The 116,057-nt window shown below is 53.7% G+C and overlaps 6 protein-coding genes and 1 pseudogene across 11 annotated transcripts in view; all 7 read left to right on the forward strand.

Annotated features, from left to right (window-relative positions):
• BCL3 (BCL3 transcription coactivator) overlaps window positions 1-7,881 on the forward strand; it is a 9,356-nt gene extending 1,475 nt beyond the window's left edge. Inside the window, exons 2-9 of the mRNA XM_043899436.1 lie at window positions 611-764; window positions 5,002-5,110; window positions 5,289-5,493; window positions 5,602-5,690; window positions 5,851-5,928; window positions 6,511-6,678; window positions 7,014-7,131; window positions 7,247-7,881. Coding sequence (XP_043755371.1) covers window positions 611-764; window positions 5,002-5,110; window positions 5,289-5,493; window positions 5,602-5,690; window positions 5,851-5,928; window positions 6,511-6,678; window positions 7,014-7,131; window positions 7,247-7,434 — 1,109 coding nt within the window. The 3' untranslated portion in view covers window positions 7,435-7,881. The remainder of the gene's footprint in view (window positions 1-610; window positions 765-5,001; window positions 5,111-5,288; window positions 5,494-5,601; window positions 5,691-5,850; window positions 5,929-6,510; window positions 6,679-7,013; window positions 7,132-7,246) is intronic.
• Window positions 7,882-19,523: 11,642 nt separating this feature from the next.
• On the forward strand, window positions 19,524-34,657 carry CBLC (Cbl proto-oncogene C). 2 transcript variants are annotated; one of them, XM_043899437.1, is made up of 12 exons: window positions 19,524-19,934; window positions 22,613-22,759; window positions 22,953-23,109; window positions 23,382-23,503; window positions 24,573-24,710; window positions 27,758-27,845; window positions 28,654-28,785; window positions 30,518-30,652; window positions 30,977-31,057; window positions 34,167-34,282; window positions 34,403-34,469; window positions 34,575-34,657. In XM_043899437.1, exons 1-11 carry the CDS (start codon window positions 19,585-19,587, stop codon window positions 34,410-34,412), a joined length of 1,476 nt encoding a protein of 491 aa, XP_043755372.1. In that variant the 5' UTR covers window positions 19,524-19,584; the 3' UTR covers window positions 34,413-34,469; window positions 34,575-34,657. The 2 variants fall into 2 exon arrangements, with proteins under 2 accessions (XP_043755372.1, XP_043755373.1); XM_043899438.1 differs by lacking the exon at window positions 30,977-31,057.
• Window positions 34,658-40,691: 6,034 nt separating this feature from the next.
• Window positions 40,692-51,859, forward strand: BCAM (basal cell adhesion molecule (Lutheran blood group)). Its single transcript, XM_043899439.1, has 15 exons — window positions 40,692-40,873; window positions 42,709-42,830; window positions 43,385-43,613; window positions 43,734-43,804; window positions 44,078-44,174; window positions 44,278-44,460; window positions 45,328-45,464; window positions 45,709-45,865; window positions 48,321-48,436; window positions 48,542-48,683; window positions 48,848-48,984; window positions 49,147-49,291; window positions 49,382-49,526; window positions 50,497-50,614; window positions 50,707-51,859. The coding sequence occupies exons 1-15, from the start codon at window positions 40,792-40,794 to the stop codon at window positions 50,710-50,712; spliced, it is 1,887 nt and encodes a 628-aa protein (XP_043755374.1). The 5' UTR covers window positions 40,692-40,791; the 3' UTR covers window positions 50,713-51,859.
• A 7,203-nt stretch (window positions 51,860-59,062) lies between these two features.
• NECTIN2 (nectin cell adhesion molecule 2) lies at window positions 59,063-92,649 on the forward strand. Of its 2 annotated transcripts, XM_043899440.1 has the most exons (9): window positions 59,063-59,372; window positions 73,379-73,774; window positions 77,078-77,374; window positions 78,572-78,689; window positions 79,853-80,001; window positions 87,089-87,242; window positions 90,385-90,448; window positions 90,598-90,684; window positions 91,574-92,649. In XM_043899440.1, exons 1-9 carry the CDS (start codon window positions 59,282-59,284, stop codon window positions 91,835-91,837), a joined length of 1,620 nt encoding a protein of 539 aa, XP_043755375.1. In that variant the 5' UTR covers window positions 59,063-59,281; the 3' UTR covers window positions 91,838-92,649. The 2 variants fall into 2 exon arrangements, with proteins under 2 accessions (XP_043755375.1, XP_043755376.1); XM_043899441.1 differs by lacking the exons at window positions 87,089-87,242; window positions 90,385-90,448; window positions 90,598-90,684; window positions 91,574-92,649 and adding an exon at window positions 83,734-84,483 and having other exon boundaries at window positions 59,073-59,372.
• LOC122692160 lies at window positions 67,650-69,811 on the forward strand (annotated as a pseudogene).
• Window positions 92,650-94,137: 1,488 nt separating the features above from the next.
• Window positions 94,138-105,581, forward strand: TOMM40 (translocase of outer mitochondrial membrane 40). The gene is made up of 10 exons (XM_043899443.1): window positions 94,138-94,321; window positions 94,428-94,707; window positions 95,436-95,503; window positions 95,939-96,031; window positions 96,898-96,999; window positions 98,073-98,178; window positions 103,523-103,645; window positions 103,783-103,859; window positions 103,967-104,069; window positions 105,105-105,581. Exons 2-10 carry the CDS (start codon window positions 94,434-94,436, stop codon window positions 105,242-105,244), a joined length of 1,086 nt encoding a protein of 361 aa, XP_043755378.1. The 5' UTR covers window positions 94,138-94,321; window positions 94,428-94,433; the 3' UTR covers window positions 105,245-105,581.
• Window positions 105,582-110,854: 5,273 nt separating this feature from the next.
• On the forward strand, window positions 110,855-115,805 carry APOE (apolipoprotein E). 4 transcript variants are annotated; one of them, XM_043899447.1, is made up of 4 exons: window positions 110,855-110,992; window positions 113,947-114,012; window positions 114,472-114,661; window positions 114,946-115,805. In XM_043899447.1, the coding sequence occupies exons 2-4, from the start codon at window positions 113,970-113,972 to the stop codon at window positions 115,661-115,663; spliced, it is 951 nt and encodes a 316-aa protein (XP_043755382.1). In that variant the 5' UTR covers window positions 110,855-110,992; window positions 113,947-113,969; the 3' UTR covers window positions 115,664-115,805. The 4 variants fall into 4 exon arrangements, with proteins under 4 accessions (XP_043755382.1, XP_043755380.1, XP_043755379.1 ...); XM_043899445.1 differs by lacking the exon at window positions 110,855-110,992 and adding an exon at window positions 113,060-113,152; XM_043899444.1 differs by lacking the exon at window positions 110,855-110,992 and adding an exon at window positions 113,077-113,171.
• Window positions 115,806-116,057: the final 252 nt, after the last annotated feature.

Consider the following 116,057-nt stretch of genomic DNA (forward strand, 5'->3'; position numbering starts at 1 on the left):
CCCCCAGAGCTGCAGGGACCCCAGGCCTTGGGCCTCCAGAATTTTGCCCAGTTTCTGCACCTTTCATCCCCTCAGGGTACAGCTTCAAGCCCTCCATCAGGAGGCCTGTCACTGCCGGCTCCCCTTTCACATTCCCACATGAAAACCTGAGCCTCAGCTTTCCCCATCTGAGTGATGGGTAGATGTGGATTTGCCAACTACCTTGGTGCCTTCCAGCAGTTTGATCTGTGCCGGATTCTGGCACTACTCCCTCTCCCCAAACTCTGTACACATTCATCCCACCCCCTACACCTGGTGCTTCATCCACCCTTACCTTCCTCAGCCACAAATTCACTCAGCAAACTGGCCCTGAGGTCCCCATGCTGGGCGATAGTGCAGAATCTTCGCCTAGTAGAAGATGAGGGTTCAGACAGAAGTAAAGATAAGTGACAATGTCCAGGGCTGGGGAGGGGAGAGAGGAGGGACGTGGTAGAGGAGTTTGTCTTGGGTCTTGAAGGCTCAGGAGGAGATGCAAAAGGGACCAAGGGAAAAGGGAGCGAAGGCCTGGAGCTGGGGGGCAGGTTGATGATCTGTGGGGTCTTGGCCTCATGCATGTCCTTTCTCTTCCCAGGACCTTTACTCTCCCTGTACCCCACCCCGACCATGGGCTCCCCCTTTCCTCTGCTGAACTTGCCTACACCTCTGTACCCCATGGTGTGCTCCATGGAACACCCCCTGTCAGCTGACATCGCCATGGCCACGCGAGCTGATGAGGATGGAGACACGTGAGTGACAGTCCCCCATTCATGGAGGGGAGTAGAGGGTGGGGAGGCCAACCCTCCACCCACCTCACCTACCCATTGCAACACAGGGGCACTCAGCCAGCATGAGCTTTCAAGTTACCTGCACTGAGTTAGAATCCTGTCTCCCCTGTCTGTGTGACTTTGAGGAAGCCCCTTTCCCTCTCTGAGCCTCAGTTTCCCCTTCTGAAAAATGGGCACCCTGAGAATCCTTACCTCCCAGGACTGTTTTTGAAGCAGTGGGCTTTAAAGTTTTTACCAAAAGCCAAAAATGAGAAAGACATTTTACGGATTGACTTATTATATGAATTATACATGGTAAGCTCCTTGCACAGAGCCTTGTAGATTGAAAGTGCTCAATCTGTATTAATTAATGTTATTATTATCATTATAACCTTTTGCTAAGCACACACACATATATAAACTTGAAATAAAAATTGCACAGAACAAAACAGCACTCAGGCTTACAACATGGGAGCTACTTTGGGGTTTTCTATTCTAGTCATGTTGCTGTTTCCTGGTCATAGCCCACTAAATTAATTTGACAATTCTTTAAGTTGATTTCACACATCTCATGGTTTTATCATCTACTGTTTGAAGGACAGGCTTCTGAGCTTCATGAAGCCACCGAGAAATCCTGCATGGGAGCATTTAGCCCAGGCCTAGCACTCAAAAAAACACTTGACCACCGTGGTTATGGTAATTCTACCAACCTCGGATGGAATCTCAGCTGGTCCCTTTCTCATACCTCTCTACCTCAGTTTCCCCTGTACAAACAAGAACCACAAGATGAAGGTCTCTATGAGGCAGAAAAGAAATGATTTCAATAAAGCAATTATCTAGGAATGGGCTTGGGGACTCTGGAAACCACAGGGGGAGATGCAAGGAAAGTGGGGGGTCTCCACCACTGGCCCCTGGGTGACTTCACATCCCCAAGCCTGTTTCCCTGTCTGGAAATCAAGCCTCATGATCACAGTGGGGATTCAATGCAGTGAGGTACAGGACTTACAGTGCATAGGGCCAGGGACACAGTTGGTGCTCAGTACATGGGAGCGGATTTTGTTGGAACAGAGCTCCCAGGGTGGTTGTGGACTATCCTTGCGAACCCAAGCAGGACAAAGTGTCTGAGATATAAATGTATCTTTATATATATGTATATATAAAGATATATATATTTATACACAAAGGCCTTGGTAAAACTAGTTCCTGCTGCCTCTGGGTACCTGTGGGGTCATCTGTGAAATAGATTCAATTTGTCTCTGTCCCCAGGGGTGATTTGTTTGCAGCCTCTGAAAGCCGGGTGCAGAAGACCTGGCACACCAGTCTCCAGCCCCACGCCCCAGCCTCCCTCCCCGCCCTCCCCCCTCTCCCCCAAAGCAAACACTTCTGCCTCAGCTGCCTGGTGGGGGAAATCCCTTCCCGCAGAACTTGACCGCAGCCCAGCTGCTCTGCCTTCCCCACGTCAGCACCCGTCACTCACTCGCAGCCTCCCCCTCCTGGCGCTCCCTCTAACCTTAACCCCTTCCGCTGGGGCCGAGGCTTTACCGGAATGGGCAGCGGGCCGGGCGGGGGCGGGGGCGGGGGGACACGCTAGGTCCGGGTCCCCAAAGGGGCAATGCTACGGTTGGGAGGCTGGACTTCGAGGTATTCAGGGCAGTAAGATCTCAGGGCATTTGCAATCACCACCCCCACTCCCACCCCCGCCAAAGGTCTGGCAGTGGGGAGCTGGAAGTCTGAGTTTCCACGGGGGGTGGGGGGTGGACGCGTTCTGAGTCCCGGAGGGCAGAGGTTGGGGTACTAGATGCCTTGACCGCTGAGCGGGTGAGGCGCCGGGCGGCAGGGCAGCCTGGGGAGCCTAGCACTTGGCGCGATGGGGGCAGTCCGTACCCGCCGAGAGTTAGGGCATCGTATGCCAGAGTCGCAGGATGCAGCATGCCAGGGTGTGGGGGACAGGGAGGCAGCTGGAGTCTGAACCCTGCGAGATGGAGTTCTAGCGGGGTCCCCTGGCTGGAGCAATTGGGGTCCTTCCTTACCCCCAAGGTAACTAGAGCTCTTTGGGTCGGGCTCCCCTCTCCGCCTCATTCGAGGATGGAAGTTGGGGTGCCGGGGTGGCCGGGGTAGATCCCCGAAGGGCCAGGCTTCCCTCCCCCGGGAGCAGGAAGCGGAGCCCCGCCCAGCAGACCTGTTACTGGAAGTCCGAGGGCTGGGCCGCCCCTCCCGTCCCCACTTCCTCCAGCCCCGCCCCACCCCCTGCGGCCCGCGCGTTTATGGGAACTCAGGCCTGGACGGTTTCTCTGAAATCATTTTCTCCCTCTGCCCTCGCTTAACCCCGCCCTCCCCGAAGGGGACCCAGGCGGGGCGTCCTGAGAGAGGCGGGGAGGGGACGGAGCCCTTTCCCGGGGGCCCCTGGCCCAGGTCCGACCCCTTCCCCGAGATTTCTTTTTTAAATGTGGCTCTCCCGGTTCAAGATCCGGGTTCAGCGTTTCACCTGTAGAATCTCTTCCTGAGGGCTGGGAGCTATTGCGGGCGATACTTTACCGAGGAGAAACCTGAGGCTGGAAAGGCCCACGTGACTTTGCCCACGCCTCAGGGCAAGAGAGATTTGCAACCCAATTTGCAACCCTGGCTCAGGCCCCGCAAAGCCCTCCGGGGCGGCAGAACTTCTCTGCCTCCAGCACCTAGGAGGTGGATTCAATTCCGCCGTGGGGAGGACCGCCGTTCACCTCTCTTAGCCTGGCCCAGGTTCGTCAGCAGGCAGCGGCGGGTGAGGTTGTGGGGCCTGTGTAACTTCAGCCAGCCTTATGGACTCAGCGCCAGCGCCCCCAACCCCCTACAGTCATCTCAGATTGTCCTCAGCTCTGAATGGCTCTTCCAGCTTTGGGGGCCCTGAGAAGCTGGCAGGAAGGAGGTTTATTGGAAAGGGTTCTTCAGCTCAGTGCCCGCGGGGAGGGAGAAAGCAGGACTGGGCAGAGGGAGAATTCAAGCTGCTCTGTAGTTTCAGCCGGGCCTCAGGGATCCCACAGGGAATATGGCAGCTTTAGGGGCCTTTCAGAGTTGGGGCCAGAAGGCTGGACCTTCTATGCCCACACGAACCAGTCAGCGGATGCCATTGGGTGGCGTCTACCCACCCCCATGACCTGGGCAAGCAGCCCTTTCCAGCGGAGGGTAATTCCCAGAGAGAGCCGAGATTTGACAACCTTCCCAGAAGCTGAGGAAATGGAGTCCTTCAGTCCTAAAGAGGGGATCTGGGTTGCGCAGTCCGGCTTCCCAAGCAATGACTCCCATCCCAGTTTGTCCCACCTGTGCCATCATTTCCCTTCTGGGCAAAAATTGCCCCATGTCCCTACTCTTGGGCTGGAGGCTGAACATGATCTCCAGTCACCACAGATGGAGACCATCCAGTTCATCCCCACCCATTTTACAGATGAGAAAACTGTGGCCTGGAACGGGGTGAGCACATGGTCCCCAGCTTCAAGGAGGGTCAGGGATCCTTGAGAGGGCCTCGTCTATTCAGGGCGTTTGTGGAGCACTTTCTCAGCACCAACCACTGTCGTAGGCACTGGGAAAATGCTTTACCTGGTAGAGTTGACATTCTATCGAGGGAGATTCAGACAGGAAACAAAGTGTACGATGTTAGGTGATGATGTGGAGGGAAATAAAGCGTGGGGGTGGGGGTGGGGGGGAGCCGCAGCCGTACCATTTTAGCAGAGGCCCCAGTGAGGGGAGTTAGCCCCGAAGATATGGGGGCGGGGGAGATACTGTTCCTGGCAGAGGGAACAGCCAGTGCAAATGCCTAGGAGGCAAGCATGCTTGGTATGTTTGAGGAAGAGCAAAGAGGCTAGTGGCCAGAGTGAACTGAGATGACATCAAAAGGAATCAAAGAGGGAAAGACAAGATCACCTGAGGCCTGTGAGCCATGGTGGGGACCTTGAGAATTCTGTGCAGAAAAGGGGCATGATTTGACTCAGGTTCTAAAGGGTCTCTCTAGCTGCTATGTGGGGGGCAGACAGCAGGGCAGTGTGCAGGTAGAGAGGCCAGTGTAGAGGGGACACTCCAAGAGGGAGACGATGGTGCCTGAACCAGGATGGAGGGAATGGGGGTGGGGAGCAGTGGTTGGATACCCGAGTGACTTCTAAAGCATCCTGTGCATTTTGGAGTTAGCACTGCTAAGAGTTCAGGGGTGAGAGGTGACCACTCTCTCATGCCTGATTCTCACCCCCAGGCCACTCCACATTGCTGTGGTACAGGGCAATCTGCCAGCCGTGCATCGCCTTGTCAACCTCTTCCAGCACGGCGGCCGGGAACTGGATATCTACAACAACCTCCGGCAGGTGAGGCTGGGGACCTGAGTCCTAGGTGAAGAAGAGCTAGGGGCCCTGACGCTTGAATCTGAGGGAGTACGTGCTCAGATTTCTGGTTCAGACTACTGCTGGGGGTCAGGACTCTGAGAGAGGCAGGACTGGGTCACAGGGCAGGAAACAGGAGTCCTTCACAGTCTCTGTTCCCCAGACACCACTACACCTGGCTGTGATCACCACCTTGCCGTCTGTGGTCCGGCTCCTGGTGATGGCCGGTGCCAGCCCCATGGCACTGGACCGCCACGGTCAGACGGCAGCCCACCTGGCGTGCGAGCACCGCAGCCCCGCCTGCCTGCGGGCCCTGCTGGACAGCGCGGCCGGGGGTACCATGGACCTAGAGGCCCGCAATTATGATGGTGAGCACCTACCCGGGCGCTGGGTGGGGGCTGTCTGGTAGGACCTGGAGTCCTTCTGAGGCTGCAAAGCCCCAGGCCTACGTTTAACTGAGTCTCCTGCTCTTTCAGGGCTCACCGCCCTGCACGTGGCCGTGAACACCGAGTGCCAAGAAGCGGTGCTGCTCTTGTTGGAGCACGGCGCGGACATCGACGCGGTGGTGAGCGAGCTTGGGCCGGGGTGGGGTGGGATGGGGGCGCCTGGAGGCGGGGCTCGAAGTACCTAAGGAAACTGAGATGCTGGACCCAGCGGTTGGGATGCGGGCCTCCGGCTGCTTGGGCAGAGCAAGGGGATGCTCAAAACCTTCCTTCCTTGCGCAGGACATTAAGAGCGGCCGCTCCCCACTCATCCACGCCGTGGAAAACAACAGCCTGAGCATGGTCCAGCTGCTGCTGCAGGTGGGTACGGCCCCTTCCCGTGGCCTCTCGCCCACCCGCTCCTCTGGCCCTGACCGCCTGTCGCTCCATCCCTGCCACCGACCCCTCCTCCTTCCAGTTCTGGCACTGCGCTTGCTATGCTTCCAACCCCGACCCTTCCTCCTAGGCCTCCTTCCGCCAACCCTAGGACTTCATTCCTTCAGACTATGAACCAGTCCCCGGTCATCTCGGATTCCTTCCTCTAAACCCCCAAAACGTTCCAGGCCCCGCCCAGCTAGAGTCTCACTGACCCTTGTCTTCCGGCTTTGGCCCAGTCCCGGCGCTGTCTTTCCGCCCTGACTCCGTCTGCAATCGGGCCCAGACCCCTGAACCCTTCCCTTCTCTGACCCCGCCCCCTCTGCTTTGGCCGGGGCTGCTGAGTCCGTCGCCAACTGATTCTATGTCGTTCCCCCACCCCTGTTTCCAGTTTCCACCCTTCTCTGACGGTCCCTGGGTCTGTCCCCGCCCCAGCTTGTGACCCCGCCCCTCATGCTGGCCCCGCCCCCTGGGTCCCGCCCCCATCCTCTCAGGCGGGGGTCCTGACCCGCGCCTCCCCGCCCGCAGCACGGCGCCAACGTGAACGCGCAGATGTACTCTGGCAGCTCGGCGCTGCACTCGGCGTCCGGCCGCGGGCTCCTCCCGCTCGTGCGCACGCTGGTCCGCAGCGGCGCAGACAGCGGCCTCAAGAACTGCCACAACGACACGCCGCTCATGGTGGCGCGTAGCCGCCGGGTGAGTGCGCTCGCAGGTGGCGGCAGGGGGTTACAGGAGTTGCGGGAGTTGGGGGTGGGGGTGGGGGCTGGATGGAGAGGGGTCTGTGCCCCAGTGCCGGTCTGCAGGGCTGGGACAGATGAGTGACACGTGTGTGCAAGGGATGCGGCAGTGTGTGTGTGCGCCTAAGTGCCAGGGTGTGAGCCGGTGCAGCCTGACGCGTGGGTGTGAGTTCTAGGCAGAGGAGAGACTAAGGCCTAAAGAAAGGGAGTGAGACTCGGGAACCGGGAGAAATGGAGAGAGGCAGGGCTGTGTGGGCAGGGCTGGCCCGGAGGTGATCATGCAGTGTCTCACAGGTCATCGACATCCTGAGAGGCAAGGCCACACGGCCTGCTCCGGCATCCCAGCCGGAGCCTTCCCCTGACCGGAGCGCCACCACCTCCCCTGAGAGCAGCAGCCGCCTCAGCTCCAATGGTGAGAAGCCAGCCCCCCAGCTCCCGGAACCCAGGAGTTGGGACCCCCAACCTCCTCCTCCCTGGATCTAGCCTCTGGCCACCCTCACCCCCTCCTGTCTCTTCTCTTCACGCAGGTCTTCTGTCAGCATCACCACCCTCCTCGCCCTCCCAGTCTCCCCCCAAGGACCCTTCTGGATTCCCCATGGCTCCCCCCAGTTTCTTCCTTCCTCCCTCATCTCCACCGACCTTCCTGCCCTATGCCGGGGTCCTCCGAGCCCCTGGCCGGCCAGTGCCCCCCTCCCCAGCTCCAGGAGGTAGCTGAGAGGAATGGGGGGGCAGATCTTGGACTCATGAGGAGGGACCTCACTGCCCTGTGGGGTCAGCCCTCCTGGAAACTGTGAAGATCTCACTCTGCCCCCCCCCCAATCTTCTGGATCAGGATTTGCACAGAGGCGCATATATTTACCTATAACCCCCCCTCTTCTCAGCACGGATATTCCTCCATCTCAGCCCCGCCCCCAATCCAGGACTCTTACCCCCATTTTTCTCAGGCATCCTGGTCTCTCAGTCTTTCGTCTGGAACTGACCCCAAACGTTCATTTCCTTCTCCTCTCCCAGAGCTGGTGGAACCAAGGAACAGCTCTCTCTTCTGCACTCCACCCACTTCAGTGAGGAGGGAGAGATGGGCTGACACCAGGCACTGATATCCATGTAAATTATTAGGCGTTTTGGTTGGATTTCTTTTGTAATAAACTATTTTTGTACCATATCCCTGGCTTTGCTGGGTCTCTCACATGAGGAGGTTGGGAGAAGTGTGTGTGTGTGTATGCGCACGCGCACACACCTGGATACCATAGCCAGCTGACTCAATGTGAGTCTCAGACTGACAGTGACAGGTGTGGGCGATGCTGGGACTTCCGGGGTGTTGTAGACATTGCATTGTTGTGTCACTGTGTCATTGTTTCTGGAGGGTGATGTGAAGTGTGATATCTTTCCAGAGGACCCTATTGGATTCCATAGTAACCTTGGGTGTGTGTGTGTGTGTGTGTGTGTCTGAAGGACTCTGAGGTTTGTGTGGCCCTGTGGTACCACAGCTGACTGTGTTGACCTGTTGTGAACTGTTAATTCCAGTTGTCTCTGGGTCTCCATGCATGAGTGTTCTTAATACTGAGACCTACAGTTATTGTGTGATTGTTTCTGTGTGACCACTTTGCTTCATATATCACATTTATTCAGTGGCTACAGGGCCCCCCCTGTAGCCCCCCCAACATACATATATATATGTATATATATATATACATACATATGTGTATATATATACATATATGGGCTTCCCAGGTGACACTAGTGATTAAAGAATCTGCCCTGCCAGTGCAGGGGCCATAAGAGATACAGGTTGGATCAGGAAGATCTGGAGGCAAGCGTGGCAATCCACTCCAGTATTCTTGCTAGAGAATCCCATAGACAGGAGCCTGGCGGGTTACAATCCATAGGGTCACAGAGTTGGACACTACTGAAGCAACTTAGCACATGTACATACACACACATATACATATATACATGTGTGTGTATCATTATACACACACACACACACACATAAATAGGCCTCACTGTGGGGCATGTGGGATCCTAATTCCCCGACCAGGGATTGAAACTTCGCCCACTGCAATGGAAGGCAGATTCTTAACCACTGGCTCCCCCACCCCGGGAAGTCCCCAGATATATTTTTGACTCTGTGGACACCTTTCTTATGTATCAGTCACGGTTTGCATTCATTCCCTGTTGCCACTGTAACAAAGCACCACAAATTCAGTACCTTAAAACAGCACGACTTCATCCTCCTACAGTTCTGGAGGTCAGCAGTCCAAAATCAGTCTCACCAAGTCAAAGTGCCAGGAGAGCTGCTTCCCTCTGGAAGCCAGAGAGGAGACTCTGTCCCCTTGCATTATCCAGCCCGCAGAGGCTGCCTGCATTCCTTGGCTCATGGCCTCTTCCTTGTATCAGAGCAATTTCTGTCTTCCATCTGCACATCTACTCTGATCTCCTGTCTCCCTCTTATGAGGTCCCTCTGGTTCCCCTGGGTTCACACAGATAATCCAGGATAATCTCCCTTCTCGAGACCATTAACTTCCTCACATCTGCCAAATCCTTTTTGCCATATAAAGGAACAGTCACAGATTTCCAGGGGTAAGGATGTAGATATCATTGGGAGTCTGTATTCAGCCAACTCCTTGGCTTCAGTCAGAGAAACAACATTACTAGCAAAAGGTATATAGATAAGAGATTCATTAAAGGGATTTGCTTGGGGACTTCCTTGGTGGTCCAGTGGTTATGACTCTGCACTCCCAATGCAGGTGGCCTGGGTTCAATCCTTGGTCAGGGAACTAGATCCCACATGCCACAACTAAGAGTTTGCATGCTGCAGCTAAAGATCCCACAGGCTGCAGCCAAATAAGCTAACATATAAATAATAAATAAATTTATTCTCTAACAGTTCTGGAGGCCAGAAGTTCAAAATCAAGGTGTCAACAGGCCACACTCCCTCCAAAGCCTCTTGGAGAGAATCCATCCTTATCTCTTCCAGCTTCCAGTGGCAGCTGGCATTCCTTGGCTTGTGGCCGCATCACTCCCATCTCTACCTCCCTCTTCATGTGGCCACCTTCTCTGTGTATCTGTGTCTTCTCTTCTGTCTCTTATAAAGGCCATTTTCATTGGGCTTAGGACCCACCCAGACCCCATTCAGCATGATCTAATTCTTGACATCCTAACCTGAAGTGCATCTGCAAAGACCCTTTTTCCAAATAAGGTCACATTCACAATTTCTGGGGCATTTGGAATGTTTCCTTGTGGGAGGCCACCATTCAACCCAGGACTTCTCAGGTGGTGCTAGTGGTAAAGAATCTGCCTGCCAATGCGGGAGATACAGAACATTCCTCTGGAGAAGGAAATGGCAACCCACCCCAGTATTCTTGCCTGGAGAATCCCATGGATAGAGGAGCCTGGTGGGCTGCAGTCCGTGGGGTTGCAAAGAGATGCAGCTGAGTGCACACACACACACACACACACACACACATGCATGGCTCAACCCACTGCATAGGGTGACTTTTGGGCGCTGTAAGCAGCTGCATGTGAGAACTTCCCTTGTGATAATCCCACCACATGAGCAAGGTCATGTGCAACGACTGGTCTCTCCAGCAGACAGTGAGCTCTGGGAGGGCAGTGGACACTCTTGCTGCCTGACCCACGGCAGCCAGCACACTCCCTGGCATGGAGCAGACCCCTGAGAAATGACGGTAGAATGCACTACGGCGTCTGTGATTCTTCATGGCAGTGTCTGATCCCTTGTCCCACTGTGTGGCCAACGTGGGGGCAAATATTAGCAGCAACGTATTGACCATGTGTGCTAAGTCGCTTCAGTCACGTCTGACTCTTTGCGATCCAGTGGACTGTAGCCTGCCAGGCTTCTCTGCCCATGGGATTCTCCAGGCATGAACACTGGAGAGGGTTGCCATTCCCTCCTCCAGGGGATCCTCCTAACCCAGGGATTGAACCCCTGTCTCTTATGTCTCCTGCACTGGCAGGGGGGGTTCTTTACCGTGAGCACCACCTGGGAAGTCCCGCATTGACCATAATGGTGCCCGTATTCCAGATGGGAAAACTGAGACTCAGAGAGAGCAAGCTGCCTGTCCAACGTCAGGGTTGCTGCCTCCTAAACCCACGTCCATAGTCCCTGGGCCCTCGTGACTCACAAGAAGGTGGTGTGTGGTTGTGTCTATTATTTGAAGTGTGTGCATAGGCACCTGTGTGTGTGGAAAGGGCGTAGGAGAGCAGGTGTGTGTGATTGAGAGCACAGGCCCTGGAGTCAGAACCGGGTTTGAGTGCTGCCCTTCTGCTCCCTAGCTGTGTGATCTGGACTGGGTGACTTTCACAGCCCTGAGCCTCCACGTCCTCAACTGTAAAATAGGAACAATGCCGACCTCTCAGGGTCAATGGGTTGATGAGTGTTTGATGCGAGTTAGAGGTACCAGCCCTATCATTGGCCTGGAATGTGTGTGTCAGCATCTCCTTGTATCTGTGGGTCCAGACGGTGGGTGATGTGCCTCTTTGTGTGTGAGAAACTATCTCCGGGTTCAAAAGCTGAACTCGGCCCCTGACCTTGGCAAGCTACTTCTCTAAAACAAAGGATCTGGCTTCTCCACGGATGGAAATCCCCACTCGGCCTCCTGACCTTGGGACTGGGCACGTGTCCTTCCACACCCAGCCCCCTTCCCCTGAAGAAAGGCAGACTCCTAGGAGGTGGAGAGGAGGGTCATAGAGAGGGTCTCCAGCCCCCCTACACCAGCCCTCCCAGAATTAAGCATGCCCCCCTCCACCAGTGCCACCAAGACCATTCTCATCTGTGAAAGTCCTTGCATCCTTGAGCCAGAAGTCATACTTCCGAAGCATTTCTCCACGAGTCCCAGTCCTGTTGCAAAGTTTCACTTGTAATCACCACCCTGGGTAAACCCACACGCTCAGTCAGAGAATATCACTTCCAAGTGCATGCATTGTTGTTTCTGTGTGCTTTTGCTCACTCACTCGGCTGTGTCTGACTTTTTGCAGCCCCATGGACTGTAACTGCCAGGCTCCTCTGTCCATGGGATTTCCCAGGCAAGAATACTGGAGTGGGTTGCCATTTCCTTCTCCAGCGGATCTTCTGGACCCAGCAATCGAACCCTCGTCTCCTGCATTGGCAGGTGGATTCTGTACCACCAGCGCCACCTGGGAAGCTCCAAGCGCATGCAAGAAATCTTCCAAATCTTAAATATGGGTGCTGTTCCCCCCAAACGCTTTTAAGAGCATTAGAACTAAACAGAGTGCATCAGCTGGTTGATAAGGATTTGATGAGTGTGTAGGTGTGAGCTCCAGGCATGTGCACAGACCCTCAGGTCAGCCACACCCCCATTTTACAGAAAGGGAGACTGAGGCCCAGAAAGGGGAGACTCTGACTTGGTGCAGCAATGAGTCTGGGATTCCATGATTTACCTTCACCAAGCGACGGAATTCATCAAGACTGCAGCCACCAATACCGTGTACCTTCTGATATGATGCACAGAGGACACAGCATGATTTTTATAATAGTCCTGCCATCAGAATCTGATCACAAGGAAATGTCAGACAAGTCCAATCCTAGACAGTGTTACAAGAGAACTAACAAGTGGCCTGCAACTGATCAAAAACGTCAACTTCATGAAACACAAAGATAGGCTGAATGATTGTACCAGACTGAAGGACGCTAAAAAAGACATCAAAACTAAGTGCATGAACTTCCCTGCCGGTCCAGTGGCTAAGATTTCACCTTCCAGTGCAGCAGGTGTGGGCTCCATCCCTGCGGGTGGAGCTGGGATCCCACATGGCATGTGGCCAAAAACTCAAAACATAAAATAGAAGCAATATTGTAACAAATTCAATAAAGACTTTAAAAATAGTCCACATTAAAAAAAAAAACTAAATGCAACTTGTGATCTCAGATTGAATACTGGACTGAAAAAAATAGCTTGCTATGAAGGATAGTTTGGCAACAACTGGCGATTTGAATATAAACTGTGTTGTTAGGTGTCAGTATTGGATCACTGTTAAATGTCCTGCTTTTGATAACCGTACAGTGACTGTGTAAGAGAATGACCTTAGATTCGAAGCAGAGATATAAAATCTGAAATTTACTCTCAAACTGTTCGAGGAAGGGGGGAGAGCAAATAATAAAGCAAACTGGCAAATCGACAACTGGTGAATCTGGGTGAAGGGTATACAAGACGTCTTTGTCCTATTGTTGCGACTTTTCTGTAAGTTTTAAATCATTTCAAAACAGAGAAGAAAGTCTGCAAATTAAAAGTCATGGTTTTAAGGTTCCACGTTTCTAAGAGGATAAGTCTGTGCACGCATCTGTGCTAAGACCTCGGGGAGTCGGAAAAGTGAACTTGCTGCTTCAGACTGCTTTGGGGTGTGACCTGGGCTTTAGGGTGTGTTTAAGGTCTAGGGATGTGGTCAAGGCCCTGGGGGCGTGGCCAAAGTTTCAGGCGTGGCCAGAATGAGGGGCCGGCCATATCCTTGGGTGTGGACGATTCTCAGAGGTGTGGCCAGAGTCTACCAATAGGGCTTGAGAAACTCAGTTCCCAAGGGAGGAGGTAAATCTGTGCATAGAGCGCTCTCTTGTGGCTACCCTGGGGTGTGGCCTCCACTTTTAAAAACTGTTCAGTCGCTCAGTTGTGTCCGACTCCGTGAGACCCCATGGTCTGCAGCACGCCAAGGCCTCCCTGTCCATCACCATCTCCCGGAGCTTACTCAAACTCGTGTCCATCGAGTCGGTGATGCCATAGAACCATCTCGTCCTCTGTCGTCCCCTTCTCCTGCCTTCAATCTTTCCCAGCATCAGGGTCTTTTCAAGTAAGTCAGTTCTTCACATCAGGTGGCCAAAGTATTGGAGCTTCAGCTTCAGCATTAGTCCTTCCAATGAATATTCAGGACTGATTTCCTTTGGGATGAACTGGCTGGATCTCCCTGCAGTCGAAGGGACTCTCAAAGAGTCTTCTCAAAACCACAGTTCAAAAGCATCAATTCTTCAGTGCTCAGCTTTCTTTATGGTGCAACTCTCACATCCATACATGACTACTGGAAAAACCATAGCCTTGACTAGACGGACCTTTGTTGGCAAAGTAATGTCCATGCTTTTTAATATGCTGCCTAGGTTGGTCGTAACTTTTCTTTCAAAGAGCAAGTGTCTTTTAATTTCATGGATGCACTCACCATCTGCAGTGATTTTGGAGCTCAAGAAAATAAAGTCTGTCACTGTTTCCACTGTTTCCCCATCTATTTGCCATGAAGTGATGGGACTGGATGCCATGATCTTAGTTTTCTGAATGTTGAGTTTTAAGCCAACTTTCCCACTCTCTTCTTTCACTTTCATCAAGAGATTCTTTAGTTCTTCTTCGCTTTCTGCCATAAGGGTGGTATGATCTGCATATCTGAGGTTATCAGTATTTCTCCTGGCAATCTTGATTCCAGCTTGTGCTTCATCCATCCCAGCGTTTCTTATGATGTACTCTGCATATAATTTAAATAAGCAGGGTGAAAATATACAGCCTTGATGTACTCCTTTCCCTATTTGGAACCAGTCTGTTGTTCCATGTCAAGTTCTAACTGTTGCTGCCTGACCTGCATACAGATTTCTCAAGAGGCAGGTCAGGTGGTCTGGTATTCCCATCTCTTTCAGAATTTTCCACAGTTTGTTGTGGTCCACCCAATCTAAGGCTTTAGCGTAGTCAATAAAGCAGAAATAGATGTTTTTCTGGAAGTCTCTTGCTTTTTCGATGATCCAGCAGATGTTGGCAATTTGATCTGTGGTTCCTCTGCCTTTTCTAAATCCAGCTTGAACATCTGGAAGTTCACAGTTCACAAACTGTTGAAGCCTGGCTTGGGGAATTTTGAGCATTACTTTGCTAGCGTGTGAGATGAGTGCAATTGTGCGGTAGTTTGAGCATGCTTTGGAATTGCCTTTCTTTGGGATTGGAATGAAAACTGACCTTTTTCAGTCCTGTGGCCACTGCTAAGTTTTCCAAATTTGCTGGTGTATTAAATGCAGCACTTTCACAGCATCATCTTTTAGGATTTGAAATAGCTCAACTGGAATTCCATCATCTCCACTAGCTTTGTCCGTAGTGATGCTTCCTAAGGCCCACTTGACTTTGCATTCCAGAATGTCTGGCTCTAGGTTGGTGATCACACCATCGTGATTATCTGGGTCGTGAAGATCTTTTTTGTATAGTTCTTCTGTGTATTCTTGCCACCTCTTTTTAATATCTTCTGCTTCCGTTAGGTCCATACCATTTCTGTCCTTTATTGTGCCCATCTTTGCATGAAATCACTCCCTATTTCCCTCTAACTCCCTTCCTTCAGCCCCAGGCAATCCATAATATACTTTCTGTCTCTATAGATTTGCCTATTCAGGACATTTTATATAAATCAAATCATATAATATGTGGTCTTTTATGACTGGCTTCTTTTACTTTAGCATAATGTTTCTGAGGTTCACCCATTCCTTTTAATGGTCAAATAATATTCCATTGTATAGGAGGATTGTACTTAATTTACCCATTTATCCATTTTCATCTGACAGACATTTAAGTTGTTTCCACAAATCTTTGCATGGATACATTTTTTATAATTTTATTTCTTTATTTTTGGCTACTTTGGGTCTTCATTGCTATGTGGGCCTTCTCTAGTTGTGGCAAGTGAGGGAGTGGGTAGTCTCTCGTTGCAGTGGACAGGCTTCTCCTTGCAGTGACTTCTCACGTTGTGGAACAGGGGCTCTAAGCTGTGCGGACTTCAGTAGTTGCAGCTTGAGAGCTCAGTAGTTGTGGCTCCCAGGTTCTGGAGCACAGGCTCAATAGCTGTGGTGGATGGGCTTTCTTGCTCCAGGGCATGTGGGATCTTCCCAGATCAAGGATCGAACCTGTGTCCCCTGCATTGGCAGGCAGATTCTTTACCACTGAGCCACCAGGGAAGCTCCTGGATGTATGTTTTTAATTCTCTACGATAGGTTGAGATAGGCATGGAACTCCTGGATCATATGATGACACTGTTGAACATTTTGAAGAGTGACCAAACTATTTTCTGCAGCAGCTACAACATTGTTCATCCTCACTAGCAGTACCTGAGGCTTCCGGTTTCTTCACAGCCTCTCCAATACTTGTTTTTGTCTGTCTTTGGAGGAGGGAGAGCGTCACAGCTTGTGGGATCTTAGTCCCCAGACCAACGATGGAACCTATGCCCCCTGCATTGGAAGCAGAGTCTTAATCCCTGGACCACCAGGGAAATCCTAGTGTCTGTATTTTTTATTACAGCCTTCCTGGCAGGTGTGAAGTAGGATCTCCTTGTGGTTTCGATTTTCCTTTCCCTAACTGATCATGTCTTTTCAGTATCTTTTCTTATCATCACTTCGTTTGTATCCGCTTTGCAGCTACATGAACTCTTAACCAGTTTGCCGTATGTGATCCAGATATTTTAAAAGCATTAACGGTATCCTCAGAGTCCATCTTTTCCCTTTGCTGTGTCTTACATTTAATGTTCAATGTTACCACTCATGGTTTCATACTATTATCACAAACAATGCATTCCCCAGGTAATATAGTGTACTGGCTTTGCAATTTTTCTTACTTGGCATAAAAAAGGGGGGAATGGCCACCCACTCCAGTATTCTTGCCTGAAAAATCCCACAGAGGCACCTGGAGGGCTAGTCCATGGGGTCACAAAAAGAGTGGGACATGACTGAGCACACACACGTAAATAATATTGTGTTATACTAACTCCTCTGCACTGGCTTTTTTTTTTTTTTTTTCTAAAGTCATTGTATTAGTTTCCTGTTGCTGCTGTAACAAAGGACGACAAACTAAGTGGCTTAAAACAACACATTTCTCTCACCATCTGGGGACCAGAAGTCCCAAATCAATGTGCTGGCAGAGCCCTGCTCTCTCTGAAGGCTCTAGGGGAGTGTCCTTCCTTGCCTTTTCCTAGCTTCTGGCTTCTGCCAGCAATCCTCGGTTTATATATGCATCACTCCAACCTCTGCCTCCATCGTCACTTGGCTTTCTCCCAGTCAGTATACCTGTTTTTGCATCCCAGTTTCCAGTCATACTGGATGTAGTGTGTGTATATTCAGTTGCTCAGTCATTCTCAACTTTAGTGACCCCGTGGACTAGAGCCCACCAGGCTCCTCTGTCTATTCTTGCCCAGGCAAGAATACTGGAGTGGGTTGCCATTTCCTCCTCCAAGGAATCTTCCCAACCCAGGGATGGAACTCGATTCTCTTGCATCTCCTGCCTGGGCAGGTGGATTCTTTACCACTTGGCCACCTGGGAAGACTGGATGTATGGCACACCTCGTCTAAACTTGGTTAAAGCCTACAAAACCTCATTTTCTAGACAACGTCCATTCACAGGTTCCAGTGGACACAAATGGGGGAGGGGGACTATTCAACCCAGTGACACTCATCATTACATGTTTACGATTCACACTATTGGACGGTGTGTCCATTTCATTCATTCGGACTGCTGCATGGAAGTCCTTTGTGGAAGGATACCACAATGTATTCATTCCTCCTCCTGATAATGAAACTCGCCTTGTCTTCAGTTTTCTCCATTTCCAACAAGGCTGCAATTAACATCCCTGAACCTGTCTCCTGGAGTTTTTTAGGGCAGTATTTTTCAACCTGCCCTACAAGATCCATTAGTGGGTTGTGAAATCAATTTAGTGGGTTGCAAACACAATTTTCCCTTTAATGAAATGAAATTAACTAGAAGATACAAGAGCACATGCGCATAGAAGGGGTAAGGCTTGCTCTGTGGAACTGTTTCAGGTGTATAACATCTCAATGTGAGCAGAAGTGTTTACAAGCCATGGCTCTGAAGGACATAGCTGGCAATGGATTTGCCCTGCCAAGGCTTTGTTGGATTCTGTCAAATTACTCTCAAACCTAATTTGTCCATTTACACTTCCATCAATTCCTTGGCATGGTCAAAATTTTGAATTTTTGCCAGGGCAGTGGGTTGTCATCCTGCTTCTTGGAGGTGGAAACTGAGGCTCAGAGAGAGCGGGAACGCAAGGAGCTGGGAGGTGGACCCTTCCATCCTGACTACAAGGACCCAGTCTTCGTTTAGTTTGAGGCGCAAATTCAAAGATTCCACAAATTAAGGACTCTTGGGTTCTAAGAGATAAAGGATGGGGACTGAGGAGGGAAGTAGGGTGCAGTGGGGGCCTCAGATCGCACCCCAAACCTTCTCCCTCTCCTTCTACCTCAGTTTTTGAGAATTCAGTGAGAAAATGTAAAGTCTGACACACAGGGCGCGACAGTGTTTAATAAATGCTTTGTTGTTGTTGTTCAGTGGATTCTGACTCTTTGCAATCCCATGGATTGCAGCACGCCAGGCTTCCCTGTCCTTCACCATCTTCCAGAGCTTACCCAAACTCGTGTCCATCGAGTCAGTGATGCCATCCAACCATCTCGTCCTCTGTCGTCCCCTTCTCCTCCTGCCTTCAATCTTTCCCACCATCAGGGTCTTTTCTAATGAGTCGGCTCTTTGCATCAGGTGGCCAAAGTATTGGAGCTTCAGCTTCAGCATCAGTTCTGCCAATGAATTTTCAGGGTTGATTTCCTTTAGGATTGACTGGTTTCATCTATTATTATTATTATTATTACTGTTCTCTGATTAAAAATTCTCTGTGCTGTGTGCTTAGTCGCTCAGCCGCATCTGACTCTTTGCGACCCCCATGGACTGTAGCCCCCCCAGGCTCCTCTGTCCATGGGGATTCTCCAGGCAAGAATACCGGAATCGGTTTCCATGCCCGCCTCCAGGGGATCTTCCCAACTCAGGGATCGAACCCAGGTCTCCAGCACTGCAGGCAGATTCTTTACTGTCTGAGCCACCAGCAAAGAAATTCTCTAGGTGTGGACATATTTGTAATCAGAACCAGGCCAGTCTCCTGACCGGGGCGTGGCCAGGAAGCCAGGGGGCGTGGCCTGGATCCCTTGAGTGACGGACGGACCGTCAGACCCACCAGGGCCCCGCGTGGCCGCCCAGCGCGCAGCCTGGGTAGAGGCTATAGGCGAAGCAGGTTGGGGAGAAAACCGCGTCTCTCCAGCCCTGCTCTGGGCAGCTGCTGCAGTCCTGAGCCCCATCTTCCCGCCTCATCCCGTGGGGACCCAGAAGCCCCCACCACCTCCTTTGGAAATCTGAGTGTCTCAATTGCAGCCTGATTTCTCTCAGGGCCCTGCTTATGGGGACCCAGGAATTATGTCACCAGATTCCTGCTCCCTCAGACACCCTCCTCCCAACTCCTGCTCTTAGGGGACTCACGGGTCTGGGCACGCTGTGTTCCTTCTCCGGGACGGAAGGGTCGCACTATTTCCCTAACGTTTCTTCCTAGAAGGTTCAGCTCTAACCTTTAATTCCATGCCACGACCAATGACCTAAACTTTGACCCACGACCCAGGAAAGCTACCTCCCAACACCACTCCCCTTCACGGTCTGGGTAGCTAAACTCCCAGCCCCACCCTCGCCCCCAACAAAAGTCCTAGATTTTCCCCAACCCCTCCTCCACTGCTAACTTGGAACCCAGCTCCCCACCCCTCCCCAGAAAGGGCCCAGGCATCGGACCTGCGATTCCCACCGTCCCAGGAAGTCCTATCGCCACCCACCAAAGCCACACCATCCGGCTTTCCTTTGGTGATCGGACGTGAGAAACCCCATCTCTAAGGAAGCCAGGTGCCAGAGCCCCCAGCCACCACCCCCCTGGGGCACACAGTTACGGGCAGTCACCTCCCCCGGTTCTCCAGGGCCAGCCCTCACCTCTGCCGCCCCGTCCCGCCCCTACCTGGGGCTGGGCGGTGCCCGGCCTTTCTCCGCGGTCCCTCGTCCCTCCTCCGGCATCAGAGCGACCCATGGCTGCGGCGGCCCTGCGGGGACGACAGTGGAGAGAATCCCGCGCGTTCGGCCGCGCGGTGAGGCTGCTGCAGCGCCTGGAAGAACAATGCGGGGACCCCCGGCTCTCCTCGAGTCCCCCCTCCCTTCGGGACCTGCTGCCCCGCACGGCGCAGCTGCTGCGCCAGGTGGCGCAAGCCCGGCGGGAGGCCGGCGGAGGTGTTCCCGAGGGTCCCGGGGGGGCGTGGGAATTTCTGGTGGTCTATCTGGCTAACCTGGAGGCCAAGAGCAGGCAGGTGGCGGCGCTGCTGTCGCCCCAGAGCCGAAAGATTGCCAACGACGAGCTCTTCCGGGAGGGCTCCAGACTCAGGTGAGCCCTTGCGCCCGGGCAAAGGTTGAGATCGTCGGTGGGGCTCCCTCAGGCTGCGAGCATCCTCCTCCCTCCAACCGGGGGGGTCACGATCGCAAGCCCTTCTCCGTGAAAGAACCCGGGAAACTCAGCCTCCCAGGTTTTTTTCCTTCTTTGGGCATGGAGTCCCTGAACTCACCATGTCCCCTTCGTTCTTGGCTCAGAAGTGGGCTGTTAGCCTCGAGGATTTAGACACATTCCGGAACGTGGGGACCCCCAGGAAGCTTCCTGCATGCGCAGCTCTGGAGAAAGAGCTCTGAAGCCCCCATCACCAGCCCTGCCTGGGACACTTTCAGAGCCTGTCTTTAGTTCCTTAGCCTGTCTTAAGTTCCTTGGGTGCCTAGCTCAGGACCTAGGGGGTTTTTTGTTTTTTTGTTTTTTTTCTTTTTTCTTTTTGTCTGCAGGCTGCCTGCTCTGGTTCTGAATTTCCAAGAAAAGGCTGTTGAGTGACAGGGGCAGAGTTTTGAGGTCTAGAGCCAGAACAAGGCTTGGAACAGTAGCTCTCAACCCCAACAGGCCCCCAAGCCCTTTCTTTAGAACAAATATTTTGTGGTATCTCTTTAAATCTATCCTGAAATGACATATATCGGGTGAATAACCTGCCTACTCATAATTCTTTAAAAAGAAATCACTATAATGCCCAAATTGTAGTATAAGGGAATGATCAAAGGAATGTTCTTTATAATACAATTATTTATATTTGGAATGAAAATGCCAAGGCACTGTTTTAGTTACTCAGGAAGGCAGAATTGACTAGTTCTTGTACACTTGTACCTGGGAGGAAAAATCATCCATTGCTGAACGAAACAGACTTCCCTTGACACCTAGGATAGTGAATTTCTGTAAAATTCAGAATCGATTTTCAATGTGCAAAAAATGCTTATGTAGGGTTAGGACTCTGCTTTCACTGCAGAGCCAGGATCTGATCTCTGGTCTTGCGACCTAAGAGCTCACAAGCCAAAGGGTGTGGCAAAAACAGAAAAGTTTATGTAAAATGGAATTGGACTCTAAGCTCAGATCACTGTAACTGGATTTTCCATCTTCACAAATGTATGATGGGACATTGGAAAGTTGAGTAAGGGGTGGGTAAATCTTACTGGAGGATATGGTCCCCCACAATCTAGCCTCCAGCAAATTTCTAGAAGCTCCTTAGAAGGGTAGTATAACTCCACTGAGCACCACTGTTCTAGATTCAGTAGGTTCTAGAAACTAGGAAGCCTAGGGACTCAGTGAGTGGCTCAGTGGATTTTCTAGAGTTGTGGGGTCCTAGCAACTCTGATGGAGATTCTAGACCAGGACTTTCCACAAAACTCTAATGGAAGCCACATATGTAGTTTTTCATTTTCCAGTAGACATATTACAAAAAGTTTTTTTAAGCAGGTGAAATGAATTTCAGAAACTTTTAAAAATTCATTATATCCAAAATATTATGAACTCAACTTATAATCAATAAATATAAGGTGATGCTTAATGCAATAATTCACATTCTTTTTTTTTTTTTTCTTTTGCACTAGTGAAAGTCACTCAGTCATGTCCAACTCTTTGCAACCACATGGACTATATGGTTCATGGAATTCTCCAGGCCAGAATACTGGAGTGGGTGGCCTTTCCCTTCTCTAGGGGATCTCCCCAACCCAGGGATCAAACCCAGGTCTCCCACATTACAGGTGGATTCTTTATCAGCTAAGCTACCAGGGAAAGGATACCCACTCCACTATTCTGGCCTAGAGAATTTCACGGACTGTATAGTATAATCCATGGGGTGGAAATGAGTTGGACATGACTGAGCGACTTTCACTTTCACTTTAAACCTAGTGTGCATTTCACATTTAGAACACATTTCAAGTTGGACCAGTCACATGTGAATAGTGACTGCATTATAGACTGTGGGAAGGGAGGGTGTTTAGAAACTATCAAGGGTTTCCCTATACAAAGCATCAAGAATCTGACAGACCTGGAGGCTATTAATATAAAATAATAAGAACAGTAACTAATTAACATGCCCTGAATGCCAACTGTATACCAAGTTGTGCCTGGCATCTTATGTGCTCATAAGATGGGTAAGAATCCTTATCATTCACCACCCCCACCCCACCATGAGGCAGGGGCTGTACTTATCCTGTATTTATACCCATTTCACAGCTGAGGAAACTGAGGCTTGAAGAGGAAAAAAGGAACTTGCAAAAATCACAGAGCTAAGTGTCAGAGCTATCCTCTGCTGCTCCCCACATCCTGAGTGGTTCCTCAGGGAGGCGGTGAGCAGGAGGAAGCCCAGGGGTCCACCACCCCGGGCTGCTTAAACCAACAGGGAGTCTTCCAGCTCAGACTGCCCTAAATGGCCCCAGCCCTAGTGCTCCCCACATCTGACTAGGCAAGGCTTCAGGCAGAGACTGGGATTTGTTTGCTGGGGGATGCCTTGGATATGAGGCGGTACCTCCCTTTCCTTCACAGACGGGGAAAAAGAGATCCCCAGAGGGGACGCGTCAGGACTGTAACAGGTGGTCCCAGGACCGACTTTTATCATGCATTAACATCTTAGAGGCTGGGGGCCTCGTCCCTGCGGGTGTTCCCCACACGGCGTGGAAGGGTCAGTGGGGCTCCCAAGGTCAAGTCCAAGTCCTCAGAGCCCATCCCCGCAGGCGGCAGCTGGCCAAGCTGGCCCTCATCTTCAGCTACATGCACGCGGAGCTGGACGCGCTCTTCCCTGGGGGCAAGTACTGCGGCCACACCTACCAGCTCACCAAGGTCTCCGCCCACACTTTCTGGAGGGAGTACTGCGGAACCCGGTGAGTGAGCGCCCACCCCAGGATCCCTCAGCGGCTGGAGCCCCATCCTGCCCCTGACCAGGGGCCCAAGAATTCAGACCCCCAGCCCCTCCTCCCTCAGATCCAGGAGCCCAGCCCCGCTCCTTCCCAGGAGTGCTCCCATGCTAGGCTCCCAGAGGCCTCATCTGCACCCCCCATTCCCAACCCCACCTAGATGTGTGCTGCCCTGGGCTGACTTTGAGGCGGTCTTATGCATCTGCCACCCCGTGGAGCCAGGCTCCACGGCCCTGGCCTTGCGCTCCACCATCGACCTCACCTGCAGCGGCCACGTGTCCATCTTCGAGTTTGACATCTTCACCAGGCTCTTCCAGGTCAGGGAAGGCTGGGGTCTGAAGCCTAGACTCTTGGGTCCTGGGGGAGGAGAGGTTGGGAGCCCAGACTCCTGGGTCTGTGGGAGGAAGGGCTGGGGGCTTGGACTCCTGAGTCCTGGAGGTGGAAGGGCCTGGAATCTTCTATGTCAAAGATGTTCCTGAGGCCCACGGTGGGTGTGAGTGAGGCATCTGTGTTCTTGGACCCCGGGAGGCACTAGGAGCGTAGGCGGCTTCCTTGGCCCCTCCCTGACCTCAGCGCTGCCCCGCCCTAGCCGTGGCCCACACTCCTCAAGAACTGGCAGCTCCTGGCGGTCAACCACCCGGGTTACATGGCCTTCCTCACATACGACGAGGTCCGAGCCCGTCTGCAGACTTTCAGAGACAAGCCAGGCAGGTAAAAGGGCCAGGCCTCGTGAGGAGGAGGCTGTGGGAGTTGCAGGGTCTGGATCCTGGGCTGGGGTGTCTGGGTGACCCAGACATCCTTCAGAAAGTAAGAACTGAAGGGCTGTGGTACCTGGGACCCCAGAGAGTCGAGAACTCTAGAGGAAGAATGCTGAGTGCCCCGCCACCTAGGTTGTCCTGGGACCACCTAAACCCGCCCACAGTCCAGCAGCTAAAGGGACGATACCCCTGGTCCCGCAAGGGGGCCTGAAGATCCTGCCCCGGGATACGATCTGTTTCTCATAGGTTCAAACCCATGCATCTGTTAAATATTTTGAATATGACTTCCCACCTGCTGGGAAACCAGACGCCTGAGTCCTTAAAGTATTTCAAGCCAGGAGTTTTGAGCCACTGGAGCCCTCTAGAGGGCTAAAAATTGAGGGACTGAGCTACCTGGAACACCAAGAGGTTAAAGGAATAGGATGTCAGATTCCTAAGTCTTTGCAGGGCAGAGGTGCAGGACCCTGAAGATGGCATGTTAGCACTTTTCCAGTTACACTTGAGACTGGTGGAAAGGGAAAGAAAAAGGAATGAATCGATGGCCATGATTGAAAAGACCAGGTGTGGATTTCAGGAACAGCTGGATCCAGGTGCTCAAGTGCTGTTGTCAGAAATCAGTTCCTATCCTTCCCCAGCTTTCCTCTGCGCTAGCCTCATTCTCAGACATAGTCTTTCCTTGTGGTGGCAAATGCTTTCTAGAAGCCACAGCTCTACACCCTACCAGCTTAGCATCCCCTATAGAAATGGGGTGCCTTGCTCCTATTACTTCCAGCAAAAGTCCCAGCGTTGTCTAAACCCAGTGACAGTGGAGGAGGAGCTTAACAGGTAAACACCCCAGACATTCCCTACAGTGGTGGACAGGGGCCTGTGGTGGACAGCGCCTCTTTTGCCTAAAAGGTAGGAAGTTTATGATGGAGCAAGAATTTAGACACCTGGATCCCCAACAGGGTGAGGAGCCAGGAGGTTCCAGAGGGTCAGCAGTGACCACTTCCTCCCCCATCCCTTCCTACCTCTTCCTCCAGCTACATCTTCCGGCCCAGCTGCACTCGCCTGGGGAAGTGGGCCATCGGATACGTGAGCTCAGACGGCAGCATCTTACAGACCATCCCTCTCAACAAACCCTTGTTCCAGGTGCTCCTGGAAGGACAGAAGGAAGGCTTGTGAGTCACCATCCTAGGAGGGATGACTCCGTCCGAGAGCACGGGGTTCACAGACAACATGCGTTGACAACATAAAATTGCAAGACTATAGTGTTCCAGCAGGTGGCAGGCAAAGGTCAGGAAGGGACGCCTTTCCAGTTCCCACCCGGCTGCCATGTTGAGCTAGCAGCAGGTCTAGGAGGAGTGTGTGGGAGCTGGGCACAACCCCAGTGGTCCCCTTCCTTGGACTTGCACTCAAAGCTTTTGCTTCTAGATACCCATGTCCTGTTCTATCATCTAGACCTTAAGAGCAGAAGGAGAACTGAGCAGAAAGCTAGACTGGAGTTTTCAGTCTGTAATCTTGGCCACCTCAGAGCCCCTCTTTCGGAATCAGACTTGTGTGGGACAGGAGGGGCGAAAAAGGTAAACAAGGTTCCTGAGTCTCACCTTGGAGGTTTAACCAGAGCCTCCTTAGCTAGCGATCGTATCTATATGATATGCTGAGATAGATAATGGATGGATATATGATAGACGGATTCAGTTCAGTTCAGTCGCTCAGTCGTGTCCGACTCTTTGCGACCCCATGAATCACAGCATGCCAGGCCTCCCTGCCCATCACCAACTCCCGGAGTTTACTCAAACTCATGTCCATTGAGTCGGTGATGCCATCCAGCCATCTCATCCTCTGTTGTCCTCTTCTCCTCCTGCCCCCAATCCCTCCCAGCATCAGGGTCTTTTCAAATGAATCAGCTCTTTCCATCAGGTGGCCAAAGTATTGGAGTTTCAGCTTCAGCATCAGTCCTTCCAATGAACACCCAGGACTGATCTCCTTTAGGATGGACTGGTTGGATCTCCTTGCAGTCCAAAGGACTCTCAAGAGTCTTCTCCAACACCACAGTTCAAAAGCATCAATTTTTTGGCGCTCAGCTTTCTTCACGGTAGGACTGTGATGGATACATAGATGATAGATAGATAGGAAGAAAGACTAGATTAACAGATAGATTAGATAAGCAGCTAGATAGGTAGGTAGGTAGATGGATGGATGATGTTGGATAGATAGAATGGATGAATGGATAGATAGATAGGGTGATAGGTAGGTAGGTAGATAGATAGATTAAAAGGAGGATAGGTAGATTAGATAGGTAGCTAGATAAGTAGATGGATGGATGGATAGATAGGTAGATATGCAGTCGTGTGTGTGCTAAGTCAATTCAGTCATGTCCGACTCTTTGCGACCCCATGGACTGTAGCCCACCAGGCTCCTCTGTCCATGGAATTCTCCAGGCAAGAATACTGGAGTGGGTTGCCACGCCCTCCTCCAGGGAATCTTCCTGACCCACGGATCAAACCCACGTCTCCTGTATCTTCTGCATGGCAGGCGGATTCTTTACCACCGAGCCACTGGGGAAGCCTGTATTTCTGTTTAGAGACACCTAATTTAATACCCTTCGTTGATACATTCGCTTTGAACTTGTGGCCAGCAGCACGTAACTCCCACCTGAACGAAGCTCATCTCCCACATGTATTTTCTCCACGAGGCACATCGCAGCCTTCCTGTGTTTAGGACACGAGACACTTCAGCACTCTGCCCGGGGGCGTTGGAACCAGCGCGGTCACCAGGACAGAGCACTAAAATGGGGCACAACACAGACTGCTCAAAGAACACGTGTATAATAGAGAGCTGAAAGGAAAAGGCCAGATGCTGCCTGGTTCTTTCTCAGCTAGGAGCAGGCCTGGCTGTGAATGACCGTGAAAGTGCCATAGGGAGTACTGATTTTGAGGTTCCAAGTACAGTTTAGCAAGTAGGCAAGTCTGCACATACAAAATCCACAAGTAATGAAAATCTACTGGGGGTGTGTGTGTGTATTTATGTATGTATGTGTGCTCAGTCGCTCAGTCGCATCCGACTCTTTACGACCCCATGGACTGCAGCACGCCAGGCTTCCCTGGCATGCTATATATCTTATGCTATATACTATAAGGTATTGAGTTCCAGGTCAGATTTCAGCAGAGGATTCCAGAGTTAAAATAAATGTGAACATCGTCCATCTGGTTTAACCCCTCTGATCTATGTACCTGAGTGCGTGCATGCACACACACACACAATTCTAGAAACGGATGAGTCCAGAGAGAGGCGGGGAGGGGACACCAAGCTCTTTCTACCTCACAGTGAGACAGTATTCTGGGTCTTTAAACATTGATCCTAGCAGTTCCCCTCTCACTGGGTGTTTATGTGTGGGGTCTGAGTCCTATGTGTTTTCTAAGCACTGTCTTACTTGATCCTTATCACCCATCTTTAGCCTAGGCATGATTACGTCCATTTTACAGAAGAGAAAACTGAGGTCAGTGAGGTAGAGTTGCCCAGTTCTGGTCACTTATGACTTGGATGGGAGACTCAGGGTGTGCAGAGCCTGGGGTGTCCTGGAGCTGGTCATTCAGACCTGTCCCACAGCACGCCTGCATGGCCTCAGGCATCGCCTTTCTCATTCAGAGACCCGGTCACCCTCTGTGAAGTGAGAATTGTCCTTCCAGCCCTGTGGGCCTAAGACTGCAGGATCTGGCCACTCCTGCAATCTGTGACTAAGATGCTATTATGGGGACTTCCCGGGTGGTCCAGTGGATAAAACTCTGCGCTCCCAATGCAGGGGGTCCAGGTTTGATCCCTGGTTGGAGAACTAGATCCTACACGCTGCAACTAAGATGTGTCACAGCCAGATAACTTTAAAAAAGAAAGGTGAGGGGTGAGCTGTGAAGGAAGCTGGTTTTGCAGTTTTAGGGGGAAAAAAAAAAGATGCTTTTACGCTGGGGCCTGAAGACTCTAGGATGAGTGAAGTTCTGGGAGGGCTGGACCTGAGGTTTGATGCTTCCTGGTTCTCATTCATCTGGGGTTTCCAGAGCTGGAGTCCTTCTATGGGGGTCCGAGGGGACACAGTTTGCCCAAGTCCCCATTTGAGGAGAAGGGGGGGAAATATCCCCAGGCTGGCCATGTATCTGGGACAGCCGCTCCAGGGTAGGGTGGGGGTGCTGGATGCCCCCCAACCCCATACCCACCTCCTCCCTTCCCCCAGCTACCTCTACCCGGATGGGAAGAACCACAACCCGGACCTGACCGAACTCTGCCACACGGAACCACATCAGCACATCCACGTGTCGGAGGTGAGGCCCAGGCCCCCACCCAGGCCCACCTGCCCCCCACACACACTGTACCTTGGCTCAGGGATCCTCTACCATGAGTCAGGCCCCAAACTCCCAGAAACCTTCAGGTTTTGTGCTGGCTTGGCCATGTGACCTGGGGTAAATTTTTGACCTCTCTGTTCCTCCTCTGGAAAACATTGCCCCTCCTGCCTCTTACCCAGGGGCTTTCCTGGTAATGAAGCCAGGAAATGATACTGCTGAGATCATCAGGGCAGCTAATGCACTTTGTGCATTCACCAGTGGCAGCTTTTAGTCTTCCAACTGTCCCAAGGGGTGAGAGAAATGCCAAACAAAATTTTGAGTGTAAGTGTATCCCATGCAGGGACTTCCCTGGCAGTCCAGTGGTTAAGACTCTGCACTTCCACTGCAGGGGGACACAGGTTGGATCCTTGGTCAGGGAACTAAGATCCCACATGCCATGCAGTGCAGTCAAAAAATTTTTTTAATTGAAAAAAAATTTAAGGTGTATCCATGCAACATTTGCATGGATTAGATCTCAAAACGTATTCACTGTTCCACTGAAAATCAAATTTAACAGGGTATCCTGTATGATTATTGGCTGAATCTGGCAACCCTGAGTGTAGACCAGCCCCAGAGAACAAGTCTGATAACAAAAGCACATGTAAGGAGGCAGCTGGACACACAGCCTTGAACCTGGGAGAGGGTTCAAGGCTGGTGCTGAGGTTCGGGACGCACTCCCGGTGGCCCGACTTGCCTGCTCATGGCTGACAGCACCCCTGCTTCTGGTGGTCCCCTTCTCACCTGGCAGGAGCAGCTGCAGCTGTACTGGGCCATGGACTCCACGTTTGAGCTCTGCAAGATCTGTGCTGAGAGCAACAAGGATGTGAAGATAGAGCCCTGCGGGCACCTGCTCTGTAGCCGCTGCCTGGCTGCCTGGCTGGTGGGTCTGACTCCGCCCTGCCTTCCCGCCCCGTCCCCCACCCCTGTCCTCCAATAAAAGCCCCTAGAGCCTCTCCCCTGCAGGCAGGAGAAGGGGATGAGATGGTTGGATGGCATCACCGACTCGATGGACCTGAGTATGAGCAAGCTCCGGGGGTTGGTGATGATGGACAGGGAAGCCTGGAGGGCTGCAGTCTGTGGGGTCGCCAAGAGTCAGACATGACTGAGCGACTGAACTGAGAGCATCTCCCACATGCCTCATGGACCACATGGGGAAACTGAGGCCCAGGGAAAGCAGAGGCTTGCTCCGCCTATGCCTCTGTCTTTCTCTCTCTACACCTGTCACCTCTGCTTCTCCGTCTCCAGTTATATTATTCATGGAAAATGCTGCATTGGCCCCAGTGGGAGACAGTGGTGTCTGCCGGACAGGCCACAATTAACATGCTATTTCGAGCCTGTGGCAGCCCCTCGCTGGGTGATCTGGACCAGTGGCTTTACCTCTCTGAGCCTTATCTGCCTTCTCAGGGGAATGCGGCTGAGGCTAGTGACGTCCCAAGGGAGGATTCAGGCCTCTGGGTAAAGAGAGCCCCTGTGGAGTATAGGTGCCTAATACACAGCTTTTCCTTTACGATGTAAGTGTTTGGCCTTAAGCTTTTGACTGGGGAGATTATCATAACAAAGACATCCCTCTTCCGGACTCAGATAAGGGACTATCAAGCCCGGAGCCTTGACGTTTCCCCTGAGAAAGCCCTAGGTAACTGAGCATGGAGTGACCCGCTTCTCTCTTCCAGTCTCTGCTTCTTCCTTCCTCTTCTGCTTTAAAATTGCCACTCAACAGTGAACGCCCGAAATCTAGGCACCCCACTCCACCCCCAAAAAAGGCAGAGCCCCAGGTCTGCCTCCTCTGCCCTCTACCTGCAACCTGTGTTACCCTCCAGGACCTGTGAGTAGTTAAGTCTTGTTCTTCAAAGTTCCCTGATGGTTGATGCGCCCAGCAGTCTTAAGAACCAAAGGGCCAGTCCAGCCACAACACTGGCCCCAGTGGTGGTGGCAGGGTGTGTCTCTGGGGGCCCCACACAATGAATACGTACAGGCCAGGCAAGTGTCTCAGGCATTCCTTTTGTTGCTCAGTTATTCAGCTGTGTCTGACTCTTTGTGACCCCATGGACTGCAGCACACCAGGCTTCCCTGTCTTTCACCATCTCCTGGAGTTCGCGCAAACTCATATCCATTTGATAGAGTCGGTGATGCTATTTAACCGTCTCATCCTCTGTCACCCCCTTCTCCTCCTGCCCTCAATCTTCCCCAGCATCAGGGTCTTTTCCAGTGAGTCGGCTCTTAGCATCAGGTAGCCAAAGTATTGGAGCTTCAGCATCAGTCCTTCCAATGAATATTCCGGGTTGATTTCCTTTAGGCTTGACTGGTCTGATTTCCTTGCAGTCCAAGGGACTCTTAGGCATCTTCCCCAGGCATCCCTACCCCATAGCACCTCTACTGCGAGGCTGAGACCCACATAGCACCCTGTCTTCCCTGGGCTCCTCCTGACCTCAGGCAGCCCCTCCTCCCCATCCTACATCTCTCTCTCCATCTTTCTCTCTTCCTTCTCTCTCTCTCTCCATTTCCCTCCCTCTGTCCTCCCCACATCACTTGGTGGGGGATAAAGGCCCCTGTCATCCCAAAGGACGTGGTGGGAACAGGGAGACCCTGATCCTTTCCCTCTCCACCTCCCCCAGCACTCAGACAGCCAGACCTGCCCCTTCTGCCGCTGCGAGATCAAGGGCCAAGAGGCTGTGAGTATCCATCAGTTCCAAGTCGGCGCCACTGTGGAGGACCCAGAGGACAGCAGTGACGAGGAGGAGCTGGAGCAGGTGAGCAGGCCAGGCAGGAGCTGGAACGGGAATCCCCAGGGTCTGAGGGAGGAGGGGCTGGGGGAAGAGGACCCCTGGGTCTGAGGGAGGAGGGAGCTTGTGACAGGCTTCTGGGGTGCCAAGGACACAGACTTTTGCCTCCCCTAGGGTCTGAGGCTATGACCTTCTCTAGTATAACCCTCCCGAGGGTAGGACTTTGTCTCACTCTCCATTCTACCTCCAAAGCCTACAAAGCGCCTGAATGCTGGGCTTCCTGGCAGGGGGACATGTAGGTGAGCAAAAAATGACGGCTCACACGCCCTCCCCACCCTCTGTCTCCCTTAGATGGCCCCTTCAGCTCCTCCCCTGCCCTCTCAGCTGGATGTGTGCCCCAAGCGCCCCAGCAGCAGAGGCCAGCTGGAGGTGGTGAGTGGGGCACTGGTCTGGGGTGGGCAGGTGGGTCCCGTTCACTCCTGGGGTCCCTGGTCTGGCCAGATGCCTAGGGGTGCAGGCCAGGCACCCATTGTTTGCACCCATTTACAGATGCCATCTGACATCATACCTCTATGGCCTCTTCTCTTCTTCTCTTCCTTACTCACCCCACCTCACTGGCTTTCTGGCTCCTCTTGCAGCATCCCAGGCATGCCCTACCCCAGGGTCTTTGCACCAGCTGTTCCCTCTGCTTAGATCTCCTTTCCCAAGGCTCACTTTCTCATCCCCTCCTTGGGGAGGCCTTCCCTGACCACCTATTAAAAATAGCACCCCCATGGGGCTTCCCTGGACTTCCCTGGTGGCTCAGACAGTAAAGAATCTGCCTGCAATGAAGGAGACCTGGGTTCGGAAGATCCCCTGGAGAAGGTATGGAATGAGTCTTCCCCATAGCCCTAGGAAGTTGAAAATGTTCCTCTCCTCATTTTCCAGGAGAAAAAAAAAAACTCAGAGAGGAGACCGCACCTGCCCAAACACACAGCCTTTCTGGAAGAGGAGAAAACCCTTTAAAAAAAAAACAAAAACTGTTTATTTTCTTAGCGAACCCCCACCTTGCTTTTTTCCCCCCTGCACTCTTCACCCAAGCATTTTCCAAATCCCGGCTTCCTGGAGTGGGGGCGTGGGGTAAGAGGAGGTCTCTGTTAGGTTTCAAGCTGAATACACACCAGATCCAATCGATACTGGGCAGTCTTCAAACAAACAGCTCAGGAAGTCCGGGAACATTATTCGACCACAGAAAACAGGAGAGCCAGCCGGGGAGAGCGGGGCCGGGGAGGGGGGAGGCAGGCGGTGACACCAGCCAGGGAAGCTAAAAACAGATCTCGACCTGCAGCCAAAACCAAATGGAAACAGTGAGAGGCACTCAGCCGGCTCCCGGCGGACGAGGAAAGGGACACAGGGCTGTGGGCCCCTCTGGCCAGATGGTCGCACCGTCACTGAGGCTGTGCCCTCTGCCCGGCAGGCTCTTTCCTCCTCTGCCCAGACTCTTCCCAGTTCAAATTCCAGTCAACTCTCCTTCCTTCATTGCTTAAAACATGCTGTAGGAGGGAGCCCCCGTGTGCTATTTCCCAGCAAGCTGACTGTCATAATGAAAACAGCTCATATATATGTGTGTAACTCTTGCTATAGGCCTGGGGCTACCTTTTTTTGGGGGGGGAGGCCATGCCACGCAGCATGCGGGATCTTAGTTCCCTGACCAGGGATTGAACCCATGCTCCCTGCAGGGGAAGTGGAAAATCTTAACCACTGGAAGTTCCTAGGACTGTTTTGTTTTGTTTTTGCTGCTCCAGGTCTCCGTTGCTTTGCGTGGGCTTTCTCTAGTTGCGACCAGTGGGGGCTACTTGTTGTCATGGTGCCTGGGCTCATCATTGCAGCGGCTTCTCTAGCTGTGGCACACGGGCATGTGGAATCTTCCCAGGCCAGGGATCGAACCCTTGTCCCCTGCATTGGCAGGCCTCTTCCTATCCACTGTGCCACCAGAGAAGTCCCTCCCTGGTGCTGCTTTTTAAGGCAGTCATTTAGTTGCCAGGACAAGCTGATAAGGTAGATGCTATTATGACCCCTATTGCATAGAGGGGTACACTGAGGCTCCAAGATCTGAAGGCCACCCAGCTCAAGGATGTGAGAGTCAGGACTGGAACCCAGGCCCCTGGCTTCAGACTCCAGAGTCCATCCTTGTTTTTCTTGTCTGTGAAATGGGCATGATGCCAGTCCCTACCATGTGGGTATGATGAATCCCCTGACTGGGCATGCTCCCTCACAATGCTGTGTTCTCCAGCAGAGAAGCCCCCCTTAGGGGGTTGAAACATCATTCAAAGGGACCCAGGCACCTTGCTGTGGCCACTGGGGGCCTCTCCCATCCTCAGTGCCTACACGTGGAGTATATGGGGACAAGCATGGCATGGACCCCAGGGGTTGTGAGGAAGTCAGCAAGACTGGGCATTTGTAACTTGAATCCGATCCCCTCCCTCACCTCTCAGAAGCCCCCAAGACCTCAGGACTCCAAGAATTAAAGCCACCGTCCTCTCCATCAGCCCATAAGGCTTGGGGATTGGACCCCTTCCCACCGCTCTGACCTCCCAGCACCCCCTCAACTCCTTTCCAGCATCAATGGACTCCTTACAAAACCAGCAAGCCCACCACCCACTGCAACACTTCTGCTCACATCCTTCTTGCACTCAGACTTCTGCTCAATTTCCCCCTCCTCCAAGAAGCTTTCCCCAGTCACCCTCAGGTCTGATCACCACCCTCCTCACCCCGTCCACTGTCAGGTCTTGGAAGGGCACACAACTTTCTGGGACATTTCCTTGTCCGTGCACTGATGACTCATGTTAAACCTCTTCCTTAAGAGACTATTGGCTCCATGAGGACAGAGATTTTTGTCTGTCTAGTTCCTGCTGTCTCTTCAGAGCCCACAGCAGTGGCTGACACGCTGTAGCTCCTCAGGAAATTTGTGGGATGGACGGATGAATAAACAAATGAATAGGTGGACTGCTGGGTAGATGCATGGATGAACAGATGGATGGATGGACAGTCAGACAGATGGATGGATGGGGGGATAGATGGGGGAATGGCTGGATGGCTGGATGAATGGGTAGATATCTGGATGGATGGGTAGATATCTGGATGGCCGGATGGATAGGTAAGAAGATGGGTGGATGGATGGATGGATGGACAGATGGGTGGGAGGGTGGATGGGTAGATGGATAGATGGATGGATGGGTGGATGGATGGATGGATGGCTAGATGAGCAGATGGGTGGATGGATGGATGGCCAGATGGGTGAATGGATGGATGGATGGGTGGAGGTATGAATGGATAGGTGAATGGATGGGAGGATGTATGGATAGACAAACAAAAAATTTTTTCTACTCAAGCCAGAGGTGTTAGGGGAACAAAACAGCGTGGGCTAGGGACAAGACCCTACCATGCTGCCCCCCACTACCCACCCCTGCTCCCGCCATCACCATGTTACCCCTGTCCAGGCCTGTGAGATGGAGTACCGCTGCAGCTTATCTGTGAAATTTCTTAATCTCCTCCCCTGCAGGCACCTCTGACCCTTCCCAGACTTCGAGCCCCTCTTCCCTTGCCAAGATTCTGGACTGAGGCCTCAGCCCCGTGGGAAGTCACCTCCAGCCCCCAGGCCGGGGCGGGAGCCCGAGGGTGAGTGCAGAGGGCAGCTGGGGCCCAGGACTCCAGGGTCTGAGGGAAGAGGCGGTGGGGGCCGAAGGGGAACACTGGTACTAGGAAATCAACATCGCCTTTAAACTCTTGCCATTGCAGAAACTCCTAAAGCGAAAGTCTCCCCGTCCATCTGCCCCTGAGGGATCCGTGAAGGCCTGGATGCCAGGTGAGGCCCCCTTCCCACCCAGGTTCCTGCCCTCAGCCTGGCCCTGCTCACCTCACGCCATCTTGCTGTGATACTATCTAAACCGCCTCTCTTTCCGCCCCACAGGGCACCAAGATGTGCTGCGGGAAGGGAGCCCCAGGGGCTGGAAGGGGTTTATGATCCAGAAATAAACTGCTGAGTCCAGTCTGTCCTCTGGTGTGTGGAGGAGCGTAGCAACCACTAGGGGGCAGCTTGGCGTAGGCGGTGCCGGAGGCCTGATCCCCACCTGCTTACCCCAAGCGTCTGGGGTTCTGAGAGTCAAGAGCGGAGGACCCAGCTCCTCTGGATCCAGGAGTCTAGACACCCAGACCCCTCCCCTCTCAGACCCAGGAATCCCGCCCTCAGGACTTAGAACTTGGGAATTCTCAGACTCAAGCATCAGACTGCCTTTCCTCATCACAGCAAAAAAAAAAAGAATCCTGGACCCAGACCCAGATGCTGCTGCTGCTATCTAATTGCTAAGTCGTATCCGACTCTTTGCAACCCCATAGACTGTAGCCTGCCAGGCTCTTCTGTCCATGGGATTTCCCCCAGGCAAGGATACTGGAGTGGGTTGCCATTTCCTTCTCCCTGACCCAGGGATCGAACCTGAGCCTCCTGCTAGGCAGACAGATTCTTTACCACTGAGCTACCAGTGAATTGAAAGTGAAAGTCGCTTAGCCATGTCCAACTCTTTGCGACCCCATGGACTATACAGTCCATGGAATTCTCCAGGCCAGAACACTGGAGTGGGTAGCCTTTCCCTTCCCCAGGGATCTTCCCAACCCAAGGATCAAACCCAGATCTCTCAGGAGTGACTTTCACTTTTTTTACCAGCTGAGCCACAGGGGAAACCCTAAAATACTGGAGTGGGTAGCCTATCCCTTCTCCAGCAGATCTTCCCGACGCAGGAATCGAACCAGGGTCTCCTGCATTGCAGGTGGATTCTTTACCAACTGAGCTATCAGGGAAGCCCTCAAACCCAGATAACCAAGTTCTAATTCCCTTAGACAAAAAGCCCCCACATTTCCTTGAGAGTGACACTCCCAGTCTTCCCACAATCCTTTCTTATCTCTCTCTCCTTTCCTCGTGGGATCCTTCTTCCAAAGTAGCAATGGACGTGTCTCCCCAAAACCTCATCACTGATCCCGAAGGAACCCAAGCCTCCCTCTGCCTAAGTTTAAACGAGTTGCCATCCCGGGAGCCCCCACGCTGTGCTCAGTCCCAAGGAGGGCAACGTAGAGGGCTGCAGGAACCCAGAGCAGACAGCTGATTCAGTTGAGGAGGTCAGGGAGGGCTTCCAGAAGGAGGGAACATCTAAGCTGCATCTGAAAAGATGAGTTAAAAGGTAATTCAGTGTAAACAGAACATGGAAGCATGAGTCACAGATTTAGTTACAAGGAACAGAAGCCTCCTCTGGGGCAGGAAGGGAATTGATTGAGAGGACTCGGGATCACTCACAGATTCCCAGAAGTGATTAGAGAATCAGGATAGGAAAGTGATCAAGAGAACACGACGGGCAGCTGGCCGCCAACCATAACCCAGCCACGATCACACCACAGAACGTGTCTGAAGGGGATACGCTGGGGCCTCAGTGACCACTAGATGTTGGTCATCTCTCTGCCTCTGCCACCCCAGAATAGGCTAGCTGTTGCATGGAGCAAATCACACTGAAACTTTTTTTAAATATAATTTTATTTATTTATTTAGGGCCGCGCTGAGTCTTCATTGCTTTGCGCAGGCTTTCTCCATTTGTGGCGAGCGGGGGCTACTCTTCATTGCGGTGCACGGGCTTCTCATTGCAGTGGCTACTCGGCACACAGTCTTCAGTACTTCTGCAGCACGTGGGCTCAGGAGTTGTGGCTCGTGGGATCCAGAGCACAGGCTCAATAGCTGTGGCCTAGGGGCTTAGTTGCCCCGAGGCATGTGGAATGTTCCAGGACCAGGGATCGAACCTATGTTCCGTGCACTGGCAGGCAGATTCTTATCCACTGCGCCACCAGGCAAATCCAACACAGAAACTTATTTGTGTGCAACAGTAAGGGGTTTGGGTGGTTCTGGCTAAGGGTGCGATCACGTGGTGCTTGGAGCAGGGCAGCTGGGGACTGGACAGACATCCTTCTGCTGCCTCAGACCTCTCCACGTGGTCTCCACGCTCGCTAGTTTGGGCTTCCCCACGGCATGGCTGCCTCAAGGTAGTCAGAGTGCTTATATGGTGGCTGAAGTCTTCACAGAAGATATTCCAGTGATGCAGGAAGAAGTTACATGGTTTTTTTCTACCTAATCTTGGAATTCATGAATGAAGTATTCTTTTTTGTTTGGTCAAGCTGCATCTATGTTGTGGTACATGGGCTTTCTCTAGTTTCAGTGCTAGGGCCTAGTTTCCCCTCGGCATGTGGGATCTTAGTTCCATGACCAAGGATCAACCCTATGTCCCCTGCATTGGAAAGCAGATTCTTAGCCACTGGACCACCAGGGAAGTCCCCAGTTCTGCCACATTCTAATGGTTAGAGGCGCAGATTTAAAAGGAGGGGACGTGTTTAATAGATAGACCCTCACCTTTCAAGAGAAAGACGGTCAAGCTCAGCTTGTAGGAGAGCATGTGGGATGAGAGCTGTCATCACAGCCATCTTTGTAAAGTAACACCTGTCCATCTGCCGTCAAGGGGATAGATTAGCCAGTCTTGGTTTCTTTGGCATTAGCACCTGATTCCAAGGTAGAGTGGGATTCACCAGGCTTAGCTCATCTGAGCTACAACAGAGGCAGGAAAGAAATATCTGTTTGGTTTCAGCAAAGGGTAACAGGCTTTTGGATGGCAAGGATTTTTTTTTTTTTTTTTTTTTTTAATGTGGGATGAGGTTGTGTGCATGCTAAATCGCTTCAGTAGTGTCTGACTCTTTGCAACCCTATGGACTGTAGCCCATCAGGCTCCTCTGTCCATGGGGATTCTCCAGACAAGAATACTGGAGTGGGTTGCCATGCCCTCCTCCAGGGGATCTTCTCAACCCAGGGATCGAACCCACATCTCTTACTTCTTCTGCATTGGCAGGCAGGTTCTTTACCACTAGCACCACCTGGGAAGCCCTGAAGGGGCTGCTAGCTAACCCACCTCCACAAAAGTCCGTTGTAATCCACCCCTTTGAATGTTCAGCATCAGTAGGTATCCTTCGCTTTAGACTTACATTCTCTTCCCCACAGAATTCTTTTTTTAATACTTTTTTTTATTTATTATTTTGGCTGTGCCAGGCCTTAGTTGCAGCATGTGAACTCTTAAGTTACGGCATATGGGATCTAGTTCCCTGACCGGGGATCGAACCGCGGCCCCCTGCATTGGGAGTTCAGAGTCTTAGCCACTGGACCACCAGAGAAGTCTCCAACCCCAAAAGTTCTTATCAAAGCTCTCCTTGCACAATTAAGTCTTGTACAAATAAAAATATATCATGCTGGCCCCCAAGACAACACAAACTCTGTAGTTACATTTTCCAGATGCAAGTCTAGAATCATGGGGGAGTAGACATTCCCCCTCCAAATACATCATGACACCCCTATATTACACAATCTGTGAACTAGTTTCAGAGTAACTGGCCCACGCCGTGGGTTTCTCCAGTGGCTCAGCGGTAAAGAATCTGGCTGGGTTCGATCCCTGGGTCGGGAAGATCCCTTGGAGGAGGAAATGGCAACCCACTCCAGTATTCTTGCCTGGGAAATCCCATGGACAGAGGAGCCTGGCAGGCTACAGAGTTGGAAGCGACTGAGCACGCAACACACATCCCACACTGTATTTAAGATAATAGGATAAAGGTATAGAAATACGGGGCTTGTTACTTAAGATGTCTAAGTAGTTACACATGAGACAGCAATGGAATTAGAAAATTCATTGATTGCAGGCATAGTCAGTTCCTTACCCCAAGCACCGTTCTAGACACTGGGGATACAGTGGTGAACTAAAGTTCCCATTCTCCTGGAGCTTCTGTTTTGTGCAAAACAATAAAAAATAAATATGTGGCAGCGATAAGTGCTGCGGAGGAAAAATGTAGCAAGATAAAGGGCTGGGTTAACTGCTGCATCAGAAAGGATGGTTAAGGGAAGCTCTGTGATAAGATGATGCGGTAGAGATTTGAAGCAAGACAGGGAGGGAGAGATGGCAGGAAAGAATGTCCCACGAGAGGGAAGAGCAAGAGCAAAGGTCCTGAGGCTGGAACAAGCCTGGCGATGGAGGAAGAGCATGGAGGCCAAGAGATCAATGTGGCAGGAAGAGAGCAGAGCTAGCGAGGCGGGGCAGAGAAGAGGAAGATGAGGCCGGGGAGGCAATGAGGACCAGATCCAGGACATTGCGCACCATGGAAAGGACTTCAGCTTTTACTCAGAAGGAGAAGACCTGAGCAGAAGGGTGACAGGAGCTGACTCACATTTTAATGGGATCCTTCCGGCTGTTTTGGGGAAGTAAATTGTAGGGGACAAAGACAGATATTTCAGTACTAGTTGGTGCAAGTCCTCTAGGAAACGGCCCTGGTATTTATGACTTCCCTCCTTCGTACACACTCCATACACCCCCACGTTTATGAACCAGAACCAGAACCCCAGCTGGTTGGATTCTTCAGGAAGGTGGAAGGGGGCTGTTGAGGAAAGGGTATACCTAGCAGCCCGAGCAGAAGGTGTATGAGCCGGGGTCAGGGGAGCTGGGGAGTGGGTGCCTGGGGTCCCTGTGTGGAAGCTTGTGCCAGGCAGCTCTTTTGTCCACTCGCGAGTTTGCAGGTGTGTTGGGCGATGATGCCGTCTGGGTGGGGTTTGCATATGAGCCTGTGTGCTCCTGCGTTTGAGCCTTGCAAACCTTCCCTGAGTGCTTTCTCCATGTCTTGCCTGGGCTGGACAGTACTGGGGACACAGTGGTGACCACACGAGCCCTGGGCCTTCCCTTACCGGCTCACGGTCCAGTGAGGGAGACAGACTTATCCCCAGACAGAGATGACCCAGAATGGGCAGGGCTGGGTGGGGGAGCCCAGAGGTGGGCACTCGACTCAGGCTAGGAGAGCAGGGAGGGCTTCCTGGAGAAGGGGAGCTAACACTAAAAGGTCACCTCTCCCAACTAGAACAATCACGCTCCTGTATGGACATAGTAACCTTGACCAGTCTGACCAATAACCCCCGCACTGACCTGTAATCTAAGATGTCCCTGGACCAGTGGTCCCCCTCCTGCCCATCCACCCCCCACATCTGATCAGAGGCCTGGGGAAAGTCTCCCAGCATGACCAGCTGCCCCTTACTAGCCAGTGTTGAGAGCTAGCTTCTCCCGGGTAACCAGTGAAATCTCACCCCACCCCCACCCCCCCAGCCAGCATCTAGGAATTTTGTCCCAGCCAGGCCTGCCTTGTAAGGAGCTGTGGGCACTCTGATCTGTGATCCCAAGTCTGACCTGTGACCTTTCCTTGTGACCCAAGGCAGGACTCCTCCTTTTTTCCCCTCAGGTGCCTGGGCCTCCTCCCCGCCCCCACTCACCTGTCAACCCCGATTCTCTTCCCCTCCCCCCAAAGTTGGAAGGGAGGAAAGGGAAGAGAAAGGGAGGAAGGGGGGTGGCATTCCTAGGATTCCCTGGAAGGGGGGAAGAGAGGGAGGGCCCTAGGGAGGAGAGCTAAGAGAAGAGCACCCCACAGCCCCCGCCCCCGCCAGCATCTCAGAGGCCTGGGCAGAGCTGGGTGTTGAGGATCATTAGACATTAGAACCATTAGACATTAGAACTATTAGACATTAGAACCGGGTGGGTTCCAGGCCACTGGTCAGACAGGAAAGCAGCCCAGCGCATTGGCCACTGGGGAGGTTGGGGATTGCTGGTTGGATTGGGAGAGGCCGTGCAGGCCACTGGTTGGACCCGGGCCAGCAGGTCGAAAACGACGAGGGGAGCCCAGGTCACTGGCCGGGGCGAGAACGGGTCCCGCCGGTGAGAGTGAGGCCAAGAGGATCCGCGGTGGTCCAGGGAGGACCCCGTTGTGGACACCGGCCGAACTGGTTGGTCGGGTCACCCGCCAGGGGCGCTGGTCAGTCGGAGCCTGACACCCTGGGGCCTGGGGGCGGGGAGCCTGGCTCCCGGCTGAGCGCTGGGAGGTCGGCTCCGGGCAGTGGGAGGTCCTGGCCTGGCGCCCGGGTTTGGAGGGGGGACGAGGGGGAGACCGGGAGGGCGGGGCGGGGCGGGGCTGCCTGGGGCGGAGCCTCCTCGCTCCAGCCGCGGCGGCCGCGGAGCCCCAGCCCGGGCTCAGTCTCTGCCCCCGCCGCCCGCCGCTCGCCGCCCGCTGCCGCCGCCGCCTTGAACATGGAGCCCCCGGACGCGCGGGCTGGGGCGCGCAGGGCCCAGCGGTTGCTGGTGCTCGCGTTCCTGCTGGCGGCGCAGCCAGGTATGGCTCGGGCTGAGAGCAGAGCGCGCCTGGGGGGCGCGGGGAGGGGATGTGTGGGGACGGGCGTTCACCGACCCCAGGGACCCCAGGAAAGGAGGGATATGGGGGTGCCCCTCCCAGTGAGAGACATAGCGACAGCCAGGCAGAGGGCTGGGGATCTTCGGCTGTGTATTAGAAGCGATCTGAGAAGTCGTGGGACCCAGGAGTGCGGGCGCTCCGCTCCCTGCCCCCTCAGACGCTGAGATCTGCCCCCGCTCTCACCCCCGCCTGGGCCCTACTCCCCCGGACCCAGAGGTCCTGGCCTCCAGTGGCCCGGAGTGCCTTTTCCCCGGGGACAGAAGAGACCAAAGTGGAGCTCCCCGCTCAAAAGTTGTCAAGTTTTGAGAGGGTCAGGGACCCTCTGGCTAGAAACCAGCAAGTCACATGCGGTTGCGGGTTCCCCCCATTCAGATTCAGAGCCCAGACTCTAAAGGACCCGCCCCTCTCGCCTCCCGCTCCATCAGAAAGGGCTGGAGCCCAGCCCCTGGGCAGTGACAGCAGAACCAAGTGTTTCCAAGTGACAGAGCCCCCCTTCCCCGGGGCCCAGATAAAGCCACGCACCTGCGTCGTGGTTGGAGGAGACGTAGAGGCCCTCGGGGGCTGGGGGAAGAGAGAACTGGGGGAGAGGGAGATCGCTCCTACCGGCCTTGCTGCCTCTACCGCTCAGACCCAGCCCTGGGCACCGGCCTGGCCCCAAACTCCCTCCCATGGGGCAGGCCCCGGGCCAGAGGTGGGTGCCTGGGAATCCAACAAGCTTGGCGACCAGGGGTTCCCCAGGGGCAGAGCTGGGCCAGGCTAGGCGGGGAAGGGAAGGGAGATTGTAAGAACTGAGAGCTCAGGCCAGGATGCCAGCCCAGAGACCGAAAGCGCTCGCTGTCCTGATGAGAACACCTCTACCTGCCCGGATCCTGGGACGGGCGTCCAGGCCCCCCGCTCCCTTCACCCTCAGGACCCAGATCTGGGGCCTCCACCCTGTCCTGCTCTGAGGCAGGCGCTGCTGCTCTGTCAGAGAGTTAGAGGGGCCGAGGGGCAGGTGGGGGGCTCGGGCAGGTCTGAGCCAGCCTGTCCCTCCCACATTCCTGAGACCTGCCCAGCCCTGTCCCCCTTCACCGCGCCCACACACCCATCCCGCCTCAGCTCCGGCCCAGCCCCAGCCCCCCGCCCCTGACAGAGAGACCCGGGGGGCAGGGCCGGGCCACACGGAGACTGAGAGGAACACAGAGAACCGTGAAACTAAGAGACGGAGATGCAGGGTGAGGGGCGCGCACGCACACACACACACACACACGCACACATGCACACACGCAGAGGCGTGACTGAGATGGAGATGATTATCCACCTTGTTGTGCCAGGCCCCAGGTGAAGTGCTGGAGGCTAAGGAATGAGCCCGCCAAGGCCCTGCCCTCGAGGGGCATTGGGTCTAGTGGGACAAGCAAGGACACACAGGATTTGAGCCCAAGAAGATTGTTTGGAGGCCACCAAGGGCCCTGTGTGGCCCAGGGGAGGAGTCTTCAGTTCTGCAAGTGAACGGAGAGATGGAGAGACATGCTGATGGGATCTGAAGCTCAGAGATGCAGAAATGAGAGATGAGGGGAGAGAGGAGCTGAGTCTGAGGGAGCAGGGGCTGGGGGCCTGGACCGCTGGGTCTGAGGGAGGAGAGTAGGGGGTCTGGACCCCTGGATCTGAGGGAGGAGGGACTGGGGGCCTGGATCCTGGGTCTGAGAGAGGAGGACTGGGGACCTGGAGAGCTCTGCCTCCTGGTGGCAGTGGGAGAGAGCTCAGTTGCCCTCCCGCAGGTTCCAAGGCTGAGGTCCGCCTGTCTGTGCCCTCCCTGGTGGAGGTGATGAGGGGGGAGTCTGTCACTCTGGACTGCAGCCCCTGGGGGACCCATGACTATTTCATGCTGGAATGGTTCCTGGTGAGTGCTGTGGGCTGGGAGCGAGGGCGTGACAGAGAGGGGCCTGAGAGTCAGGGTGCAGTGGGGCTGCAAACCTTCATCCCCTCATCTGAGCCTGAAAGCCCCTAGGAACCCCACCAAGCTGCCTTTCCATTTTACAGGTGGGGAAATGGAGGTCCAGCAAGGGGAAGCCCCTCTCCAGGGTACCCTGATGTCCGGGCACAGCTGAGGCTAGAATGAAAGCAGTCCCCTGGCTCTTGAAAGAGGACATTCAGAGGCAGACACCCAGAAGGCAGGAGCCCGGGGATGGGAATAAAGAGAAGGAGAAACAGGAGACCCAGGGCAGGAAAGGGAGACAGAGGTGGTAACACAGTGAGAGGGCAAAAGAGGGAACCAGAGAGGGGAAAAGGTGACCGCAGACAGGCAGCAGGGTGGGAGAGCTGGAGACAGGGCAGAGGGACCAGAGAGAGAGAGAGAACTTGAGACAAGGAGACCCACGGAGCGGCAGAGAAAGGGGACACAGAGGAGGGCCCGCGGCCGGGCAGCCTCTCGCTGAGACGCTCCCCTGACCGCAGGTCGACCGCTCCGAGGTCCGCCACCTCCTGGCCTCCGCCAAGCTGCGTGGCTCCGAGCTCCGGGACAAAGTGCTCAACTCCCGGGGCCGCAGCCCCCCGTACCAGCTGGACTCCCGGGGGCGCCTGGTTCTGCCTGAGGCCCAGGTGGGCGACGAGCACAACTACGTGTGCGTGGTGAAGGCGGGGGCAGCGGGCACCGCCGAGGCCACCGCCAGGCTCAAAGTGTATGGTGAGTGTCTGTGCCTCCCTTCCGACCACCAGCCCCCCCTACAACACACACACATCCTGGGAAGGGGCAGGGACGTGAGAACCCCGGGAAGCAGCTCCTGACTGTAAGTTCCTCCCGCAGTCAAACCAGAGGCCCCGGAGGTCTCCCCCTACAAAGGAACCCTGACTGTGATGAGTGACTTTGCCGAGGAGGTACCTTGGGCCGCACCTTGCTTCCAGGGTTCTGAGGGGAGGAGGGGGTCCTGGGCTCCTACAGCCCAAGGTCGGGAGAGGCTGGGGGCTCAGGCTTCCCAGTCCGAGGAGTAGGCGTCTGGGAGTCCCGACCTTGGGTCTCCCGGGAGGAGAGGGTTGGGAGCTGGACTCGTGCGTCTGGGTCTGGTCTGGTCCCCCCCCCACCCCCAGGGAGGGGGACCCAGACTCCAGGGTCCTGGCTCCCAGCCCGGTGCGGGCCCGTGTCTGTCCCAGATAGCCACCTGCACCAGCCGCAACGGGAACCCAGTGCCCCAGATCGTATGGTATCGGAACGGGCAGTCCCTGACCGTGCCCCTGGAGGTGAACTCTGGTGAGTGGTGCCTGAAGGAGCTCGGCTAGACCTCAGGGGCTGGGGCTGGGGCTGGGCGGTGGCCGGGCTGGCTGACCGCCTCCCCTGCCGCCCTCTCTCGCAGAGGGCTACATGACCATCCGCACTGTCCGGGAGGCCTCCGGCCTGCTGTCCTCCAGCAGCAGCCTTTACCTGCGGCTCCACAAGCCTGATGGGGAGGCCAGCTTCCGCTGCTCCGCACACTACTACCTGCCCGCTGGCCAGCACGGCCGCCTGGACAGCCCTTCCTTCTCCCTCAACCTGCACTGTGAGTCCGAGCCGGCCCCCCGGCCACCCCCCTGGACCTCTCCTGCTGAGGCCTGACCCTCCACGGTGACCCCGTGACCTGCCCCACCCCTTCCAGGCCTTCCGCTCCCTTACCTCTGGCTGGAGTGGGTACTGGCCTCTGACCTCTGACCTCTAACCCCATCCTGACTTCTGACTCCCCCCATAACACCCTGAACCCCGTGGAATCTCAGGACTAACCGTTGTGCCCCATGCTTCCACCCCGAAATGGGTCCCCCCGAATCTCACACTGACCTGTCACCCACACTGTAGCAGAGGAAAGGACTAACGTTGCCAAAGGTTAGGGGTCATTTGTTTTTTTTGGGGGGGGGGCCACACCATGAGGCATGTGGGATCGTAGTTCCCTGACCAGGGATCGACCCCGTGCCCCCTGCACTGGAAGTGTGGAGTCACCCCCTCCACAACCCTGCCTCCAACCCTTTCTATGGTGCCTGTCCTGGTCTAGATGTCCCCGGCCCCTCCAGGCTCCCATACAAGGCAGCCAGAGAGCCCTTCCCAAGGTGCACACTGACCTGTCCTCTCCACCTCTGAGCTCAGGTCCCTGACCTCAGAACAAGTGCAACCTTGAGCCTCAAAAGCTATGACCTCTAGGGAGCTTCCCTGGTTAAGACTCCACGCTTCCAAAGCCGGGGGTATGGGTTCAATCCCGAGTCAAGGAACTAAGATCCCACATGCTTCATGGCATGGCAAAAAGAAAAAGAAAAAAGATATTACCTCTCACCTTGGGCCAAACATAGCCCTTTCCTTTGCTGCAGTGCTGGCCTCTCCCCCTTAACCTAGCCCTGCCTTTTACCCTTGACCCTGATCGTGAGTCTACCCTTTGCCTTAGATCCCACAGAGCACGTGGAGTTCTGGTTGGGCAGCCAGTCCACTGCCGAGGGCTGGGTCCGCGAGGGTGACTCTGTCCAGCTGTTGTGCCGAGGGGATGGCAGTCCCAGCCCGGAATACACGTTTTTCCGGCTTCAGGTAACCCACCCCCTCATTCCCCTGACTTCTGCGATCTACTCATCTGTACCAACTTCTGACCCTTCACCTGGGTGACCCCTGGCTTAGCAAGGCACATGATCAATGACCCAGGAGCTATCTGTTCCCCGATTTGTGAGAGTCTTGACATACCTTGATGCCTGGCTTGGGTGACCCCTGACCTAACCTGACCCTGCCAGCCCAGAGCATCTCCTGAACTGGGTTCCTCACTCCTGGTCTCCCCCAGGACAAGCAGGAGGATGTGCTAAAAATAAGTCTTGAGGGGAACTTGACGCTGGAGAGGATACAGCGGAACCAGAGCGGGACCTATGGCTGCAGGGTGGAGGACTACGACGCCCCCGAGGACGCGGAGCTCTCCAAAACCCTGGAGCTGCGTGTGGCCTGTGAGAGCCCCCAGAGTGGGAGGGGGGCCCTGGCATCAGCGATCTCCTCACCCTTGCCACCACCCCCCTCCACCCCGCAGCCCTGTCTCCCATCCTTTCTATGGTGCCCAGCCTGATCTCAATGCCCCCGGCCCCTCCAGTCTCCCATACAAGGCAGCCAGAGACCCCTTTCCAAGGCATACACCTGATCTCCTGCCTAGAACCTGTGTAGCTCCCCAGTCCTCTGGGGACAAAACCCACATACTTCACCCCAGCCTTCAAGACCCACCCGGCTGGCCTCCCCTTCGGTGGACCCCTCTCCTCATCACACCCCAAGCTCTTCTCCTCTTTCCTACAGTAATTCCCCATCTTCTCTTCCGTCCAATCCCAACCCACCTCTCGGGTCCCAGTCTTCCAAGAAGCCTTCTTGGTCCACCTGCACACAAGCCCTGATCAGAGGCTCTGTCCCTCCTGGGCACTCCTGTTACCTCCCTTCCTCGGGCTAGACCCTGTGAACAGGTGAACAAGACAGCGAAGCCCCAGCCTCCACCAAGCTCCAGGGTCCAGTAGGGGAGACAGATGTTAAACGCTGAACACACACTTTTTTTTTTTGAACACACACTCTGAGTCGCAGTCCTGGCTCTATAGAGACTAACGCAGAGGAGTGGGATAAGGAACTGGTGCGGTGAGTAGGGATTATTTTCCATGGAGGGTGTTGGGGGCTGCAGATTCTGACTGCAGGCAGGAAATTTATGGGGAGTGCCCCGGGATCCACACCTCTTGGAGGGGGATGAGGGAAGGAAGCAGGATGCAACAGAGGTGGAAGTTGAGCTTCAGCCTAAGGAAGACCTCGACGTGCTCACAAGGCACTTAGAAGCTGAGAGATCCCCAGTTGGGGTACAGGGGCCGGGACTTTTGTATGTCCACGTCAACCCGTCATTGGATGTGGGCTGCCTGGAGAAGGAGGAGACATGACCTTGAGCCAGGGGCTCTCTCTGTGGCTCAGGCAGTTTCCAGAGAGGGCTGACAGCTGAGGGCTGACAGCTGACACCCTTCTCAACAGCTGGGGGAGGAAATCCTTTGGTGCCAAAGGGGAAATCTGAGTGTCCATGACAGAGGGTCAGAGAGACCTCTCTGAGAAGGGGAACGTGTGTAGGAGACCAAAGAATGGAACCAGAGGTATGATGAGCCAGAAGAAAGGCATTCCAGGCTGCGGAAACAGCACGTGCAAGGGCCCTGAGGCCCACACTGGCATATTGGAGAACACCAGGGAAAGAACAGGGCAGCCAGAGCTCAGGGAACAGAGGGGAAGCTGGGAGATGAGGTTGAAGCAGTGCGCGGGGCAGCCAGGCGGGACTTTTTGGCTTCATCAAGCAAAGAGGCCTGTATGCCCACCGTACTGGGGAACCATTGCAGGGTTTTGTTTTGGTTTGTTTTTTTTCTCCTCACTGCAAGATTTTAAGCAGAGGCAAGGGCTGACCAGTGTGTGTTTTGAAAAGATCCCTTGGAGGGCCTTCCCTGGTGGTGCAGTGGATAACACTCCCCACTCCCAGTGCAGGGGACCTGGGTTCAATCCCTGGTTGGGGAACTAAGATTCCCACATACCATCACTAAGCCCCGCGATGCAACTAGAGAAGCCTGGCACTACGAAAAAAAAAGAGGAGTGGGCTGTTTTGTTTTTTTTTTTTAAGAACCAAGCACAGCCAAAATTAAATACATTAAAAAAAATTTTTTTTAAGTCAAACTTGGACACAACTGAGCAACTACACTTTTGCTATTTAAAAAAGAAAAGATCCCTCTGGCTGCTCAGCAAAGAACAGACCAGAGAGGGCAAGAGTCCTGTCCAGTACAGAGACCAGTGAGGACGTGACTGCGGTGGTCAAGGCAGATGGACCCCAGGATCAGAGAGGGAAAGAAGTGAGAAGATCCACTTGGGGGACAGAGCAGAGAAAAAGACTTGATGAAAAAAATGGGTCGTGCAGAGGAGAGAAGGCCAAGGTTTGAGGGGTAGTCAGAGAAGGAGCACCTAACACCTCCAGGTTATCCATTAACCTTGGGTTCAGACATCAGCTCTGGAGGCAGGTGGTCAAAGCGGGCCTGTATTTTGTTTTTTTTTTGTTGTTGTTTTAAGTGTTTATTTTATTTATTTAATTTGGCTGCACCAGGTCTTCATTGCGGCATGTGGGGTCTAGTTCCCCGACCAGGGATCAAACCTGGGCCCCCTACATTGGGAGCACAAAGTCTTAGCCACTGGACCACCAGGAAAGCCCCGTGGGCATGTGTTTTGGAGTCAGACTCCTAGATCTGGGCTTAAGGGCCCAGATGAGAGAGTGGAGAGCTCGTGGAGCTGGGGAGAAGTTGGCATTCTCTGCTGACAATTGTCCATTCACGTCTGCCCTCCTCAAAAGCCCTGGGGATCCCCTAACTGATCGGGTGAAGGTCTGGGGAAGGTGACACTCTGTTCCCCCGACTCCAGACCTGGACTCCCTGGAGCTCAGCACAGGGGAGGAGCTTTCCTTACCTCTGGGTAACAGCACAACCGTGACCTGCTCTGCGCGAGGCCTGCCCACCCCGACCCTATACTGGACCAAGGTGAGAGGGAAGGGCGTCCCTCCCCAGCACGGGACCCTCCCCTTGCCATCAACCCCTCCCTGTCTCTCACGCCCAGCCGGTGCTTGCTCTTTCTCTTCCCCCCAGGACTCAGCACCCGTCGGGGAGGACCCCACACTCTCCCTCCACTCCGTCACCTTCGATTCCGCCGGCACCTACACGTGTGAGGCCTACATGCCCAGGATCCCCCTCCTGAGTCTCACCCGGAGCTTCAGGCTGCTGGTTCAAGGTTCGGGGTGCGGGCAGGCTGGGATGGGGATAGTGTGGGGGGTGTGGGGAGCCAGGACAAATGAGATGGGTCCACAGCTGGTCCTTCTCTCTTCTTTTTCTCTCCCTCCTTTCCTTTCCCCGGATGCCTACCTCTCATCCCGTTTCCTGCCCCACCACCTGCAGGGACACCAGAGTTAAAGGCAAAGGAGACTCAGCCCAAGGTCGAAGGCAGTTGGACCGAAGGAGATGAAGTCACCCTGATCTGCTATGCCCGTGGCTACCCGGAGCCCAAACTCAGCTGGAGCCAGTTGGGCGGCAGCGTAAGGGACCCTCCTCTGGCCCTCCCCAAATCCCAGCCCCCTCAACGGTCCACGGATCGTGTCCTCCCCACCCTCCACTTCCACCGACCACTTCCTTTTCACCTCTGCCCACGCCCCGAGCCCTTGATCCTGCAAGCCTGGGCCTGACCTGAGCCTCCACAGCCCACAGAACCGGCCCCCGGGGGCCAGGGCTGGGTGAGCAGCTCCCTGACCCTGAAGGTGACCAGTGCCTTGAGCCAAGACGGTGTCTCCTGTGAGGCCTCCAACCCTCTCGGGAACACCCAGCATGTCTTCCACTTTGGAACCGGTGAGTAAACGCTGGGGTGGAACCAACACTGGGTGCGGGGTCAGACAGAGGGCTGCTGGCTGACCCCTCCCCCTCCGCCCTGCCCCGCAGTGGCCCCCCAGACCTCCCAGGCCGGCGTGGCGGTCATGGCCGTGGCCATCAGCGTGGCCCTCCTGCTCCTCGTCGTTGCTGTCTTCTACTGCATGAGACGCAAGGGGCAGCCCTGCTGCCGCCGGCGGGGCGAGAAGAGGTCTCCGTAAGTGGCCTGCAACCTTGAAACTGACCTCTCTACCCCAACCCTGACCTCACCCCCAACCTCAGCCCTAAACCAACCACAGCCCCAACCCCAACTCCATCGGCAAATAAGATGCCATCCCATCTCCAACCTCCGACCTGGGCCATGACTGTCCCCTCCCCTCTCCTCAACCCCACCCAACCCATAACCAACTCCCAGGCCACCCCAAGTTCACCTAACCCCATCCCCAATCTTGTCCCTACCTGTGATCCACACCCACCCCAATCCCAAAGTAACCTCATCTATACCTCCAGTTTCCTCTCCAACGCCAACCTCTCCCCCAGCCGCACCCTCAGCTCCAGGGCATATCCAGTAACCAAACACAGCTTCAACCACCTCCCCATCCCAAGCCCCCCTGCACAACGCCCCATCCCATTCCTAACTCCAAACCCATCCCCATCCAACCTTATCTCCAACCTGCTACCACACGGCCACCCTCAACTCCAGTCCACAGCCATCCCCACATGCATGCGTACTAAGTCGCTTCAGTCGTGTCCAGCTCTTTGCGACCGCATAGATCATATAGCCCATCAGGCTCCTCTGCTCATGGGATTCTCCAGCCAAGAATACTGGAGTGGGTTGCCATGCCTTCCTCCAGAGCATCTTCCCGACCCAGGGGTTGAACCTGCCTCTCCTGGGACTTCTGCATTGCAGGCGGATTCTTTACCACTGAGCCACCAGGGAAGCCCAGCCATCCCCACAGCCCTCCCCAAAACCCATCCCAGTGACATCACCAGCTCCAGCTCCAAGAGCAGCGTCAAGCATGTCCTCACCCCATCCCTGACCCCAGGGCCACTTCCACCTCCTCATTCCCTAATACCCCCAGCTCATTCCCACCCACCCATCCCCAATTCTATCCCCATCCGACACACCCATGGCCAGTTCCTTCCTTGGCCATGATCACCCCCAACACATTGCCTCCTCCCACTAGGCCACCTGGGGACCCCAAATTGAGCCACTCAGGATCAGAGCAGCCGGAGCAGACGGGCCTTCTCAAGGGGAGTGCCTCTGGAGGAGCCAAGCATGGGAGTGGGGGCTTTGGAGATGAGGTGAGTGAGGGCCTGGGCCCCTGGGGAGAGGGGACCACTGCGGGTGGAAGAAACGCTGTGGGCCCAGGCTGATCTCCCCATCTTCTCCCCAGTGTTGAGCCTGAGGACCTTCCCAGAGGCACTCATTGAACCCGACCTGGAGTCGCGAGCATCAGAAAACCAGCCCCGCTCACGCCTCCGCCTGCCCCCACCTTCCCGGCCTTCCCTCTTCCCTCTCTGGGCCCTCCCTTCCTTCCTCTGTGGGCTGGGCAGGGACCATAGCAGCCTGGGAGGGAGGGGACCTTCCTCCAGGGATTGTGACTCTCCCAGGCCCCAGAATAGCTCCTGGACCTGAGCCCAAGTCCTGGCCTGGGACGAGGCTGGAGGGTCGGCTGGCTGGGGCTATTTTTACCTCCTGCCTCCATTGCTGGTCCCCCGCCTCCCACCTGACGTCCTGCTGCAGAGTCTGACACTGGATCCCCGCCCCCTGCCCTGACCCCAACATCTGTGGACACTGGAGTCTGGAATAAATGCTGTCACCTAGACACCATTCTGTGGCCAGAGCCGCCGCCTCTAGGGGATGAGAGGGGAAGTGGGGTGCAGGTGATGCTCTGGCCCTCCTGGCTCTCCCACCCCCTTGCTGGACCTCAGGAGAAATCTGATGTCATGGAGAAAGAAATGAGAGAGAGAGGATGGAGGGTGACTCAGCTGGAAAAATGTGGAGAAGAGAGGTGCTGGGGGTCCACAGGGAGCTGTACCTGGCCCCTGAAGACCAGAGCCTTTAGGGGGAGGTGGGGTGCTGTCCCCTTAAATAAAAAATGCCCAGTCTCTCTTGCCAGAGGCCCAGAGGGAATTGAAGCATCCAGAGGAAAAGCTCTCTCTGAGCTGTAGAGTGGATGGAATTAGGGATTTAGGCATCTCCTCTGAGGACAGCCTGGGGCCTGCAGCTGGGGGTGGGGGTGGAGGGGCAACTTGGAGGAACCCCCATGAAGGGATCTAGGCAGAGAGAAGAGACGGCAGAAACAGCAAAACAGAGACTTACCGCAGCGGAGGGAGAGGCATTTGAAAGGAGGACGGAGAGGCTAAGGGGAGGTCAGAGGGATGGGTTGGGGCAGCTCAGAATTGAGAGAGAGCCACTGAGTCAGACAGAGATGTGGGGAGAGAGAGGCAAAGACAGACAAATAGAGACATGTCCTGGACCTATTTACTGTGCAGTTCCAGACCACAGCAATAAAACGAAGATCACAATAAAGCAAGTCACATGAATTTTTTGGTTTTCCAGTGCATATATTACATTTACACTGTACTGTAGTAAGTATGCAATAGCATTCTGCCTGGGGCGGCGGGGGCGGGGGGGGGTGGGGGGAAGTACATAGCTTAACTTAAGAAACACTTTCAAAAACAAAATACTTTCTTGTTAAAAATGGTAACCATCATCTGAGCCTTCTGTGAGTCATAGTGGTCACATCAAAGGTCACTCATCAGTGACCATAACAAACAGAAGAACAATGAAAAACCTTGAAATATTGCAAGAATTACCAAATGTGACACAAAGATACAAAGCAAGCAAAGGTTGTTGGGAAAATGGCACCAACAGACACAGAGTTGCCACAAACCTGTAATTTATTTAAAAAAAAAAAAAAAAGCAGTATCTGTGGAGCACAATAAAGTAATGTGCCATACAGAGAGGAAGGGCTGCAGAGACAGACAGAAACACAGAAAGAACTGGGATTCAGAGAGATCATTCCAGTTAGAAAGGGAGGGGAAAAAAAAGTTTCAAAAGAGCAGCTCAGAAGCAGTGGGAGGCAGACAAGTGTGACCTTGGGCAAGTGACTTCACCTCCCTGAGTCCATCAGATAGAGAGAAACCACACTTGGGCCGTGGACGGCCACTGTGAGGAGAGAGAGCAAGTATCCCTGTGCAAGGCATGCTGGAGGTCTCTGCCGGTGACCCCACCCCTGGCCTCAGTTTACTCAGCCACCAGATGGACCTGTGGCCGTGGGGAGTTGAAGAGATGCTATGGGAGCCTCCTCGTAGGCAACTGAGCAAATGCTCAGAGATTTCCAGAATGGAGGAGCTCACACTGGCCAAATTAAGGTACTCAAATTCCATGATTTATTGAGTCGATTAATACAAACAGGAGGGACTTCCCTGGTGGTCCCGTGGTTAAGACTCCCCCTTCCAATGCAGGGGTCGGGGTTCAATCCTTGGTTGGGGAACTAAGATTCCCCTCGGGTGTGGCCAAAAGATTAAAAATAAATAAATGTATAAATAAAACAAATGGGAGAAACAAGAGAGATGGGGCAGGTTAACACACTGAGATGGGGAACAAAGGATCAGAGTCCTGCCGCCTGAGCTTGGCGGTTCCCGGGGCTCTGTTGTCCTCGCCGCGTGGTGCGGTCTCCACTCCCAGAGCCGAGGGGGAGCAGGGAGGATCCATGCCCGGAAGTTGCCAGGCCGCGTGAGGGCAAATGCATTCAGCCACACCTACCTGCAGGTGGAGGAAAACAAGCTTGCTGGCCATGGCTCCCGCCTGCATGACGTGAGCACGGGACTCACCCAGCAGAGCGAGAGTCCCCAAGAGTCACCCAAGCACTCTCGGATAAGTGAAACAAAAGTGTCAGTCAGTCGTGTCCGACTCTTTGCAACCTCACGGACTGTAGCCCTCCAGACTCCTCTGTTCATGGGATTCTCCAGGCAAGAATTCTGGAGTAGGTAGCCATTCCCTTCTCCAGGGAATCTTTCCGACCTAGGCATTGAACCGGGTCTCTTGCATTGCAGGTGGTTTCTTCACCATCTGAGCCAGCAGGGAAGCCCAAGGACTCTCGGGTACTTGAGGCTTAATCAGTCTTTCTATCCTTCCCATGGACGTTCAGCTCACATTTTTTTTTAATTGAAGTATAGTTGATTTACAATGTTGTGTTAGTTTCCGATGTACAGCACAGTGATTCAGTTTTACATATATAGACAGCCTTTTTCGTATTCTTTTCCATTAGGATTTATCACAGAATGTTGACTAGAGTTCCCTGTGTTATACAGTAGGACCTTGTTGTTTATCCATCCTATATATAATAGTTTGCATCTGCTACCCCAAACTCCCAATCCTTCCCTCCCCCACCCAGAATGTAATATTCTTTTTGAAAAATTCAGCAGACACACAGAGAAATCATAGAATGATTGGGAGAATTTGATAACTGTGAAAAGTGTTTAGTACAAAACCTGGCACAGAGCATGTGTTTAGTATGTGTTTAGTATTATTATTATCATTCATGGAAAATGGAGAGACAGAAAGAAAAGCAAGAAAGGACCCAGGTGGAGAGATACCACATTAAGGGCAGATATTGGTGAGGGGGGATCTGGGGAGCTGGAGGGGGAGGGAACAGATGGCTGGGGGAGGGGAGAGAGGGAACCCCAGGGAGAAAGGGATGCTCCACCCAGCACCTGGTCCCCAAATTAATGAGGGGAGGGTCTTGGCCTGCCTCCCAAGAGGGCATACATTTGCATAAGATCCCTCATCTGCATGGCATTCCAGGCAATTTGCATACAGATGGCAGCCTGTGCCCTCCTTAGTCTGATCCCTCCTCCCACCTTGGCCAAGGGTCTGGGGGAAGGGGCAGCAGGTGTGGGTGGGTGATGAACCACCATGATCTGGGGCTCCAGGAAGTAAAGGCAAGTTTGGAGTAGACTCCCCTTGCTCCTCAACCTTCCGTGGCTCCCTATTGCTCTCAGGACTGTGAGGCACTCTTCACTTGGCATTCAGGACCTGCTAAGATGTCACCCACACACATACCCACTGCTCGTCTCTCACATCTTGTGCCTTTGTGAATTTACTATTCTCCCACCTGGAATGTCCTCTCTCATTTCCCCCACGGTAACAAAGCTTGCCTCTCCTTCAAAGCCAGGATATCTTTAAGAATTCTGACAAGTTTTCCCTAGCGGCGCAGACAGTAAAGAATCTGCCTGCAGTGCAGGAGACCTGGGTTTTTCCCTGAGTCTGGAAGATCCCCTGAAGAAGGAAATAGCAACCCACTCCAGTGTTCTTCCCTGGGAAATCCCACGGATAGAGAAGCCTGGCAGGCTACAATCGATGGGGCTGCAAAGAGTCAGACACAACTGAATAACTAACAATACTCTTGTCCTTGGAACTTTACTGAAATTTGTGCCACCTCTGGACTCATAGATTTTATTAGTAAAGATGTGTTTTGTTGCAAATGACAAAAAAAAAAAAAACTGAAGTAAAAAAGTTGTGTAAATGAAAAGGGAAAATTATTCATTCATATAACCAGGAAGGTCAAAGACTGACTACTTTCAGGCATAGCTGGATCCAGGGGCTCAAAGAGTCTCATCAGAAAGCTGGCCTGTTCCAGTTCTCAGCTCTGCTGTCCTCCATGCACAGGCAGTTTCTTCTGTCTCCCGAGGCACCCAGAGTACCAGTGTTCTACCAGTTTAGCAACCCTCATCAAAAGAGGGTGTCCCTTTCCTATTAGCTCAAACAGACATCTCAGGGCTAATTCTCATTGGTCGAGAATGAGTCCCACCCCCATCCCTGAACTAATCCCTGTGGCCAAGAGACCCAAAGCTCTGATTGGCCAGGACTGGGCCAGGCTCACTCCGAACCATAAGGGCTTAGTATGGAAGAGGTTTTGTTGTTGTTCAGTCACTCATTCGTGTCCAACTCTTTTCAACCCCATGGACTACAGCGCCCCAGGCTTCCCTATCCTTCACTATCTCCTGGAGTTTGCTCAAACTCATGTCCATTGAGTCGATGATGCCATCCAACCATATCATTCTCTTTTGCCCCCTTTTCCTCTTGCTTTCAATCTTTCCCAGCATCAGGGTCTTTTCCAATGAGTCGGCTCTTAGCATCAGGTAGCCAAAGTATTGGAGCTTCAGCTTCAGCATCAATCCTTCCAATGAATATTCAGGGTTGGTTTCCTTTAATGGACTTCCCTGTTGGCACTAGTGGTTAAAAAAAAAAAAAAAAAAACCTGCCTGCCAATGCAGCAGACATAAGAGATGCAGGTTCAAAACCTGGGTTGGGAAGATGCCCTGGAAGAGGGCTTGGCAACCCACTCCAGTATTCTTGCCTGGAGAATCCCATGGACAGAGGAGCCTGGCAGGCTACAGTCCATAGGGTTGCAAAGAGTCAGACACAACTGAAGCAACTTAGCACACATTTCCTTTAGGATTGACTGGTTACAGGGCAGGTAAAATATAATACTTGGCACCAACTCCCAAGCTCCATCAGGAAGCCTTTGGCTCTGTGCCCCCACCTCCTGGTGGGTATGACTCTTCAGTGAAGTGTCACCTCTGAGACTCCTTGACGCAGGAAGTCAACTCCCCAGGTATGAGACTCACCCAGTCATCTGTCAACAAACACACAATGTAGTGCTTGACCTTATCCAAGGCCCCTTATGCATGTGACTAGGGGCATGAAATTCCACCCTACTGGGGCTTACCTCCTGGGCTCAGCCCAGCTCACAAAGAAGAGCCAGGAGACAGTTGAGCACACTCCTTGACAGGCTTGGAGAAGAGTGGGTGCTAAGGGGAGGGACCTTCCTGGAGAAACTCTCCCTGTGGACTGGTTATTTTGTCCAAGGGAGGAATGCGGGAAGGGGGCAGAATTTCACAAAGCAAATCAGTAGCAAAGTTGGCACTAACCCCAGAGATCCTGGCCCTCTAGTCTGGCCCCAGATTGGGGAGAGAAGGACAGAGAGTTCTAGAGAGAATTTACTGCGCACCTACAGTCATTCTCCTTTATCTAGGACCCCAGTGGATGTGTGGATTATACTGAACCTTACATATACAGTGCTTTTTTGTTCCTATATACACATCCCTGTGACAAACTTTCATCTATAAATGAGGCACAGCAAGAGAATATCCGAATTGCCAGCATCACTACTCTTGTGCTTTGGGGCCATTATTAAATAAAATGAGGGTTATTTGGACATCAGCCCCGTGACACCACTGCAGTCCATCTGATAATGGAACCGGCTACTAAGTGACTCAGGCAGGTAGTGTATAAGCACTGGACAGAGGGATGATTTATGTTTAGGGCCCGAGACTTCATCATGCCTCTCAGAATGGTTAAAAACCGATGAATTTTTATTTCTGGAATTTTCCATTTGATATTTTTGGACTGGGGTTGACACGGGGTAACTGAAACTGCAGATGGGGGGGGGTGATGACTGTATTTGTCCAGCTGACCGCATGCCAGGCTGAGAGACACACCATGGGGAGGTCCTAGCCTGCTGCTTCCTTGCTGGGAGGCATGGGGGCAGAGAATCACTCTATGCTCTGTGTGCTTTTCAGCGAAATGGGGATCGTGAAATCTCCCTTCATGAGATTTTTGTGTGGAATTAACTGACAAGTGGGCATCTCTGGTGGCTCAGCTGGTAAAGAATCTGCCTGCAACGTGGGAGACCTAGGTTCGACTCCTGGGTTGGGAAGATCCCCTGGAGAAGGGAAAGGCTACCCACTCCCAGTATTTTCATGGACTGTATAGTCCATGGGGTTGCAAAGAGACACAGAGTGACTTGGGGCTTCCATCATAGCTCAGTCGGTAAAGAATCTGCGTGCAATGCAGGAGACCCGGGTTCGACTCCTGGGTTGGGAAGATACCCTGGAGAAGGAAATGGCAACCCACTCCAGTATTCTTGCCTTGAGGATCCCATTGTCAGAGGAGCCTGGCAGGCTACAGTCCATGGGGTCGCAAGAGTCGGACATGACTTAGTGACTAAACCACCATCAACTGACAAGTAGCCAGCTCTTTGACTTTGGATCCAGTCATTTCTTTCTTTGTGCCTCAGTTTCCTCATCACATAGGGTGCTGTGGGGGGTTGAGATAATACAGTGCACTTGGATTAGCGTCTGGCACATAGTCAGTGCTAAATACATTTATTAACAGTATTATTACCAAGATGTGAATGCCAGTCAGTAACAGTCTCCACTACTTAAGATCTTGCACTTCTGGGTAGGAAAACTCAGGTGTATGGCAGGCGGGAAGGGAGGGCAAGTCTATGGGGGTCCTCTTGGTAGGGCACGAAGCATCAGCCCCCAGCTGATCAGCTCCTTTTCCGAGGAACTGGAACCAAGGGATTTCAAGTGCTCAGTGGCATCGTCTCCCTCAGCCTCCTGCCTGCCGCCCTCGTCCCTACACGCAGGGCGGCCTCACCAGCTCCCCCGGGCAGTGCAAGGAATGTGAAGAGGTAGGTGGGGGAGGGGAGGAGCGGGAGCCGCCGGAGAGGGACAAAGGGGCCGAGTCAGAGCGAGAGACACAAAGACGCGAGGAGGTTGGGAAGATAGGAGAAGTGGGACAAGGACACGGGGAGGGACTAGTCAAGTCTGGAGGCCCGACCGTAGCCCAACTCCGCAGGGCCAGCCGACCGCTGGGAGCGGTCTGTGCTGCCCCCTGGCGGAAGGCCGCAGTAAGGAGATGGTGCGGATCAGATGCGGGAGGAGAGGGCTGCGGGATGGCGAGAGGTCAAGAGAGACGCAGAGAGAAACCAGAGGCACCGAAAGAGACACAGAAACGCACCGAGAAACACAGGGACAGAGAAAGACACAGAGATAGAAACCCACAGAGTGGCGGGGTAGAGACAGACAGATGCAGGCAGCGAGAGAGCCAGAGTCAAAGCGATGAAAAAGACAAGAGCCAAGTGACACAGAAACAGTGATAGAAAGAGACCAGGAACACAAAGCGACGCTGAAACGTGGAAACCGAAAGACCCAGAGATAAACACAGGGACGGAAAAAGAGGCAGAGAGACTCACAGAGACACTAAAAGACGGGAATCTAAAAAACACGACGCGGCGACTCCCAAAGTCTCAGGCAGAGACTAGAAAGAGATGAGGATAGGCTGAGACGCGGACAGACCTGACAAGACAGCGCGGGGCGAGAAGTGGGGAAGACGCTAGGCGGAAAAGGGGGTGGAGTCTCAGCGTGTGGGCGGGGCTCAAGGGGGCGGGTCTATAGGAAACCACGTGCCTCATGCATGTGTGTCCAAATGGCCCTATCCCATACTGAAGGGGGCGGGGCCGAGGCATGGGCAAACTGAACTCCTGAGCGGCGGGGCAGACTACGGGGAGAACGAATGGGCAGGGCCATGCCTGGGGGCGGGACTTCGTGGAAGCTGGACGTTCGGAAGCGTTGTACTTGCCCCTTTAGGCAGGGGCTCGAGAGCAATTTAGGTGTAAAGGGGCGTGGCTAGAGCGCTAAGGGGCGGGGTTTGCCGGGAGAGCGCAGAGAGAGAATTATGGGGCCTGGGGGCCGGCGATCAGAGAGTCCTGGGAGGGACGAACTTAGAATCCTGGGGAGCAGCGGGTGTAGAATCCTGGGAAGGGGAGGGAGAGGAATGCTGGGGGGGCGGGGCGAGAGTAGAATCCTGGGCAGAGACAGGCGTGGAATCCCAGGAGGGGGCGGGGTCAGACCTGCCTGAGGGGGCGTGGCCGGAGCCAGATATGCTCGGCGAGGAGGGGAGGAAGGAGGTGGGTCCTGTGACGTCAGTCAAGGGCCAGGGTCGCTGAGCTGGAGAACCGGACCTCGACAGCAGAGCCGAGAAAGCAGAGCGCCGCGGGAACCGGCCGGGAGCCGAAGCCACTCAGGCACCTACTCGTCTGCCCAGTCGATTGACGCACGCAGAGTGGCCCTCAGGCCCCTGCCCGGGCCCAGTCCCTCCCCGGGCCCCCCATGGCCCGGGCCACAGCCCTCCGGCCGTTGAGATTGTCGCCTCCGACGCTGCCGCTACTGCCGTTGCTGCTGCTCCTGCTCCGGGAAACCGGTGAGAGAACGCAGACGCCTCCCCGCCGCGCGCGAAACCATCCTTTTCCCTACCCCCAGCAGGAGGGTCGCAATAATAAGGCGACTACCCCATCTTTCCTTCTCTCAGAGTTGGGAGTCTGAGGCCCGGGGAGAATTGAGGGCAGGGAGCCAGATGTCCTCAGAGGGGCGGGCGGTGAGCTCGGACTTTGGGCCCCTTACAGGGCCAAGAATGATAATTCGGACGACCTGGGGAAGGGCTTGAGGGCTCCAACCCCGGGCCCCAGGGTGCTGAAGGCTCTGACTCCTGGGCCCGGAAAAAAGGAACTCCTGGGCCCCAGAAAAATTAGGGGCTGAGGGCTCTATCTCTTTGGTCCCAAGGAGAATGAAGGCTAGGGTCTCCGTCTACCGGGGTCCTGGTAGAATTGGGGTCAGGAAGGGCTCGAACTTGTGGGTTCCAGATTGTGAGCAGGGTTCTCTGTCTTTCTCTAGGGTCCCAGACAGAACTGGGGGGGTGGAGGGGGGAGGAGGCCAAAAGGTCCTGTCTCCTGGGCTCCAGATTTAATTGTGGGCATTGGAATGTCCTGGAATTCAGATATAAATGTGGGCAGGAACCCTGTCTCTTGGGTTCTAGTTCTAATGAAGAGCCAGAGGCCCTGTCTGAAAGCTGGAGGCTCAGTCGGCCAGTGTCCCGCGTAGACTAAGGAGGGTGGGACCTTTCCCGTTCCTTGTGAGCGACCGGCGGGGACATCCCTGGGGAAGTTTTCCGGGTTTCACTTTCGTCGAGCCGGGGCAGGGCGGGGGCGGGAGCTCTCCAGGCTCCCCGTTCCGGATTCCCGGTTTCGGGACTTTATCTCTCTCGTCGCGCCTTTGTCCTCAGAGCCGCAGCGGGAGGTGGACGTGAGGAGACGCCGCCCTAATCCGCTGTCTCTCCCTCCGCTCGGCCCACTTCCCCGCCCCCCTCCCCGACTCCTGTTTCCCCCACCTCCCCAGGGGAGGGGTGCATCCGCAGGAGAGGGAGAGGCTGCGAGGAAACAGGTGAGGGAGGCTCTGGCCCTGCCCCTTTGCAGGTGACCCGGCTGTTTATTCCCAGGTAGAAACTCATGATCCTGGAGATTCACAAACGTTTGCCAGAAAGTGCGAGGGAGCTCGCGGGAGCCCTAGGTCTTTTTTGCCCCAGCGTGTCTCTGAATGGTCTCCCAGTTTTGACCCAGAGAGGGGGCACTGACTTTTCCTTCCGCCTGTCTCTCCCTCTGCGTCAGAAACAGTGAGATAAAATCAGAACCTGCCACCTCTGGCAGAATGCTCAGAATCCACCCCGCCTTAGGCCAGGCGTTGACTTGGTGCGTGATCTCGCAGAAGGCTCTCGATCACCCTACGGGACAGGTCCAGTTCCTGTTCCCATTAGACAGATGAGGAAACAAAGGCTTAGAAAGGACGAGCCACTTTCCCAGCATCCTCAGCCAGTTTGCAGACTTCAGAGCCTTTCTTGGCTCTGCCGAACCTGGTGGGCTCCAGAAAGTGCCTCTGAGCCTCCTTTTCCTTCTTTGGAAAACTGAGATAACAATTCCATCCCAGCAGGGACACTGGGGGGCGGGGGGAGGGGGCAGGTTCAGAGACCCCACTGATCCCAGAGGAAATTCTTAGCACCTGAGGAGAGCTTCCCCCTTCCCCACACTCCACCCTTGTGCCTTTGTGCCCTGCTCTCTCTCATCTCTGCCTCTTTCCTTCCCTCCTTCCCTTCCTCTTCTTCTCTGTCTCTCCCTCCCCTCCTTCCCTCACTTTCTCTCCCCCTTTTCCTCTCTGCATTTCTCACCCTCTCCCAGTCTGCTCCTCTGGCTCTCTAATCTCTCTCCAAGCTCTTTCCTCCTTTCTCACCCTCTCTCTCTCTCTCTCCTGTCCATCCACGTCTGTTTCCCTCTCCCTGGCTCCTCTGACTTCCCCCTCCTTGGCCTCCGAGGAACGAAGGTGCACCACCTGGGCTTCCTGCTGGGCCGGCTCCCCTCCCCAGTCCTCCCTGGCTTTCACTGCTCATCCATGTCAGCCAGGCAGCCCCATGTAGCGGAGGGGGATGGGAGGAGAGGGGACTGCCGGCCTGCTGTCTCTTCTCATTAGGGAAGGAGGACTGGACAGGGGAGAAGTAGGGGTGGGTCTGCTCACATCCTGCGGGGGGAGCAGAGGGGCAAGAGGAATTCAGGGAGAGGCTGGAGATACACGGATGGGGACAGAAGCCAATAGAGGGAGGGTGTCAAACAAATTTAGGGACGGGATCAGAGACACAGGTAGAAATGGAACGGAGAGATGGGGAGATGAAATTCAGCCACAAGGATGGGGCAGAGAAAGTGGGGGGCAGGGGAAAGGGAGCTGGAAAGACATCTCGATAAAGGCAGTAACAGCATAAAGAGACAGAGGTTTTGTGACAGTTGGGTGGGGGCCCAAAAGACCCCAGCCAGTCAGTGATGGTGATGTCATGACCCAGGGAGGTCAGGGCACAGGCCAACCTCAAGGCCAGCAGTGTGTGGGGGCCATGGGGAGTGATGGACACGGGAGGGACAGGGAGTTGGGCAGGCTGGCTAGCTCCCCCACCCCCACCAGGGACGCTGTTACATATTTAATGTCCCAGCAATGCTGAGAAATGGAGCAAGAGGAGGAGGAGAAAAGGGGACCCAGCAAGATGGCCCAGCGAAGAGAAAGTATGTCAGGGGTGTGGTGAAACATGCAGAGATGGGGAGACCCAGGAGGCAGAGGGTCAGAGCCACAGAGAAACAGAGATCCTGAGAGACAGAGACCAGAGACCTGGAGAGACTAGAGACCCCAGGAATCGGTGCTGGGAGCCAGATCCCAGAGACGAGGAGACCCCCAGACCCAAAAGATCCAGACCTCAGATGTTGGAGTACAGAAGAAAGAGAATATGAGAACAGGTAGGGTCTCTTGGGCCTGGTGAAAATGATCTGAAATTGATTGTGGTCATGGAGGCACAAATCTATGAATTTACTAAAAGTCATTGAACTAGACACTTTAAATGGGCGAATCATATGGTATGGGAATTGTATCTAAATAAAACTTTTAGAGAGAGAGAAAGACGGACAGACACAGAGAGCAGAGACTGGGGACTCCTGGGGGACACAGAGGGGCAGACTGGGAATCCTGAGAACCAGAGACAGAAACACAAGAGATCAAAGAGACAGCCCTGCGAGAGGAGGGCCAGAGTCTTCAGAGACAGAAGTGTTTTGGTGTAAACTCGGTCTGGGCAGAATGGTGGGGGTGGGGTTCTGTCTGAGGGGCTCAGCCAGGGAGAACAGTCCTAGAGATTCACCCCCAGAAGCATCAGAGCCCACAGGGGAGAACTTCAGTAGGGGTGGAGTCCCTGGAGAAAGGCAGAAAATCACAGACCAGAGAGGGGAGTGATGACCATCACCCGAGTTGAGTAATGACCACCGTCAGAGAGGGGCTGGGGGAGGCAGGTGAAGATATGCAGACCCAGACAGACAGACAGACAGCCGGATATCTTGGCTGCTTCTGCTCAACAACAACCCCCCACCCCCCCGCAACCAAGCCGGCTCCTGGATGTCCGCTGTGGGGGTGGGCACCATGATTAATGCAATTAATTAATTAAGGAGGTAGCTGAGGCAGCAGCTGAGGCCAGCACTCCAAGCACGCTGGCCTTCAAGGGCCAACTGGCATCCGCCACACCCTGTGGTCAGAAGGCAGGTCACAATACCTTGTAGGTCCAGAGAGGGTGAGCCAAGCCGCGAGGAGCCAGCCAGGCAGGCAGGAACCCAGAAGTCCAGGCCCCCAGCCCCTTCCTCTCAGCCCTGATTTCCCCTCCCCAGATCTCAGGGTCTCAGGCTCTGGGTCTCTGTCCCCACCCGCCCAAAGGATTCCCCTGGGCTCACACAATACCCTGGGCTGCCCCTGCCCTGCCACCACAGGAAGCCTGGCATGCCAGGCCACAGGCAAGGGAAGTGTGTCTGGGGACCCAGCTGACACCCCATGAAGCTGTCACCAGCCTGACTGGCCGAGGAAAGCTGAGGGTGGCTGGTGTTCCCACGGGCACACCCTCCCCCACTGTGCTGCTGACCATGTTCTGGCCAAGGTCAGGGCACAGGCTCCCGCCCAGAAGTGTCCTGGACACTAGGGTCTGAACTCCAGGCCAACCTTCCTCCTGGCTTCATTTCTCCCGCCTCTGCCTGAAACACAAAACATCTGGCCATCAGCCAATACACCTCATTCCCCTCACCACCCACCGCTGCCCCACAGCTGGTCAGCCTCTGTGTCCCAACCATTCCAACTTCTGAATGTGTTTCCAATCCAGTTCATCCTCCATCCCCACTGCCCTGACCCCCAAAGGCTGGCCCCAGTCCATTCTGAGGGTTCTTTCTAAAGCACAAATCTAACCCTGTCCCTCCCCCTGCCTATAACTCTCTATGGCTCCCTAGTGCCCCTAAGAAAAAGCCCAAACTCTAACTCAGCCTCAGCCTCTGTCATCTGATGCACTGTTGCTTCCCCATCTCCACCTCATTCTTTCACTCAACACATTTCTGGAGCTCTCACAGTATGCCAGTTACTCTTCTAGGCTCTGGGAAAATAGCAGGAACCAAGGCTCAGATGGTAGAGGATCTGCCTGCCAATGCAGGAGACTGGGGTTTGATCCCTGGGTCAGGAAGATCCCCTGGAAAAGGGAATGGCTACCCACTCCAGTATTCTTGCCCAGAGAATTCCATGGACAGAGGAGCCTGGCAGGCTACAGTCCATGGGATCGCAAAGAGTCGGACATGACTGAGGGACTACCACTTTCAAGACAAAGATCCCTGCCCCCAGAACTAATGTTCTAGCAGGGAAAAGACATCAGGTGCAATGAGGAAAATGAAGCCATGTCAAGGGAATTTCTGTTCTCATCATTGGGGTGGTCAGGGAACGCCCCAGAGCAAAGATCTGAAGGGAGTGAGGGAGGGGAAAGTATTCCAGGATGCGAGAACAGCAAGTGCAAAGGCCCTGAGGTGGGACTTGCCTGGCATGTCTGAGAAATGGTGAGGAGGATGGCATGTCTGGAGCAGGGTGAGCCAAGGGGTGAGGGTGAGAGATGAGGTCAGAAAGAGGACGGGCACAGGTCACACAGGACCTTGTGGCTGCTGTAAAGACTTGAGCTTTTTTTATTTTCTGAGTGAGGAGAGAGCCCTAGAAGAGACCCTTCTCTGGCTGCGTGTGGGAACTGCAGGGGGCACTTGCAGCCCTCCATGGTGGGGAGGGGGTGTGTGTGGGATGACCTAGGGGAGAGATGCCACTGGCTTAGACCAGGATACGGGTAATGCAGGGGTCAGACCTGGTCCACTTGAAGATATATTTTGAAGAAGAAGCTGGTGGGGTTTCCTGATGGATTGCAGTGGAGGTTGAGAGAGAAAAAGTGGAGTCAGATATGACTCCAAAGCTTCCATCCTAAACCTTTTACTGAGGTGGAAAGACCTAAAAGATGGGCCATTAACCATATGGGGGCTGAACCATGCTATTCATTCATTCAAAATGAGACATTTAGAATGGGGATCGTGGAGCCTTGGAATTTTAGAACCTCCTTCATTTCACATATATGGAGCATCTACCAGGAGCTCTGTTGCAGGTCCTGAGGGTAGACCTGCGAACAAGACCAGGCAAAGAATTCCTGCCCTCCAGGAGCTCAGGAGGGTCATGAAAACCTGGTGTGTGAGATGGGGAGATGGGTGCGGGGTAAGGGGATGAGAGCCAGCTAGTCAGAAAGAGGAGGGGTGTATGGCCATCCAGGACAGAGTATTGGTGATGAAAGAAATTCCTGAGAAGCTTGCCCCACAAGAAGCTAAAAGTGGGTTTTTTTTTTAATTTAATTAATTAATTCATTTATTTCAGGCTTGCCGACCAGAGATTGAACCCCTGCTCTCGGCAGTGAAAGCACAGAGTCCTAACCACTAAGCTGCCAAGAAATCCCCAAAAGTGGGTTTTTTTTTTTCTTGTTTTTGTTTTTTTTTTTAAATCTTCTGAAACTACCAGGGCCACTCGAGTTGCAGAAGGGCAGCCTCCCTCAGAAGACAGGTGTGAACCCCAGGCCACAACAGTGAAAGCCCAGGTCCTAACCACCAGGCCACCAGGGAACTCCCCAGAAGAGAGGCAACTGGCAGCCACAGGATTTCCTTAGGACAAGAAATCTGAGTCCCCAGAGGGACCCAGTGACCCAGAGCGAGGTGTGTGGCTCCATGGGCTGGAGCTTGGTTTCCCTTGGGAAAGGTCTCCTCCTCCAGGAAGCCCTCCTGCCCTTCCCCTCGGCTGGGTCAGGCCCCTGCTCTAGGTCCTCTCCTCCACCCCCAGCCCTGCCCCGCCCCCAACTGACTGTCTGTGCAACCTCTCCCCTCTCCTGGAATGTCAACTCCTGGAGGACTTGTCCTGACACGTCTGTGAAATGTGCAGCCAGAACAGATCTTGATATTTATTCAACAGTTGTTTTTTTTTTTTTCCCAACAGTATTGATTGAGCACCTGCTATAACCACGCCCTGGTGTGAGCTCTAGGGATACAGTAAGCAACAAGATAGACAAATCCCCGTCCTCAGGGACTGACTCTCTAGTACCCAGGGTCTCCGTGTTGAGCAACTGTTTGTTGCCCACTGGTTGGCACAGTCTGGAAAAGAATGGCTAGCAGGAAGGGTCTACCACTCAAGCCCTTGAAGTTCTAAATCTTTGCTTTAGTCAAGTCTTCTCCAAGTGAAGAACCCTCAATGGTTCCCACTTACCTCAAGAAGAAAACTTAAACCCTCAGCCCCACCCTGTGTCTCTTCTGCGGCTCACACTGGCCTGGGTGTTTTTTCCCTGACTTGAGTTCCCATCCCTCCTCACCCAGCTCGAAAGGGGCAGAGCCTTTGGGAACCCTTGCCCCATCCTCAGTGCCTTTGGGGGCCACGCAGGTCCTGGCACCTTGAGGGAAGGGGGCAACCCTGCCTCAGCTCCACCCACCTGCTGCCCCCAGGGTCTCATATCCTGATTTTTGTCTGGATTTGACCTCCAGACCTTTCTGTGCTGCCAGGTCACTTCAGGAACGATGCTACCTGAGCCAAAACTAACTGTGAGGGAGCTGGACTTGGCCAGTAGCATGCGGCTATCTGCCCCGACTTGACTCACCTGCTGTGCCTGCCCTCTGAGGAAACTACGGGAGAAAATCATGTCATGGAATTGTCGACCCTACAGGGTTGCCTAAACATTCCCTTTTTACAGATGGAGGAAATCAGGCTCAAAGCAAAGTCACCCGGGGACTTCCCTGGTGGCCCAGTGGCTGGGAGACTCCAAGCTGCCGACGCAGAGGGCCCGGGTTCGATCCCTGGTCAGGGAACTAGATCCCACATGCTGCAACCGAGAGTTGCCATGCCACAGCTAAAGATCCCGCGTGGCACAGTGAAGATGGCAGGTCCCACATGCTGAAACCAGTTCCTGGTACAGCCATATAAATAAATATTAAAAAAAAAAAAAGTCACCCACATAAAAGGGGACAGAGCCAACAGGAAGCCCCCAGCCATCTGCTCCAGGGTCCCACCCATGACACTCTGCAGTGTGGTCCCTCCAGAGGGGAGGATGCCCATATCTCAAGGTGGCCCCCCTGGGTTTGAGTTGCAAGATATATGTAGGAATTCCACGAGATGATGTGTGTCACACGGCCTTCACTGATGGCTGCTTTTGAGAAGTGCCTAGGATGGGTCTTGCCTGAAGGACTGCCTTCTTTTGGGGACCTTCTCACTAGGGTCACTTGTTAATGTTCCCTGGATTCCTGTGGGAGGCCAGCAGCTGCGCACACGCCCCCCCCTCACATCTTGGTCAAGGACAGCTGGGCATGGGCCTTTGCCTCAGAGCTGGGTGTCAAGGACTACTTGTAATTATACTTAGCTGGTTGTGTTTATTTACCAAGCACTGATCTTGCACTTCCTGGGGCCCTGTGTGCTAAGTGCTCAACAAACATCCTTTAATCCTTAAACAGCAACCCCTAGGAGGTGGGTACCATTATTACCCTCCCCTTTACAGCTGAGGAAACTGGGGCACAGAGAGGTTAAACGATTTGTCCAATGTCACACAGCCAGTAAGTGGCAGAGCTGAGATTCGAAGGCACTCAGTCTGTGCTCAGTCCCCGTGCTGTGCTGCCTTGCACAGTAAAAAAAATTCACCTTAAAAAAAAATTATTAATGCATTCATTTGGCTGTGCTGGGTCATAGGGTTAGAGTTAGGGATGTGGCATGTGGGATCTAGCTCCCTGGCCAGGGATTGAACCTGGGCCCCTGCATTGGGAACATGAAGTCTTAGCCACTGGACCACCAATGGAAATTTCTGGAGAAACATTGATTTTTATTTTGGTTTTTATTAAAAGTCAGAAAACAAATGATGAGCTGAGAAATAAAAGACATATATTCAGACAAAAACTGGCATGCCAATGTTCACAGTAGCTTTGTTCATAATCACCAAAAGGTGAATACAACTTAGTTGTCCATCAGCTGCTAAATGAATAAACAAAATGTGGTCAGTCTGTAGAGTGGAATATTACTGAGCCATAAAAAGGAACCAAGGCACTGATCCATGTTACTGCCTGGGTACACCTTGAAAACATTTGCCAAGTGAAAGAAACACAAAAGGTCACATATTTTATGATTTGATTTATGTGATGTGCCCAGAAGAGGCAAATCTCTAGACAGAAAATAGATGACTGATTGTTAGTGACAGGGGGATGGGAGGTGCAATTGACTGTATAATGGGTACATGGATTTTTGGGGGGCATTATAACAATGTCCTAAACTTGATTATGGTGATGGATGCACAACTTCTGTGAATAATGAAAAGCCACTGAATTGTACATTTTTAATGGATAAATGGGAATTAATCTCACTAAGGCTGTTAATAGGAAAAAATAGGCTCAGAGGGTTGTAGGTTTTATAGAAAAGTGAGAGAAAGGATTATTAGCTGTGCAGGGAAAAAATGAAGTACATACCCTTAAAATTTTTTTTAAATTTCTTTTGGCATAGATTTTTGTTATTTTGGAAGATTCTTTTTTTCCCTCCAAACATTTGATAATGAAAAATTTACAACATACACATGTAAGTTGGAAGAGAGGCCCAGCAGCCTCCCTCATCTCTGCCTCTAGACAGCGATTCATATTCTGTCATGTTTGCTTCATCACTTTATCGTTTTGGGGTCTTTTTTGGATGAACGTCTCAGAGTACATTTCAGATAATGATATTTCTACCTTTTATCTTCCCCTTCTTCTTTCTTCTTCTTTTTGGCTGTGCTGGGCGGCTTGTGGAATCTTAGTTCCCTAGCCAGGGGTTGAACTTGGGCCCTCAGCAGTGAGAGAGTAGTCTTAACCAGTGGATCGCCAGGAAATTCTCATCCACCCTTTATCGTCTAAGAAAAAGAAATACGACATAAAAGAGATAACCAACAAGGACTCACTGCATAGCACAGGAACTATACTCAATGTTTTGTTAAACCTATAAGGAAAAGAATCTGAAGACAATTCTGAGTCACTGTGCTATACACCTGAAACTGACACATTGTAAATCAGTTATAGGACTTCCCCGGTGGTCCAGCGGTTAAGAATCCGCCTGCCAGGGAGAAAGGTTCGCTCCTTTTCGTCTGGCGGCAGCCATCAGGGTGAGTCGAAATGGGTGCGTACAAGTACATCCAGGAGCTATGGAGGAAGAAGCAGTCAGACGTGATGTGGTGCGCTGCTGGCCTTACCCGCTCTTCCGCGCTGCACTGAGCCCCCCACACTGCCCCCCCACCCCACCCCCCGGCCCGAGGAGGCGCGCAGGCTGGGGTACAAGGCCAGGCAAGGTTCTGTCATATGTCGGGTTCGTGTGTGCCACGGTGGCCGCAAACGCCCAGTTCCTAAGGGTGCCACTTTCGGCAAGCCTGTCCACCATAGTGTCAACCCACTCAAGTTTGCTCGAAGCCTTCAGTCGGTTGCGGAGGAGTACGCTGGACGCCACTGTGGGGCCCTGGGGGCCCTGAATTCCTACTGGGTTGGTGAAGATCCTACATACCAATTCTTTGAGGTTACTGATCCATTCCATAAAGCTATCAGAAGAAACCCTGACCCCTAGTGGATCACTAAACCAGTCCACAAGCACGGGGAGATGCAGGGGCTGACGTCTGCAGGCAGAAAGAGCCTTTCTGCCGCGGGCGAGGCAAGGGCTACGAGTTCCACCTCCCTATCGGTGGCTCTCGCTGCGCAGCTTGGAGAAGGCGCAGTGCTCTCCAACTCCACCGCTACCGCTAATATAAGTAATGTTTGTCAAGTTCTTACCTAATAAACAATTTAGGACGTTCTTGTCTGCTTAAAAGTGTTTTTTAATATGTCTGTTAAAACTAGTTGTCTGCAGATTGTTTCATTGAATGCATTGTCAAATTAGGAAAGTTAGGGACTTCTGTAGTGGTCCAGTGGTTAAGACCCTGTGCTTTTTTTTTTTTTTAATTTTTTCATTTATTTTTATTAGTTGAAAGCTAATTGCTTTACAATACTGTAGTGGTTTTTGCCATACATTGACATGAATCAGCCATGGATTTACATGTGTTCCCCATCCCAATCCCCCCTCCCGCCTCCCTCCCCATCCCATCCCTCTGGGTCTTCCCAGTGCACCAGCCCTGAGCACTTGTCTCATGCATCCAACCTGGGCTGGTGATCTGTTTCACCCTTGATAGTATGCTTGTTTTAATGCTATTCTCTCAAAACATCCCAACTTCGCCTTCTCCCACAGAGTCCCAGAGTCTGTTCTGTACATCTGTGTCTCTTTTTCTGTCTTGCATATAGGGTTATCGTTACCATCTTTCTAAATTCCATATATATGTGTTAGTATACTGTATTGGTCTTTATCTTTCTGGCTTACTTCACTCTGTATAATGGGCTCCAGTTTCATCCATCTCATTAGAACTGATTCAAATGAATTCTTTTTAATGGCTGAGTAATATTCCATTGTGTATATGTACCACAGCTTCCTTATCCATTCGTCTGCCGCTGGACATCTAGGTTGCTTCCATGTCCTGGCTATTATAAACAGTGCTGCGATGAACACTGGGGGTACACGTGTCTCTTTCAGATCTAGTTTCCTCGGTGTGTATGCCCAGGAGTGAGATTGCTGAGACCCTGTGCTTTCAATGCAGGTGGCATGCGTTTGATCCCTGGTTGGTCTGGAACTAAGATCCCACATGCCACAACTCAGACCTGGCACAGCCAAAGAAAAACAACTATGGACGTTAAAGTGCAGTGATGCTTAAAGACTTTAAGTGATGGTGTATCCTGTTTCTAATAAGGGGAATGCCTTTGTTTTTGCTTTCTTAGGGAGTTGATATGTTCACGTTTAAAATGCTGTTTGGGCAATAGGTGTAAAGTTCTATAAAAGAGGAGTGCAGAAATTTAACCCTGTAGATTTGTTGATGCATGTGATGAGACCTGCAGCTTTATTGGGGTGATGCAATGCTCTGCAGTTCTATGGAGTTTGGCAGCGACATTTTAAGTTGGATTTTCCTTGGAAATGTGAAGGGTGTCCTGACCCTTTCTCAAGATCATATGCGGAAAAATAAAGTTGACTAGGGTCCATGTTTTAGGCTTAATCTGATACTACATTTATGTAACTGCTGCTTCTGAAAGGCGAAAAGTAATGCCACCATTTTTAAGAGAATTGAATAGACCTGTTGCAAGAGGGTTCTCACAAATGAATCAAATCCTGATTTAGCAAAATTAAATTGCCTTGGCCTCCATGGTGCCACTGAAGTTCACATAAAGCTCCTGGTTCAGACTCTGATATCTGTAGAATACTGAACTTCATGCAAAATGGTTTCATTGACACTGGTGTCGATTAAAACTAATGGAAATTGAACATTAGATAAGTGAGGGGGAGTTATTAGCCCTGAGGTTTGTAACTTTAGTAGGATTGGGAGGTTGATGTTCATTAGATCCCTTTCAAGTAGAGGACGATAGGAAAAACTTATCAAAAAATTAAATGTTTTATTTGTAGTATTAGTTTGTGACCATCATGAACCACCTTAGGGGATGCAGGAAATAGGGGTGGTTATGTTTAAAAGTATCATTGCTAAGTGTAATCAGTGTTCTCTAGGGTCAAGTCACTCCATTCTTAAAAGGCTAGTGAGAGGGACTTCCCTTGGGGGTCCAGCAGCTAAGACTCTGTGCTCCCAATGCAGTGGGCCCAGGTTCGATCCCTGGTCAGGGAACTAGTTGCCACGTGCTGCGATAAAAATCAAAGATCCTGCATGCTGCAACTAAGACCTGGCAAGCTAAATAAACAAACAGTAAGTATCTTTTTAAAAAAAAAAAAAAAGGCTACTGAGAAAAGTCACGTAGTTGGTGTCACTACAAGTTCAATTGGCTTCCGACTTTGTGCTGTATACAGTTGTTCCCATCCTTGCTCAAACCATCCTCAAGAGCCTCACCGTTCCACACTTGCCAGGCCACCAGTTGTGGTTGGGCTCGCCACCTCATTCTGCTTGTCGCATCGTGTCCTCCTGTAGACTAGACTTCTGTTTCCCGCGGTGTATTTGAGTGCAAGAAATATGGAAAAGGAATTGCCCCAGTTCTTGGTTTGCTATCTTAATAGGTAGTTTAATTTTGAGATCTAATTGCTGATTTTCTTGAACCAATTTTTCTTGTTTTTTTCTTCAAGGGTCTTTTAAAAGGCCCACTTAAGTGACTTCCAGAAAACAGGCTTGCAAAACCTTTTGAGACCCAAATTCCTTCCTACTCAAAAAAATCTTAAACCATGTTATTCTGTGTGTAGAGGTTGTTCAACTATATAATAATAGAATAAATGTCTATTAAACTTAAAAAAAAAAAAAGAAGAATCTGCCTGCCAATGCAGGGGACACAGAGTTCGATCCCTGATCTGGGAAGATTCCACATGCTGCACAGCAACTAAGCCCATGTGCCACAACTACTGACACACAGACAAAAATGAAATAAGTAAATAAATAAAATTTTTAAAATAAATAAATCAATCAACTATACTTCAATAAGATAGGGAATTCCCTGGCGGTCCAGTGGTTAGGACTCAGCACTCTCACTGCCAAGCCTGGGTTCTATCCCTGGTAGGGGAACTAAGACACTAAAAGCTGTGCAGTGAAAAATGAAATAAAATAGGATATTTTTATAGATGTTTTATTTAAGGAATACTTTGTGGTTGTTCAGTCACTAAGTCATATCCCACTCTTGCCCACCCCATGGACTGTAGCACGCCAGGCTCCTCTGTCCTCCACTATCTCCCAGAATTTGGTCAAATTCATGTCCATTGAACCAGTGATGCTACCTAACCATCTCATCCTTTGCCGCCCCCTTCTCCTTTTGCCTTCAGTCTTGCCCAGCATCAGGGTCTTTCCCGTTGAGTCAGCTCTTCACATCAGGTAGCCAAAGTATTGGAGCTTCAGCTTCAGCATCAGTCCTTCCAATGAATATGCAAGGTTGATTTTCTTCTTAAGATTGACTGGTTTGATCTCCTTGCTGTCCAAAGAACTCTCAAGTGTCTTTTTGAGGACCACAATTCAAAAGCATCAATTCTTCGGCGCTCAACTTTCTTTATGCTCCAACTCTCACATCCATACATGACCACTAGAAAAACCATGGCTTTGACTCTCTATGGATCTTCACTGGCAAAGTGATGTCTCTGCAGATTAATATACTGTCTAGGTTTGTCATATCTTTCTTTCCAAGGAGCAAGCGTCTTTTAATTTTATGGCTACATGAATACTACATAATCACAATTTATTCATCACACCTAAGATCATGAGCAGTAATTCCATAATCGTATGACATCTAGCCCAGGACCCAAATGGCCCTAGTTTTCCTCAAACTGTGTTATCTGGCTGGCCTTTTGGGAACTGGGATAGCGTGAAGATGCCTGCATTATCCTGGGGTCTGCATTTCCCCAGCAGGGCGGAGGGGGCCCCCTCCCATGATGGCCCTGCCTGGCCCAGGGATTTCTAGGTCCTTCCCCGACCCGACCTCTCTCTCTCTCCTCTCTCCCCAGGAGCCCAGGATGTGCGAGTTCAGGTCGCCGCTGAGGTGCGGGGCAACCTGGGGGACACGGTAGAGCTGCCCTGCCACCTGCTGCCTTCAGCGCCTGAAATCCGAGTGTCCCAGGTGACGTGGCTGCGCCTGGACGCTCCCGAAGGCAAACAGAACGTGGCCATCTTCCACCCCCAGTATGGTCGCAGCTTCCCCAGCCCGAAGCCCGGCAAGGAGCGGCTGTCCTTCGTCAATACCGCGCCGAGCGCGGGGGCCGGGCAAGGCACGGAGCTGGAGGTGCGGGACGCCACGCTGTCCCTCCGGGGGCTGACGGTGGAGGACGAGGGCAACTACACTTGCGAGTTTGCCACCTTCCCCAAGGGCACCAGCCGGGGAGTCACCTGGCTCAGAGTCATAGGTGAGCCTGGTGGGGGGGTGGGGCTGCGGCGAAGTGAGAGGGGACGAGGTGCAACGCGCCAGCGCCCCCCACGGGCCTGTTTCTGGGCTTTAGCTGGGAAATCGACCTACCTTGTCTGCGGTCATCAGTCAGCCGCCGTGGCGTATTAAGCACCTGCTATTTGCCACGGGTAGTTCTGCAGGGAGGAGATACAGCCGGCAAGAAGCATCCAGTAGATTGAGTCCCTACTCTGTGCCAAACACTATGCCACGCTCTAGGGGTGAAGCCCTAAGGAGAACAGAAGTCCCCCTTCTCCTGGAGCTTAGACTCCGACTAAGGCAGTAGATAACGTAAATAAGAGTGAGCTGGGGGGTTGCAGGTGCTTTAGAAATTGGAGAATAGGTTACCATTTTGGTGAGGGTGGTCTGGTGCTATTTGAACCCAAACTAGGAGGGTTTGACGGAGTCCTGCAAGTCCACGGAGGAGAGCTTCAGACAGCAGGAACAGCAAGTGCAAAGGCCCTGGGGCAGGGCATACCTGGAAGGTCTGAGGAAAAGCCAGGAAGTCAGTATGGCTGGAGATGAGTGAATGGGGGGGGGGGCAGGGAGAGGCAAGGTCAAGGCAGTGATGGGGGAGCACAGATCACAGATGACCCTTATGGACCATGAGAAGATGTTGGCTTTTGCCTTGAGAGAGCAACAGCTACAGGAGATTCTGAGGAGGGGAGGAAGGTGTTGACTTGGGTTTTCACAGGCCATGTGGGGAGTGAGGGTGGAGGCTCACAAAGGCAGTGAGGGCATAAGTCCAGGAGGCAGGTGATGGCAGTTAGACCATGGGGAGGCAGTGGAGGTAGTGAGATGTCATTGTCTTCTGGAAATATTTTAGAGGTCAAGTCAGAGAGTAATCAAAATAGCAAAAGAAAGGAACTCCAGGATGTTGTAAGACTCAGAGTAAGGCCCCACTGGACTTACGTAGAGAGAATGGTCATTAAAAGCCTCTTATTCAAGTGCTGACGTGTAAGCAGGAGCCAGCCTCGGGGAGAAGAATGAAGGCCCAGCAGAGGGAACAGTCTAGACAAAGTCTGGGATAAGAGAAACAGACTTGCACATTCTAGGAACAGACAGGAGACTGGTGGCAAGGGCTTGAGTGAGCCTCAACTAGGCAAGGAACCAACAGGGCCAGGTTACACGAACCTCATAGACAAGAGGCCAGGTGGCTGGAATTCATCTGATTTTCTTTTTTTTCCCCCCATGCTGAGCAGCTTGGAGAATCTCAGTTCTCCAACCAGGGATTGAACCTGCACCCTTGGCATGAAAGCATGGAGTCCTAACCACTGGTGGACCACCAGGGAATTCCCTGCATCTGAAATGTTATTTGGAGCCATAAGAGGGTTCAAATCATAAGAACACCCTGATCAGGGTCTTGAAATTCTTTTAAAAAAAGGGAGGGGTGGTCACTGGCAGGACTTCCCTGGTGGTCTAGTGGTTAGGAATCCTCCTGCCAGTGCAGGGGACATGAGTTCAATCCCAGGTCCCGGAATATCCCACATGCCATGGAGTAACCTAGCCGGTGCACCACAACTGCTGAGCCCGTGCTCTACAATAAGAGAAGCCACCACCACGAGAGGCCCATGCACCGCAACCAGGCGTGGCCCCCACTCAACGCAATTAGAGAAAACCCACTTGCAGCAACGAAGACCCAGAGCAGCCAAAGATAAATAAAAGAAAAAATAAATCAACTGGCTGCCAGGGTCAGGGAGGGGTGGTGGGCATGGGGCATCAGAAGAGTAGACAAAGGTAGATGGAAGCAAGGAGACAGGTGAGAGAAGGTCTTGGCTTGGAAGAGGGAAGAAGCAGGGAGGAGTGGGGGAAGGAGTGGAACAAACAGAGAAGTGAAATAATCGCCCTTTTGGGAGATAGTGCGTGCTTGTCCGTGAGTTAAGGGGTGAGGAGGAGGAAGAACTCCCACCCTTCCGGCTCCAACAGGAAGTGACCAGCATGACCGCTTATCAAAATGTGGAAGAGTTAGGAAAGGCATCTTTTCAAAGGATGCTATTTCTTGCTGAATCTTGGCAATCCCCTGGGGTCCCGCCTTCCTCCAGCAACTCCAAAGAAGCCACATCACTCTGGATACATTTTCCCCCACTCTGAGCCCCAGAGAGTTGGAGAAGTGTACCCTGTAATGTCCCTCAGTACACACTTCCCTTCCCAAGGAACCCTGAAACCACAGTTGTCTTGCATAGTAAACCACTCTTCTCCTCCTCATCTTTCGCAAAGGCCTCCCTTTTTCTGCCATTATTTGTTCTATTAAGAGATACGTAGAGATCACTTACTACCAGGCACCAGGTGCCTATAAAAGCGCAAAGCAGAACAGTGAAACCTCTACTTTCTTGGGGAGTCAAACATCAGGGAAGTCTCTATGAGAAAGTGAGGCCGGGATCTGGAAAAGGAGGAGGAGCAAGACAAGAAGAAATGATGCCAGAACATTCCAGGCAGTGCAGGTCACTAAAGACCCCGCAGTGGGCAGGAGCAGGGACCGGGGACAGGTAGTGGTGTGGGTCAGAACCTGAGGGGACTGTCTGGTTATGAGCAACATCAGTAGCTGTGGTTGACACTATTATTACTCATGGAGGTTTTACCCCGCCTAATATTTTTCCATGTCTCCCAGGAGGATGGGCAAAAAGGGCAAAAAATGTCCAGCTTTGGGAATCTCCATTGCCTTTATCCCACTTCTGGGCCGAAGTCTAGTGGTGATTAAAGGAAAACAAGCAGAAGTTCTTTTCAGCTGGACCTTTGAACGGCATTGTTCTGCTTTGGCTTTTCACTTAAAATCACAGCCTCTTCCAGGCTTGTGGATATCATCTGCTTTACTAGCAGAACAGAACAGAAAATGCATTGTACTATAATGGCTAACACTTAGATAGCACAGTGAGTCTCAAGCGCTGTCCAAAGTGCTTTATATGTCAATTTATTTCATCTCTGTGGTGGGTCCTATTACTATCCCCACTTTACAAAAGAGGAACCTGACTCTTTTTAGAGAGTTGGGAAATGACTTGTCCAAAGCCATGCGGCTGCAAAGCAGCAAAGCTGGGAAGTGAAGCCCTGCAGGTGGGCCTTGGGCCTCCCAGATGACTCAGCTGTAAAGAATCCGCCTGCCAATGCAGGAGGCGTGGGTTCCACCCCAGGATCGGGAAGATCCCCCAGAGAAGGAAATGGCAATCCGTTTCACTCCAGTTGGGGCTTAACTGCTCAGCCCCACTGCTGAGGGTGTTTGTTGACTCACTCTAGGTGTGCAGTGACCCACCCCCTCTGTTCCTCTCCCCAGCCCAGCCCCAGAACCATGTCGAGAAACAGGAGGTCACATTCAATCTGGATCCTGTACCCGTGGCCCGCTGTGTTTCCGCAGGCGGCCGACCACCTGCCCGGGTCTCCTGGCTCTCACCCTTGGATGGGGAGGCCAAAGAGACCCAGGGGTCGGGGCCCCTGCCTGGCACGGTCACCGTCACTAGCCGCTACACTGTGACACCCCTGAGCGAAGCAGATGGGGTCAAGGTCATCTGCAAAGTGGAGCACGAGAGCTTCCAGGAGCCCAAACTGCTGCCGGTGACTCTCTCTGTGCGCTGTGAGTACATCAGGCTGTGACCGCCGCCCCCGCCCCGCCCCGCTACACTGGCTCCTCTAGGGCACTGTCTACGCGATCCCGGAGTGTGGTCTACACTGGCACTCTGGATCAGCTTCTGCACTGCCTTCCTGCCCATTGTCTACACTAGCTTCACTAGGCTCTCAACTTATTGCCACAATCAATGGTACATCAGAATGGGCTTGCGAGGGTCAGTTTTATGCATTTCTTCCCAATTCCACGTCCATTAAGTCTTACTGGTAGCTTGAATCAACTGTGAGGAGTATTTATATCAAGAAAATTGACAAACACTGCAAACTAGAGCTATCCCTTTTTTTTGTTTGTTTTGTTTTTTATCAGCATACACGTGCACCCAGCAATCTCTTCTGGCTCCTAAGGACCCCAGTTGACACTGCTCCTTCACTGTTCTATATCAACTACTCTGTCCGTGCGGCCCAACCCAGTACTGTTTATGCACACACCCCCATTTATACTATCTGAATTGGCTCCCTGGGCACTGTCTACACTGCCTCACCTGGGGTCTCTACACCAACTTCTGCCCTGAGTGTGACCACACCGGCCCCGTGGACCCTCTCAACATGCCGTGTTGCTGTCAATGTCGTCGGTGGCGGTGGTGGTGGTGGTTTTGTGGGATCTTAGTTCCCCGACCACGGACTGAACCCGGAGCCATGGCAGTGAAAGGACCGATTCCTAACCACTGGACCTGTGAATACCGACCCCTTCCCATATGTGCTGAGCTCGCTGTCCCCAAACCGCTTACCCCGACACCCCCCCACCCCGATATTCCTCAGAGAGGCTCTCCCGGCACTCTCCCCACAGACTCACTCTGCCAAATAGTTACCTTAGCAGCTTTTGCAACCACATACCCCAACTCAGCATTTTCTCTACTAGCTCCCCAGACAATGCCTTCAGTTAAACTAATTCCCTAATCTGCTCTGGGCATGTCAGAAATGACACACATTATCTCTAGTGGCTTGCTCGGGCACTGCCTGCACTGAACAACAACTTCCTCAGAATGACCCTCAGTGAAGTCCCTGGATGGTCTCTGAGCAGGCACTCTCCCTGGGTCCACCTCCTGCCAGCCCACCCTGTTTCTTTAGGATTCTTATCTGTCTACTCACTTGTCACCCCTTCTGGGATTCCCCTAGTCACTGAGCCAGTCCCCCCTGTTTCCTGCAGACCCCCCCCAGGTCACCATATCCGGCTATGATGACAACTGGTACATTGGCCGTAGTGAGGCCACCCTGAACTGTAACGTCCGCAGCAAGCCAGAGCCCACGGGCTACGACTGGAGCACGTGAGTGCTGTTTGGAGCCGGACTCCTGGGTCTGAGGAGGAGGGGCTGGGGACATGGATTCCTGGGTCTGAGGGAGGAGGTTCTGGGAGCCTGGATCCTGGGTCTGAGGGAAGAGGGGCTGGGGGTCTGCACTCCTGGGTCTGAAGGAGGAGGGGCTGGGGCCTGGATCCTGGGTCTGAAGGAGGAGGGGCTGGGGACATGGACTCCTGCATCTGAGGGAGGAGGGGCTGGGGGTCTGGATCCTGGGTGTGGGGGAGGAGGTGCTGGGGGCCTGGATCCTGGGTCTGGGGGAGGAGGGGCTGGGGGCCTGGATCTTGGGTCTGAAGGAGGAGGGGCTGGGGACATGGATTCCTGGGTCTGAGGGAGGAGGTTCTAGGAGCCTGGATCCTGGGTCTGAGGGAGGAGGTGCTGGGGGCCTGCACTCCTGGGTCTGAGGGAGGAGGGGCTGGGGGTCTGGATCCTGGGTCTGAGGGAGGAGGGGCTGGGGCCTGGATCCTGGGTCTGAGGGAGGAGGTTCTAGGAGCCTGGATCCTGGGTCTGAGGGAGGAAGGGCTGGGGGTCTGGATCCTGGGTCTGGGGGAAGAGGGGCTGGGGGTCTGCACTCCTGGGTCTGAAGGAGGAAGGGCTGGGGGCCTGGATCTTGGGTGTGGGGGAGGAGGGGCCAGGGGCCTGGATCCTGGGTCTGGGGGAGGAGGGGCTGGGGGACATGGATTCCTGGGTCTGAGGGAGGAGGTTCTAGGAGCCTGGATCCTGGGTCTGAGGGAGGAGGCGCTGGGGGCCTGCACTCCTGGGTCTAAGGGAGGAGGGGCTGGGGACATGGACCCCTCGGTCTGAAGGAGAAGGGGCTGGGAGTCTGCACTCCTGGGTCTGGGGGAGGAGGGGCTGGGGGCCTGGATCCTGGGTCTGAGGGAGGAGGGGCTGGGGGCCTGGATCCTGGGTCTGGGGAGGAGGGGTTGGGGGCCCGGACTCCTGTGTCATAAGCAAGGAACACCAGAGGCCTGAAACCGTAAGTCCCCCAGGAGGAGGGAGTTGGCAGTTTGGGGTGTCAAGGAGTAAGTTTCAAGTCTGTGGAGCTTGGCTCTTGAGGGTTGTGTCATCAGGGACCAGACCTGGGCCCCCCATGGACCATGCTCTCCCTCTTACGTGACCCCCACACCCTCCAGGACTTCCGGTGTCTTCCCAGCCTCAGCAGTGGCCCAGGGCCCCAAGCTGATCGTCCACTCAGTGGACCGGCTGTTCAACACCACCTTCATCTGCACCGTCACCAATGCCGTGGGCACCGGCCAAGCGGAGCAGGTGGTCCTCGTTCGAGGTGAGCAGGTCTTGGGGGTGGTGTGACGACAGGGTCTGCTCCCCGAGTGTTCTTCCCGCTGGGCTCTGGGGCTGCACTGGGCGGGCTGTGCCGCCGACCTGGGGTGGGCTGCACCCACCTCACCGATGTGGGGCATGGCTTTTATCCCCTGCCCCAGGTGGAGTCTGGATTGGGGTGACTGGGTAGGTGCCGACAGAGGAGTTAGGAACTTGAGGCCTGAGAAGGGTCGTTAGGAAGAGATCCAGGGCAACTGGCCCAGCCTCCAGCCAATGAGACACACCCATGGAATCAGACAACTCACAGTCACGGGAGGGCAGCTGGACGAACACTCAGAAACAATAGACTTTTTACAGGGAGGGCTGGCGGGTACCACCCGGAAACCAGTTTGCGTGTGTGTGTTGGGATGTTTGTGTTCCTGGAGGTGGTATTTTGGGTTTGTTTTGTTTTTGTTCTTTTGTTGGCCTGCCGCTCAGCTGACAGGATCTTAGTTCCCTGACCAGGGACCAAAACCAGGCCCACGGCAGTGAAAGCGTGGAGTGCTGACCAGTGGACCGCCAGGCAACTCCCTGGAGGTGGTGGTTTGGAAACAGTGGCTGGTGTGTCTGGCAGTCAGAAGTTCTCTGAGTCTCCCTGATGGGACCCAAGATACACAGCTGGAGAGGGAAAAAGTGAAAGGAAACGAAGCCCAGGTGTGGGCTGATGGAAATGGGGTTGAAATCACAACTGTAGACTGCGATGCTTAGAGGGAGCCAGGGGGCCTCGGTGTGCCCCCCCAATCTCAGAAACACAACCAAAGACAAGCTCAGAGTCACCCGTGTGAAGACAGACACACATGCACACTGGAGACAGGTGGAAGCAGGTCCCTTGCTGAGATGATCATAACACACATGCACACACGCACATCTAGAAAGACACCCACATGAAAACGGATCCTCAACCCACGCCCCCACCAAAAAAAAAGGAAAAATGAAAACGGATCCCTCTTGAGGAATTCCCACCCTTGCCAGGGAGATGTGATGTAGCCACTCAAAAACACTGTCACAGACCACACACACACCCAGAGAGACCATTGGCCCACCCTCAGCACGTCTCACTCGCTCAGGTTCACAAACACACACGCCTGGAGGGAGACACGGCCACACAGACATGCTACAAGCAAAAAGAGCCTCCGGCAGCAAGCCCACATGGGGAAACATCATCAGCCAGATGCTGAGAAGGAAACTCGATGACGTTCTCAAGGGCACGCCCTCGGAAACTCCAGATATGCCACTGTGGAGCTTCTCTTTCCACAAATCATCCTCTGACAAGTTATTTGCTGAGGTTTCCTCTTGGCCAGCCATTCTCCTTGATGTTGGGAATACAGCGATGAGCCAGTCCGAGCCCTGCCCTCCAAAGCACACCCAGAGGAGGGTCAGCTCCACCCACCCAGCAAGGTGCCCAACTGGAAATACACCCCCTGAACCTGTACCCCAGATACACACCCACCTGAGAAACCGGTCTCTCCACCCACACTGGGCCCGTGGAGGCGGAGCCTGCAGAAACCCCAGGAATGTCCACCGCTGGCATCCCCCAAGGCGAACACACCACCGTCAGAGCTCAGCCTTAGACAGGCAGTATTCACCCAGTAAAACACATGTACCCAGAGCCCCAGGAGGAACCTGCAGGTGAGGTGGGGCGCACACAAAATCACACACCCGTGGAAAGACCCCCAGCCCCCGCAAAGGCAACTGCAGACCCACAGGCAGTCAAAAGCATCATTGCAAAGTCACACATCTACAGATGAACACCAACAGATGGGGGGTACTCTCTGAGCACTCTAGAAATTCAGTCAAAGGCAGTGATGTGTCAACAGATGGCCTTGCCCGGAGAGGAGATTCACTCACAGCTCTTGGCAAAGTCACCTCAGAGGGTCTCAGAGACACCTCACGTTCCACGTGCACACAGACACGCACGGGCCGTCACACTCCGTTTGGGGCTCATGCCAGAGAAAACATAAGTACACAGGCCACGCCACAGGCTAGACGTTGCTTCAGAAACTTCTGACCCTAAGACTGGAACACGCTCAGCCAGCACCTCCAAAATACCACCTTCAGTAACGCGGACACACGTCCCGACACGCGTAAAAACTGGTCTCCAGACTTCACTGAACGAAGTCTTTCCCACCTTCATCCAGGGTGCAGGTGTAGAAATATATCCCCACCAGAAGTTTCACAGTATACTATTGGCCCTTTACACTTAAGGTGGACTTTTTCTCTCTGTTTTACTGTTGCTTGCACTGATTTGACAGCCCACTAGGTCGTGACCCCCACCCCATCCCACCCTGGTTTTGAAAACATCTAGAAACTGTGGCCTGGGTTCCAGCCCCTCCAATGTCCAGAGGCATGGGGAGGAGAGGGTCAGGTGTGAGTGGGTCCCTCCCTGGTCTCTCCCAGTCAGGCCGTGCATGCCAGGGTGGGGGAAGAGAGGTATGTGATAAGATGCTGGTTGCATCTGTGGGCCCCAGACGCCCCCTCCCTCATCCTCACTCCTCCCCTGCTCCCCTGCTTCCTTCTCTACCCACCCCTGTCCTCCCCCAGATCCCTCCCCTTCCACCAGCTCAGTCTCTGCAGGGAGAGGAAACCCCCCGGGACTGTGGGCTTAAGGGGGGCCATTCTCCACCCTGGGGATTGGCAGGGGTGCTCAATCTCCTCAGTCCCCTTTCTCTCAAGTGCTCAGAGCTTTGGGATCAAACAGCCTCAGACTCAAACCCATCTCTGCTTCTTTCTGCTGGATCGGCCACAAGATTCTGTAACCCTGGCCTCAGAGTTTCTGGGAGGGAGTGGCAAATTCAGATGCCTACAAGGTCCTGGCGAGGGACAGGGTGGCCAGGTGTGGAACTCTGTTCCCTTCGGAGTCCGCAGCCTCACTCAGCCACGGCCCATCACCAGGTGGAGGAGACGCGAGTTTCATGATGCCAGATCTGATTTTTTCTTCCTTTTTTTTGACCTAAAAGAAATCTGGACTTTTCAGTGAAATGACCTAGTGCTTTAAATGTTGGGTAGCAAGCTGTTGTTTCGTGTATGCATGTGTGTGTGTGTGTGTTGGTTTTTTCTTTTTTGGCCACGTGGCTCGGCAGGTGGGCTCTTAGTTCCCCGACCAGGGATTGAACCTGTGCCCCCCACAGTAGGGCTTCCCAAGTGGTTCAGTGGTAAAGAATCCGCCAGGCTAATGCAGGAGACGCAGGAGATTCAGGTTCTACCCCTGAGTTGGGAAGATCCCCTGGAGGAGGAAATGGCAGCCCACTCCAGTATTCTTGCCCGGAGAATCCCATGGACAGAGGAGCCTGGCAGCCTGCAGTCCATGGGGTCTCGAAGAGTCCAAAACATGGCTGAGTGACTGAGCAATCCCCCTGCAGTGGAAGCACAGAGTCTTAACCATTAGACGGCCTGGGAATCCCTAGCAATTTTCATTTTGGTTTTGTGTTTGTTATTTCGGGAGTCTTTTCTTTTTTTTCTATTTTGTTAGCAAAACCCTGGGCAGGTGTAAGGAAATCCATCTGGGGGAGGGCACCCACTGGCTTGGAGCGTGAACGGGGCTCTCCCTTCCCTCCCCACCTCCCGTCCTCTGTCCCAGTGGAGTCACCTCCCTAGTTCCCAGCACTGCCCTGCTGTGTCCCCCAGCCCCCCACTTCCAGATGTCTCCTCTTGACCTCCTGTCTCCCTCTCTCTCTCACCCCCTCTTCTCTCTCCTCAGACACCCCCCGGGCCTCGCCTCAAGGCGCGGGCCCAGTGGTGTGGGGGGCTGTGGGGGGGACACTGCTGGTGCTGCTGCTTCTGGCTGGGGGGTCCTTGGCCTTCATCCTGCTGAGGGTGAGGAGGAGGAAGAGCCCCGGAGGAGGAGACGGCGGCACAGGAGGGTCCTACGACCCGAAAACTCAGGTCTTTGGGAATGGGGGTCCCGTCTTCTGGACGCCCGCGGACCCTGGCCCGCTGAGGCCGGAGGGCAAGGACGAGGAGGACGAAGATGAGGAGGAGAAGGCAGAGAAAGGCCTCATGTTGCCTCCGCCCCAGGCCCTGGAGGACGACTTGGAGTCCCAGCTGGATGGCTCCCTCATCTCCCGGCGGGCGATTTACGTGTGACCTCCCCCCACCCACCACCCAGCCCACCCAGGCAGACAGACAGACAGACTGAGACGGACACAGCGCTGCGCACCCAGCCAGCCAAGGGTCCCAGACTGGTTGAACTCGTTTGTCCGGAACACACTGGAGTTCAAAGCTACCTCCCGCTTCCTTTGCTGGGATGTAGAGGGTGCTGGAATGTCACACACTGGACTTCTGAATCCCGGGCCGCAGGGAGCGGGGGAGGGCCCCCCCAGGGGGGAGGGGGGCGCTGGGGGATGGGGACCCACAGAGCACCACCCCCCACAGAGACTCTCAGTTTGGGCTCCAGCCTGCCCTGGCCCCATGACACTCAGGAGTTAATAAACGCCTTGGAGGAAAACATCCCGGGGTGTCTTGTAATACATCAGACCCCCTGTTTGGGGGGTGGGACAGGGACTGCTAGGTCCCAGCGGGTGGGCGCTGGAGAGGGGGAGAGTGGTGGGGGCTAGACTTGGGGCTGGTGGAAGGGAGGACTCTGGTCACTTGGGTCCTCGACGGACATACTGGATGTCCGAGCCATCTGAGGCCCGGGGAACTGGGCTTGGGCTGGCGCTTGGATGCCGGGCTTCAAGGACAGCCTTCCCAGGCCAAGTGGCCAGACTGGCAGGAGAACTGAGTTCCTGGGCCCAGCGGGGCTGAGATCATGGGCTCCTGGGCCCTCAGGGGTGGTGAAGGCCTGGGATCTGATCCTCTGGGGGCATCTTGGACCCGACCTCCCCGAGTCTGCTGAGGACATTGGGAGGGAGGACTTGTCACCTGCATTCTCGGGGTGCTAAGAAACCAGGGAAGCCCCACCTGGGGAGGACATCATGTCGGCCTTTCCTGCCTCCTTCCTATTCCCTTATCCCCAGGCTGGGCCCAAGGAGCGGCTCTGTATCCTTCTCACTGCCCCCTCCCCCATTAGAAAATCTTCCAAACTCGGGCTGGTGACTGGGGGCGAGGAGGGAGGCAAGGTTAAATCCAGTCACCTCCACTCTCCCGAGCCCCACGACCACCTCAGGTGGCCTTCGTCTCTGCTCCCGAGGCTGTCATGGGACTCAGTTAAGGCTGCACCCAAACACCCAGCGTGGGGTGGAGCACCCGGGAGAGGCTGGGCGAGTCTGCTTCTTCCACCAGCATAGCCTTCCACCCGCTCTGCAGCAGACACAGCGGTGGCGCGCAGTCAGAGGAGCAGTCTTAGGATGAGCAAGTGTGTGGACTGAGCGGCAATTACTCTGATATTTCCCCGACGCTCTGAGAAGCCCTCCAGAGGATGCCAGGCTGTGTAACAGAAGCTGTGGAAATGAGATGGTCCAGGGATCCAGACAGCATTCCCTCGGGCAGCTTTCCTCCTCCTCTCTGTGGTGGGGTTGATGGAAGGGGGAGGCCCGTGGGTGGGGCCTTGGCACACATGTTATTTCCTCTGGTTGTTTACCGGCTATACGACCCTGTCCTGTCCTGGCCGGGCCCCCCTCCCACCCCAGCGGCCGCCGCCTCCCCCAACGGGAGGGTAATGCCGGGAGAGCAGGGGCGGGAATGTGGTCAATCTGGCAGACAGTGGGTCCCCAGGTGTCCCTGCTGGGCCCCTCCTTATGCATCTAGAAAAACACCAACTGTGTGCCAGACCCCGTCCCTTGGACCGCACAGTGTGGAAATTGGCAAGTAAACAGGTAATGGCTCCAACAAGGATTCAGGAAGTGGGAAGTGTCACAAAGGAGAGATCCAGGAGTGGAGGGGGGCGAGGTCACAGTTCTCTCCACCCCTTTTCCTGTGAGGTTGGAGGCCCTCTGATGCTCTGCCCAGGATAACTTCTTTCTGTATATTGCATGAGGGGTTCTGATCCCAAGCCCAGAATCTCGCCCACCCCCAATTTTCTGCCTTTTCGCTCCATTCCTGGTCACCTGTCTTCCCCTAGCACCACACTCTCCCATCAGCTCTCTGCTCTGCTCCCTCCTGTCCCTAAAAACAACACAAGGCTTCCTCTGGAGGACCTTGGCTCTGGCTGGCTGTTCGCTTTTCCTGGAATGTTCTCATATCCTCATGGCTCGCCCCCTACAGCTACTTCGGGTCTTTGCTCAAATATCTCGCAGTAAGGCTCTCTCCGACTACCTTTGACTACCCTGCTCTGTCACTTAGCACTTCCCTACTATAAGTAAGGTGAATGGCATTGGCATTATGTGGCATTATGTGTCATTGCCTTTATATATATCAAAGTGAAAGTGAAGTGAAAGTGAAGTCTCTCCGTCGTGTCCGACTCTTTGCGACCCCATGGACTGTAGCCTACCAGGCTCCTCTGTCCATGGGATTTTCCAGGCAAGGGTATTGGAGTGGGCTGCCATTTCCTTCTCCAGGGATCGAACCCAGGTCTCCCGCATTGCAGACAGGCGCTTTACCATCTGAGCCATGAGGGAAGTATATATGTATAATTGGTTTTTTGGCTGTCCTGGGCCTTCATTGCAGTGCGCAGACTTCTCATTGTGGTGGCTTCTCAGAGCACAGGGCTCTAGGCATGCAGGCTTCAGTAGTTGCGGCTTGGCGGCTCTAGAGCGTGGGCTCAGTAGCTGTGACGCATGGGCTTAGCTGCCCCGCAGGATGTGGGAGCTTCCCGGACCAGGGATGGAACCCGTGTCCCCTCCATGGGCAGGTGGATTCTTATCCACTTCGACACCAGGGAAGTCCCCTACGATTACCCTCTATCATTTGCTGTCACCTGGCATATTAGCTAGTATATCTATTTCTCTACTTGTGGCCTCCCTGCTCAACAAAACATTCATCCCAGGGGACTGGGGCTTTTGCACGTTTTGTTCGCCATTCTAAAGCACAATAAATGCTCAGTGAGGATTAAATGAATAAAAAGAATGGCCTCTGCCCTTGGGAGAGGTGGTGACTCAAGGGTGGGGGGGTACTGGGAATAAGGTGCTGCGTGGCTTCCTCCTGGAGACTCCCTCATGCTGTCCTCCTCCTTGTAGAGACACCCAACACAGCCGGAGCAGGGGCCACAGGCGGCATCATTGGGGGCATCATCGCTGCCATCATCGCTACTGCTGTGGCCGCCACGGGCATCCTGATCTGCAGGCAACAGCGGAAGGAGCAGAGGCTGCAGGGGGCAGAGGAGGAGGAGGAGTGAGTGAAGGGTCCTCCTAAGAAGTGGATGGGGGAGGGGTCCCAGGACTGGGGTGCACAGGGTGGGGGAGGAGGCTGGGAGAAAGTCATTGGTAATGGCTGTGACCCTGAAATGGCTCAGCTTCTCTGCATACCAGTGCCGAATCAAATCTTCAAGACAGAATTTGGGATAACTGGCAGGCTGCTGTCCAGAGGGTCGCACCACTGAATCGACTTAGCACACACCCAGAAAAGAGTAGCTTTACTGCTTTGCCAAGCAAAGGGGGACACAGCAGGCTACTGCCCTCAGAACCCAAGTGTCCTAAGTTGGGGAAGATATTGAGAAATTTTATAGTAGTTGTTCAAAGAGGGTGCAATCATCCCGTGGACATTCTTCTGATGGGTTGATGGTGAGGTAAGTAGGAGTCAGCAGCATCAAGCTTCAGGTCCAACTGGTCTGGGGTCTACATGCTTGTGGGCCACTGACCATCATTAATCAGTTGCTTCTCCCACCTGGAGGGGATTTCTTTATCTGCACAGTACCTTAAAGATATTGTTGTGTATGTATCCATTAATAGGGAAACAGGACCTTGGCCCAAGGCTGCTCTTAACTGTTTGTTTCTCCCTGGTTTTGCATCTCCTACTTTCCCTAAGTAACAACTGCTTGAATCTGCCCATTGGCACTCAGGGAAGGCCATGGAGACTGAATGAAGGGTGTTTCCTATAAACAAAGAAATGGGGGACACAGAAAGGCCTTGTGCCCCAGGAGCCCCACAGGACCCTGCACGGTATCAGCTCTGTGAAACAGAGTGATCCAAAATGTCAGGACTTAAATGGGGTGGAGAGGAGAGTTTATTTCCTAGAAATCATGGCCATGACAATTCTGCTCTGTGAGTAATCAGAGTCCAGGTTCCTGCTGTCTTCTTGTTCCGCCCTCCCTTCATTCACATTCCAAGACGGCTTCCTTCTCTCTTACCATTGTCTATGTACACCGACAACCAGACATGGCCATCCTGGCCTCAAGGACCACCCTGCCTGCCAGTGGGAAGGGGATACGGAAATAGAGGGCGGTGTTGTAAGGGAATCACATTCTCTCATTTCCCATTGGCCAGGGTCTAGTCACACGGCTGCCCTAGCTGCAGAGGAAGCTGGGAAATGTAGTCTTTATTCTGGGTGGCCACATGCCCAGTCAAAATCTGTATGACTGTGAAAAAAGAGGAACCTGGATATTAGGGGAAATTAGCCCCACTTCTTTCTGTAGAGCACTTGTTATGAGAGGCATCTTGACATCTCTACAACATCTTGTAGAGACTTGATGAGAGGCATCGTACTTGTGATCTCAATGAAGCCTCATATCCATTCATTCATTTGTTCATTCAGTAAGTAATTCAGAAAGTATTCCCATGGAGCGAGGCCCTGAAATTTAGGAACACAATGATGAGACAAAACACTTAAAAGATGTCCAAAAAAGGGCTTCCCTGTTGGTCCAGTAGTTAAGAATCCGCCTGCCCATGCAGGGGACACGGGTTTGATCCCTCATCCCACAGGATCCCACATGCTACGGAGCAACCAATCTTTTGCATCACATATATGGAGCCCGCACGCCTAGAGCCTGTACTCTGCAACAGGAGAAGCCCACGCACCTTAGGGAAGACCCAGCACAGCCAAATAAATAAATAAATAAACCTTTTTTTTTTAATGCCCCAAAAATAATAAATTTAAAGCACAAATAAAAGATATCCACACACAACATATCATATCATGGAAACCTGAATTCTCAGACAGAGCTAAGGATACACATCTTCTCAAAGAGGAAACAGGTTTAGAGAGCTGAAATCACTTGCTGAAATTTGTTCAGCAAGAAACTTGAGGGCAAAATGGTTCTGAAATAATACGACCCAGTGTGTGTGAGGGGAACACTTGTTAAAAATACACCTTCCTGGGCTTACTCCAAACCTACTAAATCAGCACTTTCACAAGAAGGGCTTGCCGTCCATATTTATAACAAGCTCCCAGATGCACATGAAAGTTTGTGAACCAGTCTTCATCATCTAGTCAGTGCAAACCAACAACCTGCTGCTGTTCTCGTCTTCTAAGCCAGTGAGACCCAGTGGTGTCTGAGATGGCTCTGGTCTTGGCCTCCTGGGGTTCACAGTCTGGAGGAGACAGATCCATCCCCAGACGGTGACAATCCAGCATGGCTAGGAATGGGCTAGGGAAGCTGAAGGAGCTGAGCGCAGCTACAGAGGGCACCTGATTCAGCCTGAAAGATCAGGGAGGGCTTCCTGGAAGCAGGGACATCTGAGCTAGGGATTGAAGGTGTAGTGAGCACCCACGATTATTATATATACGGGATACTCTGGTCTGTGAGTGTGCAGAATGATGGAATTTAATATAGTTTGGGGGACAGGAAAGCATTTTGCTCATTCTTTTCATTCTCTCTCTTTTTTAAATGATTTATTCATTTGGCTGTGCTGGGTCTTTATTGCTGTGCCCCGGCTTTCTCCAGTCACAGCAGTCGGAGGCTACTCTCTAGTTATGGTGCACAGGCTCCTCGTTGTGGTGGCTTCTCTTGTTGCAGAGCACAGGCTCTAAGTGCACTGGCTTCGGTATTTGCAGCCTGTGGCTCTAGATGCAGGCTCAGTAGTTGTGGCCCATGGGTTTATTTGGCCCATGGCACATAGGGTCTTAGTTCCCGGACCAGGGATCAAACCTGTGTCCCCTGCAGTAGCGGGCAGATTCTTAATCACTGGACCACCAAGGAAGTTCTCATTCTCTCTTTCTCCAAATATGTCCTGATAACTCCTCATTGTGTGTTCTGGGAACACAACACAAATCTCATTTTTCCCCCCTCACACTATTTGCAGCAGGATACAGTTGTTGAATGAGATCAGAAGTAATATTTCAAATACAAACTCAGTACATGCCCCATTAGAGACACATAGATAGCTATGATCCTATAACAGGAACTCTGGATCCTCCTGGAGAGTCAGGAAGACTTCCTGGAAGAAGAGAAATTCATGGAGTGAGTAGCAGACAGCAGGGCAAGGGGAGGTGGGTGGTGGAAAAGAGAGATCAGGTGGAGGAAAGAAATGTGCGGTGGCTCTGGAATAGAGGGGCTCTCAGGGCTTAGCCTCCACCTGACTTACCTCCTACCCCACAGACTGGAGGGACCTCCCTCATACAAGCCACCGACCCCAAAGGCAAAGCTGGAGGAACCGGAGATGGTAAGCACTTTCCCTGAAGCCCAGGCTGCCCCCACCTCCCCTCCCACCTTCCCCCACTGAGGCTGGGGCTGGGATTGGGGAACTGGAGGGAAGAGGCTGTCAGGGTAGGGAGGTGGTCTTGACTTGTCCCATTCTCTCTCCCATCGCAGCCCTCCCAGCTCTTCACCCTTGGGGCCTCGGAGCACAGCCCACTCAAGACCCCCTACTTTGATGCTGGTGTCTCATGTGCCGAGCAGGTAGGAACTCAGGAAAGGTCAAGGGTGGGTTTGGGATCTGAGTGTAAGGGCCTCCTTACATAAGAGGGGGCTTCTCAGGTGGTGCTAGTGGTAAAGAATCTGCCTGCCAATGCATGAGACATAGGACTCTGGGTGGGTAAGATCCCCTAGAGTAGGAAATGGCAACTCACTCCAGTATTCTTGCCTGGAGAATCCCATGGACAGAGAAACCTGGCAGGCTACAGCCCATGGAGTCCCACAGAGTTAGACATGACTGAGCACGCATGCAGAATCTTACATAACAGATCAAGTTTTAAAGGTTACAACTCAAGTTCAGGGCTGTATCTCTGGTCAGAACTTAGACAATTGAGATGTATTTAGGATTCAGTGAGGACATTCATGGTTTTGAAAGTCCAAGGACAAGGGATGAGAGTTCAAATCATTCTATCTAAATCACTCTATCAAAGAGGACCAGTTGAGTATCTCCATTTGCCGGATACTGTGCCTGGAGCTGGGACAAGACAGACAGTCACTCCCCTCAGTGGCCTCCTGGAGGTCAGGGGTTGGATGTTGAGTTTGAGAACAAATCAAGTTTCAAGGCTAGAGCTTAAGTTTAGGTCAAGATTGAATTCAAAGGCTCAGGGGGAAAGACCAGGGTTTCAGTGATCAAAAGAAAAGGAGAAGCTTAGGATCAGTGGGGTAGGGTCCATGCTCTGAGCTTCGAGTTAAGAACCACCTACATGATTGTCCCAGTGCAGTATCAACCCAGGTGACAAGGGGTGACATAGGATGAGGTTAGGTCTGGTTGGCATGGGGAGACAGTGGCCAGGATTTGAGGGTCGAGGAGCAAACTGGGATTCTGTGTCATGCTCAAGAGGTAACCTTGGATTCATTCCCTCCCCATTCCCAGGAAATGCCCCGATACCATGAGCTGCCCACCTTGGAAGAACGGTCGGGGCCCCTGATCCGTGGGGCCACAAGCCTGGGGTCCCCCATCATGGTGCCTCCAGGGCCACCTGCTGTGGAGAGGGTTTCCCTGGATCTAGAGGAGGAGGAGGAGGAGGAAGACTATCTGGACAAGATCAACCCCATCTACGATGCCCTGTCCTACTCCAGCCCCTCTGAGTCCTACCAGGGCAAAGGCTTTGTCATGTCCCGGGCCATGTATGTGTAAGCTGTCATGGCCTTGCCCTTTCACCTCTCATTTTTTGATATCTTAACTTTCTGCCAGGGATCTAGGGTCCCTGACCTCGGGCCCAGCCACTGTCAGTTAGCACACATGCATCTCATCTTTGACTTCTATGTTGGTGGCTCCACTGTGACCTCTAATCAATGATCTCTGATTCAGAGAAATTGGCCATGACAATGGAAACCTGATAATCTTAGGAGGGGCTGGAGAAGGTAGGTTTCTGCACAAACTCTTACCCAAGGATTCCCCAGACATAGACTATACCTCTCACGACCCACCATCTCCAGACTCCTCCCAAATCCCAAAGAAGACCCCAGACCTGATTTTTCCTCAGGCAGTAATTCCTAATAGCTCTGCTGGGCTGGGTGTTGGGGACAGCCTGCTGCTCAGACCTGAGCCCTCCAGGCGGCAGAGCCTCTCTCACCCATTCCCCACCCTGTCCCCTAAAGGTGGAGGGAGGGGATTCCCCAGCCTCCTGCAGGCAGGAGTCTCAGGGTACAGACCCTTCTTCCCTGTGCCCCCACTATCCCAATTCCTGTCTCCAGAGAATTAAGCCCCAGCTCAGGGCTACATGGGGTGAGCCTCATGCAGAGTGTGCCTTGCTGATGCCAGCCTTGGAAGAAGAATTTGCTGTTACTTTGAAGACTACTGAGTCCTTTTACTCCGGCCCACTGGGATTGGACCCAAGCATCTCCCTGGGGGTTGGTGGGGGGAGTGGATCACCTGGGGCAGGGATAGGGGATGTGATTTTTTTTTTTTTTAACATAGCATTTCCTACAAAATATGAGTTTGTACTTTGACCGGTCTCAACTGGTGTTTTCTGTGAGCTGTTTAGGGGATAGGGGTGGAACATAATGGGTAATGAATGGCGGGGGGGGGGGCGGTGGGCAGGTCCAGGGCTTGAGGGAATCAGTAGACTAGAAGTTAAGATAGGTTACAGACAAAAAGATATGAAAAAGATAATTAAGTGAGGGGATAATGAGCAAAAATGGATAAGCCATGGTTAATGGAAGGAGCGGGAGGAGTCCAGGGCATAAGGAAAAATAACAGCAGTCTAATGGCTAACGGACAGAAATAAACGGAACAAAGTAGGAATAACAGTAACTAAGTACAAGGGGCAGGGGTGTAATGAGTAAGAGTAGGCCAAAGGCAAAATTATGAATAATGTTGTAATAGGAGCTCAGGGCATGATGGGTAATAGATCTCAATGAATGAGCCAGGGGTAGAGGAATGAATAAGGGAGAATTAGGGGCCACAGGCAAGTTGAGCAATAGAGATAAAGCCTGATGCTCAATTAAGGTACAGCTAGAAGAATGCGGGAGGAATTTTCTGGTGGTCCAGCAGCTAAGACTGCGCTCCCAGTGCAGGCGGATAGGGTTCCATCCCTGGGCAGGGAACTAGATTCCGCCTATTGCAACTAAGAATTCACAGGTCACAACTAAAGATCCTGCATGTCCAGCCGTGCAGCCAAATATTAATAGATACATACTTTTCTAAAAAAGAAAAAGAATGTGGGAAATGAACAGGCGTAAAATGGCTAAGTGTCGTACAGGCAACCACGTTGAAATGAATGGAGCGGAAGGCATGCTGGGTAATGGGATAGGAATGAATGGGCCAAAGATAGAAGCTTCAGTGACTGAGGCAAGGGTTGGGGGAAAGGCACAGAAAGCATGATGGGTAACGAAAGGGGTGGGCCTACGGCAACTGTCCCGTTAAATAGGTAAGAGGTATTGTGGGTAACAAGAAGCAGGACAGAGTTAACACAACGGGTTAGAATTCTCCCCGTGGCACTGTGGGAAGGGCTAGCACTTCCGGCTTTCGGTCTGCGACTTCGGACTACGGGGCCGCCCCTTTGCCGCGGTGCCTGGTGGGATGCGAGGCCTGACCTTGCTGCCTAGCAGCCTCTGCTGCGCAACCCATCTTTATCCATGTCCCTTGACCCTCGCACGTTAGCCAATGAACACACAAGATGGATTACGACACCACCTGTACCTGCAGGAGCCAATCAGGAAGCTGCAAGGGCCAAGGACGACCAATTATTATTAACAACTTCGCCGCCGGGCGGAGTCGAAAGAGAGACGCCTTCGGGAATGGGGCTGAGGTATTACGTCAATGGGCGGTGCAAAGTGACAGCACAGACCAATGGTGGGTGAGCCCCGGAACCCGCGGCATCGCGAGCCAATCGGCGTGGGCTCCCCAAGCCAATGGGAAGGGCAGGGAGGTGTGCTGTGACCAGTCTGCGAGTGGGAACCAACAGAAAAGGACGTTCCAAAGAGGTGGGTGGGACTCTCATCCATGACTCCAATAGTAAGGCCAGACCCTGAAGCTGGTGGGAGGACCTCAAGGCCCTCTAAACCAATGGGCTAGGTGGGGCGGGGCGACGGTGGCGGCGGCGGCGGCAGCGGGTTCGGTTGCGCGTGGCCCACGGGGTGGGAGCGGAGCCCGGACCGGGAGGAGGCGCTACCGCGCGTAAGAATTGGGGTTCTGAGCGGGGGGGGCCTGGGGGGTGTTGGCTGGAGACTCGGCCTGGAGCCTGCGGGCCTTGACCTCTGCCCTCTGACCTTTCCCCTTTCAGGCGACCATGGGGAACGTATTGGCCGCTAGCTCGCCGCCCGCAGGGCCGCCGCCGCCGCCTGCGCCTCCCCTCGTGGGACTGCCGCCACCTCCGCCCTCTCCTCCCGGCTTCACGTTGCCGCCACTCGGGGGCGGCCTGGGCGCTGGAGCTGGCACAGGTCGAGGTTCCGAACGGACCCCCGGGACTGCGGCTGCCAGCTCTGGAGGGACCGGGGACGATGGGGCCTGCGGCTGCCTGCCCAACCCGGGCACGTTCGAGGAGTGCCACCGGAAGTGCAAGGGTGAGGGGCTGGGGGCCTGGCAGGGGTGTGATGGCCCGGATCTCGGGGGAAGGAGGAGCGCACTGAGGACCTTGGGAATTGGCACGGACCATTGGAATCACTTAACAGAGCGTTAGGAGTTGACGTTGGGATCCAATAGTGGAACGTTGAACCTGGGGCTTAGAATGATGGGATCAAATGATGGAACCTCAGGATGGAATGCCAGAGCGGTACAGAAAAACCTTAAGGACCTCATGTGCCCCAGGAATCGGCCAAGCCAGCCTTATGTGATCGGGAGGGAAACCGAGGCCCAAGGTCACAGTGTCAGCAATGGGTCATTGGAGGTGGAACCCAAGGCTTCTGGATCCTGGCTTGGAGTAATTGTGGTAGTGAAAGTGGTGGTGGGTTATTGAGCACTGTTCTGGCATTCAGTGTGTGTTAACTCATTAAATCCTTGCAGTATTTCTATGTGGTGAGCATCTTCAACTAACAGATACGTTTGACATGGATAAAATAACTTGACTAAGGTCACACAAGTAGTAGATGGTGGCACTGGAATTTGGATGCAGGCAAAGGCCTTGGTCCTGAGCCCATCCTCTGGGCAATTCTGCCTCTTCCCTGGATGAGGTGCTTTGTGCAGTGTGCTGGTTGTGGGTTCCTGGAGAAGGGAGAGTAGGGACTATAGGGAAGAAAGGGATGAGAGATGGGGTGTGTGTGTTGAAGTGTGACAGCATTTTTCTCTCCTTCAGAGCTGTTTCCTATTCAGATGGAAGGTGTCAAGCTCACAGTCAACAAAGGGTTGAGTAATCATTTCCAGGTGAGCCTTTCTGGTGCCATTATCCTTCAGAGGTCGTTCCAGCCATCCCTCTGCATCTGCACATACAGTCTTTTAACTCCTCCTTAAAGAACTGGGCTCCTTGATACTTAAAGACACCAGAGACAGTGCCAGGCTTACCACTCAATTTGGGGGCAGTGGTAGGGTTTAGGGACCCACCCCCACAACCAACATCCGGGCAGGGATGAAGTACCAGGTATGCCCCCACACATCCCTTCTCTTGAGTGTCTAATCTAGTGAGGCCACACCTCCCAGTCTTCATCCCCTGCCTTGCCCAGAGACGCCCTGACAGGGAAGTCAGATTGGCAAGCATCCCCCATCCCAGGCTGCAGGGGAGCTGACCTGGAAGTGGGCTCAGCTGGGTTCCCTGGGGAGTGGCCCACAGGCTCATCACCACAGCCCTCCCTCTTCTTCCAGGTGAACCACACAGTAGCCCTCAGCACAATTGGGGAGTCCAACTACCACTTCGGGGTCACATATGTGGGGACGAAGCAGCTGAGTCCCACAGAGGTGAGGTACCTTTTGCCATTCATTCATTGTATCTTTCTTCTAACAAATAATGTAGCCAGTCAGTGGAAGAAAGCTTTGTCAGTAGGAGACTGGGCTGCTGGTGGCATGGGGAGGTGGGAACTGGGTCTTTCCAGGGTGCATTGAAACCTGGGTCATTCCTTCATCCTGACCCCCACTTCTCTGGGTGAGTCTGAGGACAGCAGGGTCACCAGACAGTGATGACCCAGAGTGGGCAGGGCTGAGCTGCAGATCATGCAGGGCTTTGAAGGCCAAGCCGGGCATTTGAACTTTCACTAGGGGGCACTAGAGAGCCACGGAAAGATTTAAAGGAGGGGAAGATGCCGTGATACTAGTGCTTTGGTAATAGCATTTCTCAGGCTTTCTGCGGAGGCTGGGTTAGAAGAGTGAAGGCAAAACTGGAAGTCCAGAAGGAGGCTGGGGCAGGACACAGGTGGAGTTGGGGGGCTAAATTAGGTTTTTGCTTGTGTTAACTATGTCCATGCAATAAACTTATTTATTCAGCAAACCTTCAGGGCACCCCTCCATGTCCTGCCCATCTCTGTGCTGGGTGGTCCTGGGGACACAGCGGTGACTGAAACAGCCCTGGGGGCTCACAGCCTAGTGGAGAAAGAGAATAAGCTTGTCCCCAGAGAGGAGCAGTCCAGGGAGAATAGGACCGAAATGGGGAAACCCAAAGGCTGAGCCCAGAGGAGAGCCTAACTCAGCCTAGGTGGTCTTAGAGGGCTTCCTGGAGGAGAGGACCTCATTCTAGGCTTTCCAATCCTAGGCTTCTCACCAGAACCCATCATGCATGTGCATCCATGATGTTAGGCCTCTCACCTCTAACCCTGCCCTCTGCCCCACAGGCATTCCCCGTGCTGGTGGGTGACATGGACAATAGTGGCAGCCTCAATGCTCAGGTCATTCATCAGCTGGGCCCTGGCCTCAGGTCCAAGATGGCCATCCAGGTGAGTGGAAGGATGGAGTCGGCGACTGCCCCCAGCCACCCTGAGCCCCAGGCTGCCCTTGGGTGTTGAAACCAAGAACTCAAGGGACAGTGTGACCAAACAAACTGAAACATCAGTCTGGAGCAGAGAAGGGCTTATCGCAAAGATCAAGCGAGGACTGTGGGTGGCTAGTTCTCTGCAGACCAAACTCCCCCTTAGTTTTCAGGGAGTGAATGCGTGAAGTCACTCAGTCGTGTCCGACTCTTTGCGACCCTGTGGGCTGGACCCTGCCAGGCTCCTCCGTCCATGGGATTTTCCAGGCAAGAATACTGGAGTGGGTTGCTTTTTCCTCCTCCAGAGGATATTCCCGACCCAGGGAATATCCCGACTCAGGTCTCCCGCATGGCGGGCAGACTCTTTACCGTCTAAGCCACCAGGGAATCCCGGTTTTCAGGGAAGGGCTTTTAAAGGCAGGTTGGGGGCAGGGTGCTGCAGGATGTGTGGCTTTCTTCTGGTTGGTCAGTGGTGAGGCCATAGGGTGGTGTGCCAGGAGTCTTGTGCTCAGCTGGAAGTTCCCATCCTCCTGGGTGGAGGCCCTGGCATGTCCTTGACAGGAGCTAGGATTCCACCGTACGGCACTGTTGTGCTGTGCTTACTCACTCAGTTGGGTCCGACTTTTTTCGACCCTTTGGATTGTAGCCAGTGAGGCTACTCTGTCCATGGGATTTTTCAGACAACTTTTCAGAATACTGGAGTGGGTTGCCATTTCCTCCTCCAGGGGAATCTTCCTGACCCAGGGATCAAACCCGTCTCTCTTGTGGCTCCTGCATTGCAGGCAGGTTCTTCACCTGCTGAGCCCTAAGAGAAGCCCTCGTGGCGCTATTGTGTGACTGTTAGCGGATTGCTTTTCCTTTCTTTCTGCTTTCCCTCTCTTCTCTGATGAGTAAATGGATCTGCCCTCAGGGAAGGTCTAGGAGGTTGAAGCCTTTTTCCTACAGAAGAGAAGGGGAGGCCACTGAAAGGCCCTTTGTACCCCGGCAGGCCCCATGGGGTCCTGCTCAATTTCACCCTCATACTTGGCCCTCCCCCCACAGACCCAGCAGTCGAAGTTTGTGAACTGGCAGGTGGATGGGGAGTACCGGGGTTCCGACTTCACAGCAGCCGTCACTTTGGGGAACCCAGACGTTCTGGTGGGTTCAGGTAAGAGGCACAGGGCTTGGAAGGTGGTCAGACCCCATGCCCAGCAAATCCATTTCTCCCTCCGACCATCCTTTTCTGCCGTCCAAGAAATGGTCAGGGGCAGGCGTGACTTCAGAACACAGAGCATCAATCGGGCCCCGTAGTCTTATAGGGGAAACAATAGGTTCAAGTCCCAGCTCTGCCACTGGCTTCACTGCAGTTGGGTGGGGGGTGGCGCTTCCACCACCCTCATGGGCCTCGGCTTCCTCATCTGTTAAAACTGGATTGCCTCACAGAGTTGTCGAGCAGGTCACATGTGGAAAGTCTCAAATGGGGTTAGGCATGTGACGGGTCCCAAGGAAAGGAGCTGCTGCATTACTCGTGGGGCTCTGGGGTTGCTTGGGGGCACAGAGCTGACCCCAAGGCAGGCGAAGTCCACGTGCAGCTGAGGGGAGGCAAGTCAGTCTGAGATGGAGGGCAACAAGGAAGATTCCTGTTTGGGTTGGCTGGGAGCAAGGACCTGCTGACTAATGTCTGTACTTCTGGTCTCTCCTCTCTGCTTCCCCCTTTTTTATTTTTGTCTCTGGGCATCTGCCTTTGATTTCTCTACATTGATCTGATGTTTCTTGACTATGAGTCATATATTCCATGTCCAGAGGATATGGTGGTGAACTAAGGAAAACTAAGTCTGGCTTCTGGGCATTCTAGTGGTGATTTTTATATTATGTATATTAAGGGAGGCATGGTAAGTCACTTCGGTCTTCTTGAACTCTTTGTGACCCCATGGACTGTAGCCCACCATGCTCCTCTGTCCATGGGAGAGTCCAGGCAAGAATACTAGAGTGGGTTGCCGTGGCCTTCTCCAGGGATCTTCCCAACCCAGGGATCAAACCCAGGTGTCTTATATCTCCTGCATTGGCACGCAGGTTCTTTATCACTGGCGCCACCTGGGAAGCCCCTGGAACCTTCCATTCTAGAGACACAAGTAAAGCAGATGGGTGATGGAGCCCTATGGAAAGATGGTGGCGTCGGGAGGGGCTGGTGGAGTCTTGAGAGAAGGCCTCATTACGTAGGTTATACCTGAACCAAGACTGAAGGATGTGAGGGAAGGTGTCAAGCAGATATATGGAAAAAGAGCTTTTCAGCTGGAAGGAACAAGTGCAAAAGCCCTGAGGTACGACCCTTCACTGGAACATTGAGGAGGACTGGAGCTATAACAAATGAGGAAGGAGGGCAAGTGGTAGAAGTCAGGATGGCAGGGCTGAAACTTAAAGCTCTGGAGAGCTTCTGAGTCTGAGGCCACGAGAGGATTTTGAAAGGGACAGGATCATCCGACGTAGCTTCTGACAGGACCTCTTGTGCTGACGTGTGGAGACTGGGCCACAAGGGGGCAGCGGAGGTCTGCGGGGGGCGGGGGGGTCTGTATTCGCTGCTGGATTTGGTGTGGGAGATAAGAGGGAGGTCAGAGTTGAGAGGTCAGCTTTTTTTTTGGCTTGACCCACCGGAAGGGTTGAGTTGGTGATTCCGGATTCTTGTGCCTGCTGTTAGCTCTGTCAGGAAGAGCAGGCTCTTGGGCAGCGAGTGCAGCATGAAGGCGGGAAGCCAGGACACTTGGGTGCCCAGCACCTGGAACCGTGCTGGCAACAGAGTAGACGCTCAGAAGATAGCGCACAAAGGAGTGAGCAGCAGTCACCGCAGGTCCTATTTCCCACCTGGTGCCCTTCGCCAGGCCCTCAGCATACTGTGTGCACCCAGACCTCCATCCAGTCACTCGAGCCATTAGGGACTGGCTCGTGGAATCCTTCACAGCCCTGTGGGGTGGTGCTGTCGTCATCCCCATCTGATTGAGGCCCAGAGAGGGCAAGTACTTCCCCCAGGACACACAGCGAGGCCACCTCCAGAGTCCACGGCACCAGGCCCCCCCGCCCCTGCAAACACTCACCAGCATCGGCCTTTCATGCTTCTCAACACTGGCTTCTAGGTCTCTCTTCCCTGGAGCCCAAGGCCACCGGTGACACTCCCATCTCTTAGTCCCTATGGATGTCCCTTCCTTCCCTCAAGCACCGATCAGAACTTCTGGGCCCAGGGCAGTACTGAGTATAGGAGTAGTTACTCATGTAATTACTCATGACCACTGACAGCTGGGCTCCACCCATTCTGAGCCTCGGTTTCCCCGTCCATCTCAAAGGCACAATCACAGCAAGAGGACCTTGGTGAAGGAATCAATGGGCGGACCCGTCAGCCCCTTGTGGGGCCAGACACAGCTAGTTAGGGTTCACTGTGGGATGGGTCTCTGGGCCGCCCCACAACAGGCAGAGGGATCAGGGTTCTCACACGTGAGGAAGGCAAGGCCTGGGGTGAAATCAGCCCCTCCCGGGGCTTGCCCAGTGAGGATGCAGAGGGCCTGGTGTTAGAATCATGGTTGAGGCCTAACGAGGAGCCCGTGGACTTACCTGGTCCCCTCCCCTGACCTCAGCTCCTCCTCTGGGGCCTCAGCTTCATTCTGAGTACCCTGAGTATGTGCCCACCTTGGGACACACACAGCCCCTCCCTGCCCTCACGGGCTCCCGGGCCAGTAGCCGAGACACTTGCCTTGCAACAAACAATCACACAGTGACTGTGTTACTCTTGGGAGAAAGCCTACTCGAGAGAGGTCCAGGTTGCTGTGAGAGCTTGTAACAGGAGGGCCCAGCTCACCTGGAGTGATGAGGACAGTGTCTCTAAAGGCCAGTGTCTAGACCGAGGAGGGTGAAGAGAAGGGCAGCGCTCCCAGAGGAAGGCTGCACGGCCAAAGCATGCAGGGAGCGCGCCATGGGGAAGGCAGGAAGCTTTTCTGTCAGGCTCCAGCCAAGAGCCCGCTGGGTACCCCCTCCCCAGAGAGCCAGGTGTGGCCCCAGCCCCGCAGGTTTCAGGAAAGCCGCACTCTGCCCCTTGTCCGAGGCCACCTCTTTGTTTTCATACCTATTATGGTGTTCTTTTCCTTCTCGTGGAGTTTTCAACTCAGTTGGTTCTTCACGGCCACTCCAGGCACTCCATCCTAAAGGAGATCAGTCCTGGGTGTTCATTGGAAGGACTGATGTTGAAGCTGAAACTCCAGTACTCTGGCCACCTGATGCAAAGAGCTGACTCATTTGAAAAGACTCTGATGCTGGGAAGGATTGAAGGCAGGAGGAGAAGGGGATGACAGAGAAAGAGATGGTTGGATGGCATCACTGACTCAATGGAGATAACTTTGAGTAGACTCCAGAAGTTGGTGATAGACAGGGAGTGCTGTGGTCCATGGGGTTGTGAAGTCAGACACGACCGAGTGACTGAACTGAACTCCAGGCACTGTGGAATGACCCCTGGTTGAGAGCCACTGGCCTTGACAATGCCAGTGACTTGGGGAGCTCCTGGGTATGGGGGAGCTGGGTCTAGACACAAGTGAGAGGGAAAAATAGCAGGCTAAGGAAATGGAGGATGAGATGGTTGGATGGCATCACTGACTCAGTGAACATGAGTTTGCATAAACTCCAGGAGTTGGTGATGATGGACAGGAAAGCCTGGCGTGGTGCAGTCCATGGGGTCGTAAAGAGTCGGGCATGACTCAGCAACTGAACTAAACTGAACTGAAGGAGATGGAGATGCTAGAAAGGGCAGGATGTTCAAGAAAAAGGCCTGTGAGGAGATGAGCACTGTTCAAGGACTTATGAAGCTCTCGGAGGAAGTCTGTTTGAAAGCTGGGGATGAACCACAGGGGGCCTTGCACCCGTGTCCTAAGAAGCCAGAGTGTCCTTGATGCTGGGGTGTCATGGTAGGCTCTGAGCAGGGGGAGCAGGGTCGGGTGTGTGCTTTAACAAGATCCCTCTGTGTGTGAAGCTGCTTGGAGAGGATGAGGCTGGGGCAGGAGGCCAAGGAGGAGGGTAGGGCTTGGGAAGCAGAGGGTGAGGCAAGCCAAGGAGATGGAAGGTGGGAGAGGAGTTCAGGGTCTCGAAGCCCTCAGTCTAAACCATGACCAGAGACTCTTGAGTTGAAGTCCCTGTGTGACCCTGATGGTCACTTTTCTCTCTGTGGGCCCGAGACTCCCCTTCCCTTGGGACAGTGGCTGCTCTTGTCCAGAGGTGTGCTGGTCATGCTTTAACAACCAGCTGGCGAAGGAGGGCCCAGGAGGTGGGTCAGTGTCCCCCACTCCCGGGGAGAAGCCAGCTCCAACCTGCCCTGACCGCAGCCGCCCCCAGGACACCTCCTGGACCCTGGCCAGCAGCCCTCCACCCCCCACGCCCCCAGTGGCCCCCCCTGCCTGGGCGTGCCTGAAGATGTGAGCAGGTCCCATCCTGTCCTCCCGGCCTGTCCCGCTCCCTCAGGCCAGTCCCCACTCGCTGCCTCTGATCTCTGTCCAGGGAAGCATCCTCACGTCTCTGGTTCACACCTCGTACTCCTGTCCCCGAGGCTTGTCCCACCCCCAGCTCTGCGCTTTCCCTGTCGTTGCCTGTCCCCGCCTCCTTCCCTCCTGCCCCATTCCCTCCTGCCCCATCCTGGCTGGGTGTCCATCTCTAAGCTCTCCTCACCGGTCCTCACTTGCCCCGTCCTTCAGGCTGGGCATCTTCGGGTCCCGCCATCCGCCTCCATTTCTGATCGCTCCCCCGTCTCTACAGAGGTGACTCTTGCTTTCCGGTTCTCCGTCATCACTCCCTCTGCGGCCCCCACTGCCTCTCTTCCTCCCTGGCCCTTCCCCTCCGCAGTGATCACCGCTGTGGTGTCCACCCTCCTGGGCTCTCAAAGACAGACAGTCTCAGTCCTTGGCTCGAGGAATTCAGCCCGGCGGTGGAGTGGGCGGTTAGCAAACACTGAGGGGCCCTCAGAGCCATCCTTCCTGCCGAGGGGCCCGTGTCTGTGACGGCCGGACCCTGTGTGCTGAGCACACCCTGGGCACGCCGCACCTGCATCCAGCCCTCTGCTCTTCCTCACAGCCTCACGAGGTGTCCCATTTACAGTGGCCCTTGGTTGCCCCAGCAGCAAGTGCTGGGGCTGGGATTTGAACCCAGGCTGTCTGGCTCCCTGAAGTGTGCTGTCACCGCCGTGGCGGCAGGGTGGCTCGAAGCCTGGGCTCAGGAGATGGGGAGGCCTGGATTCCACCCCTGACGTGTCCTGTGACCACGTGGGAGTGACGTGACTCCTCAGCCCCTGCAGCCTCCTGTTCAGGGAGGTGAATGCAGAGGTGATGAGTTCCCAGAGGGCGTGGGGGGCTGACCTCAGAGCCCTGTGAACGGCTCCCCAAGGAGCCCAAGTGGGGGGGCCCGAGGAAGTGGGAGTCCAGTCTGGTGCCCTGACCAGGTGGAAACTAACCACCAAGCTCAGAAGTCATCACTGCACCTCTCGCCTGCAGGAATCCTCGTGGCCCACTACCTCCAGAGCATCACGCCGTGTCTGGCCCTGGGCGGAGAGCTGGTCTACCACCGGCGGCCCGGGGAGGAGGGCACTGTCATGTCACTAGCTGGGAAGTATACATGTGAGCCTGGGGGCCTGGCGTCCTGGGACTGAGGGAGGAGGGGCTGGGGGCTGGATTCCTGGGTCTGAGGGGAGAGGGGGAAGACCTGGGCCCCTGGTTGCCCAGACCCCCTTGGTAACCTGCCTGCCCTCTTCCAGTGAACAACTGGTTGGCGACAGTAACACTGGGCCAGGCGGGCATGCATGCAACGTACTACCACAAAGCCAGTGACCAGGTGAGCCCGTCTGGGGACTGGCTGGCTGGGTATGGAGTGCCCAGACTGGCATGCCTGAGAGTCCGGCCTAGGAGGCTGACTCGTGTGTGTTGCCCTGGCCCCTCCAGCTGCAGGTGGGTGTGGAGTTCGAGGCCAGCACAAGGATGCAGGACACAAGTGTCTCCTTCGGGTACCAGCTGGACCTGCCCAAGGCCAACCTCCTCTTCAAAGGTACAGACCTCCCTTTGCTTACGTGAGAAACAAGAGGTGACTGGGCTCTGAGTGGGGTACAGGCCAGAGGAGATGGAAGAGGGCAGCATGCCGGGCTCCAAATTACCCAGGAATGCTTGTTCAGACGGTGGGTGGGTGCCTGGGCCCCGAGCTTTGCGGGGACCATCCCCCCCCCGCCCCAGCCAGCAGCCCTCTAGCGGTCTGCACACATGGCCCTTGCTTTTCCTTTTCTCATGCATGGAAGGCAATTTGGAGTGAGCTGGCCTTGCCCCTCTGTCTCACCTTAGGGAGGCTGCCTGGTCACAGCCAGACCCACAGCCTTCCCCCAGGATGACTGACTCTCATCTTAAGTTCCTCCTTGCGCTTCAGTGGCTCTCGGGTTTGGGGTGTGGAGACCACCCCAGAAAGGCCACTTCAGCGGCCCTGGTTCAAGGCTTCTGAAGGCAGCCAGGGGAAGTCCCTGGTGGTCCAGTGGTCTCACTCTTAACTGCTGAGGGCCTGGGTTCGATCCCTGGTCAGGGAACTAAAATCCCACAAGCCATGCAGTGTGGCCAAAAAAATTTTTAAAACAAAAGTAGCCAGGAGGCCCAGGGAGAAGGGTTTGTTTTGCCTCTGAAACCCGCCTTAAGCTCTCCCTCTGCAGTCAGCCCCGGGCCTGAGGCTGCATTTGGACTGCAGCTTGCCTGCTTCCCTTCAATGAGTCCTAGAGATTTCAGTCTGATTCAGCAGATACTTAGCACCTGCCCTGGCCCAGCTGGGGACACAGCAGTGACCAGCGCCTCCCCCACCCAGGGCTCACAGTGGCAGGGACAGGCCCATTCACAGAGAGCAGCGCCTGGTGTGGACAAGACTGGGATTGGGAGGGTGGTCCACGGGGTGGCTGAGGGCTTCCGGAGGGGACGGGTCGCAGAGCTCGGAGCTGAAGTGCTTGGGGGTGTGAAGAGGGTCAGGGTGGTGAGGACAGCACAGCCAGCGGTCTGGCTGGTGGCGTCTGGTGTGTCGGGTGAGGCTCTTCACACAACTGTCCACCCACAGGCTCTGTGGACAGCAACTGGATCGTGGGCGCCACGCTGGAGAAGAAGCTCCCGCCGCTGCCCCTGACGCTGGCCCTCGGGGCCTTCCTGAATCACCGAAAGAACAAGTTCCAGTGCGGCTTCGGCCTCACCATTGGCTGAGCCCCCGCAGGCCCTGCCTTCCTCGCCCTTTCTCCTTCTGATCCCACCTCCCCCTCCCCCTGCCACGGAGGGGAGACCTGAGCCCCCCTCCCCCTCCCTTCCCTCCCTCCTCGGGGGTCAGGGGGCAGCGGAAAGGAGGGGACCCAGCACCCCAGCAGCTGAGGGGGGATTCTCCGAAGGACGGGCACGGCAGGATGTGGAGGACAAGGGGCCGCGTGCCCAGTGGGCTTGGGGTCCAGGAAGCGATTCTGGAGTCGAGGGGCCTACGGGATTCTGAGCACCAAGGGCAGAGGCGGTCAGACAACCTCAGGGAGGTGTTGGGGTGTCCCCGTCCCCCGAAATGGCCAAATGGGCCCAGCCCCAAGGGGGCAGCAAGGAGAGGTGCGTCCCCAGTCACCCTGCCCGTGCCCGCTTTCCCATCCACCCCTCAGTATAAATCATGTTTATAAGTTATGGAAGAACCGGGACATTTTACAAAAAAAATAAAAAATAACAAAAAATATACATAGGAAAAAAAAAAAATGGGAGGCCTCTGTTTTCCTCTGTGTCTGTGGCCCATTTGGTCCGGCCCTGACCTCCCACAGTGGCCCATAGCGGGCAAGGGAATCCAGCCTGGTCACTGGCCAGAGCCCAGACCAGAGAGGGGAAGGGCCTGGCCCAGGATCACACAGCTGCCCGACGAGGACATCACAGGCCTTCCCTCCCTGGGAGGGTGTGGTCTGTGGTTACTCAGCCTGGCCTGGCCAGCGAGGCTGCAGAAGACTGTCCCCATGAACTGAAGCGGGTGTGGGGAGGCAGCGAGCTGGGACTGGGGTCTTTCCAGGTTCTAAAAGGGGCAGGGGATGAAGGGGTGTTAAGACTTGATTATAATAGAAGGTCAAAGCTTTCAAGAAACTTCAAGGCGCATTTGAACACTTGGAAAGAGTTTGGAATCATTTACTTCTCCTGGAGTCGGGGAGGGGTGGGCTGGAGTCTGACTCATGGGCAGGGAGAGAGGGTTGGGGGCGTCAGTTCTGCACACCTAGGGCTCAGGCAAGCTGACATCACTTGCCCCTCTCCAGACGGGAACTGAAAGTTCATCTCACTCACACAGTGTCTGGGCAGGGAGGCTGCTGGCCCGTGATGACCCCTTATAGCCCAAAGAAGCCACTCCACCCACTCCCTGCCAGCGCCTTTTGAGGCCAGAGCAGACAGGCTGACTGCAACCCAGGATGGACTGGCATTGGGGCTCCCTGGGACCAGGCATCCAGCCTACCCCACCCCAGGGAATCCAGTAGTCCTCACCTCCTTAAAGGGCCAGGAGTGAATCCCAGCCCCTCCAGTTCTTCCAGGGTGACTTTACTGTCCACCTCAACTCTGAATCTCCTCTTGAAAGAGGAAAGTGGGCAAAGCGGACTCCATCTTGGCTGCGGGACTCCCATTTTAGACTGATTGTGAACTTTGGACTACATGCCTGGGTGCTCTCCCAGTGGACTTTGAGCTATGTGCCCGGTATCTATGGAAACAACATACTAACTGAAAAACAGACCCCCTGGATAAAAGGACTCCAGGACTCGTACCTAGACTTCCCATCACCGAGAAGAGTGTACCAATCTACCCCAGAGCAAAACAAATTATCTCCACAATACCTATTGATATATGTTAGCCTAATTAGCTGTCTGGACTAATATATGAATCATGGTTTAGCCCCTTTACATTATCCAGGCTAGTTTCGAGGAATTTGGGGATGTAGGCTTGAGCACGTACACTTATGGTATGGTATATAAGGTTGTCACAAAAACTGGCCAGGTCCTTGGCTAAGAGGAGACTCTGCCTTGGGCCCGCCAGTATAATAAACTGCACTCCACTATTTGCCTTGTCGTGAGTGAGTTTGCTTCCCAGAGAGCATGGCTTCAACATTTTTGGTGCATTGGTCTGGAAGCTCCTCACTTGGAGGTGACAAGTCCCATTTGGGGCTCCTCAAATTCTCGGTGATTCAAGCCGGGGCCTTGCGGCTTGAATCACGTAGAGAGGGCAGGGTGCCTCGCCCCTCTGGAATGATTCTGCCTTTCAACACCCAGACCTCTCACGTTAGCAAGTAGTGGACGGCAGTGAGGGAACTGAGCGCTCAGGTAAGGAGGGTCCCACCCAGTAGGGTGGAAGAGGGGGCCTGATGAACCCCCTGGGAGGGATTAGAGAAGTGCGTGGACCTGTTGGTGACTGATGTATGAGGGTGACTGCGATCGTCGGGTACAGGTTGACGGACGTGACAAGGCTTTAAGGGAGGCTCTATTGTGAATGTCATTTAGGAGGTGGTGTCTCGGGAAAAATTATTACCAGGCAATTGCAAGAGGGTTACTGAGGGAAGAAACTTGGTCTCTGTGTACACCTATTTGCCCTCCCCCAGGAGGTGTCCCATCTGCTGTGAAAGTCTCAATCCTCTCAAGCTTGTTAAGGTAGAGAAAGGGAAATACATAAGTGAGTACAAAAAAGTGAGGCTTTTCCGGAGATAGCCTGGGATGTGGGTTATTTTAACTCACCTGTGCTTTTGTCCACACCTGATCAAGCTCACCAAGGCAGAGAAGGCATTTAAAGTTTGGGGAGAAGTGGTCCTAGACAAAGTGATATTCTGGTTCAAGCGCATAAAACAACAGGAGAAAGCACGCCGGACTCCCCCTATCCCTCCGGGACTTGGCAGGTAAAGCCCTTTTCAATCCTATCAGGGAAGAAGCTGAGTGGCAATTTAAGTGCTTCACTGAGTGGAAATATCAGAAGTATTTGGGGTACCGGAAACTCCACTAGCAGGAGAAGGAACAATCCTGGAAAGGTAGGCAAAATGGAAGGAAACGGATCCAAGGCAGCTAACTATCCTGGACAATATGATCAAAAGTTTCAAAAAGGGGTTCAGAGGAGACTATGGGGTAAAAATGACACCTGGCCGGCTACGCACCCTCTGCAAGGTCGAATGGCCTGCTTATGGGAGTTGGCTGGCCACCAGAGGGCACAATGGACTTGAAAATAATAAAAGCAGTCTCTGCGACAGTCATGGGAAATCCTGGACACCCAGACCAGTTCCCATACATAGACTCCTGGCTAGAGCTGGCCCAAGATCCCCCACCATGGGCATGACTTTATATTCAAAATGGAGAAGGAAAAAGGCACAGAAACGAACTGATGATAAAAAAGAGATTCTACAGGATCCAAATGAGGAACTTCCTCGCCCACTGTACTAGATGATGAACCCGCCCTCAAATGTGTCGGCCAGGGGCCTTAACAGCCACCAGGCCGAGGCCACAGGACATTCAAGCACCACCCCTGTCCCCGGCCCTTCCTTCAGCCCCCCAGAGGTCATAGAGCCGCCACCCCAGCAGGCTCCAACCCCAGCAGGAGGGAACCCTGGATACCGCCCTCCGGATTCAGCTCCTGCCACAGAGGCACGACATAAGCTCTACCCGCCGCCCCCACCCCCAGTGAGTCCCGTTGAAACAGGGGAGGGGAACACTGGAATTAAACAAAGACTGTGCTCTGCTAAGGAGTTAGAAGAAAAGACACATTTCAGAATTCCCTTAGGGAAGTCCAGCAGGCCCCCATACAGGGGAAAGACAGTAATTATCACCAGGCTCCCAAGGCCGACTACTACCAGCTATTTTCGTCTACTGATATATTGAACTGGCAAAAATATACACCACCAAAAAATATATATATATATATGCCACCATATTCAGAGGAGCCACAGGGCATGATTAGACTGATGGAAACCATTTTTTGTACCCACCAACCAACATGGGATGATATTACCCAATTATTAACTTCCCTCTTCAGTATCGAACAGCGGTACAGAATTCTTACTGAAGCAAAGAAATGGCTGCTAGAAATGGTTCCAGAAGGGACTGTAAACCCACAGAGGTGGGTGGAACAAACCCTTCCCAGTGATAGACCTAATTGGGACTATAATACAGATGAGGGGCGAAACCAATTAGACAGATACCGTACAGCCATTCTACAGGGAGTAAAAAGGGGAGCCCGCAGACCAATGGATATGGCAAAACCTGCCGTAGTAGTACAATGAGGGACTGAGCCCCCTTCTGAATTTTATGAAATACTGTGTGAGGGCTTATAGACTCCATACACCGATCGACACCAAGGCCGGGGCTCCCACATGTTTGTAAACTCAGCATTTGTGTCACAGGCTTATCCTGATATTAAAAGAAAGCTCCAGAAGCTGGATGGAGTATTAACAATGTCCAGCTCCCAACTAATTGAAATTGCAAACAAAGTATTCAGAAATAGAGATACAGAAGCCAAGAAAGAAACTGAAAAAAGATGGAGGACAATAAGAGAGCAGACCAGAGATTTGCAATGCTAGCCACGGCCTTGGGAAAGCCTTCTGGGCTGCCCGTGAAAGCCCTTCCCTCCTGGAGAGGAGACCAATCCCTCAGGAGACCCCCATGAAAGCCTAGACCCATGTTACAATCCAATCAGTGTGCCCGGTGCCGAGGGTTTGGCCACTGGAAAAACGAATGTCCTAAAACCGCTCAAAACCAGGAATCAACCAGTACAGTGGTAGGCCTTGACAGCCTACAGACCAAACAGGGATGCCGGGGCTCAGAGACACAGGTCCACAAGAGCCCATGGTAACATTAAAAGTAGGGGGACCGTCTTATTGACTTCATGGTGGATACTGGAGCAGGATTGTCGGTAGTAACTGAGCCCGTGGCACCGCTCTCAAAAAAGTCACTGCCATAATTGGGATATCTGGAAAGGAAATGATTAAACAATTCTGTAAGCCCCGAAAGTGCCAAATGGCCGGGGGGCGCACCAAGTGACCCATGAGTTCTTATATATCCTTGAATGCCCAGTACCTCTACTGGGAAGAGATCTATCTCTAAACTGGGGGCACAAGTGAGCTTTTCCCCCCACAAATGCCCCGCTTTGCACATGGGCCCAGCTACTTACTTACTCTCCCTCTCAGTTACCCCACAAGATGAATGGAGGTTACATGAATATACTGAGAAGAGACTAGAGGGGATGAATGGCCGGGGGGAAACACTGGCTCAACAACTTCCCGAGATCTGGGCAGAAGGAAACCCCCCTGGGCTCGCCAAACACCACACTCCAATAATAACACAACTTAACCCAGTGCCACCCGGGTTAGAAATGCCAGCATCCATTGCCCCGGAGGCTCGTCTCGGCATACTGCCACATATAAATAGACTGAAACAGGCTGGCATCCTGATTAATGCCAATCAGAATGGAATACACCAATCCTACCAGTTAAAAAGGAAGGGGGACAGGACTATAGGCCAATACAAGATTTAAGGCTGATCAGCCAAGCTGCCATGACCCCGCACCCCACAGTCCCAAGCCGATATACCTTACTCAGCCTCCTCCCTCCAAGTGCAAAAGTTCTATACCTGTCTGGACTTAAAAGATGCCTTTTTCTGTATATGCCTAGCCCAGGTATCACAACCAATTTTTGCTTTCGAGTGGGAAGACTCAACAGGGGGCGCCAAACAACAACTAACCTGGACTTACCTCCCCCAAGGGTTTAAAAATTCTCTAACCATTTTTGAAGAAGCCCTGGCTTCGGACTTAGGTGCGTTTCAGCCAGAAAAGTTTGGTTGTTGGCTGCTGCAATATGTGGACGATCTGCTCCTGGCCTCTGAGAGTAAGGATGATTGCTGGGAAGGAACCAAGGCCTTGCTGGGATTGCTGATGGAGGCTGGTTACCGGGTTTCGAAAAAAAAGGCTCAGATCTGCAAGGAGGAGGTGAGGTATTTGGGATTTGTTCTAAAGGGGGGGCACAAGGCTGTTGGGCCAGTCCAGCGCCATGCCTCTATCTGTGATGGAGGGGCTCGCATGGTAGGTATCACCTCTACGGAGGGGTGACATACCTAGCTTATGGGATTTTTTGCATCAGGTAAGACAACAAAAATCAAGTATAGAATGGCTTTAGACATACTTACTGCAGCACAGAGAGGAACCTGTGCCATACTTATGGCTGAACGTTGTGTATACATTCCGGATCTATCTGGCAATGTAACGGCTGCTTTGGGTGGCATGAGGGACCAAGTAAAAGCAATGTCAGATGAAAATATTCCCCCTGGACCTCATCCTATCTTGGGTAAAGGGTGATTGGTGGAAAACTGTGCTTACTGTTATTATAGTCATTTTAATCGTTCTGTTATGTGGACCTTGCATTTTACAATGTGTTGTTAACTTTGTATCCCAGAGACTATCCTCACTTTCCCAGATCAGCATTAGGAGGCCTAGGGTACAATATATTCCTATGAGTGATGCTCCCACTGAGAGTTAGGAGCATCAAGAGGGACGAATGAAAGTGGAAAATGGGCAAAGCGGACTCCATCTTGGCTGCGGGACCCCATTTTAGACTTATTGTAAACTTTGGACCGCATGCCTGAGTGTTCTCCCAGTGGACTTTGAACTATGTGGCCAGAATCTATAGAAAAAACATACCAACTGAAAAACAGACCCCCCGGATAAAAGGACTCCAGGACTTGTACCTGGACTTTCTGTCGCTGAAAAGAATATACTAATCTACCCCAGAACAAAACAAATTGTTATCTCCACAAAAACTATTGATATATGTTAGCCTAATTAGCTGTCTGGACTAATGATATATGAATCATGGTTTAGCCCCTTTACATTATCCAGGCTAGTTTCCAGGAATTCGGGGAGGAGGGTTTGAGCACGTACACTTACGGTATATAAGGTTGTCACAAAAACTGGCCGGGTCCTTGGCTAAGAGGAGACTCTGCCTTGGGCCCGCTGGTGTAATAAATTGCACTCCACTATTTGCGTTGTCCCTCTGAGTGAGTTTGCTTCCCGGAGAGCAGAGAGCGTGGCTACAACACCCTCAATTAAGGATGCCCATCTGTGAAACAGCTGGGGTTCCTGAACAGGGCTGCAAGGGAGGGAGGGACAGGAGTGTTCACTGTGGCCCGGCACAGAAGTGAAGTCCAACACAGGGCCACTGTTTGCCAGCTAACCCTACTTATTCTCGGTACACACATAGCCTGTTGCTTCACCGAATGACAGTGTTAAGTGAAGTTGCTCAGTCATGTCCCACTCTTTGCGATGGTGTTGAGTGCAACTCTTTTCCCGGTTTTGTGGACCAAGAAGCTGGATGTTCAGAGAGGCTAGGTCGTTGGCTCAAGGTCACACAGCTGACAACTGGCAGGGCCTGGATTCAAGCCTGAGCAGTTTGGTTCCTGAATCCACAGTCCTAAGCAGACAACACACATGCTTCAAGCCCAGAGAAAGGAACAATACACAGTTGGGGAGAAATGCTGGATTTTCAGGTCTCAAGAGAGGCACTCTCCTGTGCCCAAGGTAACAGCCCAAGAGGGAGCTCATGTTAAAGTCCAGATTGCACTCTCAAAGCCTGGGCTTTTAGCAGATACCTTACACTGTTCCCAGAACTCCTATCCCATTTCTATCTGGGCCGGCTAGCTCCTTTCCCCCTCCCTACCCAGAGACCCAACCCCCTCCTTCCTCTAACCAGGGATTTCAGGCCCCCAGTCCTTTCCCCAAATTCTATTCATCCATCTGCTGGAAAAGAGAGGGGCAGGGGATGGGTACTGTGGGCAGTGGCCTGTCCCAGCCCTCACCAGCTCACCCACCCACCAGAATGGAGGAAGCCGCCTGAGTTACTGGGAGAGATGTCATCTTTTCACGGGGGCTGGGAGTGGGGGCTGCCAGGCCTCCAAGCCCCACCCCACCCCACTCCTGGCTGTGTGTGAAGGGGGAGGAGGGCCCACCTCGTGACCCGAGGGGGCTGGCCCAGCTTGCCCCAGCTCTGGAGGAGTGGGCGGGCCAGGGGGGAGTCCTATAATTGGACGAATCTGGGATCCGTGAGTCCCTACTCAACCCCGGAGGCGAAGGACGCGGTTTCCGGAGGCGAACGCGGTGAGAGGCAGAGCTGTGGGTACGGAGACTCGGGGCTTCTGTGGGGGACGGGCCGCGGGAGAGGTGAACGAGGTGACGGGTCCGACGCCGCCCCGGCCAGGACAGAAGCCGGAGCAGAGGCGGAGGGCAGAGGCAGGGAACCGGACCTAGAAGGGTGGGGAGCAGGCGCATCCCGTTGGGGCTGGAAGGTGGGTTCAGGGGAGCAGCTGGAGCTGCAGGAAAAACCAGACGAGACATGGCCAGGACCCACTAACTGTTACCGTCCTTTATTGAGCACCTACTGGGAGCCCACAATCATCCTAAGCTCTCCGTTAAGGGGAGGCTCCGGGGCGGCGGCATGGTAGCTAAAGCGTGGGTTGGAGGACTTTTTAAATGAGGATTAAATTAGCGAATATGTGGAAGACAGCGTTTAGATGTGAAGTTGGAGCTGAGAATGGGAAGATACGGTGAGGAATGGGAAGATACGGTGAGGAATGCGAGGTCGGAACTTTAGAAAGTCCAGCCGGGGCTTTCAGGGAACTCCGGGATGGAGGGGAGGGCCGGGTGAGTGGAATCTGAACCCTGGGAGAGGGATGGAATTTAGGCGGCGGCAGACCTGGGGATGGGGAGATAAGAGAAGACAATGAGGGAATGAAATAGACAATGAAGGGGCCGCTGGGTAAATATTTGGAATTGGGTTAGGATGTTGCTGGGATGCCAGGCTTTGAAGGCTAAGACCGGATGGGGCAGAGCTCTGAGGGGGAGGGGGGTTGCCCCCACGCCGGGGGTTGAGTGACACTTTCTCCCTCCTTCAGGTTGGCCAATCGCAAGCCAGAAGATGAAGGTTCTGTGGGTTGCCGTGGTGGTCGCGCTCCTGGCAGGTATGGGGGCGGGGCTTGCCCAGGTTATTTGCCCCACCGCCTCCCATCCAAAGCTTGCCCTCCTCCCGTCCGTGGGTCCTCCCTTCTGCTGGTCTATCTCCCCAGGTCTGAGGTCTCTCTGACATCCCTTGGTTCTGAGCTGCAGTTTTACTTTCTCTGAGCCTCAGTTTCCCCATCCTTAAAATGAGAGTTTCTCGTGCGCTGCTGTCAGGCAGATAGTGAGGAGCAGCTAAGTGTCAGCGGTGATTATTCTCTATTGGGGCTGTTTTATTCTCTATCACCCCAGCATGGCCGTACGCGGACCACACACAATCCATGCTTGTCAAGTGATTAAACAGGCTGGGCGTCTCTCCACCCCCTCCCCACCCCCCAGTGCTCTGGGAGCACCTCCTCTGTACCGGGTACTGTGTGCCTGGAGAGGGCGGAGGACCCTGACCGCCGTGAACTTGCTGTGTGCAGGATGCCAGGCGGATATGGAGGGAGAGCTGGGGCCCGAGGAGCCCCTGACTCCGGAGCAGCCCCGGGGGCAGGACAGCCAGCCTTGGGAGCAGGCGCTGGGCCGCTTCTGGGATTACCTGCGCTGGGTGCAGACCCTGTCTGACCAGGTGCAGGAGGAACTGCTCAACACCCAGGTCATTCAGGAACTGACGTGAGTGCCTCCGCCCTGGTCCCTGATCCCTCCGGTGGGCAGTGTGTTCGGGACCCCAGTCTCCTCTGATCTGGGTTTCTTTACCTTCCCATCACCAACACTTGGGGGAGGGGGTGTCTAGCCTCTGCTCATTTCTTGCTTTCTTTTCTCCTTGAGCTCCTGGCTTTCCCTCTCTCTGATCCTGTTCAGTCTTTCCTGTTTGGCACCTTCCTCTTCATCTCCCTCCATCACCCTAGCTCAGGATCCCTACCTCTTCTTTCCATTCGCGCCCTCTCGGCCCCCAGAGCGCTGATGGAGGAGACCATGAAGGAGGTGAAGGCCTACAGGGAGGAGCTGGAGGGACAACTGGGCCCCATGGCCCAGGAGACACAGGCCCGCGTGTCCAAGGAGCTGCAGGCAGCCCAGGCCCGGCTGGGCTCCGACATGGAGGACTTGCGGAACCGCCTGGCACAGTACCGAAGCGAGGTGCAGGCCATGCTGGGCCAGACCACCGAGGAGCTGCGGGCCCGCATGGCCTCCCACCTGCGCAAGCTGCGCAAGCGGCTGCTCCGCGACGCCGACGACCTGAAGAAGCGCCTGGCCGTCTACCAAGCGGGGGCCAGCGAAGGCGCCGAGCGCAGCGTGAGCGCCATCCGCGAGCGCCTCGGGCCCCTGGTGGAGCAGGGCCAATCGCGGGCCGCCACCCTGAGCACCGTGGCCGGCCAGCCGCTGCTGGAGCGCGCCGAGGCCTGGCGCCAGAAGCTGCACGGGCGCCTGGAGGAGGTGGGCGTCCGGGCCCAGGACCGCCTGGACAAGATGCGCCAGCAGCTAGAGGAGGTGCGCGCCAAGGTCGAGGAGCAGGGCAACCAGATGCGCCTGCAGGCCGAGGCCTTCCAGGCCCGCCTCAGGAGCTGGTTCGAGCCCCTGGTGGAAGACATGCAGCGCCAGTGGGCCGGGCTGGTGGAGAAGGTGCAGTTGGCTCTGCGCCCCAGCCCCACCTCTCCGCCCAGCGAGAATCATTGAGCGCCCGGGCATCGCCCTGGGGGGCCCCCCCAGCTCCCACCCCGAGCCTCCCGTGCCCCCAGCCTGCAGGGGGCCCTGCTCCTGCCCCAGCTGTCCTCTTGGTGGGCCCTAGATTAATAAAGATTCATCAAGCTTCATGGCAGCTGCTGGGCGTCAGTGTATGATTTGTCACAGCTCAAGCCTCAGTTTCACAGTTTTTCCCCTTGTTGACTCCACAGCACCCTGCCCCCTGAGCCTGTGTTTTGTCTCTTTTCTTTGTGTCTGTTTCCTTCTGTCCCCTTTTGGAGTTTCCCGGTGACTCAGTGGTAAATAATCCGTCTGCAGTGCAGAAGACTCAAGAGACATGGGTTTGATTCCTGGGTGGGGAAGATACCCTGGAGAAGGGAATGCAACC

This window comes from Cervus elaphus, chromosome 4 (assembly GCF_910594005.1).
Source record: "Cervus elaphus chromosome 4, mCerEla1.1, whole genome shotgun sequence".
NCBI classification, from domain to species: domain Eukaryota; kingdom Metazoa; phylum Chordata; class Mammalia; order Artiodactyla; family Cervidae; genus Cervus; species Cervus elaphus.

Bases quoted from the DNA above. Each gene is read 5' to 3' on its own strand.
- CBLC (XM_043899437.1), top strand. From the start codon at position 19,585: ATGGCTGCGGCGGCCCTGCGGGGACGACAGTGGAGAGAATCCCGCGCG. The intron at 23,504-24,572 runs GTAAAAGGGCCA...CTCTTCCTCCAG, and splicing joins TTCAGAGACAAGCCAGGCAG to CTACATCTTCCGGCCCAGCT. The intron at 28,786-30,517 runs GTGGGTCTGACT...CACCTCCCCCAG, and splicing joins GCTGCCTGGCTGCCTGGCTG to CACTCAGACAGCCAGACCTG.
- APOE (XM_043899447.1), top strand. From the start codon at position 113,970: ATGAAGGTTCTGTGGGTTGCCGTGGTGGTCGCGCTCCTGGCAG. The intron at 114,013-114,471 runs GTATGGGGGCGG...TGCTGTGTGCAG, and splicing joins GGTGGTCGCGCTCCTGGCAG to GATGCCAGGCGGATATGGAG. The intron at 114,662-114,945 runs GTGAGTGCCTCC...CTCGGCCCCCAG, and splicing joins CAGGTCATTCAGGAACTGAC to AGCGCTGATGGAGGAGACCA.
- TOMM40 (XM_043899443.1), top strand. From the start codon at position 94,434: ATGGGGAACGTATTGGCCGCTAGCTCGCCGCCCGCAGGGCCGCCGCCG. The intron at 96,032-96,897 runs GTGAGGTACCTT...TCTGCCCCACAG, and splicing joins AGCAGCTGAGTCCCACAGAG to GCATTCCCCGTGCTGGTGGG. The intron at 103,646-103,782 runs GTGAGCCTGGGG...GCCCTCTTCCAG, and splicing joins ACTAGCTGGGAAGTATACAT to TGAACAACTGGTTGGCGACA.
- BCAM (XM_043899439.1), top strand. From the start codon at position 40,792: ATGGAGCCCCCGGACGCGCGGGCTGGGGCGCGCAGGGCCCAGCGGTTG. The intron at 43,614-43,733 runs GTGAGTGTCTGT...TTCCTCCCGCAG, and splicing joins CGCCAGGCTCAAAGTGTATG to TCAAACCAGAGGCCCCGGAG. The intron at 44,175-44,277 runs GTGAGTGGTGCC...CCTCTCTCGCAG, and splicing joins GCCCCTGGAGGTGAACTCTG to AGGGCTACATGACCATCCGC.
- NECTIN2 (XM_043899440.1), top strand. From the start codon at position 59,282: ATGGCCCGGGCCACAGCCCTCCGGCCGTTGAGATTGTCGCCTCCGACG. The intron at 73,775-77,077 runs GTGAGCCTGGTG...TCCTCTCCCCAG, and splicing joins CACCTGGCTCAGAGTCATAG to CCCAGCCCCAGAACCATGTC. The intron at 87,243-90,384 runs GTGAGTGAAGGG...CCTACCCCACAG, and splicing joins GGGGCAGAGGAGGAGGAGGA to ACTGGAGGGACCTCCCTCAT.